General features: G+C 35.8%; 1 protein-coding gene across 2 annotated transcripts; it reads left to right on the top strand.

Annotated features, from left to right (window-relative positions):
- Positions 1 to 56,907: 56,907 nt before the first annotated feature.
- On the top strand, positions 56,908 to 120,586 carry MANEA (mannosidase endo-alpha). 2 transcript variants are annotated; one of them, XM_015078049.3, is made up of 5 exons: positions 56,908 to 57,151; positions 71,280 to 71,858; positions 93,984 to 94,093; positions 118,968 to 119,044; positions 119,821 to 120,586. In XM_015078049.3, the coding sequence occupies exons 2-5, from the start codon at positions 71,318 to 71,320 to the stop codon at positions 120,476 to 120,478; spliced, it is 1,386 nt and encodes a 461-aa protein (XP_014933535.1). In that variant the 5' UTR covers positions 56,908 to 57,151; positions 71,280 to 71,317; the 3' UTR covers positions 120,479 to 120,586. The 2 variants fall into 2 exon arrangements, with proteins under 2 accessions (XP_014933535.1, XP_014933536.2); XM_015078050.3 differs by lacking the exon at positions 56,908 to 57,151 and adding an exon at positions 57,187 to 57,371.
- The last annotated feature ends 23,593 nt before the right edge of the window (positions 120,587 to 144,179 follow it).

The following is a 144,179-nucleotide window of genomic DNA, read 5'->3' as shown; positions in this document are numbered from 1 at the left end:
ATCCTGAGACATTAGCATTCTTGGCCTTTGGGCTTTCAGACTCAGACTGGGACTTACACTATTGGCTCACGTGGTTCTCTGGCCTTCAGATGGAGACTACAATTGCTTCTTGGCCTTTTGGCTAGGATCAAGTACAGACTGAGATTACACCACCAGTTTAGACTGGAATTATAGCACCAATTTTCCTGGGCCTCTAGTTTGCAGACATCATTTGTGGATTTCCCGGCCCATATAACCTCAGCCTTCTGTAATCATGTTGCCAATCCTTCATAATAAACCTCTCTATCTATCTCTATCTATCTCTATATCTCTATCTCTCTCTATCTCTATATCTATCTCTATCTCTCTATCTATCTCTATATCTTTCAGTTCTAATTTCCTGGAGAACTCTAACCAATACAGCACCTAATAGGTACAAGACATGCTAGCAATAAGCATGACTAACAGTGCAACATGAACATTATATTCTAAAATGGTGGGTCAAGGTGGACAAACTAACATATGTACCATAGTGTGTCCGGTAGTGATAGGTGCTATGAAGAAAAGTTGAGAAACTGAGTGTAGTAAAAGAGTTTGTGTTCAGGTGAGGAGGGTTACTTCTGCCATGATGTCAGGAAGCCATCTCTGAAAGAATTAAAAGTGTAAGGGGCAGCCGGGTGGCTCAGCCAATTAAATGTCTGACTTCCGCTCAGGTCATGATCTCATGGTTACTGGGTTTGAGCCTGGCCTGGAGCTCTATGCTGACAGTGCAGAGCCTGCTTTGGATTTTGGATCCTCTGCCTCCCTCTCTCTCTCTCAGCCCCTCTACCTCTCCCAAGTGCAGTCTCTCTCTCTCTCTCTCTCTCTCTCTCTCTCTCTCTCTCTCTCCAAAATAAGTAAACATTTTTTTTTTTAAGTACCAAGTTAGGCAAGTCTGAAAGAAGAGCATTCTAGGGAAGGTAAGAAACAGCAGAAGTCTTGAGGTAACATTTTTCAGGATAAAGAATTACAGTCATGCCAGAGAATAGTAAGCCAGGCAGAGAGAGTTTAGGGAATGAGAGGTGTTATGGGCTGAATATGTCCATTCCTATGTTGAAGTCCTAACTGCTAGTACCTCAAAATGTAACTGCTTTTGGGCAACAGACTCTTAGAAAGATAATTAAGTTAAAATGAGGAAGGAAGAAGGGAGGGAGGGAGTGGGGAGGATGGAAGGAAGAAAGGAAGGAAGGAAGGAAGGGAGAGAGGGACGAAGGAAGGAGAGGGCAAAGCCATTAAAAGCATTGCCTTCAGACATATTTTGTATGTGTATTTTGAAGACATATCAATTTAATTTTATTTTTTTAATTTTTTTTAACATTTATTTATTTTTGAGACAGAGAGAGACAGAGCATGAACGGGGGAGGGTCAGAGAGAGAGGGAGACACAGAATCTGAAACAGGCTCCAGGCTCTGAGCAGTCAGCACAGAGCCCGACATGGGGCTCAAACCCACGGACAGTGAGATCGTGACCTGAGCCGAAGTCGGACGCCCAACCGACTGAGCCACCCAGGCGCCCCATATCAATTTAATTTTAAACGAGCTTAAACTGGGTAATCCTCTTTTACTTGGCAAATATCAAGCATTTTAAATTACTACTAGTGAAATATGAACAATTTTTCTTAAATAGTATTTCATTTAAACTTTTTAAATACCATTTTCATGGAAATAGATACAGCTTGTTTACAAACATGTTTAATAGAAATATAAAATATAATTTGATGTTATTTAGTATGACCTTTCATCAATAGGCAAATTTCTGAAAAAAAATGCACGGAACTGGAATTACTCTATTAACGAAAATAAAATCACAATGGACAAGATGTGCAGACAAAAATTGATTTATTTCAATACATTGATAGCAATAGGAGAGAGAGCATAGATCAATTCTGGATAGTCAGCTTATTATCCAAGGGGCTGGAGGGTTTTTAAGCACTGCAGTGAGTCAAGAGAAAACTGGTGGACAGAGGAAGTTAGTTAGGGGGTAGACTAATAGGACATGTTGAGAAGTACATTGAGTTATTCTTGAGTTTGCAAATGTTTTTCTTTGGGATTAGGCCATCTGTGTTTGCTAATTGGTGCTCATAGAAGTTAGGCTACTTCCATCTCACAGAAACTAGGAGATAGGGACTCTCTTCCTTGATGATTGCAAGGAAGGGTGATGATTTTGAAAGGGTGACTCCTAGATCCATGAGGAAGATATGCCTTGGTAATAACACTGACAACAGGCTGGGAGTAGATTTACATACATTTCAAAAGGACAGAGAGAGTTTACAATTACAAGAGTTATAAAGTCGATGTTCTAAGGAAAGGGAAGTCTGGGACCTATAGTCAGAAACCTGTCTAAAGTTTAATGAAACTGAGGGGAACATTAAGGCTGGCTTTGTCAACTGTAATATGAGTCAGATTAAGCATTTATATTAAATTTATGATTTGAAAATAATTCTATATTTAATATACTCTAACTGTATAATTTTGGCCTTTGGAATGTACTTTTATTAATATTAGCTTTTTCTCATAATTCTATACACTTCTCAGTTCTTATATAGTTATATTCAGAAGGAAGTATCTTCAGATAAGGAATGAATGAGCTTCAGAGCTCAGCCTGTTTGTGATCCAAATCTGATACTTAATAGCTGTGTGACTTTAAGTGAATGACTTAGTACTTTTTCTTTCTTTCTTTTTTTTTTTTTTGAAAGTGGGGGACGGGCAGAGAGAGAGGGAGACACAGAATCCAAAGCAGGCTCCAGGCTCCAAGCTGTTAGCATAGTGCCCAGCGCTGGGCTCAAACCCATTAATGGTGAGATCATGACCTGAGCTGAAGTCGGACACTTAACCAACTGAGCCATCCACGTGCCCATGATTAGTTCTTTCTGATAAAATGGAGATAAGAAATAGCCACCTTACACAGTCTCTAGCTAGATCTGACAAGATACTATTGTAAAATGCCTGCCACAGTCACAAGTACATAGAAGACTGCCATCAAATACCAGTCCCCTCCTTTTAGTACCCTTAAAACTGTTATAAATAAAGCCTAGATTAGAAAATGTAATGGTCTTCTGATAGGGGAAAAGTAGCAGTATTCTCCCCTGTCTCTTTTTCCCCTCAAGCACATATAATTATATACCTTACAACTGAATGTTTAGAGCAAGGGCCATGAAGTCATCAGTTTGGGAATTTCCATGCCTTAGTGCACCAGTGACTTTTGTGACCTTAATTGAACCTCTGGGCCAGAGCTCTTACACTTGTCAAATACATAAAATAATGAAAAACATTTCTCCCTCACAAGATTGCTTTTGGCATTACTGGAAAAAAGAGAATCTTTTTAAAGTGCACGAGATGAGAGTACTGTTATTATTAAATATGTGATGAATTGTTGATAATACATAATCTATGATGTTGTAAGAGTCAGTAGCTTTAGGAAGCAAAGACTCTCTTGAGAATGTTGGACAAAAGAAACTATAATGGCAGTTGAATTACCTGCTAAATTGAAAAGAATCATTGAGAAAACTCAGTATCCCTATGGAGAAAGCAGAAGTTATTATACTACACCTCAGTAGAGATACCTATAACACTGGAACGGAAATTACATCTGCTCTCATTTCCTGGCCATATCTATAAAAGGCAAGTGCTTCCTGGGGACATAGCCAAGACATTTCTTTTTATAGATCAACTCATTATCAAAGTATATATATTTAAAACAACAAGCTAGTGTTTAGAAAGTGAAGACCTATACTCACATTAAGAAATTAAAACATACTATTTTTTACATGCATATTTTATATATTGATAACTTGGACAATCAATACATGTTTTTAAATAAACAAATGGTCAAATTAATATTGGATAAAAGCTACCCAACATTTACACGATTCCCTTTGTGTTTTTTTCTGTGTATTTCTTTTTTTTTAACTTTATTTTTTATTTTTTAAAATTTACATCCAAATTAGTTAGCATACAGTGAAGCAATGATTTCAGGAGTATATTCCTTAGTGCCCCTTACCCATGTAGCCCATCCCCCCTCCCACAACCCCTCCAGCAACTCTCAGTTTGTTCTCCATATTTATGAGTCTCTTCTGTGTTGTCCCCCTCCCTGTTTTTATATTATTTTTGTTTCCCTTCCCTTATGTTCATCTGTTTTGTCTCTTAAAGTCCTCATATGAGTGAAGTCATATGATTTTTGTCTTTCTCTGACTAATTTCACTTAGCATAATACCCTCCAGTTCCATCCACGTAGTTGCAAATGGCAAGATTTCATTCTTTTTGATTGCCGAGTAATACTCCATTGTATATTTTTATACCACATCTTCTTTACCCATTCATCCATTGATGGACATTTGGGCTCTTTCCATACTTTGGCTATTGTTGACAGTGCTGCTATAAACATGGGGTGCATGTGTCCCTTCAAAACAGCACACCTGTATCCCTTGGATAAATGCCTAGTAGTCCAATTGCTGGGTTGTAGGGTAGTTCTATTAGTTTTTTGAGGAACCTCCATACTGTGTTCCAGAGTGGCTGCACCAGCTTGCATTCCCACCAACAATGCAGAAGAGATCCTCTTTCTCCACATCCTCACCAACATCTGTTGTTGCCTGAGTTGTTCATGTTAGCCATTCTGACAGGTGTAAGGTGGTATCTCATTGTGGTTTTGATTTGTATTTCCCTGATGATGAGTGATGTGGAGCATTTTTCCAGGTGGTCAGTTGGCCACCTGGATGTCTTCTTTGGAGAAGTGTCTATTCATGTCTTTTGCCCATTTCTTCACTGGATTATTTGTTTTTTGGGTGTTGAGTTTGATAAATTCTTTGTAGATTTTGGATACTAACACTTTATCTGATAGGTCGTTTGCAAATATCTTCTCCCATTCTATCAGTTGCCTTTTAGCTTTGCTGATTGTTTCCTTCACTGTGCAGAAGATTTTTATTTTATTGAGGTCCCAGTAGTTCATTTTTGTTTTTGTTTCCCTTGCCTCTGAAGACGTGTTGAGTAAGAAGTTGCTGTGGCCAAGATCAAAGAGGTTTTTGCCTGCTTTCTCCTCAAGGATTTTGATGCTTCCTGTCTTACATTTAGGTCTTATTTTGAGTTTATTTTTGTGTATGGTGTAAGAAAGTGGCCCAGGTTCATTCTTCTGCATGTTGCTGTCCAGTTTTCCCAGCACCACTTGCTGAAGAGACTGTCTTTATTCCATTGGATATTCTTTCCTGCTTTGTCAAAGATTAGTTGGCCACACGTTTGTGGGTCCATTTCTGGGTTCTCTATTCTGTTCCATGGATCTGAATGCCTGTTCTTGTGTCAGTACCATACTGTCTTGATGATTACAGCTTTGTAGTATAGCTTGAAGTCTGGGATTGTGATGCCTCCTGCTTTGGTTTTCTTTTTCAAGATTGCTTTGGCTATTCAGGATCTTTTCTGGTTCTGTACAAATTTTAGGATTATTTGTTCTAGCTCTGTGAAGAATGCTGGTGTTACTTTGATAGGGATTGCATTGAATATGTAGATTGCTTTGGGTAGTGTCGACATTTTAACAGTATTTGTTCTTCCTATCCAGGAGCATGGAATCTTTTTCCATTTCCTTGTGGCTCTTCAATTTCTTTCATAAGCTTTCTATAGTTTTCAGTGTATAGATTTTTCACTTCTTTGGTTAGATTTATTTCTAGGTATTTTATGGTTTTTGGTGCAACTGTAAATGGGATCTATTCCTTGATTTCTCTTTCTGTCGCTTCATTGTTGGTGTATAGGAATGCAACCGATTTCTGTACATTGATTTTATATCCAGCAACTTTGCTGAATTCATGAATCAGTTCTAGCAGTTTTTTGGTAGAATCTTTTGGGCTTTCCATATAGAGTATCATGTCATCTGTGAAGAGTGAAAGTTTGACCTCCTCCTGGCAGATTTGGATGCCTTTTATTTCTTTGTGTTATCTGATTGCTGAAGCTAAGACTTCCAATACTATGTTGAATAACAGTGGCGAGAGTGGACATCCCTGTCTTGTTCCTGACCTTAGGGGGAAAGCTCTCAGTTTTTCCCCATTGAGAATGATATTAGCATCGTGTCATTCGTACATGGCTTTTATGATCTCTAGGTATGCTCCTTCTATCCCTAGTTTCTTGAGAGTTTTTATCAAGAACAATTGTTGTATTTTGTCAAATGTTTTCTCTGCATTTATTGAGAGGATCATATGGTTCTCATCCTTTCTTTTATTGATGTGATGAATCACATTAATTGTTTTGTGGATATGGAACCAGCCCTGCATTCCAGGTATAAATCCCACTTCTCATGGTGAAGATTTTTTTAATGTATTGTTGGATATGCTTGGCTAATATCTTGTTAAGGATTTTTGTATCCATATTCATCAGGGAAATTGGTCTATAGTTCTCCTTTTTAGTGGGGTCTCTGTCTGGTTTTGGAATCAAGGTAATGCTGGCTTCATAGAAAGAGTTTGGAAGTTTTCCTTCCATTTCTATTTTTTAGAACAGTTTCAAGAGAATACGTGTTAACTCTTCCTTAAATGTTTGGTAGAATTCCCCTGGAAAGTCATCTGGCTCTGGGCTCTGGTTTTTTGGCAGAATTTTGATTACTAATTCAATATCCTTACTGGTTATGGGTCTGTTCAAATTTTCTATTTCTTCCTGTTTCAGTTTTGGTAGTGTATATGTTTCTAGGAATTTGTCCATTTCTTCCAGATCACCCATTTTATTGGCATATAATTGCTCATAATATTCTCTTATTATTGTTTTTATTTCGGTTGTGTTGGTTGTGATCTCTCCTCTTTCATTCTTGATTTTACTTATTTGGGTCATTTCCTTTTTCTTCTTGATAAAATTGGCTAGTGGTTTATCAATTCTGTAAATTCTTTCAAAGAACCAGCCTCTGGCTTCATTGATCTGTTCTACTGTTTTTTTGGTTTCGATACCATTAATTTCTGCTCTAATCTTTATTATTTCCTGTCTTCTGCTGGTTTGGGGTTTTATTTGCTGTTCTTTATCCAGCTCCTTAAGGCATAAGGTTAGGTTGTGTATCTGAGATATTTCTTCCTTCTTTAGGAAGGCCTGCATTGCCATATACTTTCCTCTTATGACCGCCTTTGCTGCATCCCAGAGGTTTTGGGTTGTGGTGCTATCATTTTCATTGGCTTCCATATACTTTTTAATTTCCTCTTTAACTGCTTGGTTAGCCCATTCATTCTTTAGTAGGATGTTCTTCAGTCTCCAAGTATTTGTTACCTTTCCAAATTTTTTCTTGTGGTTGATTTCAAGTTTCATAGTGTTATGGTCTAAAAATACGCACGGTATGATCTCGATCTTATTGTACTTACTTAGGGCTGATTTGTGTCTCAGTATATGGTCTATTCTGGAGAACATTCCATGTGCACTGGAGAAGAATGTATATTCTGTTGCTTTAGGATGAAATATTCTGAATATATCTGTTAAGTCCATCTGGTCCAATGTGTCATTCAAAGCCATTGTTTCCTTGTTGATTTTTTGATTAGATGATCTGTGCATTGCTGTGAGTGGGGTGTTGAAGTCTCCTACTATTATGGTATTATTATCGATGAGTTTCTTTATGTTTGTGATTAATTGATTTATATATTTGGGTTCTGCCACATTTGCTGCAAATGTTTACAATTGTTAGGTCTTCCTGGTGGATACACCCCTTGAATATGATTTAATGCCCTTCTGCACCTCTTGATACAGTCTTTATTTTAAAGTCTAGATTGTCTGGTATAAGTATGGCTACTCCGGCTTTCTTTTGTTGACCATTAGCATGATAGATGGTTCTCCATCCCCTTATTTTCAATCTGAAGGTGTCTTTAGGTCTAAAGTGGGCCTCTTGTAAACAGCACATCGATGGATCTTGTTTTCTTATCCATTCTGTTACCCTATGTCTTTTGATTGGAGCATTGTGTCCATTGACGTTTAGAGTGAGTACTGATATACATACATATATATATATATATATATATATATATATATATATATATATGTTGGAAAAATATCTATCATCATGTCATCATAACTACACTGTACACCAGTATACCCCATGGTGTAACAGAAAATTCATAGGAGTGCCATAGGACACTTCAGAAGGAAAAACAGCAACATCTGTGGAATAGCATACAGTTCACCAGTATTGAGCTGTTGGAACCTACCTATTTAAGAAATTAAACTATTGGGGCACCTGAGTGGCTCAGTTGGGTAAGTATCTGACTCTTGATATTGGCTCAGGTCATGATCTTACAGTTCCTGAATTCAAGACCCGCATCGGGCTTTGTGCTGATGGTATGGAACCTGCTTGAGATTCTGTCTCTCCTCTCTGCCCCTTCCCAGATCATCTCTGTCTCTGTTTCAAAATAAATAAACAAACTTAAAAAAAAAAAAAAGAAAAGAATCCACTGGATATTTATTTTGCCTGAGGGGTGCTTTGAAGAGAAAAACTGAGACATGAAGGATTCCAAGAGCCAAGAAAGTTGGGGCAACAGCCATAATGACTTTTCACTTTATTTTATAAGAAGCAGGGAGAATAAGGATTTGAAGGAGGGTAACAAAACGGGAAAACTTGTATTTGGTGAAACTCATTCTGACAGAGTTTCAGATAATAATGTGGGGATTATTCGTTAGAGAGTTGCCATTTTGGAGTTACAGAAACAATTTGGATTGGACAAGTGAGAAGTAGGGAGGTGTCTAGTGAATGATGGCCTGACTCTGTAGCTGCTAGTACCTAAACAAGTGTCTCTTAAGTTCCTTATTGTCTTTTTGAAATGCTAGAAATCTTTGGCAACACTCTTGAAATTATGAAATCAACTATTACATCGCTGTTCATTGAGACACATTTCTTTATGTTTTTTTTTTAATTTTATAACTCACTCTCTGTATAGCGATTTGAACAAAGTTATTTACAGTCTTACCCAGAGCAACAGTCTTACACAGAGTGACATTACTGCATGTCCTAGTCAATATGGTGTATTTCAAATGCTTGGTTGATATTACATTGTACCTTTCACTTGACAAAGAAAGCTAATATTCTACTAAGAGCCAGTGACCTTGACTGATCAGTCTAATGGAAGCTAATACCAAAAATATATCTTTTGCATTTCTCTGATGACATATGATGTGTAGTATCATTTCATATGCTTATTTGCCATCTGTGTATCTCCTTTGGTGAGGTGTGCGTTAAGGTCTTTAGGACCATTATAATGGTGCATTTTGTTTTCTTACTGTTGATAAGAATTCTTCATATATTTTGGATGACAGTCCTTCATGAGATATGTCTTGTGCAAGCGTTTTCTACCCATCTGTGACTTATCTTCTCATTCTCTTGAGTAATCATTTATTTTAAATATCAAGTTATGTTTACCTACTTGCAAAGCTCTCTTTGACCTAACTGGATATAAAACATTATATTTTATATAATATAAATATATATTATATATATAATATATATAATATATATATATTACATATATAAATATATATATAATAAATATACAAATAAGTATATATATAATATATATAATAAATATAAAAACATAATTTTATTTTAGAAAAAATATTGTGATTATAGAGAGATACATTAGCTAGAACATAAGCTTGACTATTACAGTGAGAGACAGCATAAAATGGTAGCCTCACTAGCTGCAATGCTTCAGTGTCAGTAGCATCATCCTTAGATTTGTTAATAAAAAACTTAAATTTCTTAGTTCTTTTATATTGATAAAGTCCTCAGGTGCTAATTGACATTAATAAAGTCATGAAACACTGATGTTTAACTCGGAATGTTAATACATGGACACTGATCTACCAGATCAGTTACCAGAATTCAGGTGCCCACCTTCTAGGTTCTTCCTGTATTACATCAAGGTGCTTAGAAGAAATATTTGAAAAATAAATCAAAGCTAATTAGAAGAGTTCATGCTGGCCATGATACTAGACCTAAGAGAAGTAGTGGGCCTTGGGATATAATTTAGTTATGCCATGATAAAGCCTGAATGATTACTATTGTCTTATATCAAAGTACGTCCTTGAAGACCGAGGTGAGTAGGAATGGGATAAGGTTTACAATGTAGGCGGGTGATTGCAAACAAAGGAGAAAAATGTTGCAAATAGAGATAACAGAAAATTATTTCTTGGAAATACAAGTATTTTAAAATATCTGTGTATAGACTAACAGATATATAGAGATTATGAATGAGAGCAAGAGAGGATGAAGCATGGTCATGAAATGAATGGATACTACACTAAAAAACCTGGATATTTTCCTGAAAATATCATAGGCTTTATATTCATTTTACTTTATGACAGGATACCAGTCAGGAAATACAGCAACTATAACATCTTCCTCTCTGTCAGCAACTCACACATATGTAGATACTTTTGTCTATCCCACCACAGGGATGTTAGGGTTCCAGGAATAAGAAAAAGAAGGTGTGTGGAGGCCACCATGATGCATAAAAACTACAAAATGTATTTTCTAAGAATCTTTTAGACTGTTCAAATCCATAGGCCCCAAACGTGTTTCCCAACTGGTAGCTCTCCCAACAACATGCTGATTTCACTCCACAGAAACACTATTTCTCATTTTTCTTAGCTCCACTCCTTCCAAGGAAAAAGTGCTGAGGGAAACTAAGGTCATCCTCTGAAAGGCTGAATTGGACCAGACTGATGTTAAATTCTTTCTCACAATTTCACCTCCATGACCTTGCGCCGATATTTTCACAAAACATACTCCTTAAATGTTCTGTGATATTTGTTCTGACAGGCACATCTCTAATATTTCATACAGAGGAAAAAGCAAGCCAACACACCTGCAACCACCAAGATCTGTACTATCCAATAAAGTGTTGGTATCCTCTTCCTAAAACATGTTAATCTTGACCAACATGTTTCATAAGTCTTCTCTTACTTTCTTATCAATTGCTCGGGTCTCTCTCTTCTCACAATCACTTGCATCTTTTAAAAGTTGTTAGAGACATTTATATTTGTGTTTAGTTTCTCCAAGGCCAAATTTACCATTTTGTCTGGACAATCAGTTTCCATTGGGTTAATATCAGTTGGAGGTTTTAAACCAGTTTCCCAAAATATCTTCCATCCTGGGGGTTATCATCAGTATACATTTATTTTTCTTTAATTTTCATATATAAGCCCATAAAATGCTTTATTGTATCAAATAACAGTAGGTGAGACATTAAAATAATGCTTAGCATACAAACTACCTGTTAATATTACACCAAATAGCAGTAGCTATTACAGTAATACTTAGCACACCAAATATTTGGTTTTATTACAGTGTAATTTCCCCATCCTTCCCAACAGAATCATCGCTTACCTTGTACCATATGTTTTCAGCACTAGGGATGGTCACTAGAGTGTTCAGTAAATTCAGGATTCCTTCTAGCCTGGGGGCTATGAAAGAATAGATTTTACTGACACTGATTCCTACATATTAATGTAGAGTATAACCTATTTACCCTATAAAGAGGACACGTCCTTGGTCTTTTATCTGCTCAATACCCACTAACTGTATAGCAAGAAATGACACCTCCTTTTAAATTCCTTGTACATATGCAATAAGAGAATGATAACAAGGGCCACATGTTCTAGTGACATCGTGCTATAATTTAGATGGCTCTTGGCATTTCAGTAGGTGTATCTCCCTGGCTTGGGTTTCTAAAACACACTTAAACACAACAGCAATCAACCACAATCACAATCAGCCCTTCCTGGGTGAGGATGCAGCCCCTTCCTGGAGGTGTTGCAGGGCATAATGTCTCAAATGGCTTTTGTTTGTTTGTTTGTTCACCTTCAGGTAACAATACAGCATCACCAGGTCCTTCTTTCTCCATTCCTAGAAGTAGATGGTAGGTTTGCAAAAATAAAAGGTAAGAGGTCATTGTCTATCACTAAAGCAGCATTTAGTCTTAGCCTGACCAGATTAAGCAAAGTGACCACCTACTCTAAGATTTCCTTAAGAATAAATATAATTAAGTTCAAAGGAATACAGTATCTTAAATAGTAATGCCCCCTTCAGCTGGAAATAGGGCAAATGCAATCTTAATCTAAACCACTAAATTTGATACCCCTTCTTCCCCCCAAAAAGCCTTGTGATTTGCAAAAGACAAAGATTAGCACCACAGCATCATTTCCAACCCCCTTAGTCTCAGTACACAGAAATCTTCCTTATGGCTGTTCCTCTCTCAATACCTCATGTATTTGGATGAATCACACACTCACTGAGCTTGCTATCCAAGCTTTCTCATTCTTATCATCCTTAGCACCCTGTCACTCACAAAGGAATGTTTTAACTGCCCACTCCATTTTTCAATGAAGTCATTCCCATGCCACTGGTGGAAATACATGTCCATTCTACATTGTGCTTTTTGTCCCATTTTGGTCAACTGGCTATGGTGAAATGTATTTCCTATAAGGCATATAAAGGACACCCCAAATACTCCTGAAAAGACCCACTGAAATACTCCAGGATCCATGAGCAGTGTTCTGTGTAATTCATTGTCCATGATATATTGGTCCTTGACCTCATGTAATTCTCTCAATGTCATTTTTGGACATTTTTTCTCTTGATAGGAGTCAAGACAGTCTGTCACCATATTATTGGCTCTTCAGAGTGATACTGGTTTATGCCATTGTTTCATCCACTGTGACATTGTTTGAGCACCGCTTTGCCAGCTTATCTCATACGCAGCTGTTTTTCCCCAGGGGCAGACCAGGGCAATGGCCTTGGCTTTCCAGTGTCCCTTTGAGCTATAAATAGGTTCTCTTGGTGAACATCTATGAATGGAATTCTCCCTAAGAATTTCTGTAGGAATGTCCACAATTTTATGCTTTCACACCAGGCTTTTCTTACGTATTTATTCATTAAGGAACCATTTTTCTGCCTGCCCATGCAACACAGCCATGGGCATGACCCAGGAGTCTCCATATATTCAGATATTTCCCCAAGGCCAAAAACCAAGTTTTACATGCCCATCAAATATACTGCTCTCAATTTAGCCCACCATGTATACCTATTATTGCCTTCTGCTGCTAAGATTTTCAGAGACCACTCTCAGATAGCGTTAGCCTTCCATACAAAGTCCCACTGTTCACTACCAGAACTCCCTTCAACAAATCAGGTAGATGTTTTGCCTTAAAGGTTTCAGATCCTTTGGCAATAAGAGGGGGTAGCTCTTCAGGAGCTCTAATGTAGGGGTGGAGATGCTATCTGCTCATCAATACAATGCACTCCCTCAGAGCTGATCTCTTTAGCATGATCCCAACTATAACATTTATATTTTATCAGAGAACTTGTACAGCTCATTCTTTATTGCAATTTCTTTCTGATATTTGCCTTGATGTCATAGATAACTGAAGCCTCAGTATAATCTGATGCTCTTGGGGTATGAGTGTTTTTTTTTTACTAGAGTCAAATAGTGTGCCAGTACTTGTCTCTCACAGGGGCTATTCTTAGAAAAAGTATCAGGAAGATTTTAGTCCAGAAGTCTAACATTTGCCTATAAGTGTCATTCGAAGGCTTTTGCCAGAGACTCGAGTCTGTATGTGATTTAGTGGTAGACCTCTCTAAATCCACTGGTTATGTCAGGATTACAAAATCCCAGAGGGATAGCTTGGGCTACCCTCTGCTCTGGTCTGCATTCAAACCCATTTCTTTTTCTAGTCTCTCTATATCTGGGCCAACAGCTTTCCCAGATATGGTATATGTGTCCTCTAGAGTCCAAACAACCCTTTGAGGTTTTGTTCCTCTCTCTTATTAATAAAGATCAGAAGGGAGACAGTTTGCTCTTTATTGTTTGTGAAATTCTCTAGTGGCCCTAGCCTGGATTATTCCCAGAAAAAGGTAAGGGGTCCTGACTCTTAGCCAGATAATTCAGGCATCCTTGCCTAGTACTATTGCAACTACAGCTTTTTAAATTTCCCTTCCCTCCAGTCCCAGCTTCCTTTCTGAGAAGGGGAGATATCATTATATTATCAACTTCATGAATCACCAGACAGGGTAGTAACTGAATCCTGGAGAACATGAGTAAACTTGAAGGAAATATAGTCAAAGTATGTATAATGGAGTCTTTCCAGTGCTTGACGTTGTCAAGATTCTGAGTCTGTGACAGCCTACTATTGCCCTCTGAACTTCCTGACAGTTTTTACCATGTCTCGCACAGCAGAAGCTTTGGGGAGTACTGCTTTCTTTAACTCTGGAGTTTTCTCCTAGGCAAGACAGGACAAAGATGGAGAGAATTGGTGTTTGAGAAAGACAGCTGGTTCCATGACTTCTTAATAAGGAGTAAGATTTCCTATTGCCCTCCTAGAAAGTGGTACAGTTTAGTCTTTACTACAGAAGAAGGTTAGGGCAATTGTAAGGGCTCCCATTTAACTGATCCAATTAAGACTTGGCAAAGGGCAGATGTCCCCAACATTCAGCTATAGGCCAGTAAGGACAAGACCTTCCATTCATCCATCACATCCTTTCCAGTTATACTGGAAATATATACAATTCAAGCAAAGGCTATAGCACTACTGGATATGTCCTCCTTTATCATGTTTCTAACTGGATTTTTACCAGGACCATGATACTTCCTATCTCAGTATCTCCATTCCCCTCTACCTTCCTTTTTGGCTTCTTTGCTCCATGGAAACTTATAGTGCAGTATGTATCAGTATCCACTTAACCCAAAAGTTTTACCAACTATAGGATATTTTACTTTAACCAAAGTTCCTGGCCTCGGAGTTTCCACTGAGGGGTAGGGCAAAATATTCCAGCCTTTAGGTCAGTCCTCTTTGGTTTCTATTGCCTCAACCTACAGAGTACACTTAGCAATGTTAGTTAGCACCTTTTGTTATTGTTCCCTAAAGCATCATTGGATTTAAATTTATCCAGGCTGGCTTAAAGGAAGTATATCTCATGGGATTCATTAACGAGGGACTCTGCCTGATATAGAACAGATTTTCCAACTACTGATAATGAGCTAGTAAATCTTTGAAAGAATCCATTAAGTTTCTTCTCTTTTCATCCCTTGTGTTAACTGCCACCTAAAAATAGGTCTATCTGATTCACTCTTTCTTTATTTCTTCAGCTGTTCCCCACTGCACTTTGCCTTTCCTTGACTATCTATTTTATCAGTAACCCAAGACATAAATCTATGGAATCAAATTTTCGTCAGTCTCCTCCCCACCCTTGCCCAGTTGGGCATGCCGCCCCACAGTGCTTACATTCAAGGATCTGAAAGCCGAGCCTACTTTTGATACTATTGTCTGGAATCACAGCTGCAGTTATGGGTGTGAATTGACAATCACACTCAAGAGACACAGCAACATTTAACATAAAGCTCTGTTTACTTGGCATTATAGGAGAAAATAAAGCCATTCATGTGGTAGGTTCAGCATCTCCGTCTCCTCATCTCCTCTCAGCAGCTACTTAAGTACGCAAAAGAGGAGGCTTCACCCCCATGGACACATATGGCTGCCACAGATGAGAGCCAGAGTACGTGTGGGTGACCTTGACACATGGAAACGTCAGCATCTCTTTCCCACCAAGCTCTTATACCATACTTGACACATAGGCCCAATGCCAGCTCACAGTTCCCTAACCTGAGGCAGATGTGTGTTCCACACAACAAATGAGGCAAACAAAATATTCCTCATTTATCTTAACTCTACTGTTTCCAAGGAAACAGCACCATGAGAATTAGAGATCTTTCTGAAACAGGCCTGAAATTCAGGCCTGATAGTAACTCTTTATTCACAAAAGTTTTATATATAATATAATATAATATAATATAATATAATATAATATAATATAATATAACATATATAATTGTATGATATATATTACATACAATATATGTGTCAATGTGTTATTCATACTTTTCTATTTCTGTGCTTATATTTAGTGTTCATTTATTTATATTCTTTTATTTAACCTTTTCTAATTTATGAAATGTAACTATCATACAAAAAAGAACATAAAATCTTAATCCGCAATGTATTAAATAGTATTTATATTTAAATACCCAGGCAACCACCTTCCAGGTTGAGAAAATGAACCTTGTCAGCACTTCAAAATCCACCAGATCGTCACTTCTCAAAGCAACTTCCTCAGTATTTCCCGGCTCCATTCATGAGTTTGACTTTTATAGTAATTACAACTATGTGTTCCTCTACGGATTTACTACTAGGTATATATCGCTAAACAATACAATTAAGAGTTTTCTGTTTTAAATGTTATAAGTTCTGTATGTATTATTTTGTGAGTTGCCTTTTTCTTTTTTTGTTCTTTTCTTTTTTTTTTTTTTTTGGTACGGGAACTCAATATTATCCTTTTAAGATTCAACCATGTTGTAGTGTGCAATAGTACCTTCCTTATTTTCATTGCTATGTAGTATTCCATTATTTGAAAATATTAATTTATTTAAACCAGTCTTTTATTAACGGTCATTTGTGTTATTTCAAGTTGAAGGTAATACAATGTTTCTCTTGCAATATTCTTTGCAATCCTCAAGGCATGATCATCTTTGTTTTTCAGATAAAGAAAAAGATGGAGAGGGGAAATATAATTTACTCAATATCATTCAGCTGGTAGAACTGGGCTTTAACCCAGCTGTGACTCCTGAGTCCATGTTATTCATTTCTTCACCAGGCTCTTGCAATAAAAGATATGGGATTACACTAAGGTAGTGGCAGTTGAGAAGAAGAAAATGCACAGATTAAACCAGTTCTAAGAATGTAGATTCACTGTGATTTGGTGGTTAATTTGAAGTAGTCTCTGTAGGAGATGGAACATCAATAATAATACTGAGTAAGCACCTGGCTTGAGTGGACAGTTGGTGATGTCATTAATGGAAATAAATACAAGAAAGCCCAAGTTAGTAAAAGGAGAATTTAGTTTGGACTTAAACATACTTCCTTTGGTACTGGCAAGACAATCTAGTGATTAGTAGCAAAAGCTAACATTCATTGAAAATTTACAATTTGCCAAGAACTGTTTTAAATACTCTGTCTGCATTAACTCATTTGATTCCCACCCAAACCTATAAAGTAAGTTGTATTCTCGTGTCCATTTTAGAGATGAAGAAAAAGCAAAGAGAGGCTCAGTAGTATCCCAAAGTTATAAAACTAGTAGGTGAGTCAAGGTATTTACATAAGTAGCTGCTTCTAGAGCTTATATTCTGTTTGTTTTTCTTTCTGTTTTCTTCTTATTTTTTTAGAGCTCATGTTCTTAAGCAGAAAAACATAATGTTTCTTGATAAAAAGACACAGCCAATAGGCAGTTAACTATACAGATTTGATGATTAGGCAAGAGATCTGGGCTGGAAATATGGATCTAAAAGCTGTCAGTGTATACATGACAGTGGATGCATGGAAATGAATGAATTAGCCCCAAAGGGGTGGGTAGTGTGACCAGAGTTGTGGGCTTCATATGGAGCTCAGCTGGGATGTGAGGAAGAAAGGACAACACAGTAGAGCTGCCCAGCATTAGGATAAGTGGGTAGGCTTTTATGCTCTTAGGTCAGTGGTTCTCCGTCAGAGGTGATTTTTCTCCTTCAGGGATATTTGGCAATGTCTGGGGACATTCTGAGGGTGGATACCACTGGTATCTAAGTGGGTAGAGGCCAGGGATGCTGCTAAACATCCTACAGCACACAGAACAGGCCCCCACGACAAAGAAGTATTCTGTCCAAAATATCAATAATACCAGGGTTGAGTAAAACTGTCCTACACAAATCAGTCATTGGATGTGGGCCCACGTAGGAAAGGAGAGTGATGCAACTGAGAGGTGTCTGTGGACAGCACTTCCAGCAGCTGGGATAAGTCATTCATCTCTCTAGGAATGCAGCAGTGCATCCCAGCATCTGCAGTGGCTGCAGAAGGGAGATAAGGAAGCCTGCTTCTGACCATCTCATGAGATCATCAGCGTATTAATCACTTTTTTGTTTGTTGTGATTCCACTGCTTTGACATCTTGACGCCTTGCTGACCCTGGAGAGACTGTGCCTTGAAGGTGCTAGCGGATTCCTAGAGGAAATAAATGATTAGGCCAGGAGCATGCCTTTCATATGCAAACCAACCAGTTCAAAGTCCTCACACCCCATCACCTTCTCTCTCACTTTCAGGGCCACTAACTCCCTGTTCGAATCACCCGCACCCACCCAGAGTTAGGTAATAGACAGCTTGAGATAGCTCCTGCACCCCAGAGACTACTGAAATTACTCAGACCAGTCAGCCCTAAACCTGCTTACCCTGCCATGTCTGTTCCTTCCCATGGAAACCACAGTAAAGGCTCTTGCCCATGTTTTTCCCTTGCAACCTCTGCTTTCTGACCAACCCTGGTGCTTCCCTGTGTGGCCCGTTATGGAATGGCATATCCCCTCCTCTTGGGAACTGTGAATAACAATCTTTTTCATGGCACTCATCTCCTTTGCTGTTGGGCTCACATTACAGAATACAGAATGCAGAATGAAACCTACCTTTTAAAACAAGCAGATGATTTGGGTGTGCCTGGGTGGCCCAGTCAGTTAAGCATCCAAGTTCAGCTCAGGTCATGATCTCTGGAGCATTTGTGAGTTTAAGCCCCGAGTGGGGCTCCCTGCTGTCAACACAGAGCCTGCTTCATATCCTCAGTCTTCCTCTCTCTCTTCCCTTCCCCCACTTCCTCTCTCTCTTAAAAATAAATGAAATTAAAAAAAATTTTAAAAATAAAATAAGCAGATGATTTGAATGATTTTTTTAATATTCAGTTTTATTTCTTATTTCCTTTCTTGTGTATTTCTTTGTATTGAAAGCCTTTAAAAATAATTTGGCTATGTTAATTTTCCTTAATGGTTATTTATTTATTTGGAGAGAGAGAGAGAGAGAGTGCATGTGTGCATGAGTTGGGGAGGGGCAGAGATAGAGAGAATCCCAAGTAGGCTCCATGCTCAGTGAAGAGCCTGACACAGGGCTCAGATCATGACCTGAGATGAAGTCAAGAGTCAGCTGCTCAACCGACTGAGCCACCCAGGCAGACCTAAGCTAATTTTTAAGTTAAGCTAAGTTAATTTTTAAGTTTAAAAATAATTTAAAAATAACTTTGTTTTGGCCACAGGCTGATTGCTACATTTTTTATTACACCCATGCCCATTTTTCTTTTTTAAAAATCTGCTGATTTTCCATGATAAAAGAATATTCACACATAGTATTTGGCCATAAACATTATAGGTGAATTGCCCTAGTGTTAATCACTGTCTACCTAGTTGCTTATACCTCCCATCTGCTGATGTTAAGCCAAAGAGTTTACAGACATACAGCTTGTATCAAATATTTAATAAAGTATTCTCATTTGTATTGCTTTGTAAACAGTCAGTAAACTATCCCCCTTTGGTCCATGTTAATGAGCCATGCATTGTTTATTTCCAAATAATTAATTTTCAACTTTTGTTATTAATGGCTATTATTGCATTTTGATCTAATAGCATGGCATGCACAATTTTAGCTTTTCTGTAACTTATTTAAAATACTTTTCTTTGTGGCCTATTAGATGTTCAGTTTTTATAAACGATCCATTGGCTTTTAAAATAAAGTATATATATTGCTTCTTCGGAATATATTTGGACTTTATATTTATAAAGTTTGTTTATTTATTTGGAAAAAGAAAGAGATCATGAGCAGGGGAGGGACAGAGAGAGAAAGAGAGAGAATCCCAAGCTGTCTCTGCACTGTCAACGCAAAGCCTAAGGTGGGGCTCAAACTCACAAACCATGAAATCACAACCTGAGCCGAAGTCAGACGCTTAACTGACTGAGCCACCCAGGCATCCCTTATTTTATTTTATTTTAAAGTTTTATGTATTTATTTTGAGAGAGAGATAACAGGGGAGGGGCAGAGAGACAGGGAGAGAGAGAATCCCAAGCAAGCTCCATGTGGTCAGCACAGAGCCCCAAGTGGGGCTCGAACTCACAAATGGTGAGATCACAACCTAAGCCAAAATCAAGAGTTGGATGCTTAAGTGACTGAGCTGTCTTTTAAATAAGTTATAAGTTAAAGTATTAGATAACTTTCATATTTTTACTTTTTCCACATTGTTCTTCAAAACTTGAGAGATGTATCTTCAAAACTACATTTTTTTTCTTCTCGAATTTTTCCTTGTAAAGTTCAATAGTGTAGTTTTTACCGTAAATATTTTAAAAGTATGTTATTTGTCATACAAAGGTTTGTGCTTCTAATATCCTTTATAATTATAGATTTAAAATTTATAATTTTTCAATATAAGGTGACCATAATTTTTTTCTGACTGTGTGATGATTAACTTGCCTCAAAATAATATAACAGATTTTAATATTATACTCTTTCTTTTGTTTGCTTTAGCCAGTACATCTCTGGCAGGTTTTTTCTTTCACTTTTCTGTGTCATAGCCCCCTAGCTCTGTCTCTTGGAAATAACATATAATTGGGCTTCTTCTTTAATAGAAGAGTTTGACTCATCCAACCTCAAAACTTTAAAGCCTGTTATGCCTGAAAATCTTGTTTGTCCTTTCAATTTCAAAGTGTTTTAATACACCTTTACTCTATCTTTCTTGTCTGATTTTTCATGGACTATGACTTTACTAGATTTATTGCTAGTGCTTTGTAAAACATACATCTTATTTTAAATTTAGAGGATATATACATTAAAAATGAATTATAATAATCAATTTCACAAATAAAATTGTATTTTGATAGTACTCAATGTAGTTCTGGATACTAACATTATTTTATTTTGTTTCCTTCATCCCTCCTTCACTTCACTGTTGGATAATATGGGAGTGTTATAATCTGGAATTTGAGGTCCAAATTGTTATTGTTATTTATACATTTTATATATACAATTTCAAGAATTACTTGTATTTTTTACGTGTATTTTTTCTCATAACCTGTTTATAACATCTAATTCAACATATTCTGTATCACTGTTTTGAATGCCTAATACTATGTATTCTTTAGTCTTTCACTTGAACTCATTTCTTAGCTGCATTTATGCATGTTTTTAGTAATTTTTTTTCATGAAGAGTCTGTGTTACTGCATGTTTTGCTTTTAATGTCTTCTTTCCTCTCAATTAATGTACTTTTCTTGTCAATCTATTGCATTTTCACTTCATATTTGTACCTTATAAATCAGAGTCCTTGTTTTCTTAAATTGTATTAAGGACACAAACCAGATGCTTTAAGAAAAAGTGCTTTACCCAAGAATCATAAAATACCTAGGAATAAACCTAACCAAAGATATAAAAGATCTGTATGCTGAAAACTATAGAAAGCTTATGAAGGAAATTGAAGAAGATATAAGGAAATGGAAAAACATCCCATGCTCATGGAATGGAAGAATAAATATTGTTAAAATGTCAATACTACCCAAAGCTATCTACACATTCAATGCAATCCCAATCAAAATGGCACCATCATTCTTCTCAAAGCTAGAACAAGCAATCCTAAAATTTGTATGGAACCACAAAAGACCCCGGATAGCCAAAGTAATTTTGAAGAAGAAGACCAAAGCAGGAGGCATCACAATCCCAGACTTTAGCCTCTACTACAAAGCTGTAATCATCAAGACAGCATGGCATTGGAACAAAAACAGACACATAGACCAATGGAATAGAATAGAAACCCCAGAACTAGACCCACAAACGTATGGCCAACTAATCTTTGACAAAGCAGGAAAGAATATCCAATGGAATAAAAACAGTCTCTTTAACAAATGGAGCCGGGAGAACTGGACAGCAACATGCAGAAGAATGAAACTAGACCACTTTCTTACACCATTCACAAAAATAAACTCAAAATGGATAAAGGACCTGAATGTGAGACTGGAAACCATCAAAACCCTAGAGGGAAAAGCAGAAAAAAAAAAAAAAAAAACCTCTCTGACCTCATCTGCAGCAATTTCTTACTTGACACATCCCCAAAGGCAAGGGAATTAAAAGCAAAAATGAACTATTGGGACCTCATGAAGATAAAAAGCTTCTGCACTGAAAAGGAAACCATCAACAAAACTAAAAGGCAACCAACGGAATGGGAAAAAATATTTGCAAATGACATATCAGACAAAGGGCTAGTATCCAAAATCTGTAAAGAACTCACCAAACTCCACACCCGAAAAACAAATAATCCAGTGAAGAAATGGGCAGAAAACATGAATAGACACTTTTCTAAAGAAGACATCCAGATGGCCAATGGGCACATGAAAAGATGCTCAACATTGCTCCTCATCAGGGAAATACAAATCAAAACCACACTCAGATATCACCTCACACCAGTCGGAGTGGCCAAAATGAACAAATCAGGAGACTATAGAAAGATGCTGGTGACGATGTGGAGAAAAGGGAACCTCTTGCACTGTTGGTGGGAATGCAAACTGGTGCAGCCGCTCTGGAAAACAGTGTGAAGGTTCCTCAAAAAATTAACAATAGATCTACCCTATGACCCAGCAATAGCACTGCTAGGAATTTACCCAAGGGATATAGGAGTGCTGATGCATAGGGGCACTTGTACCCCAATGTTTATAGCAACACTTTCAACAATAGCCAAATTATGGAAAGACCCTAAATGTCCATCAACTGATGAATAGATAAAGAAGATGTAGTTTATATATACAATGGAATGCTACTTGGCAATGAGAAAGAATGAAATCTGGCCGTTTGTAGCATCATGAATGGAACTGGAGAGTGTTATGCTAAGTGAAGTAAGTCATGCAGAGAAAGACAGATACCATATGTTTTCACTCCTATGTGGATCCTGAGAAACTTAACAGAAGACCATGGGGGAGGGGAAGAAAACCAAAAAAAGGTTAGAGAGGGAGGGAGGCAAAACATAAGAGACTCTTAAAAACTTAGAACAAACTGAGGGTTTTGGAGGGTGGGAGGGAGGGGAAGGTGGGTGTGGGGTATTGAAGAGGGCACCCGTTGGGATGAACACTGGGTGTTGTATGGAAACCAATTTGACAATAAATTTCATATTAAAAAAAAGTGTTTTACATTTCTGATAGTAAACTTTTTCCAAAAATATATCCTTGCAACTTAAACACCATTATACTTCTTTTATGTTGGTTTGCTGAAATACCAATATCTCTTTTATATCATCCTTTTCTGATAAGGAAGACTGTATCCAAACATATTATTTGTCCATATACTGTGGGTAAATTCATGGGCCATCCGACTTTATTATAACCTTCCTCAGATGGATTTTAAGCCACAGAGTTTATGTGCAGAACCTCTATCAAAATTTCTTATGTTCAAAAGACATTTATTGTTTGTAGCTCTCTGGTGGTCATTTAAAAAGGATCACATGTGCCTTAGCGATTGAAAATGTTCTTTGGGGTGCCCGGGTGGTTCAGTTGGCTAAGCATCCAACTTTTGATTTCTTCTCAGGCCATGATCCCAGGGTCATGGGATCAAGCACAGCATTGGGCTCTTTGCTGAGTGTGGAGCTCACTGGGGATTCTCTCTCCCTCTCTCGCTTCCCTCTCCGCACTCACTCTCTTTCTGTCTCAAAATAAAAATTAAAGAAAATATTCTTTTGATCTTCCCTCACTAGACAGCAACAACAACAACGCACATGGCACACCCTGCTCCATGGCCTCCCATCACAATCCTTCCCGACTGGCACTTCCACATCCCTAATGAGCACCGACACTTTCTGTGTCTGCCTCTGGCTAACATAGAATTGTTCCCTGGGAACTACAAGAAGTGGGAGAAATTGGAGGATTGCGTGATCTTGTGTGTTTTAGAAAGCAGCTCTTTCCTCCACGTTAGAGGAAAACAAGTTTCATGTGTCATTGGTAGACACTGAGCTCTGAGGCCAAGAGCTTACCTGTGGCAGAACAGTGAAGATGAATGATCTTTAGGTTTACCCATTTGCTATCTCTTGTGATAGTTAATTTCATGTGTCATCCTGACTGGAGATGCTTGGATTTCTGGTTAAACATTATTTATTTCTGGATGTGTTTGTCGGGTTGTTTCCAGGTGGGATTAGCATTTGAATCTGTGAACTCAGTAAAGCAGATGGCCCTCCCCAAAGTGAGCATTGTCTAACCTATTGGAGGCCTGAGTAGAACAAAAAAGAGGAAAGAGACATATGTACCTTTTCTGCCTTACTCTGGAGCTGGGACATTTCATCTCATCTTCTATTCTTGGGCTGGGATTTAACATCATCAATTCCCCTGGTTCTCAGGACATCAGACTTAGACTGAATCATAACACCAACTTTTTGAGTCTCCACCTTGAAGATGGCATATTGTGAGATTTCTTAGCCTCCAACATCACATGAGCCAATTCTTCACAATAAATCTATATCTAAATCTATATCATCTTTATATTACCTATCTACTTCTATCTAACCTATTGGTTCTGTTTCTCTGGACAATACATCCCTCAAAAAGGCCAGGTATGTGTCAGTATCACCCATTAATTATAGTCTCTCATTCAGTTTAAAGAAAATTGTAATTTGTGTAGATAATATTGGTTGTATTGATTTGGGGGGTGAAAGAATGTTTATGTTTTAACATTTTTTCATAGATATTATAGTCAGAAGTTGGGAATGACCTGATCAAGCACTGCTAACTGAGGTGATTTTGTTGCTTTTACTCTCACTTTAAATGTGCCACACACATTCTTAGCACATTTTAGGTTTTTGTAGTGACATTTATTCTATAATGCACACTGTATGTACCATATCATCCAGTGATTTAAAACAGAATGTATTTGGGGCGCCTGGGTGGCGCAGTCGGTTAAGCGTCTGACTTCAGCCAGGTCACGATCTCGCGGTCCGTGAGTTCGAGCCCCGCGTCGGGCTCTGGGCTGATGGCTCAGAGCCTGGAGCCTGTTTCCGATTCTGTGTCTCCCTCTCTCTCTGCCCCTCCCCCATTCATGCTCTGTCTCTCTCTGTCCCAAAAATAAATAAACGTTGAAAAAAAAAATTAAAAAAAAAAACCAGAATGTATTTTTTACCTGGAGGTACCTACCAGCCTCTGGTCCCTGATCTACAACTGGAGTTTCCTAAACCTCAGCTAGTGCTGCAGGTTCTAGGACAAGACTGGCCTAATGACTTCTAGCCCAACCTTCTGACACTAAGCCTTGTCACCGGTGCCACTGGTCTTGCTATAGTTTTGAAACTTTTGCATTGGTTTCATTCAAACATGTGGGTTCTGAAAACTGAGCTCTGCCTTTTCCTCTGTGGGTTCAAATCGCTCTCTTGGTTACCTATCCAGTACTTTAAGTCCTCTGGGCTTACTTATCTCCTGTTAACAAAGTGAGGAATTGTAATCCTGCCCTGAAGTTCAAAGCTTGCTGCTCAATCTGAGGAGAACATCAGCTGCTGTCTGGCTGCCTTTCTGCATCTGCAGAATGCCTTTTGGAATGTCTAAACTTGTTCCTCTCACTAGGCTCCCTCGGATACCAAAGAGCTAACATAGAAGTTTTTCAACATGGTACTCTACTTCCTGAAATGCATTTGTCCTAGCTCCTGGCAGCAAGTTTTATTTCACCATTATGGTGAGCCTAGTGCTAGGTCAACATTTCTCCAGGATTAACCAAACCCTATTTCCTAGCCCATACATGGTCAAACTCAAAAATGCAAAAATGTCATACGAGCAAGATCTCCTTGTCTCCAAGTTAGCTTGGTATTTCCTTTCCTTTCATTCCAGCCAACCCCACAGCTAACCCACATGCAAAATATATTTTAAAGCTAACCAATTCTCACTAATTTCACTAGGTGACTTTAAACAAGTCACCATTATCTTTTACCCAGAATAAAATAGCCTCTAATGTTCTGTTCTCCTCTTGTTTACTCTAATGTTTACATCTCTTCTCCATGGAGGGAGCTAAGAGGATCCAGTGACTCCCCTGCTTCAGACCCTTCAGGGGCTGACCATTGCTTTAGAATAAGCTTTTAAGTTTTTGTTTTCACTCCTGCCTTCACCTTCAGCATCTTTTCCAGCTACTCTCTCTCTATCCATCATTATGTTCCAGCCACGCTGGACTGCTTTCTGGATTTTGAAGATACTATTTATCCTCTCCTCTGTCTGGAACACTTTCACTTTCACCGTGTGGACAAATGCTAATGAATTTAGGCCCCAGCACCTCCTCAAATAGGACACCTCCAAGAGGTCCTTACTGACCTCCCTATTAGATTACTGTGTTAATTCATTTAATTGCTGTGCTAATCACTTTATTATATTCTCTGAGAGCACCCTATACTTTTTGTTGCTAGCATTTTTGACTTTTTCAAAACGTTATTTGTTTGAGGGGCACGTTTGTAGCTGAGTCGGTTCAGCATCAGACTCTTGGTTGTGGCTCAGGTCATGATCTCACAGTCGTGAGACTGAGGCCTGCATTGGGCTCTGCACTGGGCATGGAGCCTGCTTGAGATTCTCTCTCCTTCTCTCCCTCTGTCTTTTCCCTGCTCGTACACTATCTCTCTCTCTAAAACAAACAAAAAACAAAACCCACATTTGTTTCAATACTTCTCTGATGTTTCTTTCCCGTTACCCTGTAAACTTCATGATGGTATCTATTTGGTATATCACTTCCTGAATAGGGCCTAGCAGTGACTTGTCTTAAGTAGAGACTCAAACGTATTTGATTAATGAATTAAAAAAAAAAAAAGAGCTGAACGCAAAACATAAATTGATTTGTTAGCAATTTACCAACCATGCTAAATATTCCTTAATAATAAATGATATGCCTCGTGACAATGCTAAGTATTTTATTAAAATAGTCTATAAGGAAGTCTATCAATATTTTCTTCATATATAGAAAGAAGAGAGGAAGAAAGGGGATGGGATATATTTCAGTGAAAGGACAAAACTTGATTTAGTGACAACTAGTGGGCCTGGTTAAGAGAGCATCAGTACTATGGACATACCAACACGCTTTGAAACATTTAATTGTTCGCATAAATATTTATATGGTGTAGGAAGGGTGCATCCATTATTTTTAATTTTTTATACCTGGTGACAACATAGATGTAAAAATGTGTGTGTGTTTTTCCCCAAAATTCATACAGCAGGTAGGAAGTACACATTCTTAACTTTTCATTCCTAAGTTTTGTCTGCAAAACCACTGATACAGCAGGTTTATGCACCCTCCACAGTCACTCTATTCTGTGCACCTGGCTCTCCTGACATCTGTCTTCCTAATGCAAATTCCAAGAACCTACAGTTTTCCTCTGCAGCTTATGAGACCTGTGAAGACAGCTGGTCTCCAAGAACCAACTAGTGGCCCTTGTCTGGCTACCCATGATTTTCCTTTTCTCCTCCTGCAGATTCTTGCCTCTCACCCTGTAAGCAGTGACTTAGAGAACTTAATTGTACAAGACTTCTTAAAGGCTTTGGTAAGGTTTTGGCAAAAATGCACATTCCTGAGTTTTACCTCAGGAATTTGGATTTGGTCATTATAAACCAGGGCTATATATCTGAAGTTTTAAAAAGCACGGCCGGTACTCCTTCTGTGGATGGTCTACAGAAAACAGGTTGAAACAGTGACTTGCTATTTTGTTGTTTTTCATCTGGTCACCTATTGTTGGAAGTAGACACGAGCATTCTATTGTTTAAGGTGGCCAAATTTTGTCACTAAAGCATTTGCTACTGTGTAGGGTGAGACTTCTTTAAATGAAACAATGTTTTCCATAAATTGGCATTCATTAATTTAGCATTACTTTTGACAACTCATAATATATGCATTTTTAGGTAACGTTTAGAAAGGTATGAGCCCTTCAATTCTTTCATTTTATCCATCTACCAATATAATGAATATAGGCAATATGGATTCAGTTTTTGAATTTTTATGTAATTTTTCTTATTCTACCTCTTTGATAGTATAGGCTTAAAGGTTTCCAAAGACTGAAAAAAGAAATTACTTAATAAACTTTAAGTGAATTTGACAAAAGTAAACATCTATTAATTAAGTTCTTTAAGTTTTAACTGCTCAACTATACAGATAAAATTAGCATTATGTTACCTTTCAGTTTGACTATCACATTGTGCTGGATTACTTCCAAAAATCCCCTTTCCAATCAAAAATGATGATAGAAATGTGATGTTTTACTTCAGACACTTGACTAAAATATCTCTACTCATCAGACTTCTAAGAGTCAAACTGCAGGTGGTCCTGAATTTATTTTAAATGTCTGCTATTTTCCTCCACTTAAAATCTCTTTCAAGTAAAACAACTTAAAGGAATATCAGGAAGCAATTTATTGGAGATTATGTATTTATTTTAATCAACATAGAGAATTAACTCAATGACTGTAATACATCATCTGGATTCAGCTACACTCTGTGTGTTTTCTTTTTAGATGAAAGACTGAAATTTTCTTCGGTTCATTAAGTGTGGTATGGTTTCCTCTCTTTTTAATTAAATTTGAATCCAAGTCAATTATTATTTTTCACATTAAGTACTATTCTTCTCTCCGACTCAAGATATATTAACGTTTGCTCTACCTCATAATTCTGTACTGTCTGGCATAGTTTTTCATGCTTCTAAAACTCCTTGTAAATTCTACTACATTTATACTTTGCAAAAAACGAATTTAAAACTATACTTCTTTAATTACTTATGTCAGAACTGAAGCAGGATGTATTTATTTGCTTCCTTTTAAGATGAAAAAATCAGCATACTTGTGGTTCCACCTTCCAGTTTTTAGTTGTATAATCTGCATGTTTGAAACAGCTTGCCATAACTTTTAAACATTGTTGTTTCTTTTCTTTCAGGAATTTTATGTCATTTGCCTTATTTTATGCCAAATTAAAGTTATTTTTGCAACTACATACAGGCAGTCCCCAACTTAACAATGGTTACACTTACAATTTTTCAGAATCATGTATTCAGTAAAACTGTACTTTAGAGTTTAAATTTTGATCTTTTCCCAGGCTAGTGCTGTGTGGTAGATACTCTCTCCTGACTCGGGGCAGCGGCAGCCATGTGATCACGAAGGTAAACAGCCAATACACTTATACCATTCTGTACCCAGACAACCATTTTCTTTCTCACTTTCAGTACAGTGTTCAATAAATTACATGAGATTTTTTTTGGGTGCCTGGGTGGCTCAGTCGGTTAAGCATCCGACTTCGGCTCAGGTCATGATCTCACAGTCCATGAGTTTGAGCCCCGCGACAGGCTCTGTGCTGACAGCTCAGAACCTGGAGCCTGTTTCAGATTCTGTGTCTGCCTCTCTCTCTGCCACTCCCCTGTTCATGCTCTGTCTCTCTCTGTGTCAAAAATAAATAAACGTTAAAAAAAATTTTTAAAATTGCATGAGATTTTCAACATTTTATGAAATAGGTGGTATGTTCGATAATCTTACCCAACTGTAAGCTAATGCAAGTGTTCTGAGCACGTTTAAGTTAGGCTAGGTTAAGTGATGTTTAGTCAGTTAGATGTATTATGTGCTTTCAATTCATGATACTTTTTTTTAAGTTTACGTTTTTATTTGGAGAGAGAGAGGACAGAGAGCATGCAAGCTCAGGAGGGGCAGAGAGAGAGAGAGAGAGAGAGACAGAGAATCTCAAGCAGGCTCTGCACTGTCAGCACAGAGCCTGATGCAGGGCTCAAACTCAATGAACTGTGAGATCATGATCTGAGCCGAAATCAAGACACAGATACTTACCTGACTGAGCCACCCAAGCACCCCCATCAGTTTATGATGTGTTTATTGGCATGTAATCCCGTTTTAAGATGAGGAAGACCTATATTTCAGTATCTTGATGATCACAGACAATTAAATAGATGAATTCTTATTCATTTAAAATGAGATTTTTTTTCTTGATCATAATAGGAATAAAAGGTCATTGTTGACAAAAAGAGTATCAAAAAATGTAACAACAAAATGGAAGTTTTCTGTAATCCAGACAATAATATCTTCATGTTTTTCTTTTCCGATATTTTTTATGCATATATGCAGAAAGTTTTCTACAGGTACCTGAAGCATTTCACCTTCCTTGTTATATAGCCTGCTTTCACTTGGCAGTAGATCATAGATATCTTTCCATATCACTCTATATATTTATATATATAGCCTATATATTTATATATATAGCCTATATATATATATATAAATATATAGGCTATATATATAAATATATAGGCTATATATAAATATATATAGGCTATATATATAAATATATATAGGCTATATATATATCTATATATATTTATATATAGATATATATTTTTATATATAGATATATATATTTATATATAGATAAATATATTTATATATATTTATATATATATTTATATATATATAGCCTATATATATATTTGTATATATCTTTTTATGTGTATATTAAATTTATATAACATTTCAAGTTAAAGTATAATTGCAGCTATATAAATATATCTTTCAATTGTTTTATGGACATTTAGATTGGTTGAGAGTTTTTGCTATTATAAACAATGCTGTGATATATATCCTTATTTGTATCTGTTGGTTCAGCTAGATCCTGTAGATTTATTTCTGGAGGAAAAATGGCTGGATCACTATGAGTTTTGGTATATGATTCTGGAGTGCTTCCAAGTGGCTGAACTAAATTATGTATAAGAGTTCTGCCTTATCTACACTCTATGATATCATCAAGTTTGTTCTCTTTTTCAATCTGAAAAAAATTTAAAAATTCAAGTTGGATTTGTATTTCATAAGTGACTTATGTGCTATAAGAATTTGGGTTGAATTCTCCTTAAGTCTTCTTCCATTTACTGGGCCTCACTTGATCATTGACATAGAACTTAAGTTTAAGGGATTGACAGAATGTAAGGTTTTATTACCTATTCAAATGTTTAGTTGCCTGAAGAGAAGAGAGTGACAGGAGCTACACTCTCAGGTCACCAAAACCAAAGAATTTTTATTTTTAATTTTTTTATGTTTATTTATTTTTTGAGAGGGTGTGAGAGAGAGAGAGAAAGGTGAGTTGGGGAGGAACTGAGAGAGAAGGAAACACAGAATTTGAAGCAGGCTCCAGGCTCTGAGCTGTCAACACAGAGCCTGACACGGGGCTCGAACTCACGAACCTTGAGATCATGACCCGAGCCCAAGTCGGACACTTAACCAACTGAGCCACCCAGGTGCCCCAAAGAATTTTTATTTCTAAAATTAATTTATCATGTACTATATCCATCACCTATTGCAAGAGTGTGTTTTATAGATTGTTCTGCTTCGTTGTGAACTTGCCACATTAAGAATTTTGAAGAGATTAAAAAAAAATTCTCCAATGGCTTTGTCTTTGATGCATGGATGCATATTTTCTCTACATTTGTACCTCTTCACCTATAGGCCTCCATTTATGATATTTGGTCTAAGCAACTTGTGTGTACCTCACATGCAGGCTTTATACATCCATCATCTAGTGAACACTTTGCTATTAGCCAAATTCCAGTAAGAAAAGCATAACAAAAAGTATCCCTCAGGATACTTTTCTTTCTAGCTGCCTTTAACTATCTGAGGTCAATAGTCTCATAATTAACACGTGGCAGGGAATGAGCCCTCAATTACGGCACACATCTTCAGTCCAAATTCCTTGAAACTAAGTGATAGTAATGGTTGTTACAAGATTCAAACTTAGTATTCTGATTATCATTTCATCTTATGTTTTTTGCTTCATGAGTTTGTGTGAAAAGAGTAAGAGTTTATGTAAATTCTGTTGATTGAATAGACACTTTTATTTTTTTAATCTCATTTGACCAATTAATAAGATGTTATTTTAGTAACTTTCTAAATATCAAAATATAATTCCACTGTAGAGATGAATTAAATATGTTGTGGTATATTATTTTTTGATGTGCTACTAATTTCTTTTTGTGAATTTATGTATTTATTTATTTTAAGGTATAATTGACATATAACATTATATTAGCTTCAGGTGTACAACATAATTTGATATTTGTATATATTGCAAAATGATCGCCACAAAAAGTCCAATTAACATTTCTCATCATAAATAGTTACACATATTTTATTGTGATAAGAACTTTGAAGGTCCATTTTCCTGGTTACTTTAAAATATGCAATACAGTTTTATTAACTACAGTCACCATGCTGTACATCATATCTCTATGACTTATTCATTTTATAACTTAAATCTGTGCCTTTTGACCCCCTGCACCCTTTTTCCCCACCCACCTCAGGCAACCACCAATCTGTATTCTATATCCCTAAGCAAAAACTTTGTTTTTGCTTTTTTGGGTTTTTTTATCTTTAGATTGCACATATAAGTGAGATCATGCAGTAGATATGTTTTTATGAGACACACATGTTAAAACAAATTTTGTTTTTCAGGGAAGGTGTCTTTTTCAAGAATAATTTTTAGTGTTGGATTCTACTCTTTTTATTAAAACAAACAATTTTAATTTTCTTCGTTCTGTTTTCTTATTCTTTAATGTAGAGAGATCGTTTATGACCCAGTATTTGTCTAAGCAGCACATGAAAGGATACATTTTGGTGTCTTTAATTGTACATTTCATGTATTTTTCAGAATATTTTTCTAATTTTTAAACTAGAAAGGCAGTTAACATAAATTTAGTAATCCACCATTCTAAAAAGAATTGGAAGGATGCTAAGACATAGATAGGCCTAGTGGGATAAATTAATTTGTGCATAATTTACTCTCTATAATTTATGAGGCTAGTATTCCAGGGACTAGCTTTCCCTGTCTCATTTTCCATTTACCCCAGTCTTAAATTTACAGTTATTATGCATCTTGTTGTCTCTCCTGTATTACCACCACCCAAATCATTGGGAAGAATCAGAGTGGATCAGAGAGAAAACCACCATCTGCTGGCTTCCTTCTTGAGTAGCTTATATTCTTATAAGTCTCCCAGTGTGGGTAATTCAGAATTCTGTTGATCAGAGCAAGTAAAGGGATCTTAGAGAGGTTCTCTCTGCTTATTTTATGCTGTGCCCTTGCTTTTATCCCTCTCTGATGGAAATTGTGAATGCCAGAATCTCATATATTTGTTTCCTATAATGTTACACTACGCTCTCAGGATGAAGAAGCAATGAGTTCTTGATTTGTTTCCAGAAAATTAACTCAGTTTGAGGTCTATTGATTAGTCATGTTTCCTAATACTACACAGGCTTTTTACTGTTTTTCTATTTCTTCGGGGATTTTGTTATTAATTACTAGGTAGATGAGAATATTAGGTTGGCAAAGATGCTACGTTTACCAATACTTAGGCATTTAGTTATCTGGAATTAAGCACCAATATCTTCTCATTCACAAATGTAAATCCTCATCAAATTGTATTTGTTTGGAGTCCTTAAAGGAGTTTTACACACCGGACTTCAGGTGCATTGTGCTTTCATCTAAAAATAAATTTGGATCTTCATTAATGTTTTATCTTCAGTCCTTCTCTCTTTTTTCTGTATTTTCTATATACAGTTTCAGCTCGTTTTGTGGCTTCTGTTATCTCTACTTTGTGGATCACCCTCAGATCCTACTACTTACATTTGTATTTTCCATGAACTCTGGTTTAACCGTCCAAATGAACTGCTCCTGCCTTAGATGTTATGATGTCACTTTAAGTTTTTAAAGCGACATGTCCAAAACTGAGTTCATCATTTTCTACCTTCCCAAATCTATTTCTTTACTTGTCCATTCATCTGTTCATTTATAGATTCATTCATTGTGTATTTACTGAATGCTTTCTTTGTGTCAGTTTCTGTTGCTGAATGTATATTGGTGAAAAGAGTAGACAAGGACTCTTCTCTGCGGGAGTTTACACAGAATTAAGGGACATGCATGTGCACAGGTTAGAAGAAAAATATGAGGTGGCATGATAAGTGCCAAGTTGTGATGAGCTTGTGGTAAGATGAAAGAACAAAGGGGGTACCCTATCCTGACTTGGTGTCAGAGAAAGCTTTTTAAAGGAAGTAACATCTAAGCTGAATGTTAAAACTTGAGTAGTAATTTAGCCATGTAAAGTGGAGAAGGAGAGAGTATTACACGTAGAAAGAATTTTAAGTATGAAAGTAAGAAAGAACATGGCATACATCAAGCCTAGGAATAGAAAATAGTTTATTACAGCTAGACTACAGGTGGTATAAAGTATTGAGTTTTCAGACTGGAAAGGTAATCAATAGCCAAATTCTTTAGGGCTCTTTAAGTTGTGTGACAGAGTCTACTTTATTTCCTGAGAGAGAGAGAAAGTATTGGAAATTCATAATGAAGGAAGTTACAAGATCAAATTCGAATTTTAGAAAGATCATTTTGACTGCAGTGTGGAGGTTGCATTGAAAGGCCAAAGGCAGGGGAAAGATCAATTAGAATCAAATGAGAAGTGATGAAATTTTTGATTAAGGTAGTGACATTAGAGATGGAGAAAGCTAAGAGTTTTAAAATATACTTTGAGAGACTTAGTGACTTATTTGATTGGGGCCCTAGAAGAAAAAAGAGACAAAGATTTCCAGCTTGAGTAACGGGGTGAATAAAGGTACCTTTGTGTTTTTTTTTTTTTTTTAACTCTTGACACTAACCAATTCTGACACTAACAGGGTGTCCTACAATTCAGTTAAATTCTGACAGTACCTACCCTGCAGGTAGCAACAGACTCCACAGTTTTAAGGGCTCGGTCTATAAGACTGCTCTCATTTCAGATGCTAGTTGCAGGTTTTGAGTCACAAGATTGTCTGCAGTTCTGTTCCACTAAGCTAGAAAGTTCCGCTAAGCTGGTAAGGGTTCCCACACCCCCTACCCCCTCCAGTTTTCAGGTTTGAGAATTTGTTACAGTGACTCACAAGGCTCAGGAGAATATTTTACGTACATTACTGCTTTATTATAATGGATATAACTCAGGAATAGCCAAATGGAAGAGAGACATAGGTTAAGGTACAGGGGAGAAACAGGGAGCTTCCATTCCCTCTTTGAGTGCACCTCCCTCCCAGCCTCGGTGTGTTCATCAACCCAGTATCTCCCTGACATTCTCGATTAGGGGTTTTTATGGGGGTTTCATCCAAGTCACCTCAAAGAACAAAAGATGCTCCTATAACCCTTATCACAGAGAAAATGTCCAGGTTTTTAGGAGCTGTGTGCTGGAGACTGGGGACAAATACCAAGCATTTATCTTTTATTATACTGCAACCTTCCACTGAGAAAGGGAGCAGAAGAAGAGGAGCAGGTTAAAGAGGAAAACTTTGTTCCATCTTGGACAGATTGCATTTGAGTTTTCTAAAGTATTTATAAGCATAAATAGTCAAAAAGAAGTCAATGTGTCTGCAGTTTAGTAGAAAAATCTGAACTAGAAAATTTGCTTTGGTGATTCTTAGGATACTAAGGATTATGAAAGCCAGAAGACTGGAGATTGCCGACAGTGAGTACATGACATGAGAAGAGAGAGGACCCAGAAAGAGAAGAGAAAGAGAAGAGAAGCCTACAAGGGAGACTGTGGGGTCATCAAGAAGGTAATAGGAATAATCACAGGACTGAGATAAAATATTTTGAGCATGTGTGTGCACTAACCATTGAGAGCAGTAAGCACTTTGCATGAATTGCCTTATGTAAAACTGGAGAGTGTGGAGTCAAGAAAGTCAAGAAAAAGAAAATGTTCAAGACAGACGGAGCTGACTATAGAGCTGAATGCAGCCAATAAATTAAATACAGTATAGACTAAAATCTGTTGTTATATTTAAAGAAGAAAATCACTGGAGACCTTGAAAAAAGCAATTCCTGAGGAGTATTGGAAGCAGTAGCCATTGTACAACAGGCTCAGGAAGGAATGAAAGGTGAGGAAAGGTTTCTGTAGAGTCCTCTTTGATTCTTTTTGCTCATTTGTCTTCCGATGTTAATTCTAATTGCACAATGACTCTTGCTTCTCTCTTGCTTCTCCTTGTCATTGCTTTTAGTAGGACCACTCTTTTTCAATCTTGGGCTTATACTTCAGTTCCTGTTTTGGGAAAATCATACTATATGTATTATTTAAGGCCTAATCCAAATACTGCCTGTTTGATTGAATTTCCCTAATGATCTCATACTCAAGCAATCTTCTTGTCCTAAAGTCTTATAACACTTCATTGGTACTCTTTTGATAATATTTATGACTTTCTGCCTTGAGTAGGCATGTGTGTCTTACCACTCTTTCTAGACTGCTAATTTCATTAGGTAAGAAATTATATTTATTTTTACATTATACATAGTTCCCAAAATGGAACATCTAAGTACTTATTTTGTACTGTAATTTTGAATTATTAGAACTTTACAAAGTTTTACCTAGGCCTTTTGAATATTTTCCCTTCCAAAAAGTGATGATAATATTATCTGTTCTGCCCAATGAACATTATAGAATACTTTTCAGAATTAAAAAAAAAAAAGGCATTTGAAAATGTAGCATATAGGGGCACCTGAGTGGCTCAGTTGGTTAAGCATTCAACTCTTGATTTCAGCTCAGGTCATGACCTCACGATTTATGAGTTCAAGCCCCACATTTGGCTCTGCACTGACAGTGTGGAGCTTGCCTGGTATTCTCTCTCTCCCTTTCTCTCTGCCCTACTTCTGCTTTCTCTCTCTCTCTCTCTGTCTCTCTCTCTCCCTCTCAAAATAAATAAACTTAAAAAAAAGATGTAGCATATAAATCACTGAAATATGGAACAAGTTATTCTTTGCCTTATTATTACCGTTACAGGAGTAGTTAGTGTTGTTAGTAGTAATACTAAGAATATTTAGATATGCAGCAAATCAGCCAATTACTAGTTTAAAGCTAATCTCTTCAATTCAGAGCATATAACACCTATGGTGAAGTGTCTGCCAATTTATTTTGATGAATAATTGAAGGAGCATAAATTTTACTTAGAGACTGTTTCTTTCCCTAAGGGTTCATATTAGGAGATGTAGCAAGTGATTTAGATCAAGTGTCTCAAGGCCAATTGATCAATTTATTTATTATTTTTTTAGTTTTTTTCAGTGCAAAATTAATGTGTGCTTATTATATAAATGCAAACCACTCATAAATATAAATATAGAAACTGAAACCCCAATTCCCAGAAATAACCAACTAAAAGTGTTTGGTATATTTATTTCTAAAAATTTGTTCTACATGAATACATATTTATCTTTTGTACTTGTCCATATTGTCCTCCCTCTGTCTCTCTCTCTTTCCTCACCTCTGGAGAATGTATATAAATATATGCATAGATATGCACACTAAAGAATTTATATATGTACATGCATCCACACACATATATAATGCACATATAGATATAGTGGTAGGTAGACTAATGAGCCTACTAAATGTGGACTAAAGATGTTACATCCTATTCCCCAGAACCTGTGAGTATGTTAGCTTACGTGACAAAAGTGCACATGAAATTAAGGTTAAGGATCTTGAGATGGGGAGATTATCCTGAGTTATTTACTTGGGCCAACTACGATCTCATGAGTCCTTAAAAGTGGGAAGGGAAAGCAGAAAAATGGGTCAGATGAATGTGACATGAGAAGGACTTGACGTGCCTTTGCTGGCTTTGACAATGGACGAAGAGTGTCATGAGCCATAAAATGCCATGGCATCTAGAAGCTGGCACCTGCCCTAAGTTTACAGCCAGCAGAAAAATGCATACCTCAAGTCATTCATAAATGAGACACTGAATTCTGCCAACAATTGAATAAGGAAGAAAACTTAATCTCTCCTAAAGCCTCCAGTAAGGAAGGCAGTCCTGCTGACACCTTGACTTTACCCTAAGGAGACCCAAGTCTGACTTCTAACATACAGAACCATGCAATAATAAAATTGTGTTGTTTAAACCACTAAATTTGTGGTAATTTGATAAGATAGTGACAGAAAACTATACAGATATAAATGCATTTCTATAGTCATCTACATAGCCTGGCAGCTTCATTTTTCTTAAAAAAATATATACATGGACGTCTTTTCATACCATTTGCTATGTGTATATCTCACACATTATGGGTGTAATTTTGTAGGAGAAACTTCTAAAAATAGAATGGCTCACACAAAGAATAAACTTTACCAGATGTACCCAAATTAGCCTTTGGGAAGGTTCTCTCAACAAATATTTCCACCAATAATATATAGAGTGTCCATATTCTATGTCCTTGCCTGAACTGGATATTATCAATCATTTTAATGCCATGGCCTTTGACTTTTACAGGAACGAAAATTGCTTTTGTGATTATTGACTTCCATTATTTATTCTTTGTCTGAATCTCACATGGATTCCAAAGTGACACATTATGATTTTATAAGAATGGCCTATTGACCTAGTAGATTTTCTTAGTGTCTATGATGAATTGGCAGTATAAAATTAGTTATTAACTCAGAAAATATTTAGACAATTTTGAATAAAAGACCCATACTCCTGAGTCCCAAAGATTTGTGTTTGGACTTATCTGACTGGGTAGCTAACTATTCACATTCAATCAGGTACTTCATATATCTCAGTTGATGATGTTAGTAACACTTACCCAAATTCCAATGCCACTCTCCAGTCTCTTCCTACCATCATGATCCTTCCCATTCCAAGTTCTGAGAGTATTAGTTCCTAAGTAACTTAATTAAAAACACAGGAAGTGTCTTAGGATATTTTCTGAATGAATAACAGCTTATATGCAGCGAGTTAAGGTAAATCTTTGATCAATGGGGGACTCACAAGAAAATAGAATACCTCAGACAAAGAGTAGATACACTTTATCAGAGAAGACTTTTTTGTGAAGACTTTATTTCAAATTACACTTGCTTAGGGAGGCAGGGAAGATGGCAAAGTCCTAAAATGGTCCTAAGTTCACCTTGTCCCATGGATACAACTAGATAACAGTCACATAACCTAGAAATATGACCTGAAGACTGGCAGAACAAGCTACCCAACCAAAGGTAGGGAAGATGAGATATCAAAGAAGATAAGAAGTGTGAAGACACTGGGAGCGAAGAGTACCATGACCATCCATGGTGGGGAGGGAGCTGGTGGTGTGCAGAAGGGTAGAAAACAAGCTATCCCACCAGGGACCCCACATGGGGGAAACGAATCCCCCTAACATTTGGCTTTGAAAGCAAGGAGGCCAAATCTTCTGAATTCTTAACCACTAGCTGGACTTAAAACCTGGAAATTTAAAGATTAGCAGGACTGGCTCTGAGAGAGCCTGGAGGGCATTAGGAAGTGCCTAAAATACAGCATAACAAAAGGTTTGCAGGGATAAAGCCTGGAAGCAGCAGTCTGGAAAATGCCAAGGGCAAATGGGAGGGAAGTTATTTACTCATCTCCAGCTTGGCCCAGAGAGGCAGAGATCATGAGGAGACCTTCCAGGAACAAAGGAGTTGTAGGTGCCCTTTCCCTCCCTTGTCTCCTAGCATAAACACATAGCCACCTGTGAGAACCAGTGCAGATTCCACACTTGTTACCTAACTTGCTTCTACCACCCCCTCCAACCTTGCTTTGGCAGGTCCATCCTTCCCAGTCATGCCTACTTCAGTCCAGGCAGTGTGGGGCACATCCCCAGAAAACTGCTGAAATGTCACCAACACCTCATTTCTCAAACTGCATGCTTTGTGGGACCTCGGTTCCAGTAGTGGTGGCAGTGGCACGGCAGGTCTCATTTTGCAAGCAGACCAATGCACACCTTGTTAAAAAGCACCCCACCTGGCCAGGGACCAAACACTGCCCATAACAGGCAAAGAGAGCCTCTGCAAGCAACTGGACTGAAGGAAAAAATGGCCAGGACTCAACAGCATGGCACATGTAACATACAGAAGAGACACTCCTGGAAGCCACAGGTTCTGGTGAGCAGGGGACACTACACTGCAGGGCACTATAGGACCTCTTCTTCATAAAATCATTATTTTCAAGAGCAGAAGATGTCAGCAGGCTGACTTTCCTACCACATATTAAAAAACACATAAAGTTACACAAAATGAGACAGAGGACTATCTTGCAACTGAAAGAACAGGAACAAACCACAGCAAGAGATCTATGTGAAATGGAAATAAGTAATATGCCAGAGAATTTAAAGTAATTTTAGTATTTAAAGTAATTAAATCATTTGAAGTAATGATCATGAAGATACTCACTGGGCTTGAGAAAAGAGTGGAGGACATCCATGAGACCCTTAACCATGAGATAACTGGCCTCTGGGTGGCTCAGTCGGTTAAGTGCCTGACTTTGACTCAGTTCATGATCTCACAGTTTGTGAGTTTGAGCCCCACATCAGGCTCTGTGCTGACAGTTTGGAGCCTGGAGCCTACTTTGGATTCTGTGTGTCCCTCTCTCTGGCCCTCCCCCATTCTGCTCTGTCTCTCTCTCAAAATAAATATTAAAAATTTTTTTGGAAAAACCAATGAGATAAGAAAGAGCCATTAAGAGATAAAAAAACACAATAAATGCAATCAAAAATACCTTTGATAAGGGGCACCCGGATGTCTCAGTCAGTTAAGCGTTCGACTCTTGACTTTAGCTCAGGTCATGATCTCACAGTCGTGATATCAAGCCCTGTGTGATGCTCTGCACTAGGTGTGGAGCTTGCTTGAGATCCCCTCTCTCTCTCTCCCTCTGCTCCTCTCCTCAACTCACACACACTCTCGCTCTCTCTCTCAAAAAAAAAATTGATAGAATAAATAGTATGCTTGAGGAAGCAGAAGAATGAATTAATGACCTGGAAGACAGAGTAATGGAAAGCAATCAAGCTGCATATATGAGAGAAAAAAGAATTATCCAAAATAAGAATAGACTTAACAGAACTCGGTGACTCCATCAAGCATAATGACATTTGCATTATAGGGATTCCAGATGATGAAGAGAGAAAAAAGGGGGCAGAAAATTTATCTGAAGAAATAATAGCTGAAAAATTCCCTAATCTGGAAAAGGAAACATATATCCATATCCAGGAGGCACAGAGATCAACCAACAAAACCAAATGAAGGATGTCCACAGAAACCATATCATAATTAAAATGTCAAAAAAAATGATAAAGAAAAAAAAAACTTAAAGGAGCAAGAAAAAAGAAAAGAAGACAGTTGTATACAAGGAAACCCAATAAGGCTATCAGCAGAATTTCAACAGAAATTTTTTAGGCCAAAAGGGAGTGACACGATATATTCAAACTGCTAAAAGGAAAAAAATCTGCAGCCAAGAATATTCAGCAAGGCTATCATTTAGAATAAAAAGAGAACTAAAGAGTTTCTCAAATAAAAAGTAAAGGAGTTCATGACCACTAATGCAGTCCTACAAGAAATGTTAAAGGGGACTCTGAGAGGAACGGGAAGACCATAAGTGAGAGTATAAAAAAGTTGGAAGCACAAAACCAGTAAAAATAAGTATATCTGTAAAAATCAGTAAAGGGATTCACAAGATAAAAGAATGTAAAATATGACACTATATGCCTAAAATATGGGGGTGGGGCTAGTAAAGCATGGGTTCAAACATAAGTGATCATCAGCTTCATATAGACTATTATATGCAGAAGATGTTATATACAAACCTAAAGGTAACCACAAAGCAAAAACATATTTTTACATATGTAATACATATGCAAATAATAAGGAAAAAGAAATTAGAGTATACCAGTAAAGAAAGCCACCAAAGTATGAAAGAGAGAAAAGAGAGAAAGAATCTGAGAAAACTACAAAAAGAACCACAAGTAACAAAATAGCAATAAATACATGTCTATCAATAACTACTTTGAATGTAAATGGATCAAATGCTCAGATCAAAAGACATAGGGTGACAGAGTGGATAAAAAAATAAGACTCGCCTACACACTGCCAACAACAGATTCATTTCAGATCTAAAACACCTACAGGTTGAAAGTGAAGGTATGGAGAAACATTTATCATGCATATAGGATGTCAAAAGAAAGCTGGAGTAGCTATACTCACATTGGACAAAATAGACTTTAAAACAAAGACTGTAACAAGAGACAAAGGACACTATATAATTATTCAGGGGACAATGCAACAAAAGGATATAACAATTGTAAATATATATCCACCCAGCATGGGAACACCCAAATACACAAAATGGCTAATAACAAACAAAAAAGAAGTAATTTATAGTAATACAACAATAGTAGGAGCCTTTAACACCCAACTTACATCAATGATGAGACCTTCCAAACAGAAAATCAGCAAGGAAACAGTGGCTTTCAATGACATACTGGACCAGATGGATATATTCAGAACATTCCATCTTAAAACACCAGACTGCACATTCTTTTAGAGTACACATGGAACATTCTTCATAATTGGCTACGTATTAGGCCACAAAACAAGTCTCAATAAATTCAAAAATATAGATGTCATATGATGCATCTTTTATGGCTACAATGCCATGTAACTAGAAATCAATGCCCAGAAAAAAATCTAAAAAGAGCACAGATGCATGGAGGTTAAATAATGTTCTACTAAACAATGAAGGGTCAAACAAGAAATCAAAGAAGGAATAAAAAAAATACATGGAAACAAATAAAAAAGAAAATACAACAATCTAAAAATCTTTGGGATGCAGCAAAAGCAGGTCTAAGAGGGAAGTCTACAGCAATACAGGACTACCTCAAAAAGCAAGAAAAATCTGAAATAAACAACCTAACCTTACAAATAAAGGAGCTACAAAAAGAACAAACAGAATCCAAACCCAGCAAAAGGAAAGAAATAATAAAGATTAGAGCAGAAATAAATGACAAAGAAACTAAAACAGAACAAAACAAAACAAAACATGAACAGATCAATGAAACTAAGGAACTGTTTCTTTGAAAATATCAACAAAATCGAAAAACCTCTAGCGAGACTTCTGAAAAGGAGAAAACTCAAACAAAATCACAAATGAAAGAGGAGAAATAACAACCAACACCACAGAAATAGAAACAATTATAAGATAAAATTATGAAAAACTATATGCCAACAAATTAGACAGAAGAAATGGATAAATTCCTAGAAACATATAACTTACCAAAATGGAAGCAGGAAGAAATACAATATTTGAATAGACTGGTTACTAGCAATGAAATTGAATCAATAATCAAAAAATTCCCAACAAATCAAAGTCTAGGACCAGATAGCTTCACAGGAAAATTCTACCAAACATTTAAAGAAGAGTAAATACTCATTCTTCTCAAACTATTCCAAAAAAATAGAAGGACAACTTCCAAATTCATTCTGAGGCCAGTATTACCCTGATACCAAAGCAGATAAAGACACCACAAAAAAAAAAAAAAAAAAGAGAGAAGTATAAGCCAATGTTTCTGATGAATATAAATGCAAAAATCCTCAAAAAAATACTAGGAAACTGAATCCAATAATAAAAGAAACTCAATCACCATGATCAAGAGGGATTTATTCCTGTGATATAAGTGTGAGTAATATTCATAAGTCAATCAATGTAATATATCACATCACTAGGAGAAAGGATTAAAAACCATATAATCATTTTGATAGATGCAGAAAAAGCATTTGACAAAGTACATCTATTCATGATTAAAATCTTCAACAAAGTGAATTTAGAGGAAATATACTTCAGCATTACAAAGCCCATATATGAAAACCTCACAGCTAACATCATGTTTAGTGGTGAAAAACTAACAGCTTTTCCCCTAAGATTGGGAATAAGGTAAGGATGTCCACTTTCACCACCTTTATTTAATATAGTCCTGGAAGTCCAAGGCATGGCGATCAAACAACAAAAAAATACAAAGGCATCCAAACTGATAAGAAGGTAGTAAAACTTTCTATTTGCACATGACATGATACTCTATATACAAAACCCAAACACTCTACCACAATACTACTATGGCTCATAAATGAATTCAGTAATGTTGCAGAATATAAAAACAATGTACAGAAATCTGTTGAATTCCTGTACACTAATAATGAAGCAGCAGGAAGATAAATTAGGAAAGCAACCCCATGTACAATTCCACCAAAGATAATAAAATACGTAGGAATAAACTTAAGCAAAGAAGTGAAAGACCTATACTCTGAGAACTATAGAATGTTAATGAAACAAAATTGAAGACAACACAAAGAAATGGAAAGACATTCCATGTTCATGAGTTGGGAGAACAAATATTGTTAAAATGTCTATACTACCCAAAGCAATCTACAGATTTAATATAACCACTATCAAAATACCAAAAGCATTTTTCACAGAACTAGAAAAAACAATCCTAAAATTTGTATGGAACCACAAAAAAATCCTGAATAGCTAAAGCAATTTTGAAAAAGAAAAACAAAATTGGAAGTATCACAATTCCAGATTTCAACTTATATTACAAAGCTGTAGTAATCAAAACAGTATGGTACTGGCACTAAAATAGACACATAGATCAATGTAATAGAATAGATAGCCCAGAAATAAATCACAAATACATGGCCAACTAATCTTTGATGAAAGAGGTGATAATATGCAATGGGAAAAAGTGTCTTAAACAAATGGTGTTGGGAAAACTGGACAGCTACCTGCAAAAGAATGAAACTAAACCACTTTCTTAAGCCATGCCGAAAAATAAACTCAAAATGGATTAAAGACAAAAATGTGAGATCCTAAACCATAAAAACCCTAGAAGAAAGTACAGGCAATAATTTCTCTGACATCAGCCTTAACAACATCTTTCTAGATATGTCTCCTGAGGCAAAGGAAACAAAAGCAAAAATAAAGTATTGGGACTGCATCAAAATAAATAGCTTCTGTATAGCAAAGGAAACTATCAACAAAACTAAAAGACAACCTATGAATGGGAGAAGATATTTGCAAATGGCATATTCCATAAAGAGTTAGTACTAAAAATATATAAAGAACTTATATAATTGAACACCCAAAAAACAAATAATCCAATTAAAACAAAGTGGACAGAAGACATGAACAGATGTTTCTCTTAAGAAGACATATCAATGGTCAACAGACACATGAAAAGATGCTCAACATCACTCATCATCAAGAAAATACAAATCAAAACCACACACCTTGTGTATCACTTCACACCTGTCATAATCGCTAAAATCAACAACACAAGAAACAAGTGTTGGTGAGGATGTGGAGAAATAAGAACCCTAGTGAACTGCTGGTGGGAATGCAAACTGTGCAGCCACTCTGGGAAACTGGATGGAGGTTCCTCAAAAAGTTAAAAATAGAACCACCCTATGATCCAGGAATCGCAATACTATTTAACCCCAAGATACAAAAACACTAATTCAAAGTGATTTATGCACCCCTATGTTTATTGCAGCATTATTTACAATTGCAAATTATGGAAACAACCCAAATTTTCATCAATAAATGAAGGGATAAACAAAGTGTGGTATATATATATATATATATATATATATGCACTTATATATACACAATGGAATATTATTCAGCCATAAAAAATGAAGTCTTGCCATTTGTAACAACATGGATGGAGCTAGAGAGTATAATGTTAAGTGAAATAAGTCAATCAGAAAAAGACGAATAGGATGTGATCTCATTCATATGTGGAATTTAAGAAACAAAACAAAGAGTGAAGGAGAAAAAAGAGAGAGAGGAACCAGCAAACAGACTCTGAAAACAGATACTTGCCAGAGGAGAGGTGGGTGGGGGGATGGGTAAACTAGGTGAAGGGGATTAAGAGTATACCTATCATGCTAAACACCTAGTAATGTATAGAATTGTTGACTTACTATATTATATGCTTGAAACTATTATAACACTGTTAACTCTACTGGAATTAGAATTAAAAACTTAAAAAATAAAAAGTAAATTAAATAAAACTACACTCGCTTACCAAGTGTCCCCAGATTCCTCTGAGATTTTCCTTAGTTGTTTTCGTTTTCTTTTGAAGTGTTTCAAGTATATTTAACATTTTAAATGACTGTACAAACTCATTTTCATATAAAGCACAGCACGAAAAAAGTGCAAAATGTTTACCATAAACATATGGTTTTGAAACTGAATACCCACAGTGGTTGCATCATCAATCCAAGTAGGCCCTTTTGCTCATTTTAAGAAACCACAGCTTTTTTCTGAAAATTTCTTGGACATTAACAGCTGCTACATCTTTGTTCACCTACTCTCTTCTGATCTGGTTCAGTTTGCTTGGCACACATTCACACGGTGTTAAGAAAGTTGTAAAAATCAGCATGAGTGCAACAGTCCTATCCACAATTTGAGGAGTGGGAGGTGGCAGACTGTGGGTGCATGCATTTCATATTATTAAGTACAGTAAACATATATCCTTAATGTTTTATGTTATAAAATATTTCCATATGCTCAAAACTATGAAATGCATGTAACCACCATCCATTAAAAATTCATTCATATTTGCCTGAGTCTTAAGTCTTTTTTCCTTGTTTCTTTGAACAGTTTTCAGTAGATTTTCTAAAATAGTCTGTGCCTACTGGGTGGTTGCTGTTACTCATTATATTGTTGCCTTTGTTGTTTGGGTTCAAATTCTCTTTGTTTTTGACCCTTGAAAGTATTCTCTCTCTCTCTCTCTCTCTCTCTGCTCTGATATATATTAAAACCAAACAGTTCGGAATTCCATTTCTATGTTGTGTGGGAAGGGGGCTATCTACATTGGTTAGTTCACTCAGCATTGTGTTCACCAGAAACTTGATATTTAAAGAAGGTGATGTGAAGAATTAGAGATTTTTTTCTTTCCTCTAGATACTGACAACTCAGGATAAGTGAGAAAAGGATACTTTCCAAAAAAGAGTATATTCTTTACTGGCAACTTAATTCTTTATTCTGCTACAAAGTCACAGAGGATTTTTAAAGGGGTCAAATGCTCCTGTCTAAAAATTTGGACAGAAAATTAGAAACATATTCATTTATTTTTAGGGCTTTCTTCTAGAAGAGAGATTATAGTATTTTCTGCAGCTCCATAAAAAGAGCTAGGATTAGGGCATCTGGGTGCCTGACTCTTGATTTTCACTTAGGTCATGATCTCACAGTTCATGAGTTTGAGCCCTACATTGGGCTCTGCACTGGCAGTGTGGAGCTTGTTTGGGATTCTCTCTCTCTCTCTCTCTCTCTCTCTCTCTCTGCCTCTCTCTCTTTCTTTCCCTCTATCAAAATAAATAAATAAATTAAAAAAAAAAAGGCCTAGGATCAATGTATGGAAGGGATAGACTTCGTTTAGACTTTGAGGGAAAATTTGCAGCAAGTTGTCCTGACTTTGTGGGAGTCTGTTGCCTTCCAAGCAAAGTATAGTTACCATGTGTTTGGAGTGTTGTAGAAGAGATTGTTCTACTAAAAACCTGCTGTCCAGCTGACTTCTGGTATCCTCTCACACTCACCAGTAGATGCACCAGTAGATGCAAGTCTGGTGTAATCAAAGGGAGAGCTAATGAGCCTAAGCCAGGTACCCGCAGTCAGAATGTTCAGAACTGCAGATTAGTTTAGGTGGGAAATATCACAGGGCTTCCCACAGCAAGAACTGGAGGGAATAGAAATCTCAGGCCTGGAGGCAAAAATACCACAGGGAGAACTAGGAAGATAAGAATCATCTGGGGAGTTTGAACACATATAGGAGAAAATCAAAATCGAAAGGGAAATTTTGGAGAAAAATATTGGGGAAGCCAACGTATTATGTTCCTTGGTAAACCCAATTAAAAATTTCTTTATCTTGTTTTTTTAAATGCACTAAATATCATTGGTACTCACTTGAAAAATAGTTTTTGAAGTCTGTACTTTCTAATTTGTTTGATATTTTCTTCTATACTTTTCATGAACAAGTTGTACAAAATAGAAAAGTTAATGTTGCAAAATAAAGATATTTTATACTTTGAAATGAATTTTAAACATATAAAAGCAGTTAAAATATATGTGTAAAACTATGTTTCTAATCTTTCTGGGAGCATATTATATTTTTCTAATGAATCATGAAATATTAAGAGAGTGTTTAGAGAATACATGTTTATTTGTTTTATTTGCTGTGGGATCATAAATGGTAATTTGGTAAGTTCTGCCTTTGTTTTGCACTTTTTTAATTCCAAAAGATGATTAAACATCATACTCAAATAACTTACTTCGAAAGAAGCAGGAACATAAAAATGTTACTACCAAGTTTTTATCATACACATGAATAAATAAATGCGTGTGCTGCGTGCGCGCGCGCACACACACACACACACACACACACAGTGCTTTGTTTTTTACTGAGTCAATAGAGAATGAATTTCTGGCCATTAATTTCTTTTCAATTAAAAAACATGTTTTAAGACTTGCTATCTGAAAGGCATTGAGTTAGGTGCTATAAAAATAGACAGATGAATGAAGGAAAGCCCGCCTTATAGGAGCACAAACTCTTGAAAGTATAGACATTGGGGTGCGTGGGTGGCTAATCAGTTAAGTGTTGGACTTCAGCTCAGGGCACGATGTCATGGTTCGTGGGTTCAAGCCCCATGTCCAGCTCTGCACTGAGAGCTAGGAGCCTGGAGCCTGCTTCAGATTCTCTGTCTCCTTCTCTCTCTCTGCCCCTTCCCTTCTTGCACTTTCTCTCTCAAAAATAAATGAATAAATGATTTTAAAAAAGAAAATATAGACATCTACAAATACAATTGAAGTAGCCCATAGAGTGGTAAGAGGATAATTAATATAAACCACATGCTGTGTGTCTCTGTATCTTCTAGACAGCAAATTCCTAGAAGGCAGATGTTTCTTCTGAACTGATGAATTCTGACAGTAGGCACCACCATCCCCAAAACTGTGAATAATTGCATATTCAAATAAAATCAATTATTATAAAACTAACATACTGAGGAATCTCAACAAAATAAAACAGCCAAAACAACCGGAATAAGATTCGATGAATCAAAACCCCAAGTTAGATCAGTGTGATTAACTTTAACTCTGTACATACATTTGACAGATAATTCTCTCACATCCAAAACAGCATTTTAACGTCCACAATAAAAAGAAGAGTAAACAGTACATCTACTGTTTTTCTTCTCACACACCATTTTTATACCAACCGGGATATCTTATAATTAATATAATATTTACTGAATCCTCACTGTATATTGTTTTATTTATTCAACACATCTATTGAACACTGTATTAGTTTCCTTTGCTTGCTGGAACCATTTAGTACAAACTTGGTAGCTTGGTAGCTTAAAAAAAACATTCATTTTATTTTCTTGCAGTTCTGGAATTCAGAATTCTGAAGTCAGTTCCACTGGGCTGAAAGCCAAGGTGTTGGCTTGGTCACTTTCCCTTTGAAGGCTCAGGGAAGTATCTGTTTTTTGTTTTTTGTTTTTGTGTTTTGTTTGCTTGCTTGTTTTTGTTTTGTTTGTTTTTGTTTTGTTTTGTTTTGTTTTGTTTTGTTTTTGCCTTTTCCAGATTCTACAGCTGCCTTCCTTTCCTTCCTTCCCTTGCAGCTCCTTCCCCAATCTTTAAAGCTGCCAGCATGGCATTTTGCTCAGGAGCCACATTGCCTTCTCGGTCAAATTTTCCTTTCCCTGACTCTGAAAAGGACACTTGTGGTGATAGTTAGGGCCCACACAGACAGTCTTCATCTCAAGCTACTTAATCACATCTGCAAAATCTCTTTTGCCATATAAAGTCACATTCATAGGTTCAGAGGATTTGGACCTAGATCTCTTTGGGGACCATTACTCATCCTACCACATGCACCTGCTACATGCTGGATATTGGAGACCCAGCAGTGAATTAGACATCTTTGCATCTGTGCTCAAGGAGCTTGACATTGTGGGAGGCAGAAAAGATGTACAAGGCACAGACCTGCTTTTTAATTGCGTTCTCTAATAGAGGAATATTTTATCAGAGAATAAATGCATGTTCTTTCTTTTACTCTTTTAGCAAGAGAAATTGCCAGCTACTTCTTAAAATAAGCAGGCACAGAAAATCACCTTGCAGCAGACACTGCTGAGAAAAATTACTTGTGTTCTCTCTTATATAAATAGAGGATGAGTGGGCTCATCTATCTTAAGAAATAACAAGCCTTTTTTTTCCCTTTAGTGACTTTGCAGACTGCTCCTTTTTTTTTTTTTTTTTTTTTTTTTTTTTTAATCAGGAGATTGTGGTTTTCTGGCAGAAGAAAGGTTAGGTCGATGTGGTTTAGGAGTCTATGGTATCCTGGAAAGGTAAAGAAAAACCCAAACCCTAATGCCTTAGAAAAGAACTCTGTAAAATCTGGACTATAAGTAGTACAACATTTGGGGATTTGCTAGTTAGGGTATAAAACTAATGCTCAATCACAACACATGAAACTCCTTCCCTTAAAACACTGACAGGCTCTGTACCAAGCTATATGGAGTAGTTTCCCCACTCAGGAAGTGCTGTTACCCCTTTGTCAACCCAGCTTTCAACTAAAGACATGCGTCTGTCTCAACTGCCATTTGGAATAGCGTCTTGCCAGCAGAGATGGCCCATACCCAGTCAGTATTGCATTCAATTCAGCAGCATCAATCGACCAGAAGTGAATGTTCTACTACCTCTGTATGGAAGGTAATGACATGGGAACTCTCCCATCTCCATCACTTGGAGTGCTATGATCTGGTCAAGTGCTGAAATCAGAAATGAAAAGAGCTTTTGTCAAAAGGACTTAGCCTATTTAATTGGTTTCTTAGTCTGTTTAGGGATGTTATAACAAAATATGATAACCTGATGATTTATAAACATCAAGCATTTATTTTTCACAGTTCTGGAGGCTGGAAGTTCAAGATTAGGGTGTATGGTCAGGTAAAAGCCCTCTTCTGGGTCATATACTTCTTATTTTATCCTCATGTGGCAGAAAGGGGGAAGGGGTCTCTCTGGATCCTCTTTTATAAGGCACTATAGCCATTCATTAGGGCTCTTCTTTCATGACCTAAGCACCTCCAAAGTCTTCACTTCCACAAGTCATCACCTCCTGGTAGCATCACCTGAGGAATTTGGTTTCAACATATTTTGAAAGGACATAAGCATTGAGAACATAGCAGTTGAGTTTAATACTGGGGTGTGAATCAATCCTAGAAGAACCTCTACTAATGAGTAAAGAAGGCACCTTAGCCCCTGTGGCCACTACAAGGTCAGGAAATTGACACAGCTCTGAGTTACAGACATGACCTTTCAAGGCCAGTTTCTTCTTTGACCTGTGTCACAATTCAGGAATTTATGTGAGAGTTAGACTGGATTCTTTGTTGTCAAGACCTGTAGGTACTCAAGATCTCAGGATGCACATGGTGAAATATTAGAGCACTAGGGTGATGGATAAGAGTTTAGATCTCTGAATTGCCTGCTGCCATCAGCTGGTGGAGGCTTTGGTCCTCTATTTAGGGGACTTCTTGGGAGTTATATTCTTTGCATCCCAAATGGTGTCAAGATCCTAGTTAAACCTTTATAAAGCAAAATGTGATGTAAATAATGGCATGGCAATTTAATTAATAAATTATTGGTGTGTTTCATAGTACTGCCTATAAATGTAATAGAGATTAAAAATGGACCATTCAGTGTGACACAACAGTCGTGGAGAAGGTAGACTTTACATGAACATTGAAGTATAACATAATAAATAATTGAACTTTTTGTTTTGGGATTAATTGCATTTGTTTGTTTATTAGGATCCAAAAATCCTTCTGGTTTTGGAGGAATACTATAGTGTGTGTCTTGTGCCCCACTTCCCATTAAGGAAGTCAAAAGAACTGCCTTCCATTCAAGGAAGCTGAGAAGATACAGACATATAGCCTAGGCTCAGCTAATCAGATTTTTCCCAACAATGACTTGAATCTTGAATAAATAAGGCAAATAATGCAGGCAGAATTGAGAAATTCTTCATGGTGGTGTCAATGATACTGAGAGGTCAGTGCGCACTTGAAAACATCAGTGCCTTAATCTGTACTGTTTTGTGAGGCTGTGCTCCCAATAGTCCAGTGCTTCTGGGTTCCCACCCATTGCCTAATTTCCTGTCTTTACCTTCCTGCTGTATTCTATTTGTGCTTTAGTTTGCCAGATTCAGTTTCTCTTGCTTGCAAAAAAGAAATCTAACATTGAGAAGAGAGGATGTGGACAAGAACTGAGAAGAAATGTCAGGTAAGTGGAGTGATGAACAAAGGGATAAAATGACATAATACATCTAGCAGATTCTAATGAAACTTCAAGGACTGGAGGGGAAAAAAGACATCAAGTATTCAGGTAACACACAGTAAAGACAGTTCTAGGACTAGAGCAAACAGTGTATCTCAGAAAGTAGTATTAAATAATAATGAGTAAGTAGCCACTTAGTCTTTTATTCTTTTATCCCCCAAATAAATTATTTGTTGTATTCTTGTTATATGTCAATAACTATTGTGGCTCTGGACATATAAAAAGGGCAAAATCCATGCTGTCAAGGAGACAGTAGTCTTTTATAGTGCAGTAAGGGATTCAAATTCCCTTTTCCCAAATTTCAGGATACAAATTCCTTTCTTGTTTCAATTTAAACACTTAGATAACTCTCCCTCTCTCTCTCTCTCTCTCTCTCTCTCTCTCGCTAATTATTGCCGCCAATTTATCAATTTTAAAAATCGATACAATTAGAAATTCTAAAGCAACTTAGAATCCTAGTAAATCAAAGTAAGAGAGTGTCAGTCCTGAGGGCAGCATTCTCTGTTTTAAGGCCACATACCTATTTGCTAGTTATGGTTAATGATAAATTTATGAGTTTACCATGAAATAACATAGTACAGAAAAGAGGGGAGTGGAAAATCTACATATGAAAACAGAAAGACCGGTGAGAAATTCTGCCCCACTAGTTACAACTTGACCCAGCTGCCGTTATGCACGTAATCAACTTGCACTCTCAGAAAGCCCTTCTTCCTGGAATATACAGATCTGGATTTAAATTCTATTACTACAATTCTGATACTCCTCTTGTGACTGTAATAAAACAGAATATAGAGTTTAAAGCATGAAGTGGTGTACATTCACTAGCCAAACATAAAAGAGACATGTCAAAACTTCTTTCTCATGGTCAAAAGGACATTGATGTCTCACCTTTTTCCATATCCCCCATTACTTCAACAGAAAAAAACAACTAGAAAGACATGCACCAGGCTATAAGATAAAATTACAAGATGCCGAACTGAGTAATAATCCTAGTCTATGGAAGACTTATACAGCACTGATAAGGAGATTGTCCAAACTTAGTCCTCTCCCTTAATGGATGACTTCTCACACTATCCACAAGCCACAGGAGCATGCATTGTGTCTTCCATCATCCCATCAGCATACTTGCTGGAGCCCCAGTTCCCTGAAGACTCCTTATGTGGTGATGTGTTATGGTGAAGTGAATTTAATTAGCTAGGGAAGAGCTTCTCATTCAGGGAGCCAGTAATGTGTTACACGTATGCAGGATATTGACCTCCTTAACACCTTAGAAATTACCACATAGGGTCTGGGATAGTCACAACCACAGGGCCCACAATGTACACTCCAAGCAGGCTATTTAGTTCAGTTTTATGAAATATTTTCTCTGTTTTACAAATGTGAACTGTTATTTTAGTATTCTAAAATACTAAAGCGTGTCTTAACTGGTATACCTCCTCACACACTGTATATTTTGTGTATTTCTGAGGCTCACTGAAATTGAGACAGGGAAAAGGATGACTGTAGGTATACAAGTTTGCACAAGCCTGGGAAATAAGGAGAAGGATCTTTACTGCTAATGCCAAAAGATAAATGGATGCTGTTTCACTAGTAGCAAGATAAGATCAACCCCGAGGATCTTGTCAGGTAGAGACTATTATAATAATAAATAGTAATTCAGAGAAGCCAAAAGCTACTATTAGTTTAATGTGTTAGAATAGTTCTCAACAAGAATTTGATAAGGAAATTTTGGATTATTTTCTCCCCATTTTTCCCGACCACCCTGATGCAATACATTTAAAATGTCACTTTACTACACAAAATCAATTTACATGCAGCTCTCATGTTTTTCCTTCTGGGAATCCATCTTTAAATGAATGGCATATTTTCCAGTGCTACTTTTTTTAGTTAAAGTATATATGAAAAATAGACAATTGAACTTGGCAGGAATTATAGCCATCCTATATTTGAGAAATTCAAGATTTATCACGTAAAAATATATGTGATCATTACGACAAAATATTGTTACCATACCTCCCAATAAGTAAGTAATCTACACAATAATATTTTGAAAAAAAAAGTGATGTGAAAAAAAAGGATAACATTGTCTCTATAAGTGATATTTCAACATTTCTTGCCATTAGCAAGGGATAAGGGACCAATAGAACAGTAAGACTTATAGGATGGGGCATTAGCTGTGATCCCAATCCAATTTATAAATATTGTTATACATTGAAACTGATGGGTAGAAAAAGTGATGCAATGAGAATCTATTTACCCTAATTTATTTATGGTGGCAGGCATAATCAAACCATTTTTAAGAAGTAGGCATGCATTGGATATATTTATAAAATAAAATAACCTTTCTTTTATTCAACATCAGAATATTAATATAATAACTCCCATAAAAATATTAGAGGAGGGAATAATTATTTCAAAACATGAAGAAAAAATCAATAAAATAACCATTCTTGATTTTAAAAATTAGCAACTATAAATAGAAACCTTAATAAACCTGATAAAGTATCTACCAAAAGCCCATAGCAAGCATTATTTCATGATAAAATTTTAGAAACACTTCAGTAAAGTCAGGGACAAGATAAAGATGCTATCATTATTTCCATTAGCGTTGTATGGGACATCTGGGTGGCTCAGTTGGTTAAGCATCTGACTCTTGATTTCGGCTCAGGTCATGATCTCACGGTTGGGTTCGTGAGTTTGAGACCCACATCAGGCTCTGTACTAACAATGAGGAGCCTGCTTGTGATAGTTTCTTTCTCTTCTTCTGTCTCTCCCCTAAAAAAAAAAAAAAAAAGTTTAAAATATTGTACTGAAGGTCCTGTTAATACAAAAGAAAAGAAAAATGAATAAGTGGTTTAAGAAATGAAAAAGAAGGAAAAGAATTACCCTTATTTATACATGACATGGTTATTTACATAAAATATCCAGAGAGGTAACAAAGTAACAAAGCAAACACAAAAAATTCAGCAAAATTTTATGGATATGAGACCAATGTACAAAAATTGGTGCCCTTTTTATAAACCATTAATAGCCAATTAGAAAATGTAACTTAAAGAAGGATAGCTCCAATTTTAGGAAGAAAATCTAAGACCCTGTGTAATGAAAGTTGTTTAAAATTTTAATAAAATACAAAGCATTACAGGCTGTAAAAGACCTGAATAAATGGATAATTGTCCCATGTTCACTGATAAGACATTTTTGCTAAGTTACTCTATAAAGTCAATTCCATTCCAATCAAAATCCAAATAGGGTTTTTTATGGATCTTAATGGACTCATCCTAAAGTTTATATGAGAGAGCAAAGAGCCAAGAGTACCTAAGGCAATTTTAAAGAAGAATCATAAGAAAGAGGGGCTTGAAAAAATTTTCATTATGTAGAGTGCATGGGTGTTCACTATGTTATTATCTGTATTTTTCTGTCTGAAAATATTTCATAATTGAACTTCAAAAATGTAGAAAACAAAAGAGAATATCTCATGGTCTAAGGTTGGGAAGCCTCTTGTAAACACAAAAGCAAAAAGCATGAAATTATAATGTACAAATTTGTTATCAGCTAGCAGTACCTTAAAATATACAGCTTTTGTTCATCAAAAGAGACCATAGAAAGTTAAAATACAATCCACAAACTGAGAGAAGCTATTTTAAACACATATAACTAACAACAGAGAAGTATTTAAGCTTTAAAAATATATAAAGATTATCTACAAATTAATTTTTTTAACAAATTAATTTTCAAAAGCAACAAGCCTATAAAAAGTGAGTCAAAATTGAGAACAGGCATTCCACAGAAACCCAAATAGCCACTAAGCATTTATAAGCTGCACAACTTCATTGGCAAGGGGTTAATGTAAATTGAAAGAGCAAATTAAAAGAGGATATTACCAGGCAAAAAATTTTAAACTCTAAAAATAACAGGTGTTATGGATAATCATGTGCCAGTCTAGTCCATGTGAAATGTATCCGTGTATAGATGAATCTCAAAACCCAAATGTGTAGTGACAAAAGAAGTTAGAGGGGGAAAATGCTGTATGATTCATTATAAAATCTACATCACCAGGATAACTATATTTTTAGGGAATTATACATATAAAACTATATTCAAAAATGCAAGGAAATAAGTAATACAATATTTAGCATAATGTTTATTTCTGTCTGGGAGGGAGATGGAAAGGGACTTCCGACGTCTCAGAAATACTGGTATTCTGCATCTTCAGCTCTGTATTGAGTAGCAGGGTATTCTTTTTATTATTCTTTAAAATGTGCACATACGGGATACATTCATATATGCATATTTCACAATGAACATTCCTTTTAAAAAATCTAGTCTGACTTTAAAGGTAGCCCTTACAAAATTGTTCACATCAGCAAGTTCTAGACTGTGAGTCAGGATTTCCTTGTTACCATGTCACCAAACAAAATACGGTATTCTCTTGGCTTCTGAGGCTGATGTAAGATGGAAACCTTCAGCTGTGACCTGTCTCCAAAGTACTTGTTCTTCCCACCGGCCTCATTGTTTTCAATCATTTCTCTACTTCAAAACAAATGTGACTTTATACAATATATTTGCAAATTAAATGTCATCTTTGATTCTCTACTTAGGACCTTTAAGAAAAGTTCTAGTTTTTTAAAAAAAGACAAAAAACGGTTCCTTAATTTAAAGAGCATGAAAACAACCGGTGTACATCAGTTAATGCAACTTTGGAAGGCCACATCAAGACCAGCTGCCCTCGATCAGTGGATCAGTGAGACTTTCTCAGAGAAACCTCAGAAACCTGTTTTTAAGAGAGGGGTGGGTCATCTCTTGTTGGAGGGGGAGGTTGGGAGTTCGGCTAGAACCCGCTCCATCCCTTTTCTCCACCCGCAGAGAACGCCCAGAAAAGCTCTCCCCTCATTCGTCCACGCCCCTCAGGCCCTGACGGATAAGAGGAGCCCCTGCGGGGGAAGCCTGCACCCCGCTGGCTCGCGGAGCCCGGCGTCAAAGCCCCGCCCCCTAGGGGTGGCAGGAACGCTCAGCGCGCGTCTTTGGGGAGGCGGGGCTGGATGTGCGCGCTGACGGGAGGCCGCGGGTTCTCTGCACCCGCTCTCCCTCTTCTCTCTACCCTCACGGCTCTGGCTGGATCGTCTGCTGGTGGCCGGATTCCCTGGTGAGTAGCTGGAAGATTCAGGGCCCCGCAGACGCGGCTGCGGCGGGTACGGGACCTACCCCGGGCGCCTGCGCGCTCTTCCGCCAGCCAATGTGCTGGCAGCTTCTGCGGGTGGCCTTTGACCCCGCGCCCCTCCGGCGAGCGAGAGGTGTCGCGTTGCGTGCTTCGGCACCCCCCGGGGCAACTCACTCTGTCACTCTTAGCCCTTCTTTGTGTCTGGGTTAGTTTTATTGCCTTTTATTGCCTGCTGTTTCCCGATCCTGCCGGCCTTGTGTCCGCCACTTCTTCGGAGAGGAACCTCCCGTCGCCCCTGTTTTCTCTTCTCTCCCTCAGCAAGTTGGGAATTCCGGCAGTGACGGAAGCTCTTCTAGGCCCGGTCCTTTTGTATGCAAACCTCAGCTAAGCCTTGAGCCTGCGGGGAGAGTTGGGGGGATCGAGGCCTATTGGGCTCCGGGTGTTGGCGGAAGGTCGCGGCCACGAACCTCCTGGAGCCTTTGGGCCACCGCAGCGGTGGTTTTTCCATTTGTTTGTTAAAACACTTTTGGCTCTGTCTTCGTAGACTGTTATCTTTTGTTAAGTTTCAGGATGCAGCTATGCCGGACTATGTCTTGTTACATTTTCTAAAGGAGCAAATTGAACTTCAGGCGTTTAGGACAGTTTTAGTTGTATTATTTTAAGACCCTCTGGATAAGTGTTAAGGGAAAACCTCGAAGTGTTTAAAGACAAATAAGGGAGAATAATAGGATACGATGTTAAAAAAGACGAATAGGACTGGAATGGGTTTATGTTCAAGTATTTTAGACAGTTTGAGAGAAAAATACAAAATAAAATCTAGGTATTGGTAATATTGCCACATTGCTTACTGGTCACTTTCACGACAATACGTTATTTCCTCCTTCTTGAGCTATATGTAAACTCCTAAAACCGGTGTAGTGCTGTGAATTTTGTGGATTTTCAGGCTCTATCTATGCATAAAACATTACCAGTGATGTTGCTGTTAGTCACGTGGTTAACAGTAAGTGTATGATCAGAAAGTAAACGGTCTTCAGATTAAATTTGAGCTGCAATTTATGAGTAGGTAACAGATAATCTTGTTTTCTAAGACCATACTACTTATTTATTTACTTATTTAAAGTTTATTACAGAGTGAGTGAGCCAGGAAGGTGCAGAGAGAGAGGGGGGGGGAGAATCCCAAGCAGGCTTTGCTATGACAACGGGACTCTGGCTGGAACCTTCAGAAACATGACCTCATGACCTGAGCTGAAACCAAGAGTGGGAGCCTAGCCCACTTAGCCACCCAGGCACCCCTTAGACCGTACTATTTAAATGAAAACTTGGCCACATGTTGGCAGTTTTCATCTGTGTCATAAAAAAATTTTAAACTTAATTTGTCTAGTATGTTGTAGGATGGTGGAATAGAAGGCTAGAGCTTGAATTCTAGAGCCAAATTTGCCCTGTTTCTTGCTAGTTGCTTAACCTCGGACATGTTACTTAGCTCTTCACTAGCCCACACAGACTGAAAAGTTACCAATTGGTTTGTACCTCTACTGTGTCATCTGTAAAATGGCGTTAAAAAAGTTTTACTTCCTAGGTCATCGTGAAGGTTAAAGTGGAGGGGTGAAATTATGCTTAACTGAATTTCTGTTAACCAGCAGGTGTGTTTCATTAAAACTGGGGTAAGGAAGCGTTGGTATAGAAACTGGTTTTGAAAGTTCCAGGTGTGTTTTCTAGTATTATTTTTTATTTACAATGGCTTCTTAGAAAATGAAATTAGAAAACAATACTAAAAAGAAAAAGCACTAGAAGCCTGTAAAATTTAGTAATAGGGTAATTAAAAGGTGTTTCTAACTGGATTGACAGCACTTTTTGAAATAATAGTTGATCTCACATTGTTCTGTGTCTGTTAGGCCTCACTAGACCTCTAAGTCAAAACCTAGAATTTCCAGAAGATGAAAAGCATAAGACACAAAAGTACAAATGATAGAGTATCTAAAAGATATTATTAGGTATAACTTCTGTGTATTATGTAATGTAAACTGTCCTTTAAGCCTTCAATAGCCAATACCTTGAGTAGATTCCTGGTTTGGGGTCCATACATCTTCAGTTGTGATTTTATTATTTTCTCAGGAGACTTGTGAAATTTCTTGCCTTTGTTGAAGCAATATAAGTAGTTCTCCACTCTTTCCTTGATAGATAATTAGACCCTGGGCATCTCAAGGGTCATTGTGGTTTTGCTATCTTGAACTTGGCAATTTATTAAAATGGATTTTTAAAATTATTGGATCTAGGTTTCTTCCTATGTAATATGTTCAATATAGACTATAAAAAAGTCAACTATCTGTATAGTCAGTAGAATCTATTTATACGCATACTGCCCAAATATATATCAATGTCAAAAACAGAAGGGCCTGACATTAAGTTGTTTAAGCTAAACACTTAATGGTCACTGGCTGTGTATAAGATATATGGGGCTCTACTGCAGTGTAAAGAGAAGGATTCCATTTTTGGAACTTAAAAGCAATCTAGTGGATACAATATATGTAAATAGCATAATACAACACATAAATGCCACTTTAAAAAGTAGGTAATGCTGTAACAATAGAATATTTGAGAAAATGAGTACTTTTCACTGTGGAATCATTAGGGAAGGTGTCAAGAAGAGGCAACATTTCAGCGTTGTCTTGAAGGAGGAGTAGCATTTTAAAAGTTAGTCCTGTAGAGAGAGAATGGACCTTTAGAGAGAATTAACTATGTGTTAGTTATTAATTGCTTGCTAGATGCCCGTCTTTAATCATCATCCTCATCACCATCACTCTAAACAGGAAATTATTCTAGAAGTTTTATAATACCAACTTATTTCATGCCTACAAATCTGTGAATGAGGTAATAACATTGTATAGATAAGAAAAGAAGCACAGAAAGATCAGGTCATTTGATGAGTGAAATAGCTGAAAAACAAAAACAAAAAACAAAACAGCTGGGGGATACTTGCTTTCAATCACAGTGATCTGCCTTTTGTTTGAGGTGACTTACTGTTAATTGTGATGTGGAGGTTGGGAAGAACCATCTATAATGATGTAATAAATGAACATTTAAATGAGTGAAATAAGTAATGTAAAAAGAGAGGGACCAACTTAAAATTACATTTACAGGCAAAGGTGGGGAATCAACCAGGCAACTTCCATAAATGGACGTTTTATGTTTTGTGTTCTTCTGTAGATCTGAGAAACGAATCTGAGAAATGAATCTAACAAATGTACAAAAGTTTCAGAGTTGTTCAGAACTGTGTTTTTTTATATTCATTTTGCACTTATTTTTTTTAAAATGTTTATTTTTGAGAGAGAGACAGAGCGTGAGTGGGGGATGGGCAGAGAGAGAGGGACACACAGAACCCCAAGCAGGCTCCAGGCTCTGAGCTGTCAGTACAGAGCTCCACACAGGACTCCAACTCATGAACTGTGGGATCATGACCTGAGCTGAAGTCGGACGCTTAACCGACTGAGCCACCCCAGGTGCCCCAATTTTGCACTTATTCTTAAATCCATTTGGTAAAATATTACCCTCTTCCACTTCTTTTGCAAACATCATCTTGCATAAGACACAGAACTACTTTGTCAGAAAACACACCTAATGTGTTCTTTCTTTAAGAGATTAGGGGTGCTTGGGTGGCTCAGTCGGTTGAGCGTCCGACTTCGGCTCAAGTCATGATCTCGCAGTTTGTGGGTTCAAGCCCTGCATCAGGCTCTGTGCTGACTGCTTGCTCAGAGCCTGGAGCTTGCTTCAGATTCTGTCTCCTTCTCTCTCTGCCCCTCCCCCACTCACACTTTGTCTCACTCTGTTTCTCAAAAATAAATAAAATGTAAAAAAAAAAAAAAATTTAAAAAGAGATTAAATGATTTAGTGAGGGTCCCACAAGAGGATCAACCTAGCTGATTTGGACTTTGGTTTTAGATGGCAAGATCAGTTTTCTGTTACATATCCTGACTCTTCTACCTACTTCACCACCACTTAACTGGTCAGTCTCTGAAAAACCAATGTCTTACTAATTAATGCTGTAGTTATTGCTCCCATTCTCTGTGACTTAGCAATATTCATTACCATTATTTCCTAAAATTTTCTTTCTTAGGAAGTATTAAGTTCTAATTTTAGAAGGTAGAGTAAGAAAATATCACTATTATGTTATCACCCAGAGGTAATCATTATTTATGTTCTCCTTTGTATATCTTTAGTATTGTTGAGATATTATGTTCATAATTGTTTTTTCTACTTCATTGCTTGTCAGATTCCTCACTATCTTTAAGGGAAGGATTTTTTTATTATCAGTTATCTTGATAATTTGTAAATTTCAGTACAACAAATCCCTATATATTTCCCCTGCATTTCGCCAAATGGTAATATCTTAACTGTATTTGCTTTATCATTATATGCATGTACACACTTCTGTATTATGTTGTACATAATTATATACATTACATGTAACATGTATGTGTACATAGGTGTATATATATGTATGTAATGTATGTATGTATGGAGATGTGTGTGTCTAATGTCTGATGTTTCCTCATGATTAGATCCAAATTAAATTTTGACAGGAATACCATAGCAGTGATTGTTTCCTTTTTAGGGCATCCTCTCAGGAAACTTATATCTACCTAGCCAAAATTAACTGATGAAGTTCATTTTGATCACTCGTTTAAGGTGGTGTCTGCTAGGTTTTGCACTGAGTTACTGATGTTCCCTTTGTAGTTAATTAGGTGTCTTTTGGAGAGCTACTTTGCCAATATATGGATATCCTGTTTCTCATCAAACTTTTATTTCCTCATTTAAAATCTGTTGATGATTTTGCCTAATAATAGTTGTTATTATGGTGGTTGCCAAATAGTGGTATTCCATTATTCTATCTAAATTTATTAGTTGCCGGGGTGCCTGGGTGGCTCAGTCAGTTAAGCGTCCAACTTCTGCTCAGGTCATGATCTCACGGTTCATGAGTTGGAGCCCCGCGTGGGGCTCTGTACTGACAGCTCGGAGCTTGGAACCTACTTTGGATTCTGTGTCTCCTTCTCTCTCTGCCCCTTCCCAACTTGTACTCTGTCTCTCTATGTCTCTCAAAAAAAAATAAATGTAAAACAAATTTTTTTAATTTATTAGTTGGCATTCTAATATGAGTCTTCTATAATCCTTTTATTTATTTTTGCATTTTAAACATCAGTATGAAAATAAAAAAAATTAAAAATATCAGCATGGATTCATGAATTCTTATTTTAATACCTATCATTTATTACTTATTCCTTATTTTGGTGCTGAAATTGTCCTGGATTTAGCCAGTGATTGCCCCTCAGTCTGGCTTTTGTGTCCAATGGACATATCCCCAACACTTCTTGAGTACTTTACTTTCTGGTAAGATGATCAAGGCTCATTTTTAATTTTTTTTTTTCAGCGTTTATTTATTTTTGAGACAGAGAGAGACAGAGCATGAACGGGGGAGGGGCAGAGAGAGAGGGAGACACAGAATCGGAAACAGGCTCCAGGCTCTGAGCCATCAGCCCAGAGCCCGACGCGGGGCTTGAACTCACAGACCGCGAGATCGTGACCTGGCTGAAGTTGGACGCTTAACCGACTGCGCCACCCAGGCGCCCCTCAAGGCTCATTTTGTACTTTCTCAGCCACAGTCTGGGAATCCACATTTCTCCAAGGTAACTACTGCTGCTTTTAAGTAGAGAAGGAATATTTAAAAACCAAGAATCTTAGCATCAGATGTGTTCATTGCTGCTGGGGTTTCTTTGGTCCTAGACTGCCAGTGGGCAGAACTAGGAAATAATGTGGTTATGTTAATGTGTATATACACACTTCCCCCATTTACTGATAAAAAACACACATCCATACTAATACTGCTAATTACTGTCTGATAACACAAGTTTCTTTCTAGCCTTCACTTTATACATAACTTTTTTGTCCGTGAAAAACCTGGGCCCCAGGTTCCAGCATATATTGTTTGTTGGCTTACTTGTAGAATATACATTAAGTGTTAAGAATTGCTAACCTGTACCAATGCAAAAACAACTTACTAACTGGAGTTTAACATTTTATATTTGTTAGAGTATGTGAAATATAACATGGCTCAAAAAAGAACTATACAAAAAGGGAAGTCACTTCCATCCTCCAATTCTTCTACCCATTCTCATTCCCCTTTATTCTGTCCTGTTTCTCCTTACCCCCTTACATAATCCACATCATTATCTAATGTTTATTCTGTTTCTTTGCTCACTTGAAAAATGTATATTTCCTTATTTGCATTTTCCATTTTTCACTTAAGAATATATCCAGAAAATCAGTTTATGTCATTTCCAAGATCTCTTCCTCATTCAGCTGAACACTCCAGCATTTTACAGTTACAAATGGTGCTGTATATGGATTTATGTACTGTTCATGTGGTTTTGTATTTTTTGTGTATGTTGTGTATTTTTAAGGTAATTTCCATGAAGTAGGACTGAGTCCAAAGGTAAATGTATATGTAATTTTGTTAGTGCCAAATTCACAAAAAGGCTGTACCAATTTGCATTCACTAGCAGTGTTTGGAAGTGCTTGTTTTCCCACAGTTTTACCAACAGCATATATTTGTGTTTTTGTTTTGCCAGTCTCCTAGATAAGAAATGATTTTTTTTGTGTGTAGTTTTAATTTGCATTTTTTAAATTTTATTTTGAGAGAGCAAGATTGGGAGTGTGTAAGCGCACATGGGGCAGGGGCAGAGAGAGAAAGAGAAAGAATCCCAAGTATGCTCTACACCATCAGCGCAGAGCCTGATGCAGCGCTTGATCTAACAAACATGAGAGCTCATGACTTGAGCGAAAATCAAGAGTCGGATGCTTAACCACTGAGCCACCCAGGTGCCCCTAATTTTCATTTTTAAAAATTTTGAATGAGGTAGAATATCTTGGTATTTTCAGTTTGTCAGTTGTCCTTTGTTGACCGTATGTTCTGATATGCATATTTTAAAAGTTATAGTTAATGAAAAGACAAATTATGACTTCTATTGAATCTGAATTTTGAGTCCCTTCTAAAGCGTTTCATTACGCTCAGGTTATAAGGAAATTCAGGTGGAATTACTTATTTCAATGGCTCTGAGCCCTACATCATGCATTATTCTTTGGGAGATTGTGGGGGAGATAGGAAGGGTTATTCAAAATCCCTCATTTGAAAGTAGAGAAGCTAAACATATAGAAAATAGAAAGTTGAAGGATCTTGGTAAAACCCATGCCTTTAATTTCAGTATCCATATGTGTAAAGGAATAAGGATTAATTAGAAATAGTCCAAATAGTCACAAGGACTTAAGCCCAGTTTTGAAGATTTTGCTCTTACTAGATTCAGATAATCTTCCTCTTCACATTTCATACACAAGGGCTGGCATTCAATAATAAATTAACCCACCTTACAGAAAGACTGTGACTGTCCAGGTACTAAGCAAGAACAAAACAAAAAGACGGGCAATAGAAACAGAATCCCTAAGGTCTAATTCAGGTTATTAGAGGTGGACTTTAATAAATGGGATTAACACATTCAAGGAATTAGAGAAGGACAATTTTAACAGAAAACTGATACCTTTGAAAAGAGTCAAATGGAAATTCTAAGAGTAAAATTATAACTGAAATTAAGAAATGACAGCTGAAGAGAAATAGGAAACTAGAAGATATTTCAGAAGTACAGAGGCATGGAGAGATATGGAGGGAAACTTTAAAAAAATGTTATAAACACATAGGATATAGAATTCTAACATGTGTAATGTATTCCAAAATGAGCAAGAAGGCAATAATGGAGCAAAAGCAATATTTGAAGAGATTGTGGTCAAGAATTTTACAAGGCTAAGGAATGCTATTAACCCCAGATTGAAGAAGCACTTTGGACCAAAAGCAGGATAAGTATTAAGAAAACCATATTCCATGTGTATTATTCCATAGGGAAACTGCTGAAAACCAAAGAAAAAGAGAAAAGTATTAAAAGAAACCAGAGAAAAAAAATACCTTTAAAAATCCTTAAAATCAAAGAGAAAAAAAAAAAAAACAGTGGTTGAGTTTTCAACAGAAACAAAGGCAGAAGATAATAGTTTGTGCTGAAAGAAAATAATTGCCAATATAGAAGTCTATGTATACATGTTAAGTTGAAGGTCACATGTATTTTCAAACAAACTAATATGGAGTTTATGAGCAGCAGAGTAATACCAAAAGCCCTGTTAAAGGGAATTGTTTTTTCACCATGAGGAAAATTAGTTTGAATGGAAGTAGGCGAATGCAAGAGGAACTAAAGAGGAAAGAAAAGGGTAAATGCAATAATGTTGACTGTATAAAATGATATCCTAGGGGTGCCTGGGTGGCTCAGTCAGTTAAGCCCTGGACTCCTGATTTCGACTCTGGTCATGATCTTGAAGTTTGTGAGATTGGGCCCCCCCAGCTGGCTCTGTGCTGACAGCATGGTGCCTGCTTGGGATTCTCTCTCTCCCTCTGTCTCTACCCTTCCCCCCTCTCAAAATAAATATTAAAAAAAAATGATATCTGGTGGGGTTTAAGATATGTGTAAAAAAAATAATCTACACCAAAATAGGAGCTCAAAGTTGGGGCAGGGATAAAGGAACTAAAGTCTTCTAAGTGTGCTTTTATTGTTTGAGAAATAGTAAAGTTCTAATTCATACCAGTTTTTGAGAAGAATGCATGCTTTTTTTTTTTTTAATTTTTTTTTTCAACATTTATTTATTTTTGGGACAGAGAGAGACAGAGCATGAACGGGGGAGGGGCAGAGAGAGAAGGAGACACAGAATCGGAAACAGGCTCCAGGCTCTGAGCCATCAGCCCAGAGCCCGACGCGGGGCTCGAACTCAGGGACCGCGAGATTGTGACCTGGCTGAAGTCGGACGCTTAACCGAGTGCGCCACCCAGGCGCCCCTGGAATGCATGCTCTTAATTGCACCGAGAATGCATAATAGAGAAAAATGAAACCATTAAAAAGATAAGAGAGAGGGGGAAAAAAAAAGGAAGAGAGAAAATGGAGCTTGTAAGAAGGCCAAAAGGAAAAACAAGGGCAAGAATTAGATTTAAATATCCATATTTATAGAACTGTAAATGTAGTGTATACTACAACTATTAGACAAAGACTCTCAGGTTAAAAACAGCAATAATAATGTCTTATTTCAAAAATAACCATTTAAGGTGACAATAAAATGATGAAAATGATCCTCTGTTCCAGTGTCAACCAAATGAAATCTGTTGTAGCTATATTAATATTAGGTTTTGTCTTACACTGTACTCTATCAGAGAAGAAAAGGAACATATCATATAAAATAAGATTTAATATTTCAGGAAAATCTAGCAGCCTCAAATTTGTCTCTACATAATACCATCAATTAAAATTATATAATGTAAACATGTAGATCTAAATATAGGGGATTTTTAATACTGATGATATGAACGATATAAACAAGATAGCATATTTGGTACATAGATCTTGTAACCACTAGCTGCAGAATATGCTTTCCTGATGTATATGGGACACTTAATGAGATTGATCATAGGCTGAGCCTTAAAGCAAGTCTCCACATATTTCAAAGGACTGAAACCATGCAGGCAATGTTTTCAATGGATTCACACTATAAATCAATAACAACAACAACAAAAAACTAGGAAATCTCCCAAATATAATACATCTATAAATAAGTTCTCATGGGAGAAATAATGGAAATTTGAATATATTTTGAACTCAGTGGTCATAAAAGTACAGAATACAGAACTTCTAAGATACTGCTAAAGATGTAATTAGCAGTAGAGTTATGGTATTAACACATTTTAAGGAAAGTACAAAGAGTTGAGGAGTGATGGCAACAGCTTTGGTATAATGTTTAAATTATCCTGAAATCATAAAAGCAGACCAGTAAATAGTAAAACCAAAACAAATAATCTGTAACAAAACTGAAAGACAAGTTATCCCCCATGGACTCACAGTATGAGTGGAAGGGGACAGCTCTCTAGTAACTATAAGACTTGTTTTCTAACTCTGTGCAGGAGGAAACCGAGGAAAGCAGTAGTGCATCTGCTTGAACTGAAGACAGGAACATTTCTAACCATAGATATTAATTGAAAGAGTGACAGCCCACTTTGAGAATAGTAGCTGCAACGGGGGAGGGAGACTTTGAAGCCTAACATCTGAAGGGGCTACAACATATTGGTTTTCAGGACAAAACCCCATATTGAAGAGTAACTTCTGGAAATAGCTTTCAAATTGAGCAGGGTAATAATAGCATACAAGCCAAGGAAATAAAAAATGCCAGATAAATGTGGGAATGGAGAAGAACCCAACTGATCTCAGAAAGACATTCAAAGCCATTGTAAGATTTCCCCAAAACAGCTTAAGTTCTATAGAGCATGAATCTAGAAAAATTATCATGATAAAGCATTCACTTCCAAAAATTGAGAGAAAATTATTTCATGTAATATTTGTCAATAGAAAAAGATCAGTCAGGTTCCATACAAAGTCCTTATAAGCAAAGAAGTGAACATACTTGTAGATACTGAAAGCATGCCAGAGAGACATGTTCATAAAATATATGACAACCATAACCTAATATTTTAATAGAAATAATTAAAATAGCTATATGAGATTTGGATGAATAAGCAAATTATGACTATGAAAAGTGAAAAATGAGCAAATTTTATAAATGAAGATTATAAGACAAACACAATAGATAATGCCCTATGAAATGTAAAGGGTACAAAAACGTAAAAATTGAAGAGATAATACAGTTGTAAAAGTTGAGCAAAATTCAATAAAAGTAATAGAGCTTTCTATAGAAGAAAATCAAAGGAGTGAAACAACAAATATTAAAATTGGAAACCTTTGCTGACAATAAAAACAAGTTGATATTAAAGTTAATTTCTTAATGGGAAGATAAGGGAGTTTGTGTAAAATTGTTTTTGTTTATGAAGTACTGTTGAACCTTGAACACTGGAGGTTAGGGGTGCTGATTCCTATGCAGTTGGAAATCTTCCTGTAACTTTGTACTCTCAAAAACTTAACTACTAATTACCTACTGTTGACTGGAAGCCTTCCTGGTAACACACACAGTTCATTAACATATGTTATTTATATATGTCCTTTATATGATATTTGTATTCTTACAATAATGTAAGCTAGGAAAAAATGGTATTAAGAAAATCACAAGAGAAAATGCATTTTTAGTACTGCACTATATTTATTGAAAAATGCACATATTAATGAACCTGCATAGTTCAAACCCGCATTGTTTAAGGGTCAGCTGGATAAGACATAGATATCTGAAGATAATAAAGGAAGTTGGTGATGTAGCCGTAGGTTTGATGAAAAACAAAAATGAATAAAGTAATTCTGAGGTTAGAAAAGTGAACATACTGGAGTTTAGTGACAGGATTGTTAAGCATCTTGAGTATGAATTCATAGTGAAAGGTCAACATGGTTGTGTGTTTTGTCCAGTATAATTCTGTGGTTCTGGATCAAGGTCAAGGCACACATCATTTATTTGGGGTTTTACCAGTATGTATTAAGAAAGGAGAGAAGTGAGGAATTATAATGTTGGACAATGGACTATAAACTGTCACTAGAGACAAAACATGAAGAAAAGGAAATATAGCAAAAAAGCAGTGGACTCAGTGGATTGGACATCTCAATAAGGTCAAGGAATTGTGAGAATGTGAATACTAAACTAGAGGGGCTCAAGGCACGGAAGGTTATGTTTGGAAATGGGAAAAAATAAAGATTTTGGAGTAATAAATGTTTGACAATGTCAGGATCAAGAGTAGGAGTATGACACCTGAGTTAGTGAAGTGGAGTGAAAGAAAGAACAGATCTTTAGAAGTGAGGCAAAGAGTTGGGGCGGCTAAACTACGGGACTGGATCATCCATATTGGTGGAGTCACTAAAAATAGTAATAGAAGTAGGAAAGGAGTAAGTTGTTAAAATGATCAGTGAATGGGAGATTATTAGATTCAGAAAATGGTGGAGTTTGATGCCTTGAACATTATTTTTTTATAAGGGCTCCATTCTTCTAATCTGAACTCTTATTATGCCAATATTTTGTTTACAAGCCTTTAGTGGCCCCTTGTTTACCAGAAAAGTTTTCTTTCTTTGGTGTAGTATGGTTCCAACATAGCACTATAGCTTTATTTTTCCTTCTTATCTTTTACTGGCTGCAGCCTACAGACGCCTTTGTGTTTCACAATGTGTCTTTCATGCCTGGTATATCTTTGGGCACATCCTTTCTCTGACACTAGGGACATTCTTTTTTTTTTTTTTTTTCCTTCTCTTTTCCACCAGCCTATGCATATTGTACTCCTCCTTCTAAGATTTTACATTTTTTTCATAAAGAGTTTTTTTCAACTCCTTAATTTATATGGTATTTTATTGCTTTATATATGCCTTTCACTTCTCTTTTAGCACTTTTCTTCTTTGAGTTATAGTTTATTTGCATACGTGTCTTCTGCCTTCCTTGGGGACTCCAAGCATCTTGAACATAAGAACTGTGTCTTACTAATCAATCTATTTCATGTGGCGCTTAGCATACTATTTTTTACACAATTTAGTTGCTCAATTAAACTGAGTCTAGAATTTGTTTTGATATTCCAACCAAATGAAACATATTTTTGTTCCTTGAACAACAGTAAGGATTCCCCTGTTTCTCATCTAAAAGTCAACTATTTCTACTTTCATAATGCTTGTTTTAGTTTATGTCTAGTGTTAATTGGTTACATGATCTACGTTAATGAGTCCAGCTCGTTGGTGTGGTCATAGTGTATCCATGTAATAATATTAAAATATTATAACTTGGGGGGGTGTCCCTAAATTAGTCTTAGGAACAATAAAGTGTTAACTTTTTACTTCCAAAAGTTTAAGAAGGAGAATATTTGACATGAAAGCATTTTCATGAAACCAGTGGATTATTATAGCTGTAAAACAAAATCTCCAGACCTATCTACCTAGGCCTTTCCATTTTCATGACTTTTTTATGAGAGGAAGAACTGATGCAAATTAGAACATAGGGATGGAAAAGAGGTAGGATACCACGTAAAGTGTCAGAGAAGGTTTAATAAAGTTTCTCAATATTTTTGTGTAACTTCTGTACATCTAATTATATATGTAATTATACATATTTATAGTATATCTAAGTTTATAGAAGGCATACAGATATATTTGTGTAAGATTAATATGCATATTCTCTATTTGTGTATATGTACATATGGATATTACCATATCTACTTAAGTAAAATTTTGAAATGGGCAAAACAAAATGAATATTGGTTAGATACATGTATGTTTTAGAAAACCTACAAAGAAAGGTGAGGGGATGGTAAATATAAAAGGCAAGTGGTTGTTGTTAAGGAGAAGGGGCAGGGCTGGTGATTGGCAAGGTGCACAAAAGGTGGAGATGAATTTTTAAGCTGGCAGCTTCCGTTTTGAATGTTTATACGTTTCAACCTAGATGTATGTCTTTTATATTAATCTTTAGGTGTGTTATATTTCACAATTAAGCTTTACTTTGAGAAGACTGATTTTAGCCCTAAAAGAAATAGGCTTGCTCATCTTAGTAATTCTTGCATATATGCATAATGGAAGTAACAGTTTATAGAAGGTATTTATGTTTGTGTGAGACAGAATTACTTGCTGATTATGTTTAACTTGTCTGTCTTTTCTATCAGGATTAGTTGTTATGAACTTAATTCTTTGGAATAACAACAGCATGATTTATCATAGAAAGTTGTATTTTATAAATCAATGTCAACTTTTCCCCAAGCCAGAAATTTGTACATAAAGATATTTTATTCATATGTGTGTATATACCTATGTACATATACACACATACCTATACATATATGTATATACATACTTAAGCATAAAAACATAAAATGTAATTGTGATATTTCCAAATAAATACTGCTATTTAATCTAGCCATATATAGACTATTTTGTAGATCTCAGTTTTTGATTATACAACTAATATGATGAACTTTTAAAATCTTTCAATGTAATGAACTTTACAGATTTTTGTTTTCATTTTGAATACATTGGGTAATATTGTCAATACTACTTACTAATTACCACTTTTCAATAAATTACAGCTAAACACTTACCATTTTGGAGTTTAAAGTATGTCATCATGGCAAAATTTCGAAGAAGGACTTGCATCATTTTGTCACTTTTTATTCTGTTTATTTTCTCCCTGATGATGGGTTTAAAAATGCTGAGACCAAATAAAGCTACTTTTGGAGATCCTTTTGGACTTGAACTTCTTCCAGAACTTCATCAACAAACTCACTTAGGGAAAAACCTTGATTCCCAAAACAATGACAAAATCAACAGTGAAACAAATATCAAGAATTTAAAAAGTGTCGAAATCACTCTGAAACCTTCCAAAGCCTCTGAACCTTACCTGGAAGAGCTGCGACCTCTGAATTATTATTTGCATGTCTTTTATTACAGTTGGTATGGAAATCCGCAATTTGATGGTAAATATATACATTGGAACCATCCAATCCTGAAGCATTGGGACCCTAGAATAACCAAGAATTATCCACAAGGGAAACATAATCCCCCCGATGACATTGGCTCCAGCTTTTACCCTGAGTTGGGAATTTACAGCTCTCGGGATCCTTCTGTCATTGAAACTCACATGAAACAAATGTGCTCAGCTTCAATTGGTAATTACTTTATGTGTGTGTGTTTAGGCATGTGATTGTGTGTATGTATAAATAATTTTTTGTAGAATATTTAAGTTACTGATTAGTCTTCACGTTGTTAATTATAATTTTAAACATGGATTCTAAATTAAGCTGTATATAATACATATGTTCTTAAACATCTGATAAACCACCTTTTAACACTACTCTAAACTGTGTTTAATTTCTAACTTTTGGAACATTTCTGGATATAGTTTTGATTCCTAATTTAACATTCTTAATGTTAACATAAGATGGCAATGAATTCTCCCACTTTATGTATATAGCTCAGTGATATTTCTCTAAGGTATACACCTGTTTAAATATTACCCCAACATAAAGTAAAATATTCTATAGCCCAGAAACTTTTGTCATGCTTCCCTTATGCACACCCACATTCCTCCCCAGGAAACTAAATCTAATTTCTATCGCTGTAGAATAATTGTGAATGTTCTACGTATGACTCTATGAAATAGAATCAGCCAGTGCGCACATGTGCGTGTGTGTGTGTGTGAAGTTTTGCCTAGCACATCATTTTGAAATTTACTCATGCTGTTAACTGTATCAGTAGTTGAGTCATTATTGCTGAGTAGTATTCCATTGTATGATTGTGGCAGTTTGTTTCTGCATTCATCTTGATGGACATTTGTACTGTTTCAAATTTTAGACATGTAGTATACAATTTGGTCTTGTTTTTCTGTTTTTTAAAACTAGCCTAACAATCTCTTTTTAACTTTCTGTGTTTATTTCTATTTCATGTAATAGTGATATGGTTAATTATGCTTTCTTTGCTGTTTTTTATGTCTATTCCATCTGTTTTGTTCCTTTTTCCTCTTTTTCTGCCTTCTTTTTATAAAATGTTTATTCCATTTTATTTTTTCTTCTGACTTACTAGATGTCCCTTCATTTTATTTATTGTATGATTGCTTTAAAATTTACAATATACACTTTAACTTGACTGATAAGAAGTCTGTAGTTATTTGTATTGTTTTTTCCCTGCAGCTTTTTCTTCCCTCTAACTTCTGGTACTCCAGTTGCACACATTTACATAGAGTCAGATTATCTCACAAGTAATTCATAAGAAAAAATTAAAATGGGATGCCTGAGAATTCTTCAATTTGTTAATCTACCCTTAAAAAAGACAAAAACAAAAAACAAAACTTCTCTGTTATGTTTCCTGTGTCTTCCCAGTCTCCATAGCACTGGGACCACAAGAACAGATTGAGTGTTTTCACATTTATATAGCTGTACAAAAGGCACAAACTTATTGAGCTGAAACGTATATGGAGATGTGCAAGGCTTTTTCATGAGCAAAACAATGTAGAATTCTGTGAATCTGCATCAACTGTGTGCAAGATGACTTTCTTCTGTAATTGATTTTTTTTCCAACTGGTTTTAAAAAATCTAGCTTTCTGGCCAGCTCCAGTTTCTGTGTTCTAGGATATAAAATATGACATAAAATAGGATTGGTACATTCAGACAGCATTGACTGCTATCTCTGCTTACAATTTACTTTTGTGGAGAGGATCTTGCAAATGACTTTTTAACTATTTTGTGCAAAGAATTTATGTCACACTTGAGGCTTTTTTGTTATTACAATGTTGATTTGTTTATGACTATACTAGTAGTTCTTGACAAAAAATTGATATCCGTGGAAGTTTCAAGGTTTTTTTCATGCAAACTGAACAGAATGCAATGAGTGTTTTTCCCCCCAGATACTTTTCATATAAAGAAATAATATATAAATGACATACTTTGTATGTTATAATTTAATTGTGATTAGGAAGAAAACTTTCAGTTTATATTTAGTTTTATGCCTATCTTAAGTTTATGAAGACCTTTTTTCCCCGTATATTATTTTACTACTACGTAATATGTGTGAACATGAATTGTTTCAAAACAAAAGTCAGTACAATTAATCTTAATTATAAATGTTCACAGTTTCACTATTGATGCAAATCCTTTTTTTCTTTGGTAGGTTTTCTGGGAAAAAAAATCATTTGATAGTAATAAAAGTGACATCATAATCCATCTGTAAATAAATTATTTTCTTATCAGTTAAATTATTTTCTTATCTTGAATTATAGTCTTTGTTATTGAAATATTATTGACATTTAACATGCCGTAAGTTAAAGATACATAGCACATTGATTTGATATACATGTTTTCATACGATTACCATTGAGGCATTAGCAAACCTTTCTATCACATCTCGTAATTATCATTTCTTCTAGTGGTGGAAAAATTAAGATCTAGTCTGTTAGCAAGTTTAATGTCTTTAATACAGTTTTGCTGTCTGTAATCACTGTATGCGTATGAGATCCCCATGTCTTATTCATGTACTAGTTGCAAGCATGTACCCTGAACAACATCTCTTCCATTTGTCCACTCCTGAGCCCCTGGCAGGTACCATTTTACTGTTTCTTCATTTGTTTTGTTTTGTTTACCTTTCACATATAGGAGGTGTCTGGCAGTATTTGTCTTATCTTAACATAATGTCCTCAAGATCCATCCATGTTGCTGCAAATGGCAGGATTTCCCTTTTTCTTGTGGCTGAAGAGTATTGTTTTATTTATATACACACACATATATGTATATATGTATAATTCTGTTTTCTGTATATGAATGTGATATGAATGTAAATAAAATGTGATCTGTCACACTTTATTTATATATTTGTATGTGTGTGTCACCATGTCTTTGTCCGTTCACTTGTTGATGGACACAGTTTGGCTATTGTGTTAATGCTGCAGTATACAGTGTATATCTTTGATAATTTTAAATTCCTTTTGATTTATACACAGAATTGTGATTACTGGATCATATGGTAGTTCTATTCTTAACTTTTTTGGGGGAAACTATGCAGTTCTCCATCGTGGCTGAACCAATTTCATTCCCACCAACAGTGCCAATACTTGTTATCTCTTGTTTTCTTGATAATAGCTATTGTTACAAGTGTGAAATGATATCTCATTGTGGTTTTGACTTGTATTAGTGATGTTGAGCATCTTTTCATGTATCTATTGGCATGTCATCTTTGGAAAAGTACCTCTTCAGTTCCTTTGCCCATTTTCTAATTGGATTCTTTGTGGGTTTTTTGTTTGTTTGTTTGTTTGTTTGTTACTGAGTTCTAGGAATTCTATGTATATTTTGGATATTAACCCATTATCCATTTGTCTTTTATTTACCAATAATTCATTTGCGTTTTCATTTTCTTAATTTCTTCATTTTCTTAATTTCTTAATTCTTCTGCAGTGTAGAAGCTTTTAAGTTTGATGTAGTCCCACTTAAGTTTTGTTTTGTTTTGTTTTGTTTTACATTTGTGCTTTGGATATCCTATCCAAATGTTTAAGTCTGATCCATTTCTAGGTGATTTTTGCGGGTGGTGTAAGTAGGGGTCCAATTTTCTTTGCATGGGTTTATCGAGTTTTCCCAGCATCATTTATTGAAAAGCTATCCTTTCCCTATTGACTGTTCTTAGATCCCTTATCATTTATTAGTTGATAGTATATGTGGGAGTTTAATTCTGGGTACTGTATTTTGTTCTGTTGACCTAAGTACCTGTTTTTAGGCCAGGGTTGTACTATTTAACTAGTATAGCTTTGTAGTATACTTTGAAATCAGTAAGTATGATGGTTCCACTTTTGATTTTCTTTATCATCATTGCTTTGGCTATAAAGGGATCTTTTGTTGTTCCATACAAATTTGAGGATTGATTTTTCTATTGCGAGAAATGCCGGGGCACCTGGGTGTCAGTTAAGGGTCTGACTTCAGCTCAGGTCATAAACTCATGTTTCATGAGTTCCGTCCCTGTTTTGGGCTCTGTGCTGACAGCTCAGAGCATGGAGCCTGCTTTGGATTCTGTGTCTCCCTCTGTCCCTCCTCCTCTACTCGCACTCTGTCTCTTAAAAAATAAAAAAAAAGATTTAAAAACATTTTTTAATTAAAAAATAAAAAACAAATTTAAAAAATGCCATAGGAATTTTGATAGTGATTGTGTTGAATCTATAAATGGCTTTGGTAGCATGGACCTTTTAACAATATTAACTCTTCAAATCCTTGACATGGGATATCCTTCCAATTTTTTTTATGCCATTTAGAAAAGCCTTGTAGTTTTCATAGATCTTTTACTTGATTAAATTTCTTCCTAGGTATTTTATTATTTGTGTTGCTAGTGTGAATGGGATAGTTTTTTTTTTTTTTAATTTTTTCCAGATGCATTATGGTTAGTGTGTGGAAAACAACTAATATCTGTGTTGTGATTTTATATCCTTTAATTTTATTGTATTCATTGATTAGACCCAACCATTTTTTTATTTCAGTATATCATGTCACATCATCTGCAAATAGCAACAATTTTAATTCTTCCTTTCCTATTTGGATGCTTTTTCTTTGTCCTGCCTGACTGTCCTAGGTAAGACTCACAGTATGTTGAATAAGAGTGGTGACAGTGGGCACCTTTGTATTGTTCTTGATCTTACAGAAACAGCTTTCCATTTTTTCCATTGAGTATGCTGTTACCTGTGTGTTTGTTGTATATTACTTTTATTATATTGAGGTATGTTCTTTATGTACTCAATCTATTGAGGAATTTTATCATGAAAGAATGTTGTATTTTGTCAAATGTGTTTTTTTGTTACATCTTTTGAGATGATCATATGATTTTTATTTTTCATTCTATTAATCTGGCGTATCACATTTATTGATTCATATATTGTTGAACCATCCTTGAATCCTAGGGATAAATCCCACATGGTCATGATATAATCCTTTCAATGAATTCTTGAATTTGGTTTGCTAATATTTTGTTTAGAATTGTTGCATCTGTGTCCATCAGGGACATTGGTCTGTATACAGTTTTTTATTCTTGTAGGATCCTTATCTGACTTTGTCATCAGAGTATTGTTTACCTCATTAAATAACTTTTTAAGTGTTTCCTTCTCTCCAACTTTATGGAAGAGTTTGAGAATAATTGGCTTTAATTCTTCTTTAAATGTTTGCAAAAATTTACCCGGGAAACTATCTGGTCTGGATATTTTTGTGTTGGGAGGTTTTTGATTACTGATTCATTCTCCTTACATGTTATCATTCTGTTCAGACTCTATTTCTTCCTGGTTCAGTTTTGGAAGGTTATGGGATTGTAGGAATTTACTCATTTCTTCTGGGTTCTATAATTTGCTGGCATGTACATGTTTATAGTAGTCTCTTATGAGTCTATGTATTTCTGTAGTCAATTGCACTTTCTACTCATCCATTTCTGATTTTATTTATTCGAGTCTTTTCTGTCATAAGTACTCGCTAAAGGGTTGTCAGTTTTGTTTATTTTTCAAAGAAAATAGCTCTTTGTTTTGTTGATTTTTTTTCTATTTTTCTGGTCTTTTCCACTTTGAACTTTATTATTTCCTTCCTTCTACTAACTGCGGTCTTGGTTTGTTCTGTTTATTCTACTTCTTTGAGGTATAAGGTTATGATGTTTATTTGCAATCTTTCTTAGTTCTTAATTTATGCATATGTTGCCATAAATTTCTGTCTCAACTGTTTTTGCAGCATCTCAGTGGTTTTGGTATGTTTTGTTTCTGTTTTCATTTGTTTCAAGATATTCTTTGATTCCCTTTTTGATTTATTCTTTCGCTTATTGGTTGTTCAGGAGTTTGTTTAGATTCTACATATTTCCAAATTTTCTAACTGTTTTGATACAAGTATGGCTATCCCTACTTCTGTTTGGTTTCCACTTGTATAGAATATCTTTTTATCCTTTTACTTGGAGTCTTCTCTGCATCCTTAAAGCTGAAGTGGATCTCTTATTGGCACCGCATAACTGGGTCTTATTTTTCATCCATCTAACTACTTGCATGCCTTTTGATTGGTGAACTCCATTCATTTACATTTAGAGCAATTATTAATATGTAAGGACTTACTAGTGACATCTTGTTAATTGCTTTCTGGCTTTATTTTTCTGTTTCTGCCTACCTTTATAAATTATTTTCCATGGTGGTATGTCAGTTTCCATCTTTTTTTCTCTTTTGTGAATCTGCTCTAGGTTTTTCTCTTGTGGTTACTCTTGGGCTTACATAAAACATCTTACAAACACATACATTTTAGGCTGAGAGTAACTTATCACTGATTGCCTGTAAATTTCTCCATCCTTTTTCTCCTACTTTTTATATTGGTATTACAGTTTATCTACTTTTTGTTGTGTGTTTGTTAATTTATAGTAGCTATAGTTTTCCAGCTTTCTGTTAGCCTTGGTACTATAGTTGAGTATTAATACATCATTCTAATACAGAGTTAGAGTTTTCTACATCTGAGTGTATAATTTTCAGCTTTACCAGCATGTTGTGTGCTTTCATATGTTTTTATGAGGCTGATTAGCCTGTTTTCATTTCAGCTTGAAGAACTCCTTTCAGTATTTCTTGCAAGACAGATCTAGTGATGGTGAGCTCCTTCCGATTTTGTTTGAGAAAACCTTTACTTGTCCATCATATCTAAGGGATAACTGTTGGAGATGTTCTTGGCTGGCCATTTTTATCTTTAAGCTCTTTGAATATGTCATTCCATTCTCCACTGCCATGTAGAGTTTCTGCAGACAAATCCACTAATAGCCTAATGGTGTTTCCATTTTAGGTTACATTTTTTCCCCTGTGTCTTTCCTTGTGGCCCTTGATTTCTTTTAGCAATATTTTGTGTTTCTCATTGTACAAATCTGTCACCTCCTTAGTTAATTCCTAAATATTTTATTCTTTTTGATGCTATTGGAATTATTTTTGCAATATCCTTTTCAGATTTTTCATTGTTAGTATAGAAATGCAACCAATTTTTGTATGTTGACTTTATGTCCTGCTACTTTGCTGAAATTACTTATTCTTTTTTCTTTTTAGTACAACCTTGAAAGTTTTCTATATATAAGATCACTTCATTTGCAAACAGATAATTTTACTTCTTTCCAACTTGGATGTCTTTTCCTTTCCTTTCTTAATTGCTCTGTCTAGATCTTTCAATGCTATGTTAAATAGAAGTGGTATAAGGGCCATCCTGTCTTGATTTTCTAGGAAAATCTTTAAATCTCACTGCTGGCACCGTGGGTTGTGTGGGGGGTGTGTGTGTGTGTGTGTGTGTGTGTAGTTTTTGTTGTGTTGTAGTAGTTTCCTTCTAAGTTTTTGAGTATTTTTATCATGAAGAGTCGAATTTTGTCAGATGCTTTTTCTATATCAACTGAGATCATTTTTCCCCCTTCATCTGTTAATGTGCATACGATTTCCACATATTATATCATCCTCGCATTCCAGGAATAAACTCCACTTAATCATTGTGTGTAATCCTTTTACTATGCTACTGTATTTGTTTGGTAATAACAGATCTTCCTTATCTTAGGACGAGTTTATTTCCTGATAAACCCATAGTAAGTTGAAAATATCACGAGCCGAAAATGCATTTAATACACCTCACGTACCAAACATCGTAGCTTATTCTAGCCTACCTTAAATGTGCTCAGGACACTTAAATTAGCCAACAGTTGGGCAAAATCATCTTATAGGAAGCCTATTTTATACTAAAGTGTTAGAAGTCTATGTAACTAACTGAATACTGTATTGCAAGTGTACATTGTATATTACATATACATTGTAAATGTATTGGTTTTTTACCTTTATGATTGCCTGGCTGACTAGGAGCTGCAGCTCACTACTGCTGCCCATCATCAAAAGAAAGTATGTTACCACGTATTGCTAGCCTGGGAAAATATCAAAATTCAAAGTATGGTTTCTACTGAATGCCTATCACTTTCACACCATCTTAAAGATGAAATATCTTAACTTGAACCATCTTATGTCTGGTACCATCTGTATTTTGTTGAGCATTTTTACATCAGTGTTCATTTGCGATAGTGCTCTAGTTTTTTTGTGTCTTTGTCTGCTTTGGTATTAAGGTAATGCTGACCTTAAAATGAGTTAGAAAGTATTCCCTCTTCCTTAATTTTTTGGAATAGTTTGAGAAGAATTGGTTTAATTCTTTATGTATTTGATAGAATTCACTTACAAAGCCATTGGGTCTAGGGCTTTTCTTTTTTGGGAGGTTTTTGATTACTTATTCATTTTCCTTACTAGTTACAAGTCTATTCTGTTTATTTCTTCATAATATAGTCTTGGTAGCATTTGGGCATCTAGAATTAGTTTTTTTTTTTTTTAATGTTTTTTAACATTTATTTTTGAGAGAGAGACACACAGTGTGAGTGGGAGAGAGAGACAGAGAGAGGGATACACAGAATCTGAAGCAGGGTCTGGATCTGAGCTGTCAGCACCCTGAGGCGGGGCTTGAACTCACAGGCTGCAAGATCATGATCTGATCTGAAGTCAGTCACTTTACTCACTGAGCCACTCCAGGTGCCCCTGGGCTTCTGGAATTTGTACATTTCAACCTGGGTATCCAATATTTTGCCATGTATTTGTTCATAGTACTCTCTGATAATCATTATTTTTGTAGAAATTATTAGTAATGTCCCCACTTTCATTTTTGATTTTAGTAATTTGTATCTTCTTTTTTCTTAGTCCATCTTGCTAAAGGTTTATTAGTTTTGTTCATTTCTTCAAAGGGCCAACCTTTAGTTTCATTGATTTTTCTCTGTTGTTTTTTAATTGCCTATTTTATTTATCTCTGCTCTAATCTTTATTATTTCCTTCTTTCTGCAAGCCTTAGGATTAGTTTTTTTCTTCTTGTTCTAGTTCTTTAAGTTATAAAGTTAAGTTGATGAGATCATTCTTTTCTTTTTTTTAAAGCATTAATAGCTGTCAGTTTACTCCCTTAGCACTATTTTATCCATATGCCATAAATTTTGGTATGTCATGTTTTTGTTTTAGTCATTTCTAAATGTTTAGAAACATTTCCCTCATGATTTCTTCTTTTATCTATTGGTTGTTTAATCATTTAGTCTCTAATAGGTTGACTTATGTTGATTTATTTTCAGATACCGACTGTTATTTTTCATTACTGTAATAAACTCCATTTGTTGTTGGCTTATTATTTTGTTCATATATTACTAAATTCTATTTGCTAATCTTTTAAGAAAGATTTTGTATCCATGTTCAGCTGGTATACTGATCTGTAGTTTTTCTTTTCTTGAGATGTCTTTTGTCTTTTTGTTATTAAAGTAGTGTTGGCCTCATAAAATGATTTAAGGAAACCTCCCTCTTTTTTTTTTTTTTTTTTTCTGGAAGAGATTGAGTAGAGTTGGCATTATTTCCTAGTATGTATTTGATAGAATTTATCAGTAAAACTATCTTGCCTTGGTGGTTTCATTATTTAATTATAAATTCAATTTCATTATTAGGACTATTCAGGTCATCAGTTTTTTTTAGCAGAAAAAAAGCATACATATTTATTTAATATTTTCGATGCTTATATGAAAGTCCTCAGAAGAGAAATGAAGACCTGAAGAAGATGGTAGGCTTAAAAGTTTATGGACCTTTTTACACAAAGAACAATAAGTTGTGGGGATGTGACCAGACAAAGGGGTTTGGGCTCAGGGCAGTAGATTGTGGGACAGTGAACAGGAAATGTAGGAGGGAAGCTATAGAAGTTCAAGGGTTATTTTAGTAGGTTTGTTTTTGCAGGTCCATTGCAGGGTTGACTCCCAGTCTCAGGAGATAAGATACTCTCTTTCTGGTACAGGGACGGCAACTTTCTCATGGGAAATTTTATGATCAGCCTGCTTTTAGGTAGAAAGGGGAAAGTCAGCCCTTCTGCATCTGCAGTTTCTCAAGTACCTTCAGCTCAAAATAGTCAATATGCCAGAGCGGCATATTTTGGGATGGCATGTTCTGATCCCCTTTACTACCTTTTTTCTTTCCTCTTTTTTTTTGAAGCTGTGCTAGCAGAACATGGTTCAGCCAGTTATGTTTGATTACAAATAAGTAAAACAATGGTCAATTCAGGGTTTCAGCAGAATATTTTAAAAGGCAAGCAAATAAAGAAAGCTAGCCTGCTTATTAGCTTTGCCAGGTGTTCCCTCCCCCTCTTTTTTTCTTCCAAGAACATTTTTATTTTTATTGATTGATTTCAGGAATAGAGTTGAGTGATTCAACACTTACATATAATACCCGATGCTCATTTCAACAAGTGCCTTCCTTAATTAAGCCCATCACCCATTTTGCCCATCTCCCCACACATCCCCACTCAGCAACCCTCAGTTCTCTTTATTGAAGAGTCTTAATGGTTTGCCTCCCTCTCTTTTTATCTTATTTTCCTTCACTTCCCCTATGTTCATTTATTTCTTCTTGAGTGAGTTTTGGTCCTTATATTTTGTAAATAACTGGTCAATGTCATCATATTTGTCAGTTTTATGAGCAGAGTTGCTTGTGTTATCCCTTTATTATGATTTTAAAGTGTACGAAGTCTGTATGTTCTGTATATTTTACCTCTTTCATCCATGCTTTTGCTAATATTTTTCTCCTTTTTTTCTTGGTCAATATATCTAATTAATATTTAATATTGATCCTTTCAGTAAATGAACAGTTGGTTTCATTATCTGAAAAAGGTTGTTGTGCTGCTGTTGGATTGTCTTATAAATGTCAGTTAAAGTTCTTGATAGTATTCAAGTCTTCTGTATCCTTGCCAATTATCTACCTGTTCTATCACTTATTGATAAAGCAGTGTTGATGTGTCTTCAAGTATAATTGTAGATTTATTTATTTCCCCTTTCAAGTCTGCCATTTTTTGCTTTCTATATTTTGAAGGTCTTTTGTTAGGTACACAAACATTTAGGACTGTTATATCATTTAGACAGAGTCCTTTATTATTATGAAGTATCTCTCTTTAGTGCTGGTAATGTTCTTTGTTCTGAAATCAACTTTGATGTTAATATAAACAATTCCAGCTCTCTTTGATTAGTGTTTGCCTGGTGAATCTTTTTTCATTATTTTACTTTTAACGTATCTGTTGTGTGTGTGCAAGGAAATCATTCTTTTGTCAGGTCTTGATTTTTTTTTTAATCCAATTTGAAAATTTTGTCCTTAAAATAGTATGCCTTAGACTGTTTGCACTCAGTGTGATTATTTTTATGATTATATTGATTGAAATCTGCTTTATTAGCCACTTCCTATTTACTCAATTTCTTTGTTCTCCTGTTTTTTTTTTTTTTCTGTATTCTTTTGGGTTAGTTGAACATTTTTTATGATTCCATGTACTCCACATTTGCTTAGTGTTACTTCTTATCTCTTTAGTTGTTGACATAAGATTTACCAAATAAACCTTTATATGATCAGGGTACTTGCAAATAATATATACTTCATATGTAGCAGAAGGACCTCTCCACATATTATTCCTGGTTTTTTCCTCCCATATCTTTTGCTATTGTTATCATTCTAGTATATAAAATGGTGTACATTACTGTTCTTTTTCTTGTAGACCAGATATTGGTTGACATCTTCTGTAAAGGACCAGCAATATTTTTGGTTTTGTGGCCCATATTATCTCTTTACAACCACTCAACTATGCCATTATCGTGTAAAAGTTGCCATATGTAGACAAATGTATACAAGACTTACAGAGGGCAAGATTTGGCTCATGGACAATAGCTTGTTGATGACAATTTTAAGCAGTCATTCATCTTATAAAGTAATTAAGGAACCAATATTAATCTTTCAAGTATTGTTTATATCCTTTGTTTTGAATGTCTCCTTTGCTATACAATTGTCAGCAGGAAGAGTTTTGTAGGTTTATGTTTTCTTTTGGAACTTTAAAAATGCTGCTCCATTGTCTTCTATCATGGTTTCTGATGAGAAGTATACTGTAAGTTTTACAAAACTTTTTATATCTTTACGTCCTGTATGTTTCCTTTTTGCACTGATTTTAAAATGTTTTTTCTTTGTTTATGAATTTTAGTAGTTTAAACGTGTGTATCTGTTGGTTTTGGTATTTATTCTGCTTGATATTCTCTGAGCTTCTTGAATTTGTTGTTTTGTGTCTGTCATCAACTTTGCATAATTAGCAATTATTTTGACATATATACCTTCTACCTCTTCTGAGTTTTCAGTTACATGTGTGTTTTACCTTAGTCATATTATATTTTAATGTAATTTTATGTGACTGGAAATTGACCCTTTCCTCAGCTCTGTTCAGTCCTTTCATGAGTTTGTTGAAGATATTCCTCATCTTTTAACATGTTTTTCATTTCCAGTATTTCTATTTGATTCTTCTTTTTATTGAAGTGTAATTAACATCCAGTGGTGTATTAGTTTCATGTGTACAACATACTGGTTCAACAATTCTTATATATTACTCAGTGCTACTATAACTGTAGTCACCATCTGTCATCTTACAATGTTATTACTATATTATTGATGATTTTCTCCATACTATACCTTTCATCTCTGTGACTTATTTATTTCTTAACTGTAAATTTGTACTTAATCTCCTTTATCTATTTCACCCATTCCCCCCACATCCCTCCCTTCAGGCAACCACCAGTTCTCTATATTTTGGGGTTTGTTTCTTCTTTGTTCATTTATTTTTTAGGTTCCACACATAAGTGAAATTTTATGGTATTTGTCTGCCTGACTTATTTCACTTAATATAATACCCTCTAGGTCCATCCATGTTGTTGCAAATGGCAATACCTCATTCTTTGTATAGCTGAATAATATTACATTGTGTGTGTATACATATGTATACACCATAAGATTCTTTAGTGATTCATCTGTTGATGGACATTTGGTGTGCCTCCATATTTTGGCTATTGTAAATAATGCTGCAATAAACATAGGGTGCATATGTCTTTTTGAATTAGAGTTTTCATTTTCTGTGGGTAAATACCCAGTAGTAGAATTACTGGATCATTAGGTATTTCTTTTTTTTAAGTTTTTAAGGAACTTCCATACTGTTTTCCACAGTGGCTGCATCAATTTACAGCCCCACCAACAGTGAACAAGAATTCTTTTGTTTCCACATCCATGCCAAGACTTGTTACTTCCTGTCTTTGATTCTAGCCGTTCTCACAATAGTAAAGTGATATCTCATGGTTTAAAGTTGCAATTCCCTGATGATTAGTGGTGTTGAACATCTTTTCATATTTTGGCCATCTGTGTGTCTTCTTTGGAAAAGATATCTACTCAAGTCTTCTGCCCATTTTTTAACTAAATTATTTTTTTGTCAGGTTTTTTTTGTTGTTGGTTCTGGTATTGAGTTGTAAAAGTTATTTGTAGTTTGAATACTAAACCCTTATATGATGCATGATTTACACATGTCTTCTATCAGTAGGTTGCCTTTTCATTTTGTTCATGGTTTCCTTCACTGTGCAAAAACTTGTTGTTGTTGTTGTTGTTGTTGTTGTTTTGGTATACTCCTAATAGTTTATTTTTGCTTTTGTTTCCCTTGTTAAAGGAGACCTAACTAGAAAAATTTTGGTAAGGCCCATGTCAAGAGATTATTACTATTTTCTTTTAGGGATTTTTGGCTATTATAAATAATGCTGCAATAAACATATTGTGGGATACAATTTCAGGTCTCACATGTAGGTTTTTAATCCATTTTGAGTTTCTTTTTTTTTATACTGTGAGAAAGTGGTACAGTTTCATTTCTTTGCATGTAGCTCTCTAGCTGTACCAGTGCAGTTTATTGAAGAGATTGTCTTTTACCCATTGTATATCCTAGCCTCCTTTGTTATAGACTAATTGACCATATAAGCATGGGTTTAGTTCTGGGTCCTCGATTCTTGTATGCATCTTATTTTTTGGCTAATACCATGCTGTTTTCATTATTACAGCTTTGTGTGGTATACTTTGAAATCTGGGATTGTGATACCTTCAACTTTGTTCTTTTTTAAGATTGGCTCATTGAGGTCTTGTGGTTCTGTATAAGTTTTAGGATTATATATTGTAGTTCTGTGACAAATTCTGTAGGTATTTTGATAAGAGATTGCACTGAGTCTGTAAATTGCTTTAGGACATTTCAACAATATTAATAGGACATTTCAACAACATTAATTCTTCCAAACCATGAGCATGGAACATTTTTCCATTTATTTATGTTCTTTTTAATTTTTTTCATGAATGTTTTAGAGTTTTCAGTGTATAAGTCATTTACCTCCTTGGTTAAGTTTATAGCTATTTTATTATTTTGGGTGTGATTGCAAATGAAATTGTTAATTTGTCTTTCTGCTACTTTGTAATTAATGCAACAGATTTCTATATATTAATTTTATATCTTGCAACTTGACTGGATTCATTTATTAGTTCCTAGTAGTTTTTTGGTGTAGTCTTTATGGTTTTCTATATATAGTATCACATCATCTGCAAATAGTGACAGCTTCTTCCTTAACAATTTTGATACCTTTTATGTCTTTTCTGATTACTGCAGCTAGGACTTCAGTACTATATTTAATAAAAGTGGTGAGAGTAGACATCTTGTTTTATTCCTGATAGAGGAAAAACTTTGTTTTGCACATATTGAAACATCCTTGCATCCCTAGAGCAAATCCTACTTGATAGTGGTGAATGATCTTTCTAATATATTGTTGAATTGTATTTGCTAGTATTTTGTTGAGGATTTTGCATCTATGTTCATCAGAGATACTAGCCTCCAGTTTTCTTTTTGTGAGATGTCTTTGTCTTATTTTGGTATCAGGGTAATGCTGGACTTATAGAATGAATTTTAGAAGTTTTCCTTCTGTTTTTTTGGGAATAGTTTGAGAAGAATAAGTAATAACTGTTTAAATGTTTGATAGTATTCACCTGTAGATCTCATTTGAACATTTGATTTTTTTTTTCATAACCAGTGCAATTTTATTACTAGTCATTGGCCTGTTCAAATTTTTCTATTTTTTCCTGATTCAGTTTTGGCAGATTATATGTTTCTAGAAATTAATCCATTTCTTCTAGGTTATCCCAATTTGTTGATACATAATTTTTCATTCTGTTCTCTATAATGCTTTACTTTTTTTGGTGTTGGTTGTTCTTTCTCCTTCATTTCTGATTTTATTTCTTTGAGGCCTCTTTTTTTTCTTGATGAGTCCAGCTAAAAGTTTATAAGTTTTGTTTATCTTTTCAAGGGACCAGTTTGTTTCTTTGATCTTTTTTTTTCCTGTTTTTTTTTCTTTTTTCTTTATTTCTGCTCTAAACTTTATTATTTCTTCTGCTAGCTTTGGGCTTCATTTGTTCTTTTTCTAGCTCTTTTAGGTGTGGTTTTGGTTATTTGAGATTTTTGTTTCTTGAGATAGACCTGTATTGCCATAACCTTCTCTCTTAGAACTACTTTTGCTCTGTCCCAAAGATTTGGAATGGTATTTTCATTTGTCTCAATGTGTTTTTTGATTTCCTCTTTGATTTCAAGGTTGACTTCTTCCCTGTTTAGTAGCCTGTTGTTAGACCTCCATAAATTTGTGTTCTTTCCAGATTTTTTCTTGTAATTGACTACTAGTTTCATACTATTATTGAGACTTGTTTGTGGCCTAATGTGTGATCTGTCTTGGAGAATGTTGCATGTACATTTGAAAAGAATGGATATTCTTACGTTTTTGGATAGAATATTCTGTATATATCTGTTAATTCACAACTGGTCTAATGTGTCAATTCAGAGCTACTTTTTCATTGTTGATTTCTGTTTGGATTTTCTATCCATTGATGTAAGTGGGGTGTTAAAGACCTCTACCATTGTAATACTGTCAATTTCTCCATTTCTGTCTGTTAATATTTGATTTATATATTTAGGTGCTTTGGTTGTATAGATATCTACAATTGTTATATCTTCTTGTTGGATTGGTCCCTTTATCATTATGTAATGCCCTTAATTGTCTCTGGCCACAGTCTTTGTTTTAAAGTGTTTTTTGTTTTTTAGTTTTGTTCATGTTGTTTTGTTTTTATTTCATATTAGTATTGCTATCCCAGCTCTTTTTGTTTTGTTTTCTGGATGGCATATGTTTTTCCAGCTGTTCTTCACTTTCAGGGTGTATGTGTCTTTAGGTCTGAAGTGAAGCTCTTGTGGGCAGAATATAGGTGAGTCTTGTTCTAAAGTAATGATATGTGTGTACCTATTGCCATTTTGTTAATTTTTTTGGTATAGTTTTTCTCTATCTTCATTTGGTTTGATGGCTTTCTTTAGTGGTAGGCTTGGATTGGATTCTTTGTGTATGTGTTTGTGTGGGGGCGGCATTATAGGTTTTTGATTTGTGGTTTCCACTGGATCATATATAACATGTATGCAGTTGTGTTAATGGTTGCTTAAGTTTGAATACATTCTAAAGCACTAAATTATTATTCTCCCTTTGTTTTATATATATGGTGTCATATTTTATCTTTTTATTTTATGTATGTTTTGAATGATTTTTGTAAATATAATTGATGTAAAATCAATTTTTGTGTCTTAACCACTGTATTGGCTTTATAAGTGATTCATCTCCTACCTTTATTATATATGTGCTTTTGCCTGTGAAATTTTTTCTTTATTAATTTTCCTGCTTGTTATGGCATCTTCTTTCCATTTGAAGAATTCCCATTATCATGTAAGCCTGGCTTAGTGGTGATGAACTCCTTGAGTTTTTGTTTAGGAAAGAACTTCTTTTTCTATTCTGAATGATAACTTTGCTGAGTAGATTATTCTTGGTTGCAAGTTTTTTTTGTTTTTTTTTTTTTTTCCTCCCTTTCATTCCTTTGAATAGATCATGCCACTTCCTTTTGGCCTGAACAGTTTCTGCTGAGAAATCACCTGTTGCGGTTATGGAGTTTCCTTTATATGTAATTGTTTTGTTTTGCTTGCTGAATTAAAAATTCTCTATTGTTACTTTTTGCCATTTTACTTATATGTCTTGGACTCATCTTGTTATGCACTGTGTGTGCTTTCTGAAACTGATGTCTATTTCCCCAGATTAGGGATATTTTCAGCTTGATTTTTTTCAAGTAAATTTTCTCTTCCTTTCTCTCTCTCCTTTTTCTGTTATCTCTATAATGTGGATATTATTACGCTTGATGATGAGTTTCCTTAACCTAGTCTTACTGCTTTTTATTAATCTTTTTTCTCTTTGCTGTTCAGCTTGGTTGCTTCCCATTACCCTGTCTTCCAGATCACTGATCTGTTTTTCTGTGTCTTTTTAATTCGCTGTTAATTATTTTTTATTTCAGCTATTGAGGTGTTTGTTTTTAATCTCTGGTTCTTTTGATTTATACGTGTATTTTTGTAAAAGTTCTGAATTCATCCACTCTGTTCGTAAGTCCAGTGACTATCTTTACATTTTTGTAAATATTTATTTATTTTTGAGAGAGAGATAGAGAGCATAAGCAGGGGAGGGGCAGAGAGAGGGAGACATAGAATCCAAAGCAGACTCCAGGATCTGAGCTGTCAGCACAGAGCCCGACGCGGGACTTGAACTTATGAACTGTGAGAATCATGACCTGAGATGAGGTCAGACACTTAACTGACTGAGCCACCCAGGTGCCCTTCCAGTGACTATATTTATGACCATTACTTTGAATTTTTTTTATCAGGCATTTTTGCTTATCTCAGTTTCACTGAACTCTTTTGCTGTGATTTTTGTCTTTTTCTTTCATTTGGGACATCTTTCTCTGTCATCTCATTTTGCTTGACTCTCTGTGTCCATATATTATGGAGGTCAGCTACATCTCCTGATCTTAAAAATAGTGGCCTTCTATAGAAGAGGTCCTGTGATACCCTCTAGCTCAGTCCCTCCTGGTCACCAGAAACAGGTGCTCCTGTGGTGTTTCTTTTGCAGGCTGTGTGCACCCTACTATTGTGCCTGAACCTCATTTACCTTTGGCCCAATCAGCTGCAGTGACTGACTTTGCTGCTGTGGGCACACTAGGCAGGGTTTGGTCCCCGTGCAGTTGAGAAGTCTGAGGCCTCTGCAGGCTTGTAGGTGGGCAGGGTCAGCAGTCAGGCTGTCTGCTCTTAGCCTGTCTGCCACAGCTATGGGATACCAAACAGCAAAACTTCTTTCTGCTCAGTGAAGAGGCTTTGCTGCTGGAATTGTGGGCATGCTGGTGTGTGAGATTACTTGGCCTCTCCCCAGGGCAGGAGTCACTTTGTAGTTGGGCGGATCCCTGCTGGGGCTGCTTTCAGGTTATGGTGGGGCAGGGAACCACTTTGTTGTTATGCCTGCCGAGGCAGGAGGGTTGGATTGGCAGGTCTGCATGGGAATGTGGGGACATAGCACACAGTGCTAGAAAGATAAGTAGAGCATTAGTACTGGCTCCTGCAAATGTCCAGCTATCTAGGATGGGGGAGGGGAAGAGAAATGGCACCCCCTAGTACTTTTGTTTTTGGAGAAGTCTTCTGATCATTCCCACTCCTTTAGCATGTGTTATGAGATTAGTAAGTGATTCTCCTTCACATATACCCCAGGCACTTTTCAAACTGCTACTATTGTGCTGTGTCTTTGGTTGAGTCATTTACTATGCTGGCTTTTTAGTATATGTGCTGCCGAAGCGAGCACTATGCTGGCTTTTTAAAGGCGGAACTCAGTTTCCTATTGCTATCTGACTCTCTTGGAGTTAAGCCCAGTTGACTTGTAAAGTATGTGGAGTTAAATCTTGGTGATATTAAAAGCTTCTAAAGTTCAGCCCCATAGGTTTTCAAGGCCAGATGGGGACTCATTTCCTAGTGCATATCCCAGTACTTCTGGTGCCTAGTGTGGGGTCTAATCCTCTCCTTTCTCTTTGCTTGTGGTGTAAGTCCTTTTTGTGGTTAATCTCACCTGGGTGGTTGGTTCCCAACCATGTGTCCACCTCTCCTGCCCTTTTTGACGTAGCCTCCTGTCTATGATTGACTGTGAAAGGTCTTCTGCCAGTCTTTAGGTCATTTTCAGAGTTAGTTACTTAGAGTTAGCTATAGTCTCAGAGCTGTGTCCATGGGAGGAGGTGAACCTGGGATCATCCTACTCTGCTGTCTTCCCTGAACTTCTATTTGATTCTTAGAATTTTCATTTCTGGCATATTTCCCAGCCGATTCACATATGGTGGCTGTCTTTCCCATTAGATCTTCTAATGTTTTGATAATAGTAATTTTACATTGCTTATTTAATGATTTCAGTATCTGTTTCATATCTAGTTTGGTTCTGTTGACTTCTTTGCCTCTTGACAGTTTTTTTTTTCTTTTTTGTATGCCTTATACTTTTTGTTGAACATGGGTCATCCTATATAGTGATAATAGTGTTTATGTCTGAAACTGGGCTTGCCTTTGTTTCTGCTAAATCTTTAGTTTGAAGGAGTGTTTAATATGTTTGAAAGAAACAGTAAGTTCTCTATATCGAAGAGAAGCTATCATAAGTTCTGTGGAGTTAAATGTATCCTAATTTACTTGCCATTGTCTTTTTATTATTGTTGTTATAATCACTTTTGGGGGTCTTATTCTTTGTAAGGCATTTTCTATTTTTAAAAACACTTTTAGGGAATGAACTGAGCTTATCCCCAATTTACAAGTATGGAAACTTAAGTAAAATTAATTAAAGATAAACACCTATCAAATAAGAGAATGAGAACTTGAATCTCCAGGTCTGTCCGATTTCATATCTTCTTAACTATTACCCTGTTTAGATTCATCATTTTACTTCATAAAATAAATGGTTGGGTACCATTTATATTGAAGACCCTGTAATAAGTGCTATGGAGGGACACCATGATCAATATGACATGATCTGCATTTAATAAAATGCTAGTGTGCTAAGAATAGACCTCAATATCCCTTTTCACTATACAGTTGAAATAGTAGAAATACTCAGTAATCTTATTTATAAATGATACTTAGATTATGTGTGTTAGAGAAAATTTTCTGATTGCTGTGAAGGTTCATTACCATTGTCAGTGGCTCAACTCTCCTTGTGAGGAAGACCATGATTGGCTTATTTCCCAGACTATTACTTGTGTTCAGAGCTCATGAGGGATACAGTCCAAAAGATATGCTGCAAAGATAAATTAGACTGTGGAGCACAGTAAGGGTATAGAATTAGACATGTGGAAATGATAATTTGACAGAATAAAAAAGCTGAAGCGGAGTAACGAGGAGGAACAAAGAACATTCTTCTCAAGCCTTAGAGTAGAACTTGAGTGAGGATAGGGAGGAAGAAAACTCAGCAGACAAGAATGAGATGGTCAGGTATTAGGAGGATCAGAAATCTAGGAATGCTATCCAGTAGAACTTTCTGTAAGAATGAAAATGTTCTTTATCTATGCTATTTCAGTACAGTAGAAAATACTAGTCACTTTAAATTTAAAGCTAGAGGACTTCCCAAGCATGTCAACCTGGTACTTAATCCACTGGTTTTGAGGGTTAGTTTACTTCTGCCAATTATGTTTTGAGCAGACGAAGTTCTTGCTCAGATACTTCTCTTCTTTGTGTTTTTGCCTCAGTTTGGACAGATAATTCCTTATTCTCCAGCTCTTTGGCTTTGAGAGGTTTTTTTGTTTTTTTGGTTTTTTGTTTTTTTTTGTAATCCGTATTTTGTTTAGTAATTGTTTGTCATTGGAAATGCTGGTCTATGTAACCTAATCTTTATTGCTAGGAACAGGAATCTTTTGATTTGAATTTCATGGGAGAATGCTGTGCTTAAAATTTTCCTAGGCTTCATGGATAATCTTTTATATATTCTTCCTTTATTATTTTGTCTCATGCTTGTTTTCTTATTTTTTGCAGGATTTTTTCATAGGTCCAGTGTTGAAACTTTTTTAATTGTGACTCTTCATTAGTGGTGTTTTTTTTTTCTTTTTATAAACTAGGCTAGTAGGCAGCTTAAATGTTTGATCACTTGTTTCCAGACCATTTTCTTACCATCATTTCCCTCTATATAATAGATTCCCTTTGTAACTAGCCATAAGCTTTCCTAAAGCCTATTATAGGTTCTTTTTCTACCTCTTGTGTTCTTAATGCTATTCTTGTTTTCAGAGTGGATAGAGGACATAGACGACCACTTCTTCTTTTTCTTCTTCTTCTTTTGGAAATGTTAATGAAAGTTCTGTTTTGTTTCCCTAGATGGGGCTGCTCTGTACATGGCATGTCTACTCTAAAGTTTAAATCTTATACTTTAGTTCTCTGCTGTTTCTAACCTTGCAGTTTCTGCATTTCCACATGCTTCTCTTTTGGTACCATTGTATTTCTCTCCATGCCTTAAAGAGTATGTTGATTAATTTAGAAATTAGTGGCATTTTTCTAATGGCCTGTTATAGCTTTATATATTAATGTGGGTTTGAATTACTTCAAATATTCCATCAAAGTGAGTGATTTTTTTTTGCAGGCTTATGTTTCTAATACTTATTTTGTAACTTATCATTTCAAAAGTAAGTACTACAGGAAGAAACTGTAATTTTTTTCTTGAATGCTCATAATTTCCCCAAATAAGCATCCATGGTATCCTCTAGTAGTTGAATGGATAAACTGGCACATTCATACAATGAGATAGTATGTGGCAATAAAAAAGAATGATTTATAAATCCACAAAAATACATGAATGAACCTTAGTTATGTATATATGACTAAATTTCAAAAGCCAGTCTGAAGAAGTTACTGTATGATTCTACCTATGTAACATCCTGGAAAAGACAGCAATAGAGATACTAAAAAGATCGATTATTGTCCAGGGGATTGAAAGAGGAGGGATGAATAGAGGGATGTCAGAGGATTCTGAGGTCAGTAAAACTATTCTATATGACACTGTAACAGTGGGCAAATATGCTTTTGTCAAAAGCCATAGAACTGTACAACACAAAAGGTAGATTTTGATTAATAATGATGTATCAATATTGGTTCATTATGTGTAACAAACATACCACAGTAATGCAAGGTATTAATAACAGGAACCATATGTGGGTTGGAGAGGGGGTGTGGAAGAGAATGTATGGAAACTGTACTTTCAGTGCAATTTTTCTGTAAACCTAAATTCTATAAAGTAAAACTTATTAAATATATTCATACCTGATAGAGTTTAAATATGACTATACAAAGTAATTAAATAGACATAGGTAATATTTAAGTAACAAAATAATAACTTATATGGGAATATATTTCTTTTTTATTGTTGCCAATTTGGTCTTTGTTCTGCCTTTTAAGAAAAATCTGTGTGGAATACCTCCAATCAGTCCTGTTCCTGTATTTATTTTTCTTTTTGGTTTTTTCTATTAGGTGTACTAGCCCTATCTTGGTACCCACCTGGTACAAATGATGAAAATGGAGAAAATACTGATGATTTGGTACCAACTATTTTGGATAAAGCTCATAAATATAATCTGAAGGTATTTAATTTATTTTTTATTGAGATAAAATTGACATATTAATTTCAGGTGTTCAGCATAATGATTTGATGTGTTTATTTTGTGATCATCAAAATAGGTCTAGTTAACATTTATTACCACACAATTAGAAATTATTTTTTCTTGTGATAAGAATTTTTAAGATCTATTCTCTTAGCAGCTTTCAAATACGTAATACAACATTAATTATAGTCACCGTGCTGTACATTATATACCTAGGTCTTTTTTATTTTGTGACTAGAAGTTTGTACCTTTTAACCATCTTCACCCATTTCACGCCTCCTCACACCCACCTCAGGCCAACCACACGTTTGTTCTCTGTATCTATGAGGTTGTTTTGTTTTGTTTTTAAGATTCCACATTTAAGTGCGATCATAGGGTATTTGTCTTTCTCTGATAGACTTAATTCACATAGCATAATGTCCTCAAGGTCCATCCATGTTGTAGCAGATGGCAAGATTTCCTTCTTTTTTGTGGCTGAATAATATTCAACCAACTTTTTGGTGCTGAATATCAGCACCATTTTCCAACAGTATTTGCTTACTTCATGTTCTTTGCCACATTTTGGTAATTCTTTTAATATTTCAAACTTTTGCGTTATTTATTAAGGTAATCTGTGATGAGTGGTTATGACTTGCTGGAAGATGAAATGATGGCTAGCACTTTTTAGCAGTAAAGTATTTTTTAATTAAGACACATTGTTTTTTTTAGACATAATGCTGTTGCAAATGTAACAGACTACACTGTATGTAGTGTAAGCATAACTTTTTTATGCACTGGGAAGCCAAAAAATTCATTTGACTCACTTTTTTGCAATATTCACTTTATTCAACTAGTCTGGAACCAAACCTATAATGTCTCTGATATGCTTGTAATGATGCAATAAGCATAAGTATTTTTTCAAACTTGTTTTTGTTTCCTTTGGATAAATACCAGAAAGGAAATTGCTGGGTCATATGGTAGTTTTATGTTTAATTTTTTTAAAGAACTTCCATAGTGTTTTCCATAGCAGCTGAATCAATTTATATTCCCACCAACAGTGCACAAGGGTTCCCTTTTCTCCACATCCTCTACATTACTTGTTATTTCCTATCTTTTTGATAATAGCCATTCTAACAGGTATAAGATATACCTCTTTGTGGTTTCATTTGCATTTCCACGTTAAGTAAGTGATGATGAGCACCTTTTCACGTACCTATTGGCTGTCTGGATATCTTAGAAAAAATGTTAAGAACTTTAATTGGATTGTGTGTTTTTAAAATTTATATTGGATATTAACTCCCTATCAGATATATGATATGCAAATATTTTCTCCCAGTTGCTAGGTTGCCTTTCACTTTGCTGTGCAGAACCTTTTTAGTTTGCTATAGTCCCACTTGTTTGTTTTTGCTTTTGTTGCCTTTGCTTTTGGTGTCAAATCCAAAAAAAAAAAAAAAAAAATTAACATCGCTAAGCTCTGTGTCACCTATGTTATCTTCCAGTTTTGTAGTTTCTAAATTTATAAGATTTTAATCCATTTTTGGTTAATTTTTTGTATGGTGTAAAGCAGTGGTTCAGTTTCAGGTTTTTGCATGTAGCCGTCCAGTTTTTCCAACACCATTTATTGAAGAGACTGGCCTTTCTCCATTGTGTGTTCTTGTTTCCTTTGTTGAAGATTAATTGGCCATATCTGTGTGGGTTTTGGGGGAGGGAGCTTTCTGTTCTGTTTGTTCCATTGATTTATATCTCTGGTTTTGATCTTGCCAGTACTAACCACATTGTTTTGATTACCGTAGCTTTGTAATACAATTTGAAATTAGGGACCTTGATACTTCGAGGTTTCTTTTTCGTCCTCTGTTTTGGTTCTCTTGTGGTTCCATACAAATTTTAGGACCGTTTGTTCCATTTCTGTTGAAAATGCCATTGGAATATTCCTAGGGATGGGATTTAATCTATAAATTGCTTTATATAGGATGCATGTTTTAACAATATTAGTTCTTTCAGTTTATAAACATGGAGTATCTCTCCATTTGTGTCTTCCTCAGTTTCTCTCAATGTCTTCTATTCAGTGTCCAGATCTTTTACCTTCTTGGTTAAATTTATTTTTAGGTATTTTATTATTTTTGATGCAGTTGTAAATGGGATTTTCTTAATTTCTCCTTGTGATAGTTCATTCTGAATTACCTTGTATCATAGAAAAAAATCTAAAAGTTTATTGAGCATATCTTTACATAGCATCAGATTTCACCCATTACTTCTAGTCAACCTTTGAGAAACAGCTGATTCTTATGATACTAAAATACAGTGGAGAGTTTACCCGTTATCTATTGCTACATAACAAATTGCCGTAAAATTCTGCAGTTTAAAGGAACAAACATGTATTATCTCACACATTTTCTAAAAGTTGAGAATCTGGAAGTGGCTGAACCTGGTGGGTCTGGTTCAGGGTCTCCCAAGAGGTTGTAGTCAGTTTCTTTGCTGGTGCTGCAGTTATCTGAAGGCTGTAGGATCCACTTCCAAGCTTCTTATGTAAAGGTTGACAGGCCTCAGTTCCTTTCAGCTATTGGGATGGGAGTTCTGGTTCTTCATCACGTAAGCCTTCCCACAGAGTTATCTGAGTCCCCTTAACACATGGCAGCTAGTTTCCCCTTAGTGAATGATCTGAGACAGAGTCTAGTGTTTTCTTGACCTAATCTTAGAAGTAACTATCACTTTGACTTCTATGGATTTATCTACTGGTAGACCAACTAAACAAGTACAGCATGAGAAAGATTTATAGACTGATCTCACTAATGAAAATATATGCAAAATTCCTAAAGCAAAAATGCAGATAAGAAGTGTTCATTAGCAAGAAGCTAAAGAATGGTTTCAAGAGTATGAAATCTGAATTCAAATCTCTGCATTCAATCCCGACTCAGCCACATAAGAACTATGTAACACTTATGCCTGAGTTTTCTCATCTTTCAAATGGAAAAAGAAAATCTGCAGAGTGGTTGGAAAGATTACATGAAGTAATATATGAAAAGTGCTCAGTGTCTGGCACAGAGTAAGCGCTATATGAATGTTAAGTAAATAAAGTTTACTGGAGATAAAATATGTCATAACGGATACTGAAATCTTGACTACATAAAAACTTATTAGTAATCTTCTAATGCAAGTTTTTTAACTTGATAAATGAGGTCTTCTACTAACCTATATCAAACATCTAATGGAAAAACAATGGTAAAACTTGTTCATTAAGCCAAGATCAATCAAGAATGCCTTCTATCATCAGTATTATTTAATAGTGATTGAATTCTGAACAAATCATTTTAACTAAAAGTGTTCCAAGTAAAATTACCATTCTTTACAAGTGGAAAATACCTATAAAACTCATGAAAACTATCTAAAAACTATTATGTGTAAAGAGTCCAATAAGGTGGCCAAACCCAAAGAATATACAAGTCAAGAGGATTCTTGTATTATAGGGAAAAGAATGGAAAAAATGTACATTGAAGATAGCATAGCAGTAAATATACAAAGAAATCTTTGGCATTTTATGAAAGGATATAAAAGACTTGAATAAATGGAGAAACATGAATTTTTTTTTTTTTTTAGTATTTATTTCATGGAGACAGAGAGACAGAGTGCAAGCAGGGAAGGGACAGAGAGAGAGGGAGACACAAAATCTGAAGCAGGCTCCAGGCTCTGAGCTATCAGCACAGAGCCTGACGCAAGGCTTGAACCCACTAAGTGTGGGATCGTGACCCGGGCCGAAGTCAGACCCCTAACCGACTGAGCCACCCAGGCACCCCTGGAGAAACATGAATTTATTTGGAAGAGTCAAAATTGCCAAGTGGCCATTCTTTCAAACATTTGTATTTTATATATTAATATAATTAATTTGTAAATTTAGTGCAATCCAAATGAAAAATTCTGATGAGATTTTATAGAACTTAACCACCTAATCCTAAAGTTTATAACTATGTTAGAAAAAAGTAAGACTTAAAAAATGTTTATTAACGAAGGGAAAAACTTGTTTTTCCAAATAACAAAATGTACTATAAAATGATAGATATTAGAAGTATGGCATTAGCATTACTATACAGAAAGAGATCAGTGAAATGAAACAGTCCAAAAACAAAGCACTTTATGTGGAATTCTAGTATATAATTGAAGAATCATTTAGAATGAAGTATAAAAGGAATGTTTTTAATAATCTTGTCTTCCTGGTACTGGTTTAGTTTTTTGCATTATTCACTCCACTGTTGTCCTTAAGCAGTAATTTTCATGTCTAATAATTCTTCTCAGGTTGTTCATTTTTCTTCAGGTTTATTCTTGTTTTTCTAAGGCAGTGTGTTAGCAAATCTTTATGAAAATGTGAATCCGTATCTTTTCACTAGAGACTAGTTACTCTGCATTTTCAGGTTACCACTCTTAAAAATCACTGAGGGTTTTTATTTGCTCTGAAACTTCTTCCAGTTTATATATCCTAATTAAATACAGCTGGTTTGTCTGGTACAGGTAAATTATTTCCAAATAAAAAGAGGAAACTTAGTTTTAATACTTCTTTCACAGCTTAAGGATTTAGTAGTTTACTGTGGAGTAGAACTGGAACTCTAGGGAAATAAGCGGGAGCAACTAGATAGGCAAATTCTTTTTTCTGTCTTTTTTTGTTTGTTTTTAATTCCTGTCCATAAAGCCTTCTCCTACTTTATAACCCTAAAGCTCTTAAGGCAGCATCTCCTAAATTAGGTGACTGGGAAGAGCTGTCATTTGCCATGTCCCCTGTACCATTCAGTTAGCTTTCATTGGCACTTGAAATCTGCAAATATACAGACCTTGCAAATTCTGGCACCAAGTCTGAAACTGGATAAGTGACATGATTTATCTTCTACAAAACAGCTGCAAGGGCCACTCTTCTTTCCCTATAACTATAGATATTATAATCCTGGGACATGAGAGGGAAGGGGCCTTCACAACCCAAGAAAGCTGGCTTTTTAGATTGTACTTTCAGAGTTTAAAGGTACACTGAGGGTGTTCTGATGAATGGGGATAGGTTTGGATTTCTCCCGTTTAAAGCTTATTGTTTAGGTGAATGTGGCAAAGATGTCTAATTGCCAACATACTTAGTCTTTCTGCATCAGATTTTTTTTTATTATTTTACAGTATTTTTTAAATTTAAATTTTAGTTAACATACTATGCAATATTGGTTTCAGGAGTAGAATTCAGTGATTCATCACTTACACACAATACCCAGTGCTCATCACAACAGGTGCCCTTAGTACCTATCACCCATCTAGCCCAACTACCAACCTTTTCCCTCTGTCAAGCCATAGTTTGTTCTCTCTCATTAAGAGTCTCTTGTGATTTGTTTCCCTCCCTTCTCTTCCCCCCTTTCCCATATGCTCACCTGTTTCATTACATAAATTCCACATATGAGTGAAATCATATGGTATTTGACTTTCTCTGATTGACATATTTCATTTGGCATAATACATTCTAGCTCGATCTACATTATTGAAAATGGCAAGATTTCATTCTTTTTGATGAAAGAGTGATATTCCATTGTGTATGTATACCACATCTTTTTTATCCATCATAAGTTGATGGACATTTGGGCTTTCTCTGTTGTTGGCTATTGTTGATAATGCTGCTATATAAACGTTGGGGTGCATGTACCCCTTTGAATCTGTACTTTTGTATCTTTTGCATAAATACCTATAGTGCCATTGCTGGATTGTAGGGTAGTTCTATTTTTAGTTTCTTGTGGAACCTCCATGCTCTTCCTCAGAGTGGCCTCACCAGTTTGCATTCCTGCCAACAGTGCAAGAGGGTTCTCCTTTTTCTGCATCCTCACCAACACCAGTTGTTTCTTGTGTTGTTAATTTTAGCTATTCTGACATGTGCCAGGTGGTATCTTATCATGGTTTTGATATGTATTTCCCTGATGATGACTGATATTGAGCATCTTTTCATGTGTCTGTTAGCCATCTGGATGTCTTCTTTGGAAAAGTGTCTGTTCATGTCTTCTACGTTATTTTGAGTTTGATAAGTTCTTTATATATTTTGGATACTAACCCTTTATTAGATATGTCATTTGCAAATATCTTCTCCCATTTTTTAATGAATAGAATTTATTGTCAAATTGGCTTACATACAGCACCCAGTGCTCATCCCAACAAGTGCCCTCCTCAGTGCCCATCACCCATTTTCCCTCTCCCCCATTCCGCATTCACCCGTAGTTTGTTCTCTGTATTTAATAGTCTCTTGTGGTTTGCCTCCCTCCCTCTGTTTGTATCTTTTTTTTCCCCTTCCCTTCCCCCATAGTCTTCTGTTCAGTTTCTCAAGACCCACATATGAGTGAAAATATATCTATCCTCTGACTGACTTATTTCACTCAGCATAAAACCTTCCAGTTCCATCCACATTGCTGCAAATGGCCAGATTTCATTCTTTCTCATTGCCAAATAGTATTCCATTGAATATATAAACCACATCTTCTTTATCCATTCATCAGTTGATGGACATTTAGGCTCTTTCCATAATTTGGCTGTTGTTCAAAGTGCTGCTATAAACATTGGGGTACACAGGCCCTTATGCATCATCACTCCTGTATCCCTTGGGTAAATTCCTAGTATTGCTATTGCTGGGTTATAGGGTGGCTCTATTTTTAATTTTTTGAGGAACCTCCACACTATTTTCCAGAACAGCTGCACCAGTTTACATTCCCACCAACAGTGCAAGAGGGTTCCTGTTTTTGCACATCCTCGCCAGCATCTATAGTTACCTGATTTGTTCATTTTAGCCACTCTGACTGGTGTGAGGTGGTATATCAGTGTGGCTTTCATTTGTGTTTCCCGATGAGCATCTTTTCATGTGTCTGTTGGCCATCTGGATGTCTATAGAATTCTGCCCATTTCTTTGCTGGATTATTTGTTTTTCAGGTGTGGAGTTTGGTTAAGTTCTTTATAGATTTTGGATACTAGCCCTTTATCTGATATGTCATTTGAAAATATCATTTCCCATTCTGTTTGTTGCCTTTTAGTTTTGTTGATGATTTCCTTTGCAGTGCAGATACTTTGATGAGGTCCCAATAGTTCATTTTTTCATTTAATTCTCTTGCCTTTGGAGATACATCGAATAAGAAATTGCTGCGGCTGACATCAAAGAGGTAGCCTGCTTTCTCCTCTAGGGTTTTCATCGTTTCCTAACTCACATTTAGGTCTTTCATCCATTTTGAGTTTATTTTTGTGCATGGTATAAGAAGGTGGGCTAGTTTCATTTTTCTGAATGTTGCTGTCCATTTCTCCCAGCACCATTTGCTAAAGACACTGCCTTTTTTCCATTGGATGCTCTTTCCTGCTTTGTCAGAGATTAGTTGGCCGTACATTTGTGGGTCCAATTCTGGGTTCTATTACATTGGTCTATATGTCTATTTTTGTGCCAGTACCATACTGTGTTGATGATTACAGCTTTGTACTAGAGGCTAAAGTCTGGGATTGTGATGCCTCCTACTTTGGTTTTCTTCTTCAATATTACTTTGGCTATTTGGGGTCTTTTGTGGTTCTATACAAATTTTAGGATTGTTCATTCTAGCTTTGAGAAGAATGCCTGTGCAATTTTGATTGGGATTGCATTGAATGTGTAGATTGCTTTGGGTAGTATTGACAAATATTAACAATATTAACACATATCAATATACAAATATAATAACAAATATTAATATACAAATATGTTATTAACAAATACTAACAATATTTATTCTTCCAATCCAGGAGCATGGAATGTTTTTCCATTTCTTTGTGTCTTCTTCAGTTTCCTTCATGAACTTCCTATAGTTTTCAGCATACAGATCTTGTACATCTTTGGTTAGGTTTATTCCTAAGTATTTTATGGTTCTTGGTTCAGTTGTAAATGGGATCGTTTATTTCTCTTTCTGTTGCTTCATTATTGGTGTATAAAAATGCAACCGATTTCTGTACATTGATTTTGTACCCTGCAACTTTATTGAATTCATGTATCAGTTCTAGGAGTCTTTTGGTGGAGTCTTTGGGGTTTTCCATGTAGAGTATTGTGTTGTCTGCAAAAAGTGAAAATTTGACTTCTTTGCCAATTTTGATGCCTTTTATTTCCTTTTGTTGTCTGATTGCTGATGCTAGAATTTCCAACACTGTGTTAAACAACAGTGGTGAAGAGTGGACATCCCTGTCATGTTCCTGATCTCAGGGGGAAAGCTCTCAGTTTTTGCCCATTGAGGATGATATTAGCTGTGGGCTTTTCATACATGGCTTTTATGATGTTAAGTATGTTCCTTTCTTGATGGTTTTTATTAAGAAAGGATGTTGTATTTTGTCAAATGCTTTTTCTGCATCTATTGACAGCATCATATGGTTCTTATCCTTTCTTAATGTGATGTATCACATTGATTGATTTGCAAATATTGAACCAGCCCTGCAGCTCAGGAATGAATCCCACTTGGTCATGGTGAATAATTCTTTTTATATGCTGTTGAATTTGATTTGCTAGTATCTTGTTGAGAATTTTTGTATCTGTGTTCATCAGGGATATTGGCCTGGAGTTCTCCTTTTTCGTGGTGTCTCTGTCTGGTTTAGGAATCAAGGTAATGCTGTTTTTCTTCCATTTTTATTTTGTGGAACAATTTGAGATGGATGGGTATTAACTCTGCTTTAAATGTCTGGTAGAATTTTCCAGGGAAGCCATCTGATCCAGGGCCCTTATTTGTTGGGAGATTTTTGATAACTGATTCAATTTCTTCATTAGTTTGGGGTCTGTTCAAATTTTTTCTTTCTTCCTGTTTGAGTTTTGGTAGTGTGTGGGTGTCTTGGAATTTGTCCATTTCTTCCAGGTTGTCCTGTTTGTTGGCATATAATTTTTCAAAGTATTCTCTGATAATTTCTTGTATTTCTGAGGGATTGGCTGTGATAACTCCATTTTCATTCGTGATTTTATCTATTTGGGTCTTCTCTCTTTTTGAGAAGTCTGGCTGGGGTTATCAATTTTGTTTATTTCTTCAAAAAACCAACTCTTAGTTTCATTGATCTGTTCTGTTTTATTTTTATTTTTATTTTTATTTTTGGATTCTATATTGTTTATTTCTGCTCTGACCTTTATTATTTCTCTTCTTCTGCTGGGTTTTGGTTTTTTTTGTTGTCCTGCTTCTGGTGTGCTGTTAGATTTTGTATTTGGGATTTTTCTTGTTTCTTGAGGTAGGCCTGGATTGCAATTTATTTTCCTCTTAGGACTACTTTTGGTGCATCCCAAAGGGTTTGGATTGTTGTGTTTTCATTTACATTTGTTTCCATATATTTTTTTAATTCCTTCTTTAATTGCCTGGTTGACCCATTCATTCTTTAGCAGGATGTCCTTTAACCTCCGTGCGTTTGGAGGTTTTCCAAACTTTTTCCTGTGGTTGATTTCAGGTTTCATAGCATTGTGATCTAAAAGTGCATGGTATGATCTCAATTCTTTTGTATTTATTGAGGGCTGTTTTGTGAACCAGTATGTGATCTATCTTGGAGAATGTTCCATGTGCACTCAAGAAGAATGTTTATTCTGCTGCTTCTGGATGAAAAGTTCTAACTTTATCTGTCAAGTCCATCTGCTCCAGTGTATCATTCAGGACCATTGTTTCTTATTGATTTTCTGTCTAGATGATCTGTCCATTGTTGTAAGTGGAGTATTAAAGTCCCCTGCAATTACCACATTCTTACCAATAAGATTGCTTAGGTTTGTGATTAATTGTTTTATATATTTGAGTGTTACTGAATTCGGTGCATAAACATTTCTAATTGTTAGCTCTTCTTGATGGATAGACTGTGCCCTTCTTCATCTCTTGTTACAGCCTTTAATTTAAAGTCCAGTTTGTCTGATATAAGTTTGGCTACTCCAGCTTTCTTGATACTTCTCCATCCCCTCACTTTCAATCTGAAGGTGCCCTCAGGTCTAAAATGAGTCTCTTATAGACAGAGAATAGAATGGGTCTTGTTTTTTTTATGCATTCTGATACCCTATGTCTTTTGATTGGAACATTTAGTCCATTTACATTCAGTGTTATTAATGAAAAATATGCATTTAGAGTCATCATGTTATCTGTAGGTTTCGTGCTTGTAGTGGTGTCTCTGGTCCTTTGTGGTCTTTGCAGTACTCACAGAGTCCCCCTTAGGATCTCTTGTATGGCTGGTTTAGTCCTGATGAATTCCTTCAGTTTTTGTTTGGGAAAACCTTTATCTGTCCTTCTGTTCTGAATGACAGTCTTGCTGGATAAAGGATTCTTGGCTGCATATTTCTCCTATTCATCACTTTGAAAATTTCCTGCCACTCCTTTCTGTCAATTTTCAGTAGATAGATCTGCTACTACCCTCATGTGTCTGTCTATCCTTACAGGTTAAGGCCCATTTATCCCCAGCTGCTTTCAGAGTTCTCTCTTTATCTTTGTATTTTGCCAGTTTCACTCTGATATGTCTTGCAAAAGATCAATTCAGATTACGTCTGAAGGGAGTTCTCTGTGCCTCCTGGATTTCAACGTGTTTGCTTCCCCAGATTGGAGTTCTCAGCTATGATTTGTTCAAGCACATCTTAGGCCCCCTTCTCTCTCTCTTCTTCTTCTTCTTCTTCTGGAACTCCTGCGATATGGATGTTGTTCTGTTTCATTGAGTCACTTAGTTCTCTAATTCTCCCCTTGTGATCCAGAATTTTTTTCATCTTTTTCCATAATTTTACTATTCTCCCCTCTGCCTCTTCAATTCTGGTTTTTGCCGTCTCTATTTTGCACCTCATTACAGATTTTTTTTAATACATCATGACTATTTTTTAGTTCTTTGGTCTCTGCAGCAATAGATTCTCTGCTGTCTTCTATGTTTTTTTCAAGTACCAGCAATTAATCTTATGACTATTATTCTAAATTCTTGTTCAGTCATATTGTTTATATCTGTTTTGAGCAATTCTTTAGCTGTCATTTCTTCCTGGAATTTCTTTTGAGGGAAATTCTTCCATTTTTGTCATTTTAGCTAGTTTTCTGTCCCTTATGTGTTTTAAGCTTTGTATGTGTCATGCATCTGCAAGCACTGCTATATTAAAGGGGGATCATACATTGTCCAGGGCCTGGCCCTATAGGAGGTGTTTTTTTGGAGAGTGCTACTTGCTCTCTATTGTTGTGAGTTTGGCTACTTTGTCCCCCTGCTCTTAGTGATATTTTGAACCCTTCACTAGATGTGCTTTGATTTGTTCCTTGAAGTAGCCCTGGAAAGGAAAACAAACAAAAACAAACAGAAAACAAAAACACTTGAACACACAACCCAAAAACAAAAAACCAGAAACACCAGCTACTAGTAAACAACAGGGTGGAGGTGGTGCTGATGGAAGAGGCCTTATCCCATACAAAGAGAGAAACGACAGGGGTAGGGAAAAAGAAAGAATAAGAATTGACCAGAGAAACTATATGGCTTAATCCAGAGAGAGAGAGAAAGGAAAATAAAGACGACACTTGGAAAAAGAAAAAGAAAATAGTTACCCAGACAGAGAAACTATATGGTTTAATCCAGAGAGAGAGAAAGGAGAATAAAGAAGGAGGTATAGAACGTGTATCAAGAGAATAGATTGGTTTTGGTTTGTTTAAAGACATATTTAGAGTAACCAGAGTAGAGGAGGGAAGAGATAAGAAGGAGAAAAGGAAGGAAGAATATATCTATATAATAAATGTCCGAGAATTAAATCAGGCAATGCAACAGCGCTGGTCTAGAGAAGAGGCCGTCTGGTTCATCAGTATCAATCCTGCTCCAGTAGATAGTCAGCAGGCGCAGAGGGGTGTGGTTTGGTGTAGGTGGGTCCCGCCTCCTCTGTGGGCCCCACTGGCCCTTTGCTAAAGTCCCCCCTTGTTGGTGATGGGGAGAAAAATAGTGACACCCCAGTCTCTCCTCCATGGACCCAGTGAGCCAAACCACTCTGTTCGAGCCGTCCTCACAGTGCCACGGGCAAAAACGAGTCAGTTTGTCCTGCTCCACCGACTCCCAAGCCCCCGTGCTTGGCTGGGATTCAAACTCCTGTCCGTGTGCCCTGGTACTGGGGAAGCACAGCTGTGCGCCACCCAATATGTGGTCCCCAGCTGCGGGTGCAGGGGGACCTGCCCTGTCCCACAGCACTCCAGGGAGAGGATTGCTTTCTCCTACTGAGGACTGCACCCCTGACCTAGCCACTGAGCCTGCTGGGGCTGGCTCCCCTCTTCCCCAGGTGCACCATATGGGCAGCCAGCCCCAGTCCCCTGTCTGGAGAAAGCCCCTCAGTTAGAGATTGGCTCTTTCTCCTTCCTGATCCATGTTTTTGTTTTGTTTTTTTCTTGCCAGATACAGTTCTAAGCTTCCTCAGCCACTCTTGCTCTTCCCTTTGTCTCTCCACAGAAGGGGATCCCTCCCCTCCTTCGTTTTCTCTCTCTGGGTTTGCAATCATGCACCTATGGCCCATCGGATTGTCCCAGTGGGTGCCTGGAAGCACGACTGTCTCTTTTCCTCCCAGACTCTCAGAGTTCAAAGTCCTTTAGCTTCAGCACTGGTTTGTTTGTGAGATAAGGGAACTTCAGATCCCCGTTTCCCTACCATGTCGGCCCCTCCCCTCTTTTCTCCCATTTTGTAGCCTGCCTTTTAGTTTTGTTGATTGTTTCCCTCACTGTGCAGAAGCTTTTTATCTTGATGAAGTCTCCATAGTTCATGTTTGCTTTTGTTTCCCTTGCCTTCAGCAACGTGTCCAGTAAGAATTTGTTGCAGTGGAGGTCAAAGAGGTTCCTGTCTGGGTTTTCCTCGAGGATTTTGATTGTTTCCTGTCTCACATTTAAGTCTTTCATCCATTTGAATTTATTTTTGTGTATTGTGTAAGAAAGTAGTCCTGTTTCATTCTTGTGCATGTTAGTATCCAGCTTTCCCAGTACCATTTTTTTCCATTGGGTATAGTTGACCATATAGTTGTGGGTCCATTTTGGGGGTTCTGTTCTGTTCCAGTGATCTGTGTGTCTGTTTTTGTGCCAGTACCATACTGTCTCAAGGACTACAGATTTGTAATACAGCTAGAAATCCAGAATGATGATGCCTCCAGTTTTCTTTTTCTTTTTCAGGATTGCTTTGGCTCTTCAAGGTCTTTTGTGGTTCCATACAAATTTTAGGATTGTTTGTTCTAGCTCTGTAAAATATGCTGGTGGTATTTTGACAGGGATTGTATTAAATGTGTAGATTGCTTTGAGTAGTGTAGACATTTTAACAGTGTTCTAATCTATGAGCATAGAATGTTTTTCCATTCCTTTGTATCCTCTTTAATTTCTTTCATAAGTCTCCTATAGTTTTCAGAGTATAAATCTTTTACCTCTTTGGTTAGGTTTATTCCTAGTTATCTTATGTTTTTTTGTGCAATTGCAAATGGGAATGATTTCTTGATTTCTTTTTCTGCTGCTTCATTGTTGGCATATAGAAATGCAAGAGATTTCTGTACATTGATTTTATGTCTTGCAACTTTGCTGAGTTCATGTATTCTAGCAATTTTTTTGGTGGTCTTTCATGTTTTCTAATAGAATATCATGTTGTTTGCAAATATGTGTCTCAAATTTTATATCTGATGATCAGAAAAATTTGGAACCAGAGAGTCTAATATTTTACAAACTTTTTAGGACAATTTTTTTTGATTTGTATGTGGGGAGCAATTATGCAGTGCTTTAAAAAAGTAGACCGGGAACCATGAGACTGGGGTTCTTAGCTCTGGAGTTTTATGTTACTTACTTCATCTTCTTGGCTTATCTTCCTCATTTTAAAATGACATCATAAGTGTCATGAAATGACATGAAACCATAAGATGGTTTTATTTATTGGATTTTTGTGTGCTTTCTGTAATATTGTTTAAAGGATATTTTTGTAAATGGATAAAGTGTAATATATCCTGTTTTTATAAAGAATGGATACTTTGCTTTCTAGTTCAAAGAAAAGTTAACGCTTAAATAATGACAGTAATTTACTAAAATTAAAATTTTAAAGCAATATGATACAAAGGAGGAGTAATTCTCGGAGTTCTGTGCTAATAAACTAGGGCCCACAATACACATTTGTCACCAAACCTGAAGCTTTAAGGGTAAAATAAATGGGTTTATTAGTAAAAACTTTTTTTGCTTGCTAATTTTCAGCCCCAGGAAGTAATCTCCCCTTTTCTCCAATTTGATTAGTATAGAGTTAGTATTAGTCCCTTACCACTAAGAAAGCAGCTCTTCAATTTATCAATTTTATTTTTAAAATATTCAGTTTTTTTTTAGTGTTTATTTAGAGAGAGAACACATAAGTGGAGGAGGAGTAGAAAGAGAGAGAGGGACAGAATCCCATCCAGGCTCTGCACTATCAGTGCAAAGTCCTATGTGGGATCCAATCCTAAGAACCAGATCATGACCCAAGCTGAAATCAAGAGTTTAGTCACTTAACTGACTGAGCCACCCAGGCGTCCCTAAAATATTCCAGTAGTTTTAATGTATTAATTGTATTCAACCTTGATTGATATTTTTCTCATTCTTTGCTTGGGTTTATTTTACTCCTCTCTTGCTACTTTCTGAGCTGAAAATGTTTTTCCTTTATTCTCTTTTTTTTTTTGTTTATGAAAGAGAGTTTGCTCAAAAATGAGTTTGTCTCATAGTTAAGCTTTTGTCATAGCTCATTAGTTTTCATTACATAATAGTATAACTAGTATCAGTCACTAAGTACTTAGTAATTGCAATTTTTATTAACTTCAACCAAGAGTCATTTTAGGTTAGTGCGTTTTAAGTCAAACAAGCAAGAATAATAAAAATGTTTGACACTGTAGTTACTTGTTTTGCATTATCTTTAGCAAATGTGGATTAATTTCTTCAAGGGGGGGCAAAGTAAATGAGTAAAACTAAAATATAAATCATGAGTTTTCAAAGAGAGATATCTGCTCTCTCATATATTTGTCAGCGTATTCACTGGAATAAGAGCTATATCACTTTTAACTGTCACTGAGTAGGTTGGTTTTGTAAAAACTGTAAAAATCAGGGGTGCCTGGGTGGCTCAGTCAGTTAAGCTTCTGACTTCAGCTCAGGTCATGACCTCATGGTTCATGTTTGAACCCCACATCGAGCTCTGTGCTGACAGCTCAGAGCCTGGAGCCTGCTTTGGATTCTGTCTTCCCCTCTCTCTCTTTCCCCCCCGCCCCCCGCTCATGCTCTGTCTCTCTCTCAAAAATAAACATTAAAAAAATTTTTTTAAAGGTATAGGAGGGCAAAGACAGGATAGAAAAAAATCCAGCTCTGATCTTTAGTTTTTTAAATTGTCTTTAATGTTTATTTATTTTAGAGAGAGAAGGAGGGAAGGTGAAAGGGGGAGGGGCAGAGAGAGAGGAAGACACAGAATCCAAAGCAGGCTCCAGGCTCTGAGCTGTCAGCACAGAGCCTGATGCAGGGTTAAAATTCATGAACCGTGAGGTCATGACCTGAGCTAAAGTCACTTAACTGACTGAGCCACCCAGGTGCCCCATGCCCTCCTATATCTTCATGAACATAGCAGTGAAACAGTACTTGAGTGAGACATGTTTTGGTAGATTTGTGTCATTGTTTGGCCACTATTCCTGTTTCCTTTCCCCTTGTAGAAAAGAGTAAGGGTACCTCTTGCCCCACTGATGTTGGGCTTGACCTCATGGCTTACTTCGGCTGATGAGATGTGAAGAAACATAATGTATACCATGTCTGAGCATAAGCATTGTCCATGGTCATGTTCCTTTCTCTTCAATGAGAACAGCATGCACCAGGTGCTCTTTGTGCCTAGGACCCTGAATGGTAAGGCACACAGAGCAGACCTGAACCTGATCCACAGTCTAGAGCATTGTTAGGTATGATCCTTCTATATCAGATTTGTTGCGGGTTTTATGATGAAAGGATGTTGTATTTTTTTAAATGCTTTTTCTGCATCTATTGAGATGATCATCATATGATCTTTATCTTTCATTCTGTTAATGTGATGTATCTCATTGATTTAAGTATGTTGAACCGTCTTGATTCCCAGTGATAATTTCTACTTGGTCATGGTATATAATTTTTTTAATGAGTTCTTGAATTCAGTTTGCTAATATTTGTTGAGAACTTGTGCCTGTCTTTTCAGAAGGTCCATAGTTTTCTACCCAGGTAGCATCATTATCCAGCTTTGGAATCACGGTAATGCTGGCCTCATACAATCAGTTTAGAAGTGTTTCCTGCTCTTCTATTTTTTGGAAAAAAGTGAAAAGTATTAGCAGTAACTCTTTAAATATTTGGTAGAATTCCCAGTTAAGTAAGACATCTGGTCATGGGGTTTCATGAATCAGGAAGCTTTTGATAACTGATTCAATCTCATTATGTGTGCTTAGATTTTCTTTTTCTGTGTCTTTAGGAAATTATCCAGTTCTTCTAGGTTATCTAATTTGTTGGCATATAATTATTCATAGTAGTCTCTTATCCTATTTATTTTGATAGTGTCTGTTGTAATTTCTTTTTTGAGTCTTCTGTCTCATTCTCACTTAAGAGTTGTAAATTTTGTTAATCTTCGCAAAAAAACAGCCCTTAGTTTCGTTACTCTTTTCTATTGCTTTTCTGGTTTCCATTTGATCTTTGATCTTTATTATTTGATCTTTATTATTTCCTTCCTTCTGCTAACTTTAAGCTTAATTTGTTCTTTTTCCAGTTTCTTGAGGTATAAAGTTAGGCTGTTTATATATGACCTTTCTCATTTTCATTTTTTAATATGTGCATCTATCATCTATAAACTTGTCTCTGAACTAGTTTTGAAGCATTCCGTTGGTTTGGGTGTGTTGTGTTTCCATTTTCATTTGTGTTGAGACATTCTTTGATTTCCTTTGTTTTTTAATGGGGTATAATTGACATGTAACATTATATTAGTTTCAGGTGTACAGTGTAAAGATTTTATATTTATATATATATTGTGGAATAATCACCACACTAAGTCCAGTTAACATCTACCACCATGCATGATTATAAAATTTTCTTGTGATAAAAATTTTAAGGTCTAATCTCTTAGTAAATTTCAAATATGCAGTGCAGTATTAGGAACTGTAGTCACTATGTTTACATTACATCTCCATTTCTCTCTCTCTCTCTTCTCCTTCTGGGACCCCTGTCATGCAAATGTTTACTTGATGTTCTCCTATAAAAATCCCTTAATTTAGGTTCACTATTTTTCCATTCTTTTTAATTAATTTATTTATTATTTACTTACTTATTTTTTGCTGTTCTGGTTGGTGAGTTCCTATGCCCTGTGTTCGAGTTCACTGAACCTTTCTTCTGTTTCATGCTATTTAATCCCTCTTGTGTATTTTTCAGTTCAGCTATTTAATTCTTTAGCACTGACTTTCATTTCGTACTTTCTAATATTATCCCTTTGTTGAAGTTTTCACTTTTTTATCCATTCTTCTGAGTTTTGTGACCATAGTTAAGATTATTAATTTCAGCTCTTTATCAGGTAAGTTACTATCTCCATTTTATTTGACTCTCTGTTGGTTTCTATGCATTAGATGAAACAACCATCTCTCCCCGTCTTGAATGGTTGGCCTTATACAGGAGCCGAACCTTAAAACTCAACCCTGCCCTAGCTTTTGGCTGTCTGTTAAGATTATTTTTAATGTTTATTTTTTAGAGAGAGAGGGAAAGCAGGAGAGGGGCAGAGAGAGAGAGAGGGGGACAGATGATCTGAAGCAGGCTCTGCACTGACAGCAGTGAGCCCAAGCCCAATGTGGGATTCAAACTTAACAAACTGTGAGATCATGACCTGAGCCAAAGTCGGATGCTCAACCTACTGAGCCACTCAGGCACCCTCTATTTTATTTTTAATAGATCCCTGTAGTTGGGGTATTCCAAATAGTTATACAAAGCAAGGGAGAGCCTCCATCAGCACCTAGATTCAGGCTGATAAACCAGAGCCTTAGTTAGGCAGTAGCTTTAAAAAAAAATTTTTTTTAAACGTTTATTTATTTTTGAGACAGAGAGAGACAGAGCATGAACGGGGGAGGGTCAGAGAGAGAGAGGGAGACACAGAATCTGAAACAGGCTCCAGGCTCTGAGTTGTCAGCACAGGGCCGATGCAAGGCCTGAACTCAGGGATGGCGAGATCATGACCTGAGCCGAAGTCGGCCGCTTAACCGACTGAGCCACCCAGGCGCCCCAAGCAGTAGCTTTTTAAAGAATACAAATAAATACAGTCCAGTGGGACCACAGACGTGAGACCCACCAGCCATCAGAGCCAGGCAATCTGGATGTGTTGCCTGCATGGCAGTTGTGAAAATTGTAGCACCAGACAAGTTTATTAGCTCCTTTCTGGGAGACTCCACAAGCTGTGAAGCAGAGGGAGAGTGCAAAGACGACATCCTCTGGCCTACATTCCCTGAAAGCACTTCTGTATGCTCCAGATGTGTGCCAAACCTGAAATCTTTCCCTAAGGCCGAAGCTCCAGGACAAGCAAGTCTGCCTTTTTTTTTTGACAGAATGGGGCTGTGTTTCAGTCTGCTGTGTGCTGTGCCACGAAGTACCTGTGCCACCAAGTCTCTGGTTAGTGCATTTCTGGGAGACTCCAGAACTCCAGCACTGCTGCTACCAGAGCCAGGCATTCAAGGGTTATCCTCTTGGTTGCAGCTGCAAAAATCAGGGCACCAGACACATGTAAGATGCCCCCTCTAAGAGATGCTGATGCTCTGAAGTGCAGCAGAGGGAGAACCAGAGATAGTGCCTGGCCCTCTGAGGGCCCAGGAAAGGTTTACAGTCAGCCCGTAAATGTGTTTAATTAGAAGCCTGCCTCTCAGATTGCAATGATGACAAACTATTAGGCCTCTTTTACAAAAAGACTGAGCTCCTAGTTGTTACCTGTTGCTATACCAAAGAGGTGGTATCTGTTTAAGAATTATTTTTCTGTGTGTTACAGTCCTGTGGCATTTGTGAGCATTAACTCCACTGGCCAGCAGAGCCAGATGATGTGGAGGTGTCCCCTGGAAGCAGCTGTACAAATCAAGGCACCAGCCAAGAACTTAAGTTCCTTTCTTGAAGATAAGGGCAAGTTTGAGCAAGGCAGATGGAGAACGTAGATACTGCATCCACTGAGCAATTCTCTGGATATCTGTAAATGTGCCAAATCAGAAGCCTTAGGTCAAACCCTCTGGTCAGAGCTCCTGGACAAGCAAATAGGCCTCTTTCTCCATTTGGGACTGGGTTTCAGTCTGCTATCAATACTCTCCCAGGGGAGTGCCAGCCTGCCAAGAACTGCCTCTCTGATTGTTGTGTTCCTGGGTCCCTTAAGATGATAAGCTCCTTGTTCTTGAGAGCCAGGTGATCAAGGGGTGTTTCCTGAGTGGCAGACACAAAAACTGGGTCACCAGACATAAAAACCGGGATACCAGACATGGGTAAAAGCTCTCCTTTAGGAGATACTGGTGTTCTAGAGCACAACAGAGAGAGAGATCAGGAAGAATTCTCCCACCGGCCTTCTTCCCCAGAGTATTCCCATAGGCCCCTGCCTCTCAGATCAATGCTTTAACATTAGCAAATGAGTCTCTTTGACATAAAGTCTGGGCACCTTTCAAAGAACTGCTTCTGTGCTGGGCCCTGGGGCAGGTGAGTCGGCACATGAACCTTTTAAGAACCATCAGTCTAATGGGTATGAACCCTGTTGGTCTTCAAAGCCAGATGTTTTGGGGACTCCTCTGTCAGGTGGCAGTCTTAAAAGTGGGATACCCAATGTGGGATCAAACACTCTGCTTCTCTGGGAGAAGCTCCGGCTTTTGAATCCCCTTCTGATTATGGATCGGGGGTGGGTTTATCATAAGATTGTCTCAGTCTTTCCTATATACTTTGATATGGTTTTTCCCATGTTTGCCAGATGTGAAGAGCTCATGCTGCCAGGTTTTAGGGTTTTTTTTTTCCAGAGGAAATTATTCCATAGATATAGCTATAGATATAGTATGTCCATGTTAGGTGAGTGCAGGATCTTCTTCCTACGTCACTATCTTGAATTGGAACCGTTTTTTATTTTCTTTCCCTACTAGAGTTAACATTTATATCAAATAAATTATAAAGTAAAACTACAAAGAAACAAAAATGTTTAACACTCACAGAGACACAATTTTGTAAAGAGGAAAGTTAACCATAATTAGCATAAGTACAATAAATTATATCTGTTGATATTTTAGGGGAAAGTATTACCAGAAGAAACACAAAAATACTTTTAAAATACAGCATCATTGCCACAGCACATGGAAACATTGCCATAAAAAAATTAACGATGTTTGCTTAATTTTTCAGCCCTCTTTGAATTTATATTCTGAAATTTGATGTTCTACTGCAATTCCACTTGCATGGAGTATCTTTTCCATCTCTTCAAGTTTTACATGCATCCTTAAAGTGGAAGTGTATCCATTGTTGGTACCAAATACTTGGGTCTTAGTTTTTATCCAGCCAGCCAGAGTGCCTTTTGATTGGTGAATTCAAACCACTTATGTTTAGAGTGAGTTTTTAGTAAGTCCTTAACCATCAATAGCTTTTATATTTCCATTATTTCTTTTTACCTCTCTTTCTGCCTACCTTTGTAAATTGGTTATTTTTCATGGTGGTATGTTCTCTTTCCTCCTTTGTCAATTTGCTGTGGGTTTTGTCTTATTATTGATGTTCCAATTGACCTCCTGTTTTTTCTTTAACAACTTATTGTTGCTGTATTTATTTTTCCTGCTTTTCCTCTGACTTTTATACTGTAGTTGAAGAGTTGACACACCATCCTAATATAGAGTTACAGTTTTCTAAGGTATATTTTTACTTTTACCTAGTGTGTTGTGTACTTTTGAATGTTTTTATGTGGCTTATTAGCATGTCTTCGTTTTAGCTTGAAGAACTCTATCAGGTTGCTTGCAAGGCAGATTTAGTGGTGGTGAATTTTATTTCATTGGTCTGGGAAAGCCTTTATTTCCTCTTCATATCTGAAGGGAAACTTTGCCAGATTAAATATTCTTGGCTGACAATTTTTTGTCTTTCAACACTTCAAATATGTCGTCATGCTCTCTCCTGGCCAGTAGATGTTCTGCAGAGAAGTACACTGATAGCCTAATGGGAATTCCTACGTAAGTTACATTTTTTTTTAATTGGATGTCTTTAATATTCTTTATTATTTGTGACAGTTATGTCTTATAGAACGTCATTGGGTATTGAGATAAAAGGGTGATCTATTAGTTGGTAGACTTGGACATACATAACTTTCCTCAGGTTTGGGAAGTTCTCAGCTTTTTAAAAATTTATTTATAAACTCTGCCCCCTTCTCTGTCTCTTCTTCTGAAATCCTGATTTATTCTGATATTTGCCTTCTTTATGGATAATCACCACTCACATAGGCTTTCTTCACTTTTTTTTAACTCTAATTTCTCTCTTTTGTGTTACTTCAAAATTCTTATTCTCCGTGTCAATTATTCTTTCTTCTATGTGATGGGCCTTGTTATATATGCTCTCTGTTTTATTGAATTATCAGCTCCAGAATTTGTTCTGTTTCTATAATTTCATTCTCTTTGGTTAAAAAAAAAAAAACCAAAAACTCATTTTGTTTGTATTTTTAATTCCTGACTTCATTGAATTGTCTTTCTGAATTTTCTTAGAACTTGTTGAGTTTCTTCATTATAGCTATCTTAAATTCTTTATCAGTTAGATCAGAATACCCTGTGCCTGTGAGCTTGATTGCTGAAGAATATAATTTTCTCTTAGTAATGCCCTATTTCCTTGAATTTTCATAACCTTTGTAGATATTTATTGGTGCTTTCACATTTGAAGTAGAAGATACCTCCTTAATTCTGCTTACTGTCTTCAGATGGGGTATTATGTTCTATAGTATTGTTACTGTATTTTTCCTCTGTGTTTTTGAAGAAACCTTCTTGTCATCTTGTTCCTCCTTTGGGGCAGTTTTCTAAAGCTTTTAGGTTTTCTCTGGTTCTTATACTTTACCAGACTACAAGCATTTCTTTTGTTTTCTAGAAGGTGGCACTATAGCTCAAGTTTGTGCTGTCTACTAGAGACTACTCTCACGGTGGCACTTGAGAATCCTGCACAAGGAACTAACAGACCTCGAGGGGAGGTGTGGGTTTAGCACTGGGTGCTCCCACAGACCCAGTAGGATGATCCCAGGAGTGGTACTTCTTGTTAAGCACAGTCCTTCTCACACCATTTGAAATTCTTACCTGCTTCTTTTCCATTATCCTCCCAACTTCCAGTTATAGAGCTCCCACCTTAGTACTCCATGTGCTGAGGCAGAAAATGGATTTCTCTAGTTGCCATAAGTAGGCAGTCACTGATTTCTTTTCCCTTGCAGGAGAGGTCACTGCCACCAGATAAAGCAGCACCCTTCAGTGTTTTCTTAGCCTGGAACGTTTCTCTTACTGCTTCTTCTGCAACCAAACTCCTATATTTTTCCCTTTAGGGTAGTGTGCTAGAGTCTGCCTTAGGGAAGTCTAGACTCAGGAGCATGTTCTCTCTCTGATGTGTGAGTGCCTGTTCAGATCTGCAGTCACCCGATTTTTGTCCCATAGTGGCAAGAGGGGTCTAGGCAGTTTGGCTGCCTTCTCTGGTTCCCCAGCTCTTACAGAGGTTGGTTTGTCTCTTACTGGCTGCACTGGTGGGTGAGACTCCTGCCAGGTTCTTTGGAGTAAGGTGATAGGTCTGAAAACACCCACGAGGGTGCTTTGGTTTATGTATGAATGTCAAATCTTTTGATTAAAAAGGGGGATAAGTAGGAGAAACATTTTATGCCAGCATGTTGCTGACCTCACCAGGACTGTCAGATGTTCACTTTAGAATGTTCACTTTGGCTGCAGGGTGGAGAAGAGCTGGAGAGGTCAGAAGTAGAAGCCTGAAATGAAGAAACATTCATGATTCTTACTCCATAATCTAAAGCATTGCATTTCATTTTATTTATAGTATTCTATCATTTATAAGGTTATTTTAGCATTGGTCTAATAGGATTTTCCCATTGAATGAGAAATAGTAACTAGGTTACATCATTAAACCTACAAAGTGATATTATAATTAAAAAGTTTGAAATATATGAGGGAAAATGAAAATATTATATATTTATCAATAATGGCTTTTTTAATTACTGTAAATATATTGAGCTATACTTTACAAAAGAAGGAAGGATGTCATTTGTATCTGACATAGGCTGTTTGCTTAATATGGTACCCTTTATTTATAAAATGAAAACTTAGAAAATACAACATTCCATCTAAAGGGAGAATTACCCAAGGTAACATTACATAAGAATACCTATATCCTTACCAATCTGCTTTCATTGAAGTTAAAAAGCAAATACCAGAGCTACTGAAGACTATGACTATCCTAGCAATACTTACAACACACAGAATTGAATTTGATCTTAATGATAAAACTTCCTATTAATAAAATGAAGTCTCGATAATATTATACAATGTAGGGAATATTTTCATTAAATGCTCTCTGACTTTAAACTTCTGTGACAATTGTTAGCACTGATTTATGTAAAATTCATTTTACTTTAATTGGGTAATTGAAAACAAAGGCACTTTATATTGCAGTAGCATAGAAATTTATTTTTATTTTTACATAGAGAGCGAGAAGCTCAAGCAGACCCCATGCTCACTCAGCATGGAGCCCAATGTGTAGCTTGACCCCATCACCCTGGGATCATAGCCTGAGCCAAAATCAAGAGTTGGATGCTCAACTGGCCAACCCACCCAGACACCCCCTAGAAGTTTCTAATTACGTGCATGCTTCATAGAGACCAAACCCTAAAGTTAAGATAAACATTTTGATGTTATTCGATTGTCATAAAGATGTTTAAGGACTACTGATAAGTCAGTAAAATTAGTAATGAAAGTGAAAATTTTCACATTATTTGATACTCACATCTTAAGTACTAGTTGGAAGTAGCATTCAAAATGGTTTTGCTAGCCATAATTAGTTTTTTTAAATTTGTATATAAGTAATGTTTTTCAGTTTACAAAATGATTGTTCTGTGCACAGTATTTAAAAAATACTTTTGGTTACTGCTTTCTACAATTATGGTTGAGATCTATCTATAAACCATTATCAACAAGCATTCATAGTACTAGCACATATTATTTTTTCAGTAATTTTGGAATAAATCCTTTGAGTAATAGTACACATATATAGATTATTTTGTGAAATATTGTTTTAATGATAGAAGACTTTGTCATTTAAAGATACCTGCTATTAGGATGCTTGGGTGACTCAGTCGGTTAAGCATCTGACCCTTGATCTCTGCTCAAGTCATGATCTCATGGTTTATGAGTTTGACACCCTTGTGGGGCTCTGCACTGACGGCGTGGAGACTGCCTGGGATTCTCTCTCTCTCCCCCTCCCCCACTCTGTCTCTCAAAATAAATAAACTTTAAAAAGATATTTTCTATTGACTCCATTTAAATGTAAACTTAGTTGGTCATACCTGGGAACAGAATCCATCCAGATTTTTCTGGACCATGTTCTTTTAAAGAAACCTATGTCTGGATGTAGAATATATCCCTATTCTTTATAAGAAATATAGGAAGACATATTGGATGGTGGTCGGACATTTGGGTTCTGAATTCAGATTGCCCATTTTGACTCCAAGTGTCTGACTCACTTAGTAACTACTTTAGGGAGTCATGAGAATGGAGGTAAAAAGTATAAACTGTTGAGCATATTATTTCACAGTAACAACATTGACTAAGAGCTTTCTCCCTTAGAATTCTCTGTTGACTACTTATTGAACATAAACGTTATCTTAAATTAATGAAAGTATATTCCACGTTTTAATAACCTTTTTTACATTATAAATAATTTCTCTAATCGATTTTTTGTTTTAGGTCACTTTTCACATCGAGCCATATAGCAATCGGGATGATCAAAACATGTACAAAAATGTCAAATATATTATAGACAAGTGAGTTTCTTCTGTGTTTATAATTATTTTTTATGAGCCAGTGATAATTACAGTTATAAGAAGAGTAAATTTAAATGTATTTGAGAGATTTGAATGAGTTATCTGATACATTAAAACTAATCATTTTGAGGAATATTTATGAAATTCCTTATAATTCACTTTCTGTGTAAATTGTTCACTTTACTGTTTGTGTTTATTAAGCTGTTTATGATTTCTCATATCATATAAATGATATAAAATATTTTAAATTGATGTTATTAAACCACAAATATTGAGTTTTGTCTAATTGTGAAACATGAACTGCTTCTCTATCAGTGGACTCACATCTAATATTTATATTTAATCTGATTATAAGGAAACATTTATTAATTTTGTTCAAGGATTTTACTGGTGAGAACTGTGACAGATACTATATACTCTTAAAAAGAAACTCATCAGCAACAGGGAGACATTGATTAGTAGGAAGCAGTTGACATATTCATGTAGAAAATGGGCTTTTTATGGTATTGGTCATTATTTGTAAATCTCAATATAAGATAATTAATTTGTTGTTACGTAATGTCTTGATGTATCCAGTATGTCATTTTTCTAATCTGCAAAATTGAAAATACTTTTCCAATCATTACCCATAATACAACTGATCCCCCTCAAAGAAAGTGAACAATGTGCTTATTAAACTGCATGCATTACCTTCATTTTCAATATAGAAACAGTTATGGTCTATGGAAAATGAGTTGCAGATATTCATTTCATTTTTACATATTTTTGTATTTTAGGTATGGAAATCATCCAGCCTTTTATAGGTACAAGACTAAGACTGGCAATGCCCTTCCTATGTTTTATATCTATGATTCCTATATCACAAAGCCTGAAAAATGGGCCAATCTGTTAACCACCACAGGGTCTCAAAGCATTCGCAACTCTCCTTATGATGGACTGTTCATTGCACTTCTGGTAGAAAGCAAACATAGGTATGATATTCTACAAGGTGGTTTTGATGGAATTTACACATATTTTGCCACAAACGGCTTTACTTACGGCTCATCCTATGAGAACTGGGCAGGGCTAAAATTTTTTTGTGATCAGTTCAACCTACTGTTTATCCCAAGTGTGGGCCCAGGATACATAGACACCAGCATCCGTCCGTGGAACGCTCAAAATACTCGGAACCGAATCAGCGGGAAGTACTATGAAACTGCCCTGGGTGCTGCACTCCATGCCCACCCCAGTGTAATTTCCATCACCTCTTTTAATGAGTGGCACGAAGGAACTCAGATTGAAAAAGCTGTTCCCAAAAGAGCCAGTAATACAGTATACCTAGATTACCGACCTCATAAACCAAGTCTTTATCTAGAACTAACTCGCAAGTGGTCTGAAAAATACAGTAAGGAAAGAGCTGCTTATGCCTTCGATCATGAGCTGCCTCTTTCTTAATGCATTTATAATTCTAGAAATCAATAAATATTTTTTGTTTTAGGAATAACTGTCAATCAGTGTACACTGATACACTTAATAAAAAGAATTTGTTCTTTTTTAAAAATGGTAATGTCATTGCCACCCTTCACAATGCTGCACTGAAAAAATGAGAGAAAAGTGCACAATGTTCTGAATTTGCAGTTGAAATTCTACTTTGATACTTTCATTTCACAGTAAATGCTTGTGTTACATAATTAGTTCACAGTTACATCAAACTTGTATTCTGGGCCCAAAGAAATAGATTGTGTGCATATTTGGTGTGTCTACTGAGGAAAATAAGGCTTAAACGATAGTGTACATGTTTCATGGAGAATTTTTTCAGTGATTCAGTCATCCAGAGTTTGAACACTAAAGTCTCCAATAAAAATACTTAAGGGAATGTAATCATAACATCAGTCTTACTGTGAATCCTATTGTGTGAGGAAGGCCTGCATCATCCTTTGAGGAATTTTGATAAACCATAGCACGCTTGGTGTTTTGTCCGTCTAATGTGTCTGCTTCACATCGATGAATTACAGATTTTAGAAGCTGTGGAAAGTTGTTTCATAAAAGTTAACAATTGCTTATCAGTTATTAAGAAAACATAGTTCACAATTGTTATTCATGTTTTTAAAATTCAATGTTAATCAGAGACCAACTGTTAGTATCAATTTTTTTTCTTTCTTACCTGTCATCGGATTTCCTTCTTGTTTTTAACTATTTTTACCAAAATAAAGAAAATTACTTAGCACTTTAAGGCCATGGAAGTGAAAATATTTTTGTATCTTAAATCCATTCCTACATTTTACTTTTACCAATTTAATGATTGAAATAATCTCATTTAAAATACTTTATTGTATGTAATAACATCCCCATGTAAAAACATCATACATTCATGGTACCTATCACGTTTAATGTTGTGATCAGTTGTTTGTCATATTGTGACAAATTAATCTACCTGTATGCTAATAATGAATATTTCTTTTTAATGTTTATTTATTATTGAGAGAGCACGAGCAGGGGAGGGGCAGAGAGAGGAGACTACAGAATCTGAAGCAGGCTCCAGGCTCTGAGCAATTAGCACAGAGCCTGACACAGGGCTCAAACTCACAAACCATGAGATCATGACCTGAGCCAAAGTCGAACACTTAACCGACTGAGCCACCCAGGCGCCCCAACAATGAATCTCTTTAATAATAGAGTGTATGTCATTCTCCACTTCTTATAGTTAATATTTGTAATTAGAAATATAGTAAAAAATATATGCTTACATGAATATTATTTATTAAAGAGAAGCAATTGGGCAGTACTAATCAAAAATACATATAAATCTTCAGGGTTTAGAGATACTCATACAGAAATAAATTAACAACAGTAGAATTAACAGTAAATTAACAATTTATCATAAAATAGTCCATCAGGTGATGAAATTTATTTTCAATCAGTGATTTTGAAGTAAAATTTCTTTGAAAAGAGGCAAGATTAGTGTTAAACTTACAACTTAATTTGCCATTTCTCAGAATGATCAGACGATGGGAAATTAGTACAATAATAGTAATCCACTTTCTCAGAAAATGACAAGAATAAATTACTATAATGATGTAAGCAAGCATCTTCATAGGACCACTCATACAGATAGAACCTGTGGATTTTTTTTTCTTCTATCCAGTTAGCCACTGTATGCTATCCTAGGGATGAATTCTAAATACATCATGCCTAATAATCACACTGTATTAAATTTTGAAGAATACTATAGAGGAGTTTTTGACATTGCTTGTACTATATATTTGAACCTACTGTGACAGAAAAGTTTTGTGAAATGGTTCTGATTAAGGGAAAGTGGATAAAAACAAGGTCAGCAAATCCTCAACACAAATACCATCGCTTCCTATTTTGCTCTCATTGCAGACCTAGATAATCAACAGCATGCTTTACCTCTGAACTTGACCCCACCCAGCCAGTAACAATCAAAGTAAGATAAAACAGATTCTGTCTTCAGTGCAGAAAGTTATTCTCAAGGGAAGAATGTTTGGAATCTGATATAATGGTTTAAGAATTTATATGAACATCGTGTGTCTTTTCACCTGTTAAAAAAATTATTAGGAATCATCTCCAATAATTATTCTCAAAAATGCTCTCAAAACCCTTCCTCAGGTATTCATTACAGCTGCCTGCATCATTTGACTTACAACACAGTTTATATCATTATAATCACAAGTAAATGAAAGCAAAGAACTGATTGCCTAAACTATATAGGTGTAAATTCAATAAACAGTGTAATATATGCAATGCATGAATCATAATTCTTTTATGGTTTAATCAGTCTGTTTTGACTGTATAGAAAATCTTTGTTTTATTGTCCCCTTAAGGACTAATATTGTCAAAAACTGCTGTTATTAGTGTTTAAGTTGTACATTAACTTTTTGTTTTGAAATTAAAAATGATTATTTTGTTATATTAACTTTCATTTAATAAAAGCATACATGAAATAATATATATAAAAATGTTTCTACTTAATGAAATATTTAATTTCTGATGATTAACAGATGAAAGTAGTATTCATTCAGCACTCTTTATTTTCTGTTTGAAATACGCAACACTCACAAAGTCTATCTTTAACTGCATATACATTTTAAGTGTAAATTTGCTAAACATGTTTTTTTTTTATTTGGGAGATGTTTTATTTTTTTTATTCTTTAGGCATAATCATGTTCTAACTCTTATGAAATTGGTCTTACCGTAACAAGCTACCAGAAAGTCTACCCAGTTTTTAACCATGCACTTTTCAAACTAATCAGTTACTCAGTTTAAACACGATGACATGTGTGAACTCTATAGTCCCTACAGAAACAGCTCTTAAAACTCTGTATCTAAATTTTGGATTAAGGTCAAACACCCCCATGTCCCATAGTGTAGAAGCAATACTTTATTTATTACTATTAAAGTATAAAGCAATACTTTTAAAGTATAAAGCATACAGTATAAAGTATAAAGCAATACTATTAAAGTATAAAGCAATACTTTATTACTATTAAATACTTTGTTACTTTATTAATAAATATTTATTTAGAAAAAGTCCAGTTACTTTCATAAATATCTACAATTTCAAAATGAAAAATGGACCTAGTCACAGCCACAGGCAGAAACGTTTTTTGGCTCACATGTTCTGTTTAAAAATAAACTCCAAATTGAATTTTATACTGACTTTGTTACATGTCCACGTAAAGTCTAAATGTTATTGTATGCTTACTGTAAAATTATCATTGAGAATTCAGGTACTACATTGGCTTAATTACAAAGACTCACTTATCCTTAGTCTAAAGAACTTAGTAGTAGTGCTGTTACATTTCAATTATCCGTGGAGAGAGGAACATTTTTCAATGCGATTAGTTTTTGTTGGTTTTACATAATTTAGAATATCAAAAGAATTTAAAAACTAGTAAGCAAATGATCATACATCTAAAATTTACTGAAATTAAAAGAGTAGCACTTTTTATTCTTAGTGTTCTAGATCCCATTTAAAAGCATCTTCTATATTAAATTGTAAAAAAATTTAACCATGAATTTAACCATAAAGAGACTTTCAGAAAATACCCATGAAATAAATATCTCATGACATAAAACAATAGTGTACTATTATAATTCTATATACGATTCAACTTATGGTATATGATTGGATCCTCATGCTTCGTGTTTTTGACTTGAGAGAATTGGTTAAAAATCCAAGAAAAGATTGTAAACAACATAAAGTGACACTCTTAGCTATTCAATCACATTTAAAATACATTACAATTATATTCATGCATAAAAGTATGTTTGAATCAGTTTTATAAAAGCCATTATGAAGACACTCACTCTTTTGATAATATCTAATGTAATGCGCTCTTTACCCTGATTTTGAAAATACAAAAAAAAATTTAGAAGAAATTCAATTGTAATAAATGCAATAAAGTTTAGAAATTTATATATTTAAACAGTCATCTAAATGTAGTGTGCCAGAACTTTTTTTGTATGTAGTAAGTTTATTTTGAAGACTGCCATTGTATATATTGTTTTTTACTTAGATTCATTAGCCATGTGGCACACTATTAAGCCATTAATATTAAAGTAGAGCAATCTGATCTTTGGCTTCATGTAAAAAGTTAACTGTAAATCTGCTAAATTCTCACTTGAAAATTGGTGTTATATTCATTTTAATTAAAGTACATGTGTCTTGAAAATACTCGACTTTTTAGCCATCTTGTAAAAAATGTTGAATGATAATCACTTTATGAATAAGTAGCTGAGCTCAAATTCTGTTTTATTTTTCATGAGTAGTATGTATTTTCAGCTAAAGACTTAATCTCCAAATATTCTTTTAATGTACACTATTTCACTATTTTCACTTGAGTCATTCTTATATAGGGTGTAGGTAATATTTCCTTTTTTTCAAATATGTGTACTCTTTGACATAACATTTTTTTCTGCAAAAAGGGGGGGCCTGAGTGGCTCAGTCAGTTAAGTGTCCAACTTTGGCTCAGGTCATGATCTCACAGTTCATGAGCGAGCCCTGCATTGGGTTCTGTGCTGACAGCTCAGAGCCTGGAGCCTGCTTTGGATTCTGTCTCCCTTTCTCTCTGACCCTCCCCCACTTGCTCTCTCTCTCAAAAATAAACATTAACATTTTTTTAATCTGAACAATGAAACATGAGATTTTAAAAAGAATATACATATACAGTGCTAGCATACGTGGTTGACTACATATTTGGTATTGAGCTTGAGTAGTTAATATAAAATGTTACATGTTTCTTACTGCCAGAAAAGAAGTACCTCCTTTCCTCTCCAAGGTAAAGTTCACCTTGTCAACACAATTTAAAATAAAAGTTATACGGAATATAGTCAATAGTACTATAATAGTATTGCATGTGACAGGTAGTAACTACATTTATGGGGAGCACAGCATAATGCATAGAGTTTTTGAATCACTATGTTGTATACCTGAAACTAATGTATATCAACCATGCAAAAAATTTCAGAAAAATAAATTTCTCAAATGGCCATTATACCTCGTGTCAAAAGTGTAAAAACCTACAGGAACCTGTCAGGTAATAAAAATAAAATGCATCAGGTCTAAGACCCTAGAGAGAGAATCCTAGGAACTGTGGACCACTCCTAAAAGGAATAGCTGCTAATCAGCTCTGTCAATGTTCATTTTGTCAATGTTCACTTTGTAGTTAGGCATCACTAAAATGAAGAATTAGGTACTATGTCCATGTGTGTGTAAGTTTTTCTAATTATAACATGTTGGCAAATATCACAGATGATTTTAAAAATATTTGTTGGTTGGGGGTCACTAATATGTGACCTCTGATATAAAGAATGTAAAACTATTGAGAATATTTGTCATAATGTTTTATTACACTTAAGAGGATTTCATCTATCAAATTATTGTGATGATTATTGGATAAATTCCAGGTATATAACAATAAAACTCAGGGAAAGTGAATCCATGAGGGTTCTGATTATATGATAGCTTTTCCCAGATCTTATCTAGTGCAAGATCAGAAATAAAGCACCTCAAAATGAGTTAGATGTGTATCTCTTCACCAGTCTTCTCTATTATTTAACCTAACTTGATTTTTGAATAGCTGATGTGAATTTTATTTACTAAGGTCCTGGAAGGCTTTATTCTATTGTTTGTTAGGTATGGATCTATTTTTGAAACTTCAAAAATAAATAGAAAACACTATAAGTAATTGCATTTAATTATAGCCCCACTTCTGACTTTTTGATGCCTGCCATTCAGTCTTATTCTCAACTTCCTGTTTGTTTTTTTTAAATTCTAGTTTACATATAATGTAATATTACTTTCAGGAGAATTTAGTGATTTATCACTTACATATAACACAGTGCTCCTCAAAAGTGCCAACACCCATCACTGATTTAGCTCAACCTCCTCCTTTCTCCCCTCCAGCAACCCTGTTTGTTCTTTATACATAAAGTCTTGTTTTATGGTTTGCCTCTCTTTCCAACCGCCCCCCCCATGTTCATCTGTTTTAAATTCCACATGAGTGAAATCATATGGGATTTGCCTTTCTCAGACTTATTTTGCTTAGCATAAAATATTCTAGTTCCATCCATGTCATTGCAACTGGCAAGATTTCATTATTTTGATGGCTGAGTAATATTCCGTGTGTGTGTGTGTGTACATGTGTATTCAACTTCTTTATTCATCCATCAGTTAATGGACATTTAGGCTCCTTCCAAAATTTGACTATTGTTGATAATACTGCTGAAAACATCAAGGTGCATGTGTCCCTTCAAATTAGTATTTTTGTATCTTTTAGGTAAATATCTAATAGTACTATTGTTGGATCATAGGGTAGTTCTGTTTTTTAACTTTTTGTGGAAGCTCCATACTTTTTTCGTGACTGTACCAGTTTGCATTCCCATCAACCACCAACAGTGCAAGAGGGTTCTCCTTTTTCTTCATCCTCACCAACACCTGTTGTTTCTTGTGTTGTTAATTTTAACCATTCTTATAGGTGTGAGGTGACATCTTTTGAAGTTTTGATTTGTATCAGTGGGGCACCTGGGTGCTCAGTCAGTTGAGCGTCAGACTTTGGCTCAGGTCATGATCTCACAGTTCGTGAGTTTGAGCCCTGCATCGGGCTCTGTTCTGACAGCTCAGAGCCTGGAGCCTGTTTCAGATTCTGTGTCTCCCTCTCTGTCTGCTCCTCCCTTGCTCACACTCTGTCTCTCTCAAAAAAAAAAAAAAAAAAACATTTTTAAAAAAAATGAAAAAACTGATGAATGATGTTGAGCATTTTTTCACATGTCTTTTGGTCATCTGTGTGTCTACTTTGAAAAAATGTCTATTCAGGTTTTGTGCCCATTTCTTAAGTGGATTATTTGGTTTTTGGGTGTTGAGTTTTTTTTTTTTAATAGATTTTGGATACTAACCCTTCATCATCATTTGTCATTTGCAAATATCTTTTCCCATTCCAAAGTTTGCCTTTTAGTTTCGTTATTTCCTGTTTTGTTTCAAAAAGGATACTAGTGATTTGTTAGAATATGTAACATGTGACAAAAAGTGTCCATTGAAATGGAGCAAGAATAGGAATATACATGAAGCTAGCATTGAAAGGAAAACAGTATTAATGTAAATACACTGCTATACTGGTGGTTACAAATTTAACTTTAAGCTTTTGAGTAGCCAATATGGTAAAGCATCTAATCATCCACATATTGGGTAATGTCCATAGCATAAAATACAAATAAATTTCTGAGGAAAAGCAGAGCTATCTTAAGGATGTCCATTCTCAGGGCGCCTGGCTGGCTTACTCAGTTAAGCCTCCGACTTCAGCTCAGGTCTTGATCTCATGGTTTGTGAGTTCAAGCCCCATGTCAGGCTCTGTGCTGACAGCTCAGAGCCTGGAGCCTGCTTTGGATTCTGTGTCTTCCTCTTTCTCTGCCCCTCCCCTTCTCACACTCTATCTCTCTCTCAAAAAATAAATAAACAGGGACTCCTGGGTGGCTCAGTTGGTTAAGCGTCTGACTTCGGCTCAGGTCATGATCTCACGGTTCGTGAGTTTGAGCCCATGTTGGGCTCTGTGCTGGCAGCTCAGAGCCTGAGCCTATTTAAGATTCTGTGTCTCCCTCTCTCTCTGACCCTCCCCCATTCATGCTCTGTCTCTCTCTGTTTCAAAAATAAACATTAAAAAAATTTTTTAAAAAAATAAACATTAAAAAAAAAGATGTCCACTCTCACCACATTTACTCAAATTAGTACTGTAAGTTCTAGCCACAACAATTAGACAACAAAAAAGAAATAAAAGGCATCTAAATTGGTAAGAAAGAAATAAAACTATTTGCAGATGACATGATATAAGACAAAACCATAGACTCCACCAAAAAACTATTAGAAATAAAAAGTGAATTCACTAAAGGTGCAGGATACAAACCTAATATATAGAAAATCTGTTGTCTTTCTATATGCAAATGACAAAAGAAAGAGACATTCAGAAAACAATTCCATTTAAATTGCATCAGAAAAATACCTAGGAGTAAACTTAACCCAAGTGGTGAAAGATCTGTACTCTGAAAACTCTAAAACACCAATGAAAAAATTGAAGATGACACAAACAAGTGGAAAGATATACCATGCTCATGGATTGGATTAATATTGCTAAAATGTTCTTACTATCCAAAGGAATCTATAGGTTTGCTGCAATCTCTATCAAAATACCTAGAGTATTTTTCATAGAATCAGAATGACACTAAGATATATATGGGACCACATAAAGCCCCAAGTAGCAAAATCAATCTTGGAAAAGAAAAACAAAACTTTCCCAGATTTCAAGATATACTACACAAAGCTGTAGTAATCAAAACAGTATGGCACTGGCACAAAACTTGAAACATTGATAAATAGAATAGAGAGGTTAGAAATAAACCCATGCTTATATGGTCAATTATGACAAAGGAGGCAAGAATACAATGGGGAAAAAGACAGTCTCCTCAATAAAGGTGCTGGAAAAACTGGACAGCTACATGCAAAAGAATGAAACTGGATAACTATCTTACACAATACAAAAAATAAAATGGATTAAGGAAAAACCTAACTGTGAGACCTAAAACCATAAAACCCCTAGAAGAAAATAGGAAGTAATCTCTTTGACCTCAACTCTAGCAATGTAATTGTAGGTATGTCTCCTTAGGAAAGGACTATTGCCTGAAAATTAAACTGTTAAACTAAATTAACAAATTATTGGACTATACCAAAATACAAAGCTTCTGCACAACAAAGGAAACCATCAGCAAAATGAAAAGGCAGCCTACTGAGTGGGAGAAGCTATTTGCAAAAAAAAATCCAATAAGGGGTTAACATCCAAAATATATAAAAAACATCTATAACTCAACATCAGAAAAATCTGATAAAAACATGGGCAAAAGACCTGAATATACATTCTCCCAAAGAAGATCTACACATGACCAGTAGACCCATCAACATCACTAACCATTAGGAGATACAAATCAAAACCACAATGAGATATCATCTTACACCTAACCAAAGGACTAAAATTGAAAAAAACAGGAAGTGTTGGCAAGGATGCAGAGAAAAAGGAATGCTCATGCACTGTTGGTGGCAATGTAAATTAGTGCGGCCACTGTGGAAGTTCCTTGAAAAATTACAAGTTGAAATAGATATGTTCCAGTAATTTCCCTACCTATTTACCCACAGAAAATGAAAATACTAATTTGAAAAGATATATGCACCCCTATGTTTATTCAGCAGTCGCCAAATAAGGAAGCAAAGTGTCCATCTATAGCTGAATGAATAAAGAAGATGTGGTAAATATATATAATGGAGTATTACCCATAAAGAGAATAAAATCTTACCATCTGCAACAACATGGCTGGACCTAGAGGGTATTATGCTAAGTGAAGTAAGTCAGACAAAGACTAATACCTTAATTTCACTCAAATGTGGAATTTAAAAAACAAAAATGAATAAATAAAGCAGAAACAGATCCATAAATAGAACGAATTGATGGTTGCCAGAAGGGAGAGGAGTGGGGGAATGAGCAAAATGCCTAAATGAGAATGGGTTGGAGATATAGACTTCCAGTTAGGGAATAAAGAAGGCACAGGGATGAAAGGTACAGCACAGGGAGTATATCAATGATATAATAGTGTTGTATAGTGAAAAGATGATAGTTACACCCGTGGTAAATATAGCATAATGTATAGATTTGTCAAATCACTATGTTGTACACCTGAAACTAATGTAACATTGTATGTCAACTATATTTCAATTACATATATATAATTGTGTGTATGTGTATGTATATATATATGTATGTGTATATATACATATATGTATACATATATGTGTGTGTATATATAGAGAGAGTATACATAGAGAGAGAGAGAGAGAGAGCTTAGTATTGAAAGAGGAATTTCTTTTGGAGGGTTCTTATAAAGAGGATACTATAATATAATGAACAATATACTTTTTAAAAATTTTTTATGTTTGTTTACTTTTTGAGAGATACAGAGCACGAGTGGTGGAGGGGCAGAGAGAGGGGGAGACACAGAATCGGAAGCAGGCTCCAGGCTCTAAGCTGTCCGCACAGAGCCCGACACAGGGCTCAAACTCACAGACCAGGAGATCATGACCTGAGCCAAAGTCAGATGCTCAACCAACTGAGCCACCCAGGCACCCCTAATGAACAATATTTTTATCAACACTCTCCTTATAATATGTCAAGACCAAATTTCATAGGGCTTTTTCTTATAAATGTCTTTACATATGTGATTTCAGTATCATGCTAAAGTACAGTCACTGAAAGCATTTAATACCTATCCATCCATTTATCTCAAAAAGTGGATAGTCCATATATCCTTCAAGCAATTCTTCCCATAATTTTTTGAGTTATTTGTTAATTAAAATTTCTTGAAGTTTTGCCAGAAACTGGTGATGGGGATTATACATGAATAAAACAGTAGCTACCTGCTTTCAAGATACTTAAAGTTTTTAACAAAGCATTATGTTTTAGGTGATGCAGTTTATGTTTTTTGATTCCTCATGCCTAATCAGCTATATTCATAACAGAAACTTTCTGATAAATAATCAAAATAAAAGGCTGAGTCAAATATATATTAGTTCCAGAAGGGAAAATGAAATTATATAGAATTTTATACAGAAAAAATTGACATTTGCTGAATTGGTTGTACATTAGCCATAGATCACCGTTCATTTACAAAAAAGGAGACCAAAATGGTTACTGATAACTCATCTGCCCGGTTTCTATATCTTTAAAATGGAGGCATTGGGCTGAAAAACAACTAAGACCGCTATCTGGAACTAAAATTATTTTTATGTTATCAATAGCATCAAAACCAAAAAAAAAAAAAAAGAGAGAGAGAGAGAGAGAGAAACAAGGTCTGCATATCCATAATAAAGACATAAATGGTAGCTGGAAAAAAAACGATTTGATAAAATCATACAAACGTTAAAATTAATATCTGTCATCCACTCTGGATTTTATTACTCTCATGTCTGCCTTTCAAATAATATTGTTGTAGATATTAAATGTGTTAATACAAATAAAGTGCTAAAATAGTACTGATACATGGTAATATTCATAAATGCTGGACATTCCTGTAATTTTTATACTCAAGAACAATTCAAATGTCTGTCAGTGAGCGAAAGGATAAATGAACTCTGGTACATTCATTTTTACTAAGCATTAAAAAACAACAAAACACTGATACATGCAACCATGTGGATAAATCTCAAACGCATTATGCTAAGTGAAAGACGTCAGCTGCCACTTACAGGTTTTCCCCATTTACCTGAAAGCAAAACATTCCTATGAAATCTTTTATGAGCTAAAATCATGTAAAGCAAAGAAACAATTGCCATTTCACAAAAGCAAAAATCCTCTTCGGATTTCTTTTGGTTAGCAAAAATAGATGCTATTATAGCTCTTTCCTGAAACAAAAATGGCATAAAGCAAACTTTTGATAGCAAGAGAAGCATTTGTATACATTGTGATTCTACTTATATGATATTCTCGAAAAGGCAAAATTCTACAGGCAGAATACATTGGTGGTCACCATGGTTTAGGTGTTGGGGACAGGGGCTGGATTACAAAGGAGCAGCACAAAATAATTGTTGATTGCTCAATGCTATACATTTGTCAAAATTCACGGGGCTATACAACTGCTTTCCACTCAACAAACACATACACACAAAAGAAACAGGTTAATTTTCTGTATATTAGTATTTTTAAGCCTATAATGTGGTACTACTAGATATTCATACAAATGACAAAAATTTAAGAAGACTTAGAATGCTAAAGCAATCATCCTTTTGTGGTGCCAGTATAAAATACTTCACCAACTTTCAAAAACATTTGGCAATTTCTTATATAGCTAGACATATCTTTACACTATGACCAACAATGTCACTTCCACTAGCAGAATTTCTCATCTTCAATCCTCATTTTCTTTTCCCAATCTCAAATCATGCCATTGTCATTCATGCCACACAACCAGAAATGTGATCCTTCTGTGCCTTACCACACTCTCTCAGTGCCCTAAACCACATCAGCCATTAAGTACTGCTACCTTTTTCCCCTAGATATTTCCTAAATATTTATGCTATTCACCATCTGTATAATCTCTGATCATACTTAAGACATCATCATGTTTTCACTTAGCCTATTAGATCTTCTCAACTAGTTTATATACTTGGAGCAGTATCTAATTCAAATCACTCTCTAGACCCAGAGTCTAGGTCATTCTCTTGCTTCGAATCTTTTAAGTGATTGCCAATTTCCTACAGAATAAAGCACAAACTTCAGAAGCTATGTTAGATGTCTCATTACTCTTCAGTGCTTATAGGAACAGTCTCATCTCCTGGGTCGTTTTTTCCCTCAAACTTTTTGCTACAATATTTTACTTTTAGAGAGATTGTCAAACACAACTTGCTATTTCATAATCCCATGAAGATGTGTGTGTGTGTGTGTGTGTGTGTGTGTGTGTGTGTGTGTGATGTCTTTTTCATTGTTCCTCACTTATTTACTCCTACTTGAAAGAGGTTAAGAATGTAACAGGAAAGCATAGGTAGAAAGGAAATAGACATTTCTAACAAGTATCTAATGTGTGTCAAACACTGCATTAAAGTTTTGTACATTTTATTTCATGTGATAATCGTCTAACATTCTGAGGTAGCTTTTATTTATTTTATAACTGATACTATATTACAAAATTTGTCAATGTCCTACAGCCGCTTGAGTAGAGATGGGTCTGAACAAACTATGTCATTCTACTATAGGGCCAACTTACCTAGAACTATTTGCCAACACTTTCCCTACTCACATAGGTTAGATACTCCAACTACACTTCTATCCTAGCACTTACTACTTTGTATTGAGATAAGCTTCATGGGTGATATCTTTCTAAAATAAGCACATTGGGGGTGGGGAATATCTTTGGTTTCACTTTTTTTTTAAGAATATAAATATGTCATACACAGAAAAAGAACATAATAGATATTTAGTTTTTTTTTAAAAGGCTGTCATGGACCCAGCACTAAATTTAATGAAATGTAGCATTCCTCATAAATCTGAAACCTCAGGGAGTGTGTCTTTTCCATCTTTACACTCCCAGTGTGACACAGATTAGGTGCAAATTAAATACTTGTTGAACTGAAGACAGATTTATATGAAGCTTTGCATATACAAAACAATGTGTTACACAAAGGTTTCTTCTCATGAACATTTCTTATTATTCTTGTCCTCTTAGTTACTGGCAAGAAAATTGTAGATGTGTTCCATGAATTGATGGTTAAACCAAATAATATTGGTATATATAATTTATTTTTATAATCACTAATTAAAACTTTAAAAATAAAATTGTAGTTGCGGGCTACCTGGCTGGCTCAGTCAGTTAAATGTCCGACTCTTGATTTTGGCTCATGTCATGATCTTATGGTTCATGGGACTGAGCCCCCACATCAGGCTCTGTGTCTGGTGTGGACCGTGCTTAGGATTCTCTCTCTCTCTCTTCCTCCACTGCTCATGCTCACACATTCTCTCTCTCTCTCTCTCTCTCAAGATAAATAAACATTTAAAAAATAAATAAATAAAATTGTAGTTGTATCTCACAAATTTTATTTTGTTGTTTTTCTGACCGTTTCATACAAAGTCAATTTCAGGAAAGCTCTGTAATGCAAACAAAAACAATAAACAAAAAACTCCATTGCTTACAGAAAAGTAAAGCTATTTTGTTAATTAAATACATTAGTGGCAGAAATTCCATAAGTGTCCCAATTAAACAGATTTATAATCAGTCATTTTCTCTAACAGTATAATGTTTGAGATAGTCATAGCTTCTGAGGTATTTGCATAATCCCTGTGCTCTTCCCACTAAATGTTTTGCTAAATTTAACACAGCTATTAAAACATAACATGCACCAGAAATTTTTAAAAAGTAAATATTGACATGCTTTTCAATCAATATTAAGATTTAGAAAACCATGTGTTGAATATTAACCTCATTTCTCCATTAATCATAATTCCTCCTAGATCTTTCAATTTTAAGTAAGACAGTAGAGTGAATTCTTTCTTACGGTGACAAAGTCCCACAGATACCATACAGCATATTTAGCAATTTATAAAGTATGATGATTGGGTTGGATAAACAGTTATCCTAGGAAACCACATTCTGGAAAAATCTTGAGGAGGTTGTTGAGTCAAAAGGTACACATTCTTAGATATAGGTCAGCCCTTTTCCCACTTCCTGAAACCTCCACTACCTTCTCTGTCCAATTTGTGATCTTGCTTCCTACTTAACTAAGAAAGTAGAAGAAATTGAAGATGATGCCCAATGAGCCATTCCTTTATATAATCCCCTCCCCATAAGTGTGAGTAGGATCTATAATCTATACTCATTTATTTCCAACAGACTACATCAAAGTTAACGTGTTAGCATTTCTGCAATTATATGGCAAAGGTGAAATGATTTTGAAGATGTAATTGAGACACCTAATCAGTTGACCTTAAGTTAATCAAAAAGGTATATAATTCTTGGTTGGCTGCCTAATCAGTTGAATGCTTTTTAAAAAAGGCCAGAGGTTAGAGACAATACATTAGAGACACTGTCTTACTGACAAGAAGCAAACCACCATGAATCTTCAGCTTCAAAGAAATGAAGTCCCCCAACAACTGCATGAGCTGAGAAGACGACTCAGCATTACATTTTCCTCAGCACCAGCTGACACCTTATTTACCACCCTGTAAGACCCTGAGCTGAGAATCCAGGTAAGCCGTGCCAGGTATCCTGACTCAAGGAAACTGTGAGATAATAAAATATTTGTTGTTTTAAACTGCTAAATTTTTAATAATTTGTTACATAGAAATAGAAAATTAATACACAGTCAAAAGAAAATGTGCATAAGCCGCCACCACCACATGCATTCTCCTGCACACATCTGGGATCATAAACTCTGTCAGCCTTTCTCTTAATTATGAACAAACCATCCTTATTTCATCTAAGTCCAGTTTCTCCCTCTGGGTTCTAAAGCTTACTTCCCCTTTGTGATCAAAGGCACAAAACTGACAGTGGTACTCTCTTACTCAGAAATCATTAAATCTCCCCCTTCTCTACTGACTCATTTCATCATCAAAAAGGATCTAGTTTCTTCTGGCTTCACAAAACATACCACCTCTGTGGTATCATCTCCAAGAAACAATAACCCCAGTCTAGTCGTGAGAAAAAAAAAAATCAGACATGCGCAAATTGAGGGACCTTCTGCAAAATACCTAACCAGAATTCCACAAAACTGTCAAGATCATGCAACAAGGAAAGGCTGACTGTCATAGGCCAGCAGAAACAAAGGCAACATGGCAACTAAATTCAGTGGTTTCTGGGACTGGACGCTGCAACAGTAAAAGGACATTAAGGGAACAACTGTTGAACTCTGAACAAAGTCTGAGGCAGTCTGTGTTAGTTTCTTAGGCTTGACAAATATACCATGGTGGTCCCTCACCTTTTTAGGTCTTTGCTGAAATATCAGTGAGGACTTTCCAGTGAGTCCTTCTTTGACGATTCTATTTTATTTTAGATTACACCTACTATTTTCATGGAACACAAGTTTATAGCATACTTACTTTTAGATAATAAGGAAATAAAATGAAGGTAATATCTCCATGCACAAGTAGTTCACAGGCTAGAAACAAAAGAATAATTTCTTCACAAGGTAATCATTGTTTCTGCTTGTCCAGTGTCCCTTAAGTTTTTATGATAAAAAGTCTGTATTTGAGGAACAACCTTTCCCTATTCTATGTGGTCCTGGTGGGATTATTAATCCCAGAATCTTTAGATTGGACATATGGTAGAAACTACCAAATGAATCTACTCCATTTGCAACAGTGATTGCTCCAGGGCTAGACATGTGAACCAAGCTCAGTTGATCTCTAATAATATAGCCTTGGAGCACTCCCTAGAAACATTTTTTCCCCCACATGGAAATCTGTCTGAGAAAAATCGAATATACAGGAGGAAGCAAAAAGCAAGAGGTGGAGAAAAAGAGTCTTGATAACATATCTGGACCCCTCAAATTCTACCCTAAACTACATCCGCCTTTTGGCTCCATTCCATTAGCCAGTAAACCTTTCTTTTGGATTAAGCTAATTTTAGTTAGATTTAATTCATGGAACTGAAAGAGTCATGATCGATACAATTGCATATAGTATTGTAAATCTCAATGTAGAGGTAGATATGGAAAAGACATTACAAAGAGTGAGTCCATCCTCTCTGAAAGGCTAAGGAAACATTCACAGAGGAGTCACTCTTAAATTGTAAAGTCTAAGAACCCAACATTTGGGCAAACCAAGAAAATATGTTAATGATTTTCTGAGTTCTTACTATGAGATAAGCATGGTCTTAAGCATATCACATATATTGTGAAATCGATTCTGTTATTGTCTCCAATTTTTTAATGAAGGGAGAAAGCAATTACTAATTTGGCCAAGTTTACACCTGGTAATTGAACCAGCAGCAGCCAAATTCCATTGTATGATCTTTTTGGGGAAATGGGTTTTATGATATATAATTTTTGAAATGTTTCCCATATGTTCTAAGAAATCACTAACTAATACATAAAAACTTTATTTGCGATGGGGGCACCTGGATGGCTCAGTCAGTTGAGCATCTGACTCTTGATTTTGGCGCAGGTCGTGATCTCACTGTTTTGAGATCCAGCCCCACATTAGGCTCTGCGCTGACAGCGTGGAGCCTGCTTGGAATTCTCTCTCTGTCTCTGCCCCTCCCACACTGTGCTAGCTTGCACACACATGTACATGCTCTCTCTCCAAAATAAATAAATACATAAATAAACCTTATTTGTTGTGGACCGGATTTTCTATAAAGGTGAACAATATACTAAGGACCAATGGGTAAAACAGACCAGTGGTTTATTACCTGTTAGCTACTAACCCCTGAGTGGAGCGGTTATTTCTAAGCATATACAATTATGAACAACTTCTTATGGGAATCAAGTATTTCCCCTAGTGCGGCTGAACCACTGAGTCAAGTAGAGCTGGAGACAACTGCTTGGATGAGTTAGTGGGTGTTCTCTCCAGGAGTGCAATTTAGTCAAGCAAACAAAAACAGTTGAGACATGTAAATGTGATACTTCTAAAATGCTTTAGCTCTGAGTGGTAGCAAAATAATTTTTACAAAAAACATGTTAATTTCTATGAGGAAGAGTGACAAATATTTTTGAGAATGCATAAATAGCCCTATAAAAACTGACAGTTTTGACAGAACTTCAGATTTATTTTATTTGCTAACAAAATCTAATACCATCCAACACCAAGTGATCTAGAATTTTCTATATGCTGCAGCCTCTTGAACTTTTTCTTATGAATATTTCTCTTATAAAACCATTTTAAGCTTAATATGTAAATTATGCATGATATATTTATATAACCATTATATATTTTTACATAGAAGAAAAAACATATTATTTAAGTATGTTGATTTTGCTGCTTCAAGTAAGTATGTCTTGTTTAGTTTCAATAGGGACATTCTTTCTTAATACACTACACTTACAATATAACCCAATATTTTCTGCCTATATTAAAAGGGGACTGTATTGATGAATATTAAATTAATTTGCTAGTAAGGACTGAATAACAAAACCATACCGCAGATAATTTGCTTAAGTTTGTGTTGTTTTATCATTAAAGTCCACACGAAATTAGCTGTTTCTGTAAAGTTTCATTCCATAATTTATAAAATTGAGAACATTAAAAAATAAAATATATTTGTGCAGAGATGCCTAATAAATGAGAACACATTATTTTCTATTTTTTCTCAATGCCAGCTGCCACAGACTCATATTTGGAAATTTTCATGGTTATTACAGTATTTGAAAATTATATGAAATCACATTGAATAACTTATTTTCAGATATATTTACTAAATTTTCTTTATCTGTACTTATTACATTACCTAAGTGTTCATAAACTTAAAATTCCATACTGTTATGATTAAGACCTGGATTCACTTAAACATGGCTTTATTCTATTTTATTTCATTTTAATTTTACTTTTATTGACATATAGCTGATATACAATATGACATTAGTTTCAAGTGTTCTTACTTTGGTTTAATGGAGGTAATTTAAATACTTTAGAAAATTATGGAGCTTAAGTCTAATTACCATCTGTTATCATATAAAATTGTTATAATATTATTGACCATATTCTCTATGCTGTACTTTATATATTTATTTTATAACTGGAAGTTTGTACATTTTAATCCCTTTCAGCTATTCCACCCATTCTTCATCCTCTCCAAACATCAATTTATTTCCTATATCTATGTGGCCTGGTTTTGTTTTATTTCATTTGTTCATTTTGCTTTTTTAGATTCCACATGAAAGTGAAATCATATAGTATCTGTCTTTTTCTGACTTATTTCATTTAGCATAATACCCTCTAGGTTCATATCATAACAAATGGCAAGATGTCATTGTTTTTTATGGCTGAGTAATATTCGTGTGTGTGTGTGTGTGTGTGTGTGTATTACATTTTCTTTCTGTCGTTATCTATATGGACTATAGATATATCCATATCTTGTCTATTGTAAATTATACTGCAATGAACATAGGGTACATATATCTTTCTGAATTCGTATTTTTGTTTTCTTCAAATCAATAGCCAGAAGTGGAATTGCTGGATAGTATGGTAGTTCTATTTTCAATTTTTTGAGAAACCTCCATGCTATTTGCATAGTTGCTGCAGCAATTTACATCCCTATCATCAATGCACAATGGTTTCCTTTTATCCACATTTTCAAATATTCACTTTATTCAAATAATATCTGACATTCTACAGATGTGATTGTAACACCATGCAGATTGATCTCAGTAATCTATCATTGGTGAAGCACACAAAACTTTTCTTTAAATAAGGTATCTTTCACTAACTGACAACTGTTCTTTTGTTGCTCAGCATTATGGCATCATATATTATTAAGATAGCTGAGAAAATATTGATTTTCTTTAATGATGCCTTGCAACATTTCAGTCCTTTTGACTTTTTAACTTTTGTAGGCATTAATCCAAGGATCCTAAACTGAAATATATCTTCTTTACTGTGCACTGACTTCCAACAGCTCCAGAGAAATGTATTTTTATTCACCATTTATAAGCATCATTAAGCATCATGCTTTCTTAATGGTAATTACTATGCTCTAGGAAATAAAATATTTCCAACTATGAATTTGAGAAACCTATTTTACCTAACTAGCTTCAAGTGAGCCCACAATTTATAGTGACACTTTCACGAAAAACTTGATAATCAACTTGGTAATAAGCTTAAATCTTTCATTTTCATATTTTTAAAAATTTCTCTAGGGTATCTTTTTCTTTTTCTTTCTTTTTTTTTTTGTTTTTTTCTTTTTATCTTCATTTCTTCCTTGCTTTCTATATTTCCCCCTTCCTTCCCCCTCCCTTCCTGCTTTATTTCCTTGCCAGTTTCTTTACTTCCTTTCTACAAAAAAGCTAACTGCTCCAAATAACATTTCTTCAGACCAGGTGTTTTAACAGGTGGAACTATTGGGATACAAAGTATATGATGATGTACATTTTAAAATTCTCTCTTCACTTTTTAAATCTAAATTCCAAAGTGATTTTTACATATTATAATCTGTCTTGAACTTTGTAGACTTCAAAAGTAAGTTTTAGTGGAGATGGTCATCACGTTTTTCATAAATTACAAACCCTCAATTATATAATAGTTGAACTTGCATCACTCCCTACATATATTTTGATTATAGCACGTTGATTCATCATAGATGAGGATGATATTTATGACTAATAGTTTTTGAATATCTACTGACTATGTTTTAGGTTGGTGGTTTCATGAACCTTCAAAACAGCCTTGTAGGGCAAAGGAGCTAACTTTAGCTCCAGTTTTAGTTTCCTCATCTGTAAAATGCAAATGATAATAGCACACAACTCCTGGAGTTATGTGCCATTAGTTGAGGAAAATGTTGCACAGTAACCTACACAGGGTTGCAGAGCTAACAGATTAGGACCAGGATTAAACCTTTCCTGTTCAACTCTATAGTTTATGTGCCTAATTGTGCTATAATGACATACTGAAGGCTAACTGCTCCTGGAAAGAACCCCTTCCACTAGCTCCTGCACTGCTCTCCATTGGATTGGGAAGTGGTGAGTGGAGGGGATATGACAGAGTTTGGCTTTACTTTCAGTCTGACTGTGACTTCCCATCCTCCAATCATCTCAAACTTATCTTGAACCAGTTCCAAGATGGGTCTATAATTAGACTTAATCATTCATATCCCCATAAGATACCATCAATACAAATAGCTATTGTGTCCTATATTCTTGTTTATCTTAGTTCCCTGACAAAAAGTCCAAACTTCATATCCTTTATCAATTTACCTTCACATGGCACTAAACATTATTTTAATCTGACTCAAGCTCCCATTCTTTCCTGTGGCCTACAGACTCTAAGACAACCTCAGTTATCCCACCTTTCTGGTGCTCAAGTTTTTGTGTAATTTCTTCCTTTTGTGTGTGGGTTGGGGGGGGCGGTGCTGGGACTTGCTTCTAACTAATAAAATATGCAAAAGTGACTAGATGTCACATCCGTGGTTATGATCTGAGATTGAAATTTCTGCTTTGCTAGAAGAATCTATCGCTTGCTGGTTTTGATGAAGCAAGTAGTTTTACTTGAAAGGTCTCATGACAAAGAACTGAGAGAAATCAGCTGACAGCAGCAAGAAACTAAGACCCTTAATCCATCAGTCTGCAAGTATCTGAATCCTGCCAACAACGACATGAGTTTGGAAGTGAATCCATCCCTAGTCAAGTGTTGAGAGCATAGCTTTGGCTGACACCTTCACTGCAGCCTTTCAGAGGACCAGACAAACCATGCTTAGACTTTTGACTCAAAGAAATTGGAAGATGATAAATCTGCACTGTTTTCAGCTGTTACGTTTGTGATATTATTGTTACACAGAAATATGCAACTAACACACCCCTGAATCCCCCCAAACTCTTTATCTATGATCTCTAGAATTCACTGAGGAAATAGAGGCCATCAGAAGAGAATTTCTACATCCATCAAGTATTCCAATCTACCTACAGTTTGTTCTTCGTTATTCAACTGCCTCTTCTATTATAATGTATAGACTTTCTGTGTTCCTAATGCCATTTTTTGAATTGTGCATTTAATCCAATTACCTCTCTTCACATCAAAGACTCTGTTTCTAGAATTATTTCCTCCCTCTTCATCATCAATTTTTCTCTATCTATTGGGGAGTTCTCATTTGTATAGAAGAATGTGTAATATCCCCATCATAAAACAACAACAAAATCTTCCCTTGACTTTATCTCCCACCAGTTACAGCTCTCTATTCCTTTATACAGCAAATATCTCTGGAGAGTTGTTTATACTCTCTACTCCTGCTTTTCTCTTTCGGATCCAGTTAAATCTTTCTTTCCTATCACTCCACTAAAAGTGCTCTTATTAGGGTCTCTAATGACCTCCAAATTGCCAAATTTAGAAGGTGATTCTCAGTCTCCATCTTATTCAAACTCCCAGCAGTGAGTTCAGTTCATCATTTCATCCTCCTTGAAGAACTTTCTTCCCTTAGTTTGGTGACATCACCCACTTTAGGTTTTCCTTCTAACATTCACTGCTCTGTGTTTGTGTCTGTGCTGACAGCTCAGAGCCTGGAGCCCGCTTCGGATTCTATGTCTCCCTCTCTCTCTGCCCCTTGACTGCTCACGCTCTGTCTCCCTCTCTCTTTCAAAAATAAACATTAAAAAAAGTAACATTCGAAGTTCTTTTTCAGTCAACATTGCTGCATGCTCCTGCCTTTTGTAACCACTGAAGGTTACAAGGCTCTGGGCTCTGTCCTTGCTTATCTTCTCTTTTTTATCGACATTCTCTTTCTAGGCAACTTTGTCTAGTACCACAGATATGCAAGTAACTTCCAAAACTATATCTATAGGATATAACTTCCAAAAGTGTGTTTATAAGCCCTGACTTTTCATCCAAATGTCTAGGCTTATATAGCTAATCTGAACTTGGGTTTCTAATAAGTAATTTAAATTTAACTTTTAAAAAACTGAATTTGATTTCCTACATCCCACCAACATTTGCTTTCCCAGCAAGTGGCATCAGCATACTTTCTGTTCCTCATACCAAAATGCTTAGAATCAATCTTTACTTCACATCCTACATCCATTCCTTTGTGGAGCATATGCCAGTTCGGCTTTTAAAATGTGTCCCAAATATGAAAGTTTCTCACTCCATTCACTAACTAGGACTAGTTTGGTTGTAGCCACCACCTTTTCTTCCCTGACTGTAACTTCTCATCGTGTTTCTATTTTTGGAAACATATAGTCTATCTCCTTCTTAGTAGCTAAGTGATTTTTTTAAGTTTATTTTTGAGAGAGAAATAGGGGGGAGGGCGAGCATATGAGTGGGAGAGGGACAGAAAAAGGGGGAGACAGAGAATCCTAAGCAGGCTCCCCATTGTCCTGAGCCGAAGTCAAGAGTTGGACACTTAACTGACTGAACCACCCAGATGCCCATGAGTGATTCTTTTTAATATGTTAAATTATACATTATGATATTTCATAAAACTATCCAATGACTCTCCTCAACAGTAGGAATAAAATCCGAAGTATTTGCAGTAGGTGCCCAAGCCTGCATGATCTAGCCCCTGCTTCAGTCCTGATCATCTTTCCTTCGTTATTCTTTGCTCACTCCACCCCAGCCACAAAGACCTTTTTGCCTTCTCTACAGCACTCTATGCAGGTGTGTTCCTCAGGCTCCTCCTTTCTTTGTCCCTCTGTTTCCTCTTCAGAATGATCCTCCCCAAGATATTTGTAAGGCTCCCTGCAACCGTCATTTCATTTTTGCTTCTGTCCAAAAGTCTCAAATTTTTCCCTGACTATACTATTTAAAATAGCAGGCATATCACTCTCTATTCCCTTGTACTATGTCACTTTTCTTCAAGGATCTTTTACCAAAAGACAATATTATACAGCTGTTTTTACAGTCTGTGATCCTTTCTGGAATTCAGGCTCCGTGTCCTGGTACGTCCTCTTTGTTTACTCACTGCTGTATTGAAGTGCACACAAGTTCCTGAGGCGAAGGTGAAGTGTGAACAGAGCAGCAAATCGTAAAAATTAAAGTATCACAATATCACCATTTGTTGAATTATAGAAAAGTCTGTCTTTCATTAAAATTTTTATATCGTGATGAAGAATTTTCTGTCATGCAATAGATTCATCGCATAGTGGTACAATTTATTTGTAGCTATTTATGTGGTTTTGATGATCTTATCACATATCTGATAGATTCATTTTTCTTCTCTCTGGGAAATAGGGGATCTTGTCTCCATTTTCCTTGTTCAACTCTCATAGCAGTCTTTATTGTCTAGGCTTTTAAGAAATTCTCATTAACTGAATCTTTTCTGCAAATTTCACTGAGAAAAAAAGAATTATTTAGGACATTTTATAACATTAATTACCTAATCAGTAATCCTCTAGTTAGCTTTGATCTTTCACAGATGGCAAAAACATTCAAAAGAGCGTTCAAAACTTTTGAAAGACATTTTGTCTTAGCTAGCAACG

The sequence above is a fragment of the Acinonyx jubatus genome, chromosome B2 (assembly GCF_027475565.1).
Source record: "Acinonyx jubatus isolate Ajub_Pintada_27869175 chromosome B2, VMU_Ajub_asm_v1.0, whole genome shotgun sequence".
NCBI lineage: Eukaryota > Metazoa > Chordata > Mammalia > Carnivora > Felidae > Acinonyx > Acinonyx jubatus.
The sequence above is the reverse complement of the archived record's forward strand: the minus strand, read 5'-3'. Positions and strand labels throughout refer to the sequence as shown.

What these genes read in the sequence shown, in the direction of transcription:
- MANEA (XM_015078050.3), top strand. Translation starts at nt 57,242, where the DNA reads ATGTGCTGGCAGCTTCTGCGGGTGGCCTTTGACCCCGCGCCCCTCCGG. An exon ending in AATGTGCTCAGCTTCAATTG is followed by an intron (nt 71,859 to 93,983) that starts GTAATTACTTTA and finishes TTTTTCTATTAG; the next exon opens with GTGTACTAGCCCTATCTTGG. An exon ending in GTCAAATATATTATAGACAA is followed by an intron (nt 119,045 to 119,820) that starts GTGAGTTTCTTC and finishes TTTGTATTTTAG; the next exon opens with GTATGGAAATCATCCAGCCT.